This window comes from Sorex fumeus, unplaced genomic scaffold (genome assembly GCF_029834395.1).
Source record: "Sorex fumeus unplaced genomic scaffold, SorFum_2.1 ptg000063l, whole genome shotgun sequence".
Classification (NCBI taxonomy): Eukaryota; Metazoa; Chordata; class Mammalia; order Eulipotyphla; family Soricidae; genus Sorex; species Sorex fumeus.
The window spans coordinates 15,660,038-15,804,216 of record NW_026606120.1 but is presented as its reverse complement, the minus strand read 5'-3'; the positions used below and the strand labels follow the sequence as shown (position 1 = coordinate 15,804,216).

Sequence of the window (144,179 nt, the reverse complement as noted above, 5' to 3'; positions counted from 1 at the left end):
TCTTTATCCATACGTCTGTTCGCAGGCATTCAGGTTGTTTCCAGCTTCTGGCTATTGTGAATAGTGTTGCACTATTGCAACACTATTCACAATAGCCAGAAGCTGCAGATGTTGTTTCTGCTGTGTGTCTTTGGACTCCGAGGGTATATTCCCAGAAGTGGTATTGCTGGGTCAAATGGGAACTCAATTTCTAGTTTTTTGAAAATTGTCCATATTGTTTTCCAAAAAGGTTAGAACAGTTGGCATTCCCACCAGCAATAAATAAGGGTCCCTTTCTCCCCACATTGGCGCCAGCACTGGTTGTTCTTGTTCATTTGTATGTGTGCCAATCTCTGTAGTGTGAGATGATATCTCATTGCTGTTTTGATTTGCAACTCCCCGATTATTAGTGATATTTTTAGAGCATTTTTTCATGTGCCTTTTGGCCATTAGAATTTCTTCTTTGAGAACGTTTCTGTTCATTTCTTCTCCCCATTTTTTAAGTTAACTCTGGCTTCTGATCTCTTTTGAGATTTATTGCTAGCTCTCTGAAGCATCACCGATAAATGAGCTTGTATAACTGAGCCAGAGGTGGTTTCTGTGTGTGTGTGTGTGGGGGGGGACTCTGGTGTTTACAAGAGTATATGGAAGTGTGGGGGTAGCCCATCCAGACCCTGAGAAAGTCTGGAGATTTTAGTCAAAAAACCCACATATCGGAATTTTCCTGGGATACAGGTGGACATGCTAGGGACACCTGACCCACAGGTCTCATTTTCTAAACCATTGTCCCTGGATCCTCTCTCAGCCCTCTCCTCTTTTTTTCTCCCCAACCCCACAGGTTTCTCTACTATGTAGCTCCATTTCTTGGATCAATTCATCACTGTATCACTGTCATCCTGTTGTTCATCAATTTACTTAAGCGGGATCCAGTAACATCCCCATTTGTCCCAGCCCTGAGATTTTAGAAACCTCTCCTTCCTTGTCTTTCCCAATGCTGCCATATTGGAGACTCTTTCAGGGTCAGGGGAATGGTACCCGTTATTGTTACTGTTTTGGGCATATCGAATATGCCACAGGGAGCTTGCCAGGCTGTTTAGCTTGCTAGGCTCTGTTTGGATCAATTCATAGGTTATTAACTTGATCCTTTGTTATTCCCTTACTGTGCTTCTGTTTTATCCCACAAATCAGTCAGATCATTCTGTGTCTGTCTCTCTTTGACTGACCTTTAGGAGAGAAGTAGTGATGTCTACACTCCAAAGCCACCACCCAGTTAAAAAAGGTATTCCAGCCTTATCTTCCCGATAAAAATACTGAACACCCTGAACAAACATGATGACCTCTTAGCACCTGTACTGCAAACCATAATACACAAAAGGAGAGAGAAAAAGAAGAAAAGTGCCTGCCATAGAGGCAGACTGGTATACTGATGGTCAGCAGTGGGCGAGGGGGTTGGTGGGGGGTGGTGAGAAGGAAACAGTGGACACTGATGGAGAGATGTGTGTTGGATTCCTGCATGACTGAAACCTAATAGTGATCAGCTTCGTAATGGTCTTTCTCATGGATTTTGAATTAAAAGTTATGTACAATAATCTTCAGGATGCTTTTCCATGCATATAATTTCTTCTCCCCATTTTTTAAGTTAACTGTGGCTTCTGATCTCTTTTGAGATTTATTGCTAGCTCTCTGAAGCATCGCCGATAAATGAGCTTGTATAACTGAGCCAGAGGTGGTTTCTGTGTGTGTGTGGGGGGGGGGGACTCTGGTGTTTACAAGAGTATATGGAAGTGTGGGGGTAGCCCATCCAGACCCTGAGAAAGAAAGAAAAGGAGTTCAAGATGCCGCTCTGTCTAACGTTCATTGATTTAAAGAAGGCCTTTGATTCTGTTGAGACAGAAGCGGTCATGGAAGCCCTAGCCAATCAGGGCGTACAAACTCAATACATCAGGATCATTTGTGAGCTCTATTGCGGATTCACTACCAAAATCTCACCATTCTACAAAGAAGTAATCATCCATATCAAGAGAGGGGTTCGGCAGGGTGATACCATTTCACCAAAACTCTTCAGTGCCACCCTCAAGAACATCATGCGACGACTGGAATGGGAAAACATGGGAGTGAAGATAGATGGTCGGCAACTACACCACCTCCGCTTTGCTGATGACATCGTTCTAATAACACCAAACATCAGCCAAGCGGCACAAATGCTGAATGACTTTGACCGTGAATGTGGAAAGGTCGGACTACAGCTGAATCTTAAGAAGACAATGTTTATGAGAAACAGCCTTGTTCCTGACGCTCCATTCGCTCTCAACGGAACCACCATCTCCGAATGCAACAGTTATATATATCTAGGTCGAGAAATCAACATGATGAATGACCTGGCACCTGAGTTGCGCAGGAGGAAGAGAGCGGCTTGGAATGCCTTCAAAAGCATTAAAGAAATAACTAAAAGGACAAAGAACCTCCAGCTATGAGCACATCTCTTTGATTCCACTATTCTTCCTGCATTAACATATGCCTCAGAGACCTGGACTCTACGAAAACAGGATGAGAACGCTACTCGGGTCTCTCAAAGAGGAATCGAAAGAACTATGCTTGGAATATCACGATTCACTCAAATGAGAGATAGAATCAGGAGTTCTGATCTTCGTCAATGCTCAAGAGTCAGGGACGCTGTCTCAATTGCCAAGACATCAAAAATCAGATGGGCTGGACAGTAATGAGGTTTACAGACAACCGCTGGACTAGAGCCATTACTGATTGGATTCCACAGGACATCAAAAGATCACGTGGACGCCCACCTATAAGATGGTCAGACTTCTTCGTCAAGACCCTAAATGATCGGTTTGAGGCTCTGCATGTTCCTAGAACGAACAGATACCATTGGGCTACGCTAGCACGCAACCGGGATGAATGGAGACGTTACTGGCACCCGCTCGAATAAATCGATGAATGACGGGGATTAAGTGATTAAGTGAAGTGATAATTCCAGCAACATACCCATGACTAGTGAACCTCCCTCCCTCTCCTAATGTTCCTAGTACCCTCCCTTTTAATTTTGCACCCCACCCAAATAACGCATAAAAGTGGGACTAGTTCTCCCACTGTGTAACCTTTGGACCCTGATGATAATTTGCTGTGTATCTTTACACCCCACACATGAAAGAGATCATTCTGTATTTATCCCTGTTCTGACTGACTTCACTCAACATAATAGCCTCTGTATCACAGAAAACTGCACAATCAAGAATATACTTTAGATTCTAAGACAGAAAAAGGTCAAAAATAAAAGGATAAACACATATAGAATATAAAGTGAATATTGAAGAGAGCTTGCATGCCTATGCTAATATGTCATAGAGAATTAAAATTAAACAGTGACTTGAAATGAAGAACACCTTGTAACACAATTTAAAATAATTTCTTTTCTATCAGAGAACCAAAAATATTGTTTTATCTGATCAGTGCTGTGCACTGTGCCCACCACCAGAATATACCTTGATTCCAAGAGCCCCTCTCACCGCCCCCCCCCCCCCCCCAGCACCCTTGGTATATCACTGCTATGCCACTGATTCAGAGAATCCAGTGACATTAGGTATTATGGTCCAAGTAGGGAAATGGACAGTACACGTCATCTCCAGGGCTACAGTGAGAACCCTATAGGGGATCCATGAGACCACCAAGCCGAAGGTTGCGGAGGTAGCTCTTTTAATTCCTGCTCTCAGAATGATTGAAGGTCAGACCATAAGGCCTAAACTAAGTGCTAAACTATGATGCTGTTGAATCACAATAGTAAACAATCCTTGCCTCCACCAGGCAATATGGTGGTGCCCTCTGGGGGAGTGCTGGACGATTTGGGGCTCCTGAGAGGTATATAGGCTTCATGGGCCGTATTTGTAAGTTGTAGCTTAGACAACAGAAGGGCACACAGAGTGCACAGAGTGCATTTCTTGCTTAAATGGGTGAAACAGTTGAGAGGAGCAGCCACAGCTGCGGCTCTGGGAGATGAAAATGCAAACTCAGTGTCCCTGGAAGATGAGCAGGTGTGCGACTACTGCCACAGGAGCATCTTTCCAGACCTTCCCTATCACACGGCAATGAAGATTGCGGAAATCAAGGTGGAATGCTCCATCTTCTACACACACAAATGTGATAAGAGACAAAAATCGCTTTATAAGTGGTCTAAGACTTATGGTTTGGTGTACTTTCTGCACTAGCCATGAGTTTTAATTATTCAGGGCTGTCATAATGAAGTGGCACATGCTTGAGGGCTTAAAGAAATAGATTTTCTCACAGTTCTATAGTTCTTTGTGCTCAAAGTAAAAGCCACTGTGTTGGCAGGTTTTCTCCATCCCCCCCCCCTTCCCACGTGTCTCCAGAAGGTCTCTTGGCTGTGTGTGCTTTTTTTAAAAATATTGTTTTCATAAAGTTCACAATAATTGATCATATTCAAGATTTCAACACCATTCTCAGCACCATTACACCTTCCCATCACCATTATTTTGAATTTTCCCCCTGCCATTCAAGCCTGCCCCACAGGAAGATGCTAGATAATTTGTTTTGTGTTGCTTGTTATGTGTGTGTGCATTCTGCTGCCTCTCCTTATCCTAGAAGAAAATTATACTTATATATACTACTTAGGACACCTCACAATGACTCAAAACATTTACCTACTAAAGACCCTGACATGTAAAAAGTCATGTCATGGGGACTATCTTCAACATAATGAATTAGGTTTGGAGGGAAGGAGTGAATCCTCTGGTCTCTCAAATTTCATATTTTAACTATAAATATTCACCTTGTCAGTCCCACTCCCAAGATGTAACTCCACATTGAAAATCTCATTTAAATACTCTAAATCAAGCATAGTGAGACTAGAAAAACATTTTATCCTAAAACAAAAAATCCGGTTCAGATAATGTCTGAGTCACTTACTACAGTGGCAGTACAGGCACAGAATTCTCATTCACATTCCTAAAGTGGAAAGAATCAATGAACGCAAAGTAAACTTATTACCTAAAATGGAAAATTTGAGGATTTCCAATAATCTTCTTGAATGCTGTGACACCAGGTTCTGTGGGTTGGGGCTGGGGTGGCAGTGGATCCTGGTGCCCTGAGATTATCTGAGAGACCTACTGGTACCTTCTGCTCTCTGAACATGCTGAGTCACACCTGCCTGCTGACCCCTGGGTCATCTTTGTGAGACATTATTTCTTCTTGACGGGTAGCATGCTCTCGTCCCCTTGCAGGTTCCCAGAAATCTGCCAGTCTGCTGTCAAGTACTGTCCTGCCTTCAGTCCAACCTGGAAGAGTGTGCTGAGATGGTTCATTCATTCCAAACGAGACTTTATTTTTTTTTTCTTAGAGTTGTGATGCAAGGATTGAACTGAGGACCTTTGTGTGACCTCCCCAACACTGAACTAGTCTTTCTGGTCTCTGTGCAGCCATGCCATTGTTCTTCAGAATAGACTTTTTGCTTTCCACAATATGGGCAGGGATGCTAACTAGTCCCTTCAATATCTTCTTCCTCTCATGTTATACTTCAACAAAGAAGGGGAAAACAGGCCTCACCTTTAACAGCCTGCCTATCTTTTCATCTAAATATTTTCACTTATGTCACAAGTTCATTCTTCTGTGTAACACAGGGACTCACAATTTGGCCAGTTTCTTCAAAACCTTTAAAATGAGGATTATGTTTCCTGAATTTTTCAGTAACATCCAATACTAAACTAGAATTACTTTCAATGTCCACTTTCTTACCAATATCCTCTTAAAGGCAATCCAGAACTATTAATGAAAATGCCTTAAAACTTTTCCAGTCTCTACCTTACTTGTAATTCCAAAGCTACCTATTCTATTTTTAGGAGTGTCTTATAATGTTATCTGCCTCTCAGTTCAAGAATTATATCTTCTAATAGAGTTTCCATGGCAAAACAACACATGGATCTATGAATTGTACAGAATAAATGAATTTTTTCATGTTTGTGGAGACTGGCAATCCATGATCACGGTGCCAAGGGCTTGCTTTCTACTACAAATATTTCCTTGGCATGCAGACAGATGTCCTTCTCTGTACATGTGGCAGATAGAGCAAGTGAGCTATGGTGTGTCTTACTTTTGTATGGACACCACCTGATCAAAACAGCCCAATTTTCATTAAGTCTTCCCTACAACTATATTCAATAATGTCAATGTTGAGCTTCTGCTGTAAACGTTTGGGAGAAATCCCATGCATAAAACATTGTGCTTTGAATCCTGCAGAATTTACAGGGTTGCTCTGACCTTCCCTCCATCCCCTTCATGAATATGAAGATGAAAGAATCACTAGGAAACGTCCCACTGACCTGAAAAAAATGGAGAAACAATTGCTTTCTTTCAATGTTTGTGAGAGTTTTCTAAGTTTCAGTCCTTAATTTACTGTTTATTTTACTTTATTTATGATGATATTTTATATTAACAACATGGGATTGAGGAAATTATTAAAATTTGTAATTAGTAAAAATACAAATAAAAATTATGTAAACCACTTCACACCTGAACATGTATCTTTATTTGGCTACCACCAACCTTGTAAGAGGTATGGGCGAGTCACTGGGTACTGAGTTCTCCAATGCTGGTCTGTGTGAGAGGAGAGCACTAGAAAAGCCTTCATCATCATCTCTTCCAAAAGTCTGAAGCTAGTCCCATTCATCCCCACCTCTTAGACACATTAGTTTAAAACCCTTCATCATGAAGCTCCATCCTCAGCTAATGCCAGAAGCCAGAACATAGTTCAAATCCTTCAGCTTCAACCCTTGTCAGCAGTGTTCCACTCATAGATCTGGAACACTCAACTTGGCATGCAGGTCAAGGAATTATCACTTGTTTCTCACTGTCTGATATCCAGAACCCAAATGTCTCAGAGTCTGATTGCTCTTGAGGCCTAAAATGGTCATGTCCCCTTGCCTGCCGTGACCGACCACTATACGATTATTCTCCCTAAGCTCAGAAATATTCCTGTGGTAAAGTATAGAGGCAATAAACATTCATGAATTTCTTATTAAAGTCTACTTTTTTTTTGCTTAAGGGCCACACCAGCAACGCTCAGATTCTATCCTGGCTTTGTGCTCAGGTATCACTTCTGGCAGTGCTCAGAGGACTACATGCACTGCTGGGCATCCACCTGCAAGGCAAATGAGCTACCCACTATACTATCTCCCTGGCCCCCATTCTGTCCACTTTTTTAAAAAAGGAAGCAAGAACACACAGTAGCAGTTTTTTCCCCGTCTTTATTACATTGAAGGTAATGAATTATATGCACTTTTTTACTCTTGTGTTTTAATGTAATAACATTTCCTTAAATCACCACGTACTAATTCATTTTCTTCACCCTCATTGTTTTTATCAGATTCATTTTACTCTGTTGTGTGCACACACCAGTTTATTCAATTAGTTAATTCACGTAGCATCTAGATCTTACTCTTTAAGAATTTTTATGCTCTAATGGGTTCTCCAGCTTCGGGGAATACAGCTCTTTTCAATTTAGGGGAAAATTTGTATAAGGTGATCCTAGAATACCTTACTGGACCTGATAATAGGTGAGTGTAAAAAAACATGATGGAACAGTGGAGATATTTCAAAGGAGTTTTGACACACTGGCCAAATCTGGGGACAATGAGCACTAAACCAAACAGTAAACAAACGACTTTGACGAACTGGGGGCACAGCAAGAAACTTGTAATTCTATAATGAAATTATACAAACGAATGAAATCTCCTTTTGGTCGGATAAAAACAACAACTGTTAGTTTGACATTTTTCTCTTAACATTAACATCTTACATAACTGCATTTATCAAAATTGGCATTAATTTGAGATGACAGTACTGGTAACTTCAGATGCAATTTGTATTCGCAAGTTGTCCTTGACCAGATTTGAGATTTCAGATTGCAGTCAATCATATTGTTTAAATCTCTTTCGATCTGTGATAGATTCTTGGTGTACATCTTTGTGATCTCAGTATTTGAAGAGAAACCATGCTGCTGGACCCCGTGTCAGGCTGTTTCATTTGGGTCGCCCCAGAAGGGGGTGGAGTGAGACCCCTCCCTGCCCCAAGGGACCCAATCCCAGCAGCCAAAATCCTTGAAAACTCAACTGCCACCATGCTCTCAGCCACTCTCCACATGCTCCAATCAAGCCTCACCCACGAGTGAGCCGCCCCCAGAAAACCCAGGTATGCGGGACTCTGTGACTGAGAACTCTGGGTTCAATGGGACCAGGAACAAGGATCCTTCACCCATATCCCCCTGTCTCTGGAAAATCAGCAGTCACACCCATAAGCCACCTCTGGCTGGCACCAGATAATCTCCTCATCATTCACCACACAGTCACATGTGCTTCTCTCCCAGAAGGGAGCATAACATGACACACACCATAACCATGCCGCCAGACCCATGCCAGGCTATTTCATTCGGAGCACCCCAGAGGGGGGCAAGTGAGACTCCTCCCCACCCCGTCAGCTAAAAACCTCCAGAACTCACCCTCTACCATGCTCACTGCCACTTTCCACATGCTCGGGCAGAGCCTCACCCACGAGTGAACCTATTCTTGGACTGTGCGACCACAGATGCATACTTGACACTTCATACCACACAACCTACCCATACTCCAAGAGTGCTGCACCACATTTAATGGGGTTCAAAGTAGGGGACAACAAATCTTAGAAGAAAATTTTTTATAATTTATTTATTTATTGAATCGCTGTGGGAAAAGTTACAAAACTTTCAGGTTTAGGCCTCTGTCATGCAGATATCAATCACATTTCCCTTTACCAATACTTATTTTTCACAACAAAGAACCCCAATAAACCCCCACCCCCAACCCCCTAATGCCTATGGGGCAGGTGAATTCTAGTTAACACTCTATCTACTTTGACTAGCTTCATTGTTTCGATAAAAGTTGCACCATTATTATTTAGACTTTACCCCTAACCCCCCCCCCCCCCAAAAAAAAACAGCCATGCTGAAAAAGCATTGTGGAATGATTTGCTTTCTACAGCTGGGTTCAAGAGTTAAATGATGTTTTGGATTTGTTTTGTTTTTGTTTTGTTTTGTTTTTGTTTTGGATTTGTTTTGGATTTGATGTTTTGGATTTCTGCTATTTTATTTATTAATCCTGGAAGTATTACTACTGAGAGTCAGATAATTACGAGATGGTTTCCGTGCTTCTGGGGCTGTGGCCATACAGGAGAGCCGCTCGTTGGGGGCAACTGGTGACCTAGGTAGGGCGTGAAGGATGGGCCGGAGCGCCCCCCCCCCCCCTCCCATGAGGTTTCAGTCGCGCCCCCACCCAGGCTCATACCTGCTCTCCACCAGGCTCCCGTGCGGCCGCCATCTTTCTTTCCAGAGTGGAGAGGGCAGAAGTGAGCAACACCCTTTCCCCTCCGGGCAGGCAAGACGGCACGGATTAATGCATAGTCCATTCGCTTTTCTGCTCCAAGCTGCTTGATTTCTGTATTAAGTCAAGAGGAAAATTTTTTACACACACACACACACACACACACACACACACATACATACACACACATATGCACACAAGGCTCAACCTTTATTTTTATTTATTCTATCTATTTATTAATTTTGTTTTTTGGGTATCACCCGGTGATGCACAGAGGTCACACCTGGCTCTGCACTTAAAAATTACCCCTGGCGGTGCTCAGAGGACCATATGGGATGCTTGGAATTGAACCCGGGTCAGCCTGTTGCAAGGCAAACGCCCTATCCGTTGTGCTATCGCTCCAACCCTAAGGCTCAACCTTTAACAACATTTTATTGATCTCTTTTAGAAAGACTTAATGGCTCCTCAGTGAAGAACAACAATCTTCACAGTCTTTCCTCTAAGGAAACTTTTTTTATGCATTATCAGCGGTTTTTCATAACAAACAATACAAAATATATTATTTCAGTTCTGCTTTGGGGCAGGGGTTGGGGTTCGGGATGGAAACCTCCAAAACATGGTGGTGGAAAGTTGTAATGGTGGTGGGATTGGTTTGAATATTAAATGTAATCAAATATTGTGAACTACTTTATAAAATAAAAAAATATTTAGAGAGAATATGTCGGGTATTTGATAGAGGGCACCAGATTTGAGATTATGTGATGTCTCTTCATTACTAGATTTTCATTATTGAGTTTGGGAGAAATATCACAGAAGTGACTTTCTAAGACCAAGAGATACAAGACACGAGCACATAATAGGCTTAGCTCCATAACTAATCTCAAAGAGGCACCAAACTGCTGAATAATCCTAGTTCTACAGTTCCTGGAGCACATATGCAAATGTGACACCTCCAAATCTCACAGTGCTAACAGCCCAGTAGGAGCACAGCAAAAATGGGAAGGTTGCTGAGAAGCCCACAAAGGTCAATGAGCAAAGACAATAAAACAGAAGACTCAACTGACATATCCCTGCTTAGTAAATCCTCAGAGTATGACTTAGCAATACCATTGTGGGATATAACAATTTTCACAAAATTTCTGTTATTGGGATATTTTTTGATACTTTGCCATTTTGTTCTAACAAGCAATATAAAGTCAATTATTTTGTGCCTTCTAAGGGGGCAGCCTTGGGATGAGTGGGAAACTGAGAACATAGGTTGTGGGAAGGTCATACTTGTGGTGGGATTGGGGTTGGACCATTAAATTCCTAAAACAACTCTGTATTATGAAAAACTTTATGAATTGCAGTGTTTAAATAAAGCTTAAGATGCTAAAAATACTTCAAATAAATGAGATACCTGAGAGAATTCCATTTCCAATTCAACCTGAAGCCAACTGTTCATAGAGAGCTTCACAGATTTCACATACTTGCTTCACAGACACTTCTTAGGACACTGTTAACCATGAATCTATGAAGAATAGATCAAGCATCTTATAGAATCAAAAAGATATGAGAAAAAACAAGAAATAAAGTAGGGATCAAAGTACATTAAGTGGGGACTGGAGCAATAGCACAGCGGGTAGGGCATTTGCCTTGCACTCGGCCAACCTGGGTTCGATTCCCAGCTTCCCATATGGTCCCCTCTGCACCTCCAGCGGTAATTCCTGAGAGAAGAGCCAGGAGCAACCCCTGTGCATTGCTAGGTGTGACCTAAAAAGCAAAAAAAAAAAAAAAAAAGTACACTAAGCCACTACATCTACTTTACTAACTGTAATATAACTTTAGTCTGATAAATAGAAACAAATAGTTTTAAGCAAAATGAGGAGATATATATATCCCAAAAGAAAGATTGAGATAAAACATCAAAAAGTGAACAGAAATGATCAATATTCATAAAATTTATTCATAAAATATCAATAAAAATTTCAAATGCCCAGATAGTATCTGTCAAAAACAGGACAAAAATGAATATAGGAAGAACATCAATGCAGATACAAAAATAATAAAGTGTCAATCATAGATCAATGCTGATGAAGAATAACTAAACAACAGAGGGTTTAACAGCAGACAAAAAGAATGGATAGGTAAAAGGAATGAATAGGTGATTTCTAAAGAAAGTGTCAAAGGAAACCACCTAAATAAGGCACCAAAGGTAGTTAAAAATATATTGGGTGGTGACATGTGGTAACTTAACACTATTGTAAACATATGACTTTAACTGCTCTAATTTAAATTTATGTTTGCACATATATATGCATCAATATAAATATATGTAGTTTGTATGATATTTGGGAACACATAAGGGCCCCACATTTACACAGTAGGGACCTCCAGGGCAAAGAAAAATAACTATGAAAGTACTTGGTGGAAAAAAGGATGGAAAGGTTTCCCTGAACAGGAGAAGGAAACAGACACTTCACCCTTAAGATACACACACAAAAACTGAGGGTAAATGAGGGAAAAGATGTTTTATTCAAACAAGCAAATCCCACAAATAGCTAACATTAAATTATATGAAACAATTTTAAAACGCTAAAATTAGAACAAGGAAATCATTATACATAAAGGGGATAGAAATTACATAAATAGAAATATTTGGAATTTTTGTCTTTTTGGGTCAACACCCTGCTATGCTCAGGGGTTATACCTGGCTCTGCACTCAGGAATTACTCCTGGTGGTGCTCAGGGGACCATATGGGATGCTGGGAATCGAACATGGATCAGCCATATGCAAGGCCAACGCCCGACCCGCTGTGCTATTGCTACAGCCCCTATTTGGAAATTTTTATTTTTGCAATTGTATATTTTTATATGTTAATCATCAAAGCACTTATAGAGGAAAACTAAACATATTAATAGTTAAGAGCTTCAACAATGATCAGAGAATCATAAAATAGATTTAAAACACTGTAGCACTGTGCTACCGTTGTTCTTTGATTTGATCGTGCAGGCCCAGTAACGTCTCCATCGTGAGACTTGTTACTCTGTTTGGCACACTGAATACATCACAGGTAGCTTGCCAGGCTTTGCCGTGAGGGCGAGATACTCTCAGTAGCTTGCCAGGCTCTCTGAGAGGGGTGGAGGAATCGAACCTGGCTCGGCTGGGCCGGCTGCACGCAGGCAAACACCCTACTGCTGTGCTATTGCTCCAGCCCGATTTAAAACACTAAAGAACAAAAATACACGTGTAAACTGATAGAGTACACATACACGCACACACATATATAATGCTATATATATATATATATGGCATTCTATGCATCACAATCTTCTCAAGTGCATTTGAAATACTTCCCAAGACTGACCACACATCAGACCACAAAAGATTCTTAGAAATTTCAAGAAGATCAAAATTACGTCAAGTATCTCATCTTAACACAGTGGCAAAAAGTATACATAAGCAAGAAAATAAAAATTGGAAGTTCACATACACATGTAAATGAAGCCACTCTTCAGAACAGATAATGGAACAAAAAGGTGAAGTAGAAGTTAGGAAAATATATAGAGACAAATGAAAATGGAAACAGAACACTGAGATGCTGTACAGTGAGAAAGTTTATATGGGGCAGGAAAGATAGTACAGTGGGTAAGGTGCTTGTTTGTTTTACTTGCAAAAACCTGGATTTGAATTCCTGGCACCACATATAGTCCTCTGATCTTTCAAGAGAAATTTCTGCGCACAGAGCTAGTAGTTAGTCCTCAGTACTGCTGGACTAACTAATGTATGAAGTCTCCATCATATATATGTTCATTGTATGATGATGAACTGTCACTGTCACTGTCCTCCCGTAGTTCGATTTGCTCAAGCAGGCCCAGTAACGTCTCCATTTTGAGACTTGTTGCTACAAATATTTACAATTACAAACATTTTTGCCCCCCCCCACCAAAAAAAGTGTGTAAACTCAAAAAAGGGGCACAGCACAGCGGCGGTGGCTCTATATCTCCCTGCTACCCACGTTCGGTAGTCTCACTCAGCTTCCCCCACCCTGGGGAGGTCGATGCCGATGGGCAGGCAAGGGAAGGAAACGAGGGCCAGGCTGGTTGGTCTTAGTCACAGTTTATTCCAATCCTCTCTCCATGCACACCAGTCTCTCTTCTCCGCCTCTGCCCCCAGTCTCTCTTCTCCGCCTCTGCCCCTGCTTCTTCCTTCCCCATGCCACTTCATTCTCCTTCTCCGTCCCCCTTCATCCTCCTTTTCTGGAGTCTGGATTCTGATGCTGATCTCCTTTCTGCTCCTTCTGATCCCCCAGCCCACTCTTACAGTCTAGTTAAATCCCAAAGCATGAGGGGTTGGGGTAACAATTACACATAGGTGCGGTCACAATCAATAGGGGTAGAATTCTTTCCCTCAGGGAAAGCTGCTCCTAGGACAGATCCTCTCTCAGCAGGACGACCCACCCTAGAGTGTATGGATACAGTAAGAAATATCTTAAACTTACAGAATTGCTCTCTTAGGGCCATCTCAATCTCAGACTACAATGCTCAGGCCCATTAGTCTTTCCCATCCCTAGCAGGTTCCTAGGCTCGTCATTACTTTTGGATCATGACAGCATTTGTCTATTATCAAACTCTTAACTTACAGTTAAGAATCGTGGCACTTTGGCCTGGCCCATTTCGATGCCAGGGTAGCTTACCTCTTGCCCTGGGGCCATTGAGTTCCTCGTCGGGACCCTGCTTTTGGGGTGTGAGGAACTAAGGGCAACTGAGGCTTAAGTCGAGAAAGCAGATGCCCAGGAGTGAATAATATTCAAAGCCAACTAAATCCTAAGTTACAAAGCATAATGTTTACAGTCTTCCTGTATCCATACAAAAAGGGCAATATTTCACGCATACATATAAAATCATAGATTTCTGAGGAATCTAACCTTACAAGTTAACAGAGTCTGATTAGGGGGAAAACTGATTAAGTGGTTGGGGAGGAGAGCATAGGGAAAAATTTACAGATAAACACAATGGAATGGAAATGCCTCAGGAGCACTGGGATGGGAGCACTGTGATGGGTGTAACCAGATAAACCTAAGCTCCTTGTGGAGAAAGGGAGAAAGGACAAGGCAATATCATCCTACAAAAAGAAGTTCACATTGGAGTATGTCATACTGAGTGAAGTCAGACAGAAGGAAGGGACAGATACAGAGTGATCTCTCTCATATGTAGGCCTGAAAGATACACAGCAAGGTAGCAACAAAAGGCCGAAGGCAACACAATGGGAGAACTGATCCAGACATTGAGTTGGTGGGATGGAGGGGGAGGGAGGTGATGATGTTAAAATGTTAAAGGTGGTGTTAAAATTATGCGCATGCAAAAACTCTTTAACACTATTGTAAAGAACTTTAATAAATTAAAATCACTTGATCACTTGACAGCCCGTTACTCATCGATTTGCTCAAGCAGGCGCTAATAATGTCTCCATTTGTCCCTGTCACGTATAGGCCAATGGCGTCTGCTTGCTCCAGGAAAATGAAGAGCCTCCAACTGATCATTTAGGGTCTTGATGAAGAAGTCTGACTATCTCATAGGTGGCAGCCATGCGATCATTTGACATTCCATGGAATCCAATTGGTAATGGCTCTAGTCCAGCGGTCATCTCCAAATCACATTATGTGTCCAGCCCATCTGATTTTCGATGCCTTGGCAAACGAGACAGCATCCCTGATTCTTGATCGTTGATGGAGGCTGGAACTCTGGACTCTTTCTCTCATTTGAGTGAAGCGTGATACTCCAAGCATAGCTCTTTTGATTCCTCTTTGGGAGACCTGAATAGTGTTCTCATCCTGTTTTTGTAGGGCCCAGGTCTCTGCGGCATATGTTAATGCAGGAAGAACGGTGGAATCGAAGAGATGTGCCAGAGCTGGAGGTTCTTCATTCTCTTAGCTATTTCTTCAACGCTCTTGAAGGTGTTCCTAGCCACTCTCTTCCTCCTGCGCAACTCAGATGCCTGGTCATTCGTCATGTTGAGTTCTTGACCTAGGTACACATAACTGCTGTATTCGGAGATGTTAGTTCCCTTGAGGGTGAATGGAATGTCAGGAACGAGTCCATTTCTCATAAACATTGTCTTTGTGAGATTCAGCTGCTGTCCAACCTTTCCACACTCATGGTCAAAGTCAGCCAGCATTTGTGCCGCTTAGCTAATGCTTGGTGTTATTAGAACAATGTCATCAGCGAAGCAGAGGTGGTGTAGTTGCCGAATGTCTATCCTTACTCCCATTCCTTCCCATTTCAGTTCCTCGCATGAAGTTCTCAAGGGTGGCACTGAAGAGTTTCGGTGAAATGGTATCACCCTGCAGAACCCCTCTCTTGATGTCGATGATCACTTCCTTGTAGAATGGTGAGATACTGGTAGTAAATCCATAATACAGCTCATGGAGGACCGAACGCCCTGTTTGGCTAGGGATTCGATGATCGTTTCAGTCTCAACCCCCACTACCTCCACTACCCAGCTACCGTCATGCTCCAGGCCACTTTCTGGACCTCACATCATAAGACACTTAATACCCATCTTCCAAGATTACTGCACCATATTTGATGGGGTTCAAACATGGTTTGAACAATGGGAACACCTGCAAGGGTGATTAGAGGCCGCCCTAAAAGCCTCTATCCCACTCACAGACCCCGGCAACCTACCCAGAGTATCCTGCCCGCATGGCAGAGCCTGGCAAGCTATCCATGGCATATTTGATATGCCCAAAACATAAATACAATGGTTCTCATTCCCCTGACCCTGAAAGAGCCCCCAATACGGCAGAGTTAAATCAATTAAAATAACATTTTTAAAAAAGAAAATACAAAAATAAAGGTCCACATTAGCAAGCAACAAAATTTTCAAATAAAAGGGAAAAGACTGACCAACCCAAACATTGGTTCTGGAAAGATAAACAAAATTAACTAGGGGTAAAAGAGACACTGTCTTTCCACTGCCCTCCCGTTGTTTGTCGATTTGCTCGAGCGGGCCCAGTAACATCTCCATTTTGAGACTTGTTCGTACTGTGTTTGGCATATTGAATACGTCACAGGGAGCTTGCCAGGCTTTGCTGTGCAGGCAAGATACTCTCAGGAGGTTGCTGGGCTCTCTGAGAGGGGTGGAGGAATCAAACCCAAATCAGTCTGGCTGGCTGCATGCAAGCCAAACACCCTACCACTGTGCTATTGTTCCATGGGGAAAAGAGAAATGACCTTAAATGACAAACTTTTTTCCCCCTTCTTTTTCATGTAGGAGTACTACTATTTACCCAGCCACTGATCAGCTGACTGAATTGGGCATGAACTCCACCTTACTTTTTCTTTTTTTATTATTTACATTGTTATCCATTGAATCACTGTGAGAGCAGTCACAAAGCTTTTGGGTTTAAGACTCGGTCACAAAATGAAACACCCATACCCTCACCAGTGCCCATTCTCCACCACCAAATACCCCAGTATACCCCCATACCACACCCTCCCCTTACCTGTGGGGCAGATGATTTCCACATTAACTCTCGCTCTACTTTGGTCACATTCAACATTTTGACACCAGACCCACCATTATTATTTGGGATTTTACCCCAACACTCAGATCTGCTGAAATGACAAACTTTAAGTGAAAACAGGAGACATTTAAATCAGTAACGGAAATGCAAAGGAAAATCAGGCTACTGAGAACAACTCTACACCAACAGATATTGAAAAATAGATTATGGGTGAAAAAAGGTTTTTAAAAGATCCATTACTTCTAAGTTTAATCAGTCAGTCATGAAAAATCTCCCAGCAAAGTAAAGCCCAATAAAGGTAGCTTCGATGATGAATTTTACCAAATATTTGGTGAGACCTGAAGCTTTACTCCTGTTGCTCAAACGCCCAGCTCTCAGTTCCACCAGCTTCCACCAAAAAAAAAATCATCTTGGAGTGAAGATCTCAAGATTAGACCAGCATCTACAAACACACTGAAGAAAACATATAGAACTATTTTGGATAGGGACTTCAGAAGTGTTATTAGTGATTCCACTGGACAAAGAAATCAAGAGCAGAAATAAACAAATGGGACCACACCAAACTAAAAAGCTTTTGTATGGCAAAAAAAGAGAAAAAGGCTAAAATTAAAAGATATCTTATTGAGAGGGAAAAAAACATTTGTAACCTATGCTTTTGATGAAGAAATTGATATCCTAAATATATAAGACTAAAAAACCAATAACTCCATAAAAATAAAGATTGGTCTATAGTTACTGATGGCAACATGTATGTCCTTAGGGGTGATGCTACATGGAACACAGGATGAAAACCATATCGCATGAATACTGTATTTACATGGAAACTACATGGAACTACATGGAACTACATGGAACACAGGATGAAAACCATATCGCATGAATACTACGCCTGTACGTCATTTGCAAACACACCCACACTGAACTTTACTTCCCCCAGTACACAGGCACCGTAACCTTCTAAAGAGGCTCAGAAGGAAAATGAAGGATGCTGACCCTTCACCCTCACCCTTTTCTGTGTCCTGAAGGGGAAGCAGTAAAAGCTTCCGTGACTGGCTACTCCCAGGAGAGGATCAAACTGCAGTCTTCTCTGTGCCCATACAGCATCTTCCTCCTCGCTGAGGTTTCTCAAGACTCTTTCCAATTGCTCTTTGCTCGCCCTTTTGATAGCAGACATATCCTCCCCTGACAAAGTCCTGGTGGGGTAAAGGAACCAGAAGTAGCATTGTCCCGGTACCAGAACCGCCCAACACTATGGGTTCTTCTTGTTTGATGGGGTCGATGTGCTCCCCTCTAATCCAGCAGATTGCTTCCCCAAATAAACAACACAAAATCCTTGTCTCTACCCACTAGCCTTTCTAGTGCTCTCTTTGAAACTAAGGTGCTTGAACTGTCAGAGGTCTGGGATTGCAGCATCTCACTCATGTGCTTGTGTGAAGCAAGGACTGAAGCACCATTGCTCTCTGAAAAACAAGTATCTGTGTCAAACAGTATCCTGGAAAAAGAGCAAACACTTTACAAACTAAAAAAATACACCAAAAGTGTATTTCCATTGTCAATTTAATTTGCTCAACTAAATCTGACCTTTTTGGATCACACCCAGTGATGCTCAGGGGTTACTCCTGGCTCTGCATTCAGGAATCACTCCTGGCAGTGCTTGAGGGACTGTGTGGGATGCCAGGGATTGAACCTGAGACAGCAGCACTCGAGGCAACACCCTACCTGCTGTCCAATCACTCCGGTCCCCAGATTTAATATTTTTATGTTTGCTTAACTCTTACATCTCCTGCCAACTTAGGTACCAACTGCACCATAATTGGGCATTCAGGTAATGATGATTTCATTACTCTTCGTCAACAAAACTGTTTCATTTACTGAAAAGTGCTGAAACACAGATCTTGGTTTCTAATTCTTTTAGGAAAAGAAAAGTGAAGCTCTGAGGAGATGTGTTAGCACTAGTACATTTTCCCCATGTACTGCTGTGACCTGAGACACTTCTTGCTCTAGGAATAAGGATTTCAAATTAGGAACAACTTTCGGCTGGCTTTTGCATCACTCCAAACTGGCTCACAAGGCAGCAGAGGTTTGTTTTGGTTTGGTTTTCAGCCACACTGGCTATGCTCAGTAATTCCTTCGCACTCAGGAATTACTCTGGCGGTACTCAGGGTACCATCAGGAATGACTGTGATGGAACCCAGGTTGGCCACGTGCAAGGCAATCACCCTACCCCGCTGCACTATCGCTCTGGCCCCAAGCAGCAGTTAGATTGGTCCCAGGAGTCCTTTACCTCCCTGGCGCTCAGCATCCAGATCCAGAAACGACCTGGCGCAGGTGTGCGGCAGTGCCCACAGCCTGGGGGAGACGCGCCCCCGCAGAGAGCTGGACAGGGCCACACACCACTCTGTTGATCCCGACACAGGCATGGGTGCGAATATCACAAAGGTGTAATGATTCCCTTTTGGGGCATCATTACAAAAGGTGTAATGATTCCCTTTTGGGGAATCATTACACCCATAGCCTGTAGGACGTTGGCGGCTGCAGACCCCGCGAGAGATGCAGGTGCGCGTGCGTGTCCGTTACCTCTAACTGCTTAGAACTGACCCAGGACAGCCCCGACGCGCGCGCACCTACTGGCCACGGTGGGTGGTAACGTCCGCCAGTCACGCGCAAGCGTCTCCATAATTATTGGTGGCTTTTCAGGACACAGCAAGGAAGCAAACATAAAGCCTTGATTGATGCCCGAGGACAAAGTTCAATCTCAAAATCCATCTCATGAGGAATCCTTGGCTGAAAATCAAGTCTAGGTTCTTCGTGACCGAAGTGGAAGTCCCAAGAAATGTCTCGACTTTCCTGTGTTTCCTGTGTCCAACATCGTTTGGGGAAGGATGTTCCTGATGTTGATAGAATTCTTATGACTTGGATATCCCTACTGAACCAATGTAGAGTGCACAGAGCAGCTGCTGGGAAACGTCCAGAGATCGGTGTCTGCAAAGGCAGCCTCGGTGCTGCAGAGAATGGAATGATCTGACGGCTATGGACGGAGCAGGTCATTCCCTCGATAGCGACCAAACAGTGCAAGGAATGTTGGATTTAAATGCATAATCCCAAAACCTTTCAGACTGAGAGTTTGGGAAGATCTTATAAATCGTTCCAAAATTAGACTGAAAACTCTCTTTCTTATAAACACTGGAGAAAAGAGTGTAGAGGAAATCTGAATTCAGGGTTTCCCAACCATGGAAAAAATTATGTAGAAGGTAACTTTGTTGAGGATCTGAATATTGAAGTCAGTTGCACATCCATTCTTCTCCACTTCCTAATTCAGACCTCCCTATTCCATCGGCCACTGAATTGCCAGGCAGTGTAAGGATTCAGTTAGGAACGGCAGAAGTTTATGCTGTGGGGATGGAGTCTCCTAAAGGAGAGAGAAGCCGTTTAAACAATATAAAGAAATCACTGCACATGCCAGCGGGTAGAACATACATGTACTTTTAACCAGAGAGGAAAACAATTATGAGTTCATAAAAATGGGATCCTTTTTGGGTTTCAGCACATAGTGCATGTCTAGAAATATGTTAACAACAGAATACCAGTTTTGTGTGGGAGAGAGCATTGTACTAATCAGAGAAAGTTGAAGGGAACACCCAGCACTGCATTAAACACACATCATTGAGCCTTTGGCAAAACTTAGCTTTGAACAATGAAAGATATTCCTCAATTCAACATTATATTTAGGAGGCAGATCATCCATAAAATGGATAGCAAATGCAAAGAAGTAAGTTTGAGTCTGGTCATTGTCTCAACTTGAGGCTTCATGGCTATTCCAGGAAGGATAAGAGCTTCCAGTAGAAAGAAACTTTGAAAATGTTAGTCAAACATGCTAGACAAATCTACATTACTTTCAGTCCTAGGGACTGGACCCTAATGAATGATCAGCAAAACAAACAATAAAGCAAAACCCACTGCATTTGCTGGGGGAAACTCCTCTCAAATTGTGACCTCCATGGGTTCATAAATCACTAATGACTGAATTTTCAAAGAAAGAGTAGCCTCTGTTGAAGGAGGTCAACAGGGAGAGAGGAAGGAGAGAGATTTGAGGGGCACACAACTAGACTGGTGGATAAAGTATTGAGATCCAGCAAAGACCAAGCCAACCTGTGTGCTGAGAATGGGGAAACTTTGTCTAAGTTGCTAGAAGAGGCCATGTGAGCAGCGCTGCCACTGACCAGTTTGAAGGAAAGATCTGGTTCTGGCCCACCAATCAGAGCCCTTCATGGAATGTTTCCCCAGCCAGGCCCTCCTGGCCCTCCCCTCCCCCACTGCAGAATGTCTTGGCCCAACATTCTGAGGTTTGAATCCAAACCTCTCCCTCACCCACTCGGATCCTGAGCATCTGCGTGAGCAGTTCACTGTCTGATACAGGTCCTGCCTTTCACCATTGTGAACGCTGATAAGCTGTAGTGGCCTCTGGCCTCGTCTACGGGGATGGCGTCAGAAGGAGGTAAGCCTGTGAGGGTGTCTGTGTATGTGAGAAAGTCTCTGCCACCTTGAAAGCCTTTGGGTTCAGAGTTATCCTGACTGGGGACACCAAGTTTTGAAGGGGTAAAAGAGGAGAAAGGACTGGGCTTCATAGATAGCTCACTTGCACAGCAATGGGAGCCCAGGAGGACCTGAGGGGACAGGGAGGGCATCCGTGGAGGTGTGTCAAATGACAGGGGGAAGGTCATGGGTATGGACAGAGGGAGGTAGCAGGCATATTGTTGCTTTGTGTGTGAGTGTCCCTGCTTGTGGATGGGGGAACAAGGCCATTTGTCGTGTGTATGGAGGGTCTGTTTGGTGGTAGCACAGGGAACACCGAGGCATGCTGAGTCCTTGTCCCTTCCTGTGCTCTAGAATAAGTTTAGAAGGATTTGGACTTGGGCTGAGCTCAACCTGATGTGGGCAGCTCAGCAGAGATGGTCCAGCCTGAACCTTGTTGAGTGAGGTTGTCTGTGTGCACTTCTGCCATGATGCGTCCACTCCAGAGCTGGGCTACAAGTGGCTAACTGCCACAGTCAGAGCCTGACCCCCCTGCAGATGGGAACTCTCTCCTGGCTGAGCCCAGTAGCTGTCCTGGGTCAGCAGACTGGGAGACAGGTGACTTCAGCGTAGTTATGACTCAGACTCTTGAGTTGTTCTGGATTGTTCTTTTGGTGAAGTTTGTTCTTCCATGGTCTGGCATTTCATGGGGACCAGTCTGCATTTCAGCTCTGAGGTGAAGAATGATTGGTAATCACATCCCCCCTCATACCCTAGAGGGGGGTAGACATGAATGTGTGTGTGTGAGAGAGACAGAGAGAGAGAGAGAGAGAGAGAGAGAGAGAGAGAGAAAGAGAGAGAGAGAGAGAGGGAGGAAGGGAGGGAGAGAATGTGAGGGGGTGTGTGAGGGGGTGTCTCTATGTCTGTGGGTGTGATTTGTTGGGTTTTCCTGAGTAAAGCCTGTGAAGGTCTGTTCCTTGAGGTGAGGTGGAATGTGCTGAGGCAAAATGATAGCATCCTCAGAGCAGTTGGAGCCTCAGGGCCTCTGTCTTGAGCGTGATGCACACAGGCTCTAGGGCGTCTCTAGGACCAGTCTCTGCCTGAATTCCTCGTGCGCAAGTATGGTTGCAGACAATTTTCTCTCTCCTGGCACCTGGTTTATGCCTGATGTTTAGGATCCTGTCACTGGGATAAAGTCTTAGATTATTTAGAAGATGTCACCAATTTTCAATCTACCATGACCACCAGCTCCAGAACTCTGGAAACCTCCCAGAGTCTGACTGGTGAAATCTCGGACCTTTTCCATCCTTGCCATCGTCCCTGATGGAACTGGCGTAACTCATGGAGCCCAGGACCACTTTCCAGGCCACTCTCGTGGGAAGAGAATGTTGGAGGTAGAAACTGTGACTAAGTGTTCGAGAGACAGGGTGGCAACACCCGCCAGTGTGGAGGGTTGACTGTGGGTTTACTGTGCACAGGCTAGGCAGTGGGTATTGTGCTCCTGTCTGGGTCCTGGGCACTTCTTGGGAAGAACACATTTTCAGAGGTGTTTGCCTTCTTAGTGAAGCAGGAGGCCCTGATGAGCCTACAGCCTGAGTAGACAGTCTGTCCTTTAGACTGTTGTCATGGGACCCTGTAGGTGCTGAGCACCTGTGGTGCGGCTGGTCCAGTCTCTGTGACTGACCCTGCAGGGTCTCTTGCCGACAGACCAGTGTGTCCAGGTACATGTTGGGAAGCTCCAAAGAGGCTGGAGGGCAGGGTGTGAGAGGTCAGTGTGGTCAGCACAGAGGCCATCCCAGGACACAAGGACCCTGGCCTTAGGATCTCCACAAAGCATAACCCAGTTGGAGGGGAAGGATGGCCTGTGTCAGCAACTCAGGGCTGAGACAGGGCATGCTGCCTCATTCCCATCAAAGGGCCTGATCTAGAGATGGTTGAGCCAATGAGGCACCGCTGCTCCCTGTACCATCCTCCTCTCATTCCCCCTCCCTCCTCTCCTCGGTGTCTTCAGGGTCTTGCCCTTTCTCAATCCAGGGCCCCCCCAGCCACCACCCTGGGAGCCGATCCAGATGCCCCCTCTGGTGACCTCGACCAGCGTTCCCGGCAACCCTCTGGTGCTGTCACCTTTTCCCATGATGCCCGTGGTGGCAGGAGCTGCCGGTCCTGGCCCCCACAACCCTGGACCTTGCAAGGTCATCATCCAGGTCAGCCCTGAAGCAGGGCTTGTGGAGTCATCCCAGAACCAGCCTGTCATCCTGACACAGGCTCCACTCAACTGGGGGACCGCAGAAGCTCCTACTGCGGTGGCCGGGCATCCTGCACCACTCTACTTGGTGTCCTCTGGGCCGGAGACAATTATGCCCACCCCAGCTACTACTGTCACCCAGGCTGGGACAGAAGACCATCGTCCACAGGCTCCACTGCCAGTGGCCCAGGTGGCCCCCATCACCCTCCCATCCAGCAGTGGGACACTGACCCAGTGGGTTTGTGGGGACAGTGGTCCGGCGGCCACCCGGAGCCAGTCACCGCCTAAAAGCTCCAGAAACCCCAACAGCGTCTACGAGAACTTCCGGCGCTGGCAGCGCTTTAAGGCCCTGGCCCGGAGGTACCTTCCTCAGACTCCGGACACTGAGGCCCTTTCCTGCTTCTTCATGTGAGTCCCTCGGGGGTCCTAGAGCTAATGGGAGTTTCCCAGGAGGGGACTGGGGTGACACCCAGAGTAGGGTCCATGGGAGAGCTGGAGGAAGGATGAGGACCCTGTCCCCAGGGATAGCACATACAGGAATCACCCTCAGTGCATCATGGCCTGTAGGACCGGTGGCCACACTGCCCAGCACCTCAGCACAGCCCCACTCACTGGCTATACTCAGGAATGCCATCCTGGGGTTCTGGCTCAAAGGCCCGTAGTGACCAGCCATGCCCTAAGCCTCACCTCAGTCCCCTCATCAGGGTTGGTCCCGACCTGTGGTCTGAAGGACAGACATTCCGTTCCCAAGACCAGACACAGCACAGATGTGACAGAATTCAGACAGGCCATGACTGCTCGGCCTTGGCGTCTCATGACGTATCCCCAGAGCTAAGAGTGGATGCCAGCAGGGCCACTGGACTGGGGTATAGGAGGCAGAGTCCACTCTGGGAGGGGAGATCAGGCCGATATCGGGGGTCAAGGCATGGGTGTGGGGCGGCGGGGGCTCCCGGCAGACGCAGAGCCTGACCGAACCTGTTCTTGCAGCCCGGTGCTGCGCACCCTGGCCCGCCTGAAGCCCACCATGACCCTGGAGGAAGGCCTGCACCGGGCCCTGCAGGAATGGCAGGGCAAGAGCAACTATGACCGCATGATCTACTACGACATGGCGGCCAAGTGAGTCAGGCCTGAGCAGAGAGTGGGGGTCAGGGTGGCTGCAGGCCCGAGCTTCAGGGGCTGGTCCCAGATGGCCGAGGGGAAGAGAGGGCTTGGCAGCCCCGGGAGACCCTTCCACTGCGGAAACTTGTTCCTCCCGGAGCCGGGACACTTTTCCCCAGCCCTCTCTGGGGCTCCTGACCACAGTCTGAGGGTCACAGTCCCTGACCTGCTGTGACCCTCCAGGGCCAATGTGGAGGATCGCTGGGGGTGCTGGGGTCCGTGTCCACCCCATTCTCTACCCTCCTGGGGACTGGGCCATGAGCATCCCCTGTCCCTTACTCATCCTGCTCAGTCCCATTCAACCCGACTCATCAGGGTCTGTGTTCCCCACACCAGGTTCATGGAGTTTGAGGCCGAGGAGGAGATGGAGGTGCAGAAACTGCAGTGGACGAACGGGGTGCAGGGCCTGCCACTCCCCGCCCCACCCAGGCCTGGGCCTCAGGGGGCTCCAGGCCCACCGCCAGACCAGCAGACAGGTACGGACCCTGCTCCCAGCTAAGGGCCACAGGACCTGGGAAGGCCCTCGTGGGTCTTGACCTGACAGGGAGCCTTCACTCTCCCGATGACCCCCAGATCTATGGTCAGCGGCTTACTGTCCACTGGTTTCTCCCTCTCCTAGCACACCCCACGCTGCCTGAGGCGTCAGACTCACCTTTGAAGTGGGGTCGGAGACCCTGGGGACACAGTTGGTCCCTCCTCCCGTTGAGGGCCACCTCATCCCTCACACAGTCACTGGATTCTAGGGCCCTGATCCAGCCTACAGGGACCCGTCCCCAACTCTGTGCTCAGTGCTGTGTGTCTGAGGGCATGGACGCGGGATCCCCTCACATCCCTCTCTTCTTCCTTCCTCCTCAGCCTGTGTCCCCAAGAAGGCCAGACCCCAGGCCCGGGCAGCCCGCCCCAAGACACACAAACCTCAGCAGCCCCCCAAGACCAAGGCCCCTGAGGAGATCCCTCCTGAGGCCGTGCAGGAGTACATGGACATCATGGACGAGCAGCTAAAGGCCCCCGACTCAGTCTGCAGGGCGCCCCTCGGCCAACGGGCAGTGGACAGGGAGGAGCAGCAGGAGGAGGCTGGGACCTGCCCTGACCCGGGGCTCCTGAGCTATGTGTACGAGCTGTGCTCCCAGGAGGCCTTTGTCACCAAGGTGGGCCTGGGGTCTGGCCTTCTTGGGGACACAGGCTGAGGAGGAAGGAAGAAGAGAGGGATGTGAGGGGACCCCGCGTCCATGCTGCTGTGGGGTCGGGAGGGTGCAGGGCTGCTTCTGTCCAGGGCTTGGCAGTGATGTGCGGTCTCTGCTTTGAGCTCTGTGTGTAAATGCACACCTGGTTTAGATATTTCTGCTTGTGTTTGTGCGCATGTGTGCACGTGTGTCTCTCTGTGTACAAGCATTGGCTCTTTCTGTGCATTTTTGGGTTTGGTCAATGTGTGAACATCTCTGTGTCTACCTCTGTGTGTACTGTGTGGGCTCTGTGCAGACACGTGCAGATACATGTACATGTACCTAGAGGTGGAAGAGTGTGTGTCTTTGTGTCAGGTGTTTGCATGAATCCATGTGTGTTTACATGTGCTTCTCTGTGAGAGTAGGTGAATAGTCGGTGTGCCTTTGTGGGTGAGGGTGTGTTTGCATCTGCGTGTGTGTGTATGTGTGTGTCTATGTGTGTGAGTTCTCCCGGTGTGGGTCTGTGTTTGACTTTGTGCAGCTGTTCAAGCCCCTGCACTGTGCTGGGGACAGGTGTGTTTGCTTCCTCATTCCCTCCTGTTCCCTACGAGGACCCTCACCCCTGCTTCCCTCTCCCAGGCTGAGGCGATCCTTCATCCCAGCTTCCTGGAGTACCTGGTCTCCCCAGAGTCCCAGCTGGATTTCCTGGCCCTGGCTGAGGAGCTGGAGGAGGAGGAAGGACTCACCCCCGCACAGGTGAGGCAGATGGGTCTCTGAGGTCCATGTGGGGCCCAGGGGAGTAATGCTAGGCATTCCTGTAAGTTAGTGGGCAGCAAATCAGGACAAACAGGAGGCATATTTCACATGATTCCTGGGAAAGAGACCCTGCAGGGGACACAGTGGACAGGGCCCAGGGCACTCAGAGCAGCAGGTGGGTCGTGAGTCAGGAGGGGCGCCCTAGCGCCCTGGGTCTTGGTCACTTGGTGGCCTCCCTGCCCATGTCATGACCAGGCGCCTCCCTCTGAGTCCTCAGGTGAGAGGAGGACGTGAATATGGGGTGAGGACCCTTAGTGGGACAGAGATCTGGTTTTTCTGTTTCGGGAGGAATCAGGGTCACTCTCTGTCCCACCCTGCACCCCCACATGCCCACAATGTTCCTTCTCTCCCCAGCTTGTGGAAAAGCGTCTGCAGACCCCGCAGGACAAGGAGGTCATGAAGGCTCGTCCCCAACACCAGGTGTCCCTAAAGGACTCGAGTCCAGCTGAGAGTGCAGCAGGCTACTGCACCCCAACACCTACCTGGGGCCACAGGCCAGGGGCCAGCGCTGAATCTGAGACTGACTCTGGACACGCCTCATGGCCTGGGCGGGCCGAGGCCACTGGGATGGCACCTGGAGCCTCTGTCCTCTCTCGGGGGAGCCTGGAGTCTCCACCACTGCAGGCAGGACCGGTCCCCTGTCCCAGCCTCACTGCACCCGCTCTGGACAGCAGGGCTCCCCGCATGCTGGGTGAGGCCCTTCCTGGCCAGGGGTCGCCTGGGCCAGCAGAGGGCTCTAGTAAGGAGGAAGAGGACCTGACCAGCCTGTCCTTCCTCCTAACCTCTCACTACAGCCTGCTGCCCTGGGGCTTACCCAGGAGCCCTGGCCCTGACACTGGCCCCGACACTGGCCCCCACCTGCCTGGAGGTCAGGGGACTCCCGAGCTCCCATCCACTCGCACAAGGGCCTTCAAGTCTAAGGCCCCTACCAGGAAGCATCCTCTGTGTGGGGGCCCAAGGCGGCGCACTGCTAAGAAGACCCCCTGTCCCAGGGGGCACCCCACGGTGTCTACTGGCGCAGCCTTGACTGTGGAGCTGGAGGGCCCCTCCCTGCCCCCCAAGAGAAAGTGCCAGCCTGCCATGGCCCAGAGGAGGGGGAAGGGGCACGAGAGACAGTAGGATATCGGGGGGCTCCTCCTGACCACCTCCCAGGTTCTGGCTGCACCCAGAAGCCTTGTGCTCCCCATGATCTTCAGCTAAGCCTGCTCTGGAATGGCAGGGGTTGTACCTAGAATGGGGGTTTGACTGGAGCAGCCTCTTTGTGTCATTGTGTAAATAGTGAATAAAGTTCAGTTCATTGGAAACATCTCAGTGTCTGTCCTCTCACTTGTGCTCCTTGGGAGGCCTGAGAGCACAAAGGGTGAGGGGAATCACAGGGGAAGGGGGAACCCTGAGAGTACTGTGCTCCCTGGACAGTGGAGGAGCCCTTCCCATCTGGAGGAAGATGTGCTCAGTCACCTGCAGGCCCACACCATCCTGAGGGCATAGACAAGGCTCACATCTTGCTGCATTAGCCTGGACCAAATAAAAAATTAAAGCTCATTGGGTATTTGCATATCATATTCTTCACTCACATAAAATGTACCATGCTTTGATTTGACATCATTGAATTTAAATGTTTTTGTAACCAGACATATTTGAACATTTCCCATCACTCTTTAAAAAATAAGTGGGAGGGATAATACAGCAGATATGTCGCCTGCCTTGTCCATAGCCAATCCATGCACTCGATTCCCAGCACCCCATATCGCCCCCACACTGTGATAAATGAGTCTGTTCAGAGATCCAGGAGTAAGATGTGAGTATATCAGGTGTACCCCCAAAACCAAATAATCATATAATAATAATAAAGGGGGCCGATTTAATGTACTGATTTCATTGTTAAGTGTTTTACCATTTAAATATGGTCCTGGTACCTGTAGAGAAGGTGTTTGAGAACCATTCTTCATTTTCGGTGACAAGATATTTGAAACTCAGGACCTTAGAGATTCTCAGGGAATTAGACTACTAGTTTTTAAAAACTAGTTACAACTCTAATTATTGAGAAACAGTAGGAAAACAACTCTTCAGTGTTAAACATTTTAATTCTCTGCACTTATCACTATTAACAGGCTGGAGCAATAGCACAGTGGGTAAGGAGTTTACCTTGTAGGCGGCCAACATGGCTGTCCCCTGTAAGGCTATGTTGGCTGCTGGGCCTGCAGGAGGACAGGACACCCCCCTGAAAGTGGTGCTGGGCTGGGCGTGTGTCTGGCAGCACATGGCCTTTGCGCCCCTCAGTATGCATGTTCAGACATTGGGCTGGTTTCAGGGTCTCTCTTGGGGTTGGTGGGGGGTCTTCCCAAGGAACGCTCAGGAGGTCTGGGGGCACCATGAGGGATTCTTTATATTTCTAAAACATTCGGTACCATGATTTCTAATGCTACTGCCATAGGTTGTCATGGACAGAGTGTCTCTCCACCACGCCAGCATCAGAGTGCCCACCGCCCGCTGCTACAGTGATGGAGGTCCATGAACACAGTGTCCTACATACCAGCACCAGAGCACCCACTGCCCACTACCCACTGCTACAGTAATAGGGGACCATGGACACAGTGTCCTACACACCAGCACAAGAGCGCCTGTCTGTCTGTCTGTCTGTCTGTCTCCCCCCCACCCCCTCTCACTTCCCTTTTAGGCAGTGTGGTTTGCAATACTGTTACTGAAAGGGTATCATGAGTATCTCTTTACCTCCTTTCAGCACTGCCCACTGCTACAGTGGTGGGGGTCCATGGACACAGTGTCCCTTCACCATACCAGCACCAGAGTGCCCACTGCCCTCCCCAGCCATGGCTCCAGTCCCCTCTCCCCCAGACCATCTTCCCCTGCCACCCAGGAAACTCCACTCTCTAAACTCTTCCTTAGTTTTTATTGTCTCTGGCATTTATTATTTCCTTATTACAACTCTTTATATGCCACATCTGAGGGATAGATCTATGCACACCTATGTAAACTTCATCACTGGCATTTCTTGGCCAATTCAATGGCAATTCAGTGCCAGGGTGCCTCCAGGGCTGCACCCAATGATGCATGCTGAACATGCCCCCAAACAGCTCTAAGAGCTTCCAGACCCATGGAGGTCAGTTCTTTCAAAGGGGTGATTAACAGGAAAGAGATCACTGACATATACCCAAACACAACAGGACTGGTGTCCTGATGAGAAGAGACACGGACTCACACAGAGGCACCCACACATGAAGTGGAGAGGCCTCTGGTGCGATCAGCCCTGCTGCCCCTGCATCTCAGACCTCCAGGTTCCAGAGATGTCTCCATCATTTGCGTTATGGGCCTGTCCTATCGTTTCTGAGAGACGGCAGAGATTGATCATGATCTGGGAAGATCTGCTCGCCTTCGACACAGAGGAGAGTCTACCAACGTGGACACAGACAACTCTTTCAGCAGGTGCCCAGTGGCCTCAGTGGCCTGCCCTCCTGCCAGTCAGCCTTCCTGCCAGGCCTCGTTCCTTGACCAGGGGTTCAGATGACAGTCCACAGGAAGGGACATGCACCAATTTCAGAGCAAGGTGAGCCTATATTTGGTTTTGCTTTGCTTTTCCAGGCTTGGGTTTGGGATCACAACAGATGGACAGAACCACAGAGATGGTGGCAAGTGTGAGGCTCCAGTAAGAATGCTGAGGACTGGGCCAAAGAGCAGGGACAGAATGTTCTTCGGTCACTGCAGGTCCTGCCACACGGCCTTAAGCACTAAAAGCAACAGGAGCCAGTGCTGTAGAGGTCTGAGGGTTAATATCGATGAGCTGGAAACTGGCTAGGATTCATATAGAAATGGGACCTCAGGAGGAGCAGACAAGGAAACAGAAAGAGGCACAAGTCTCTGGATCGGATGATCCACTTGATGAAATGGGCAACACTGGTGAAGACACTGAGGGATATGGGACGCTGGCAGTCCAGGCCCCAACTGGCCAACCCCAGAAGAACCCAACTCTTGGAGAAGTCAAAGACCAGAAGGCCTCCAGAATCACCCTAAAAAAAGAGAGGGCCATCAGTGTGGACAATTGAGGTGGGGCTCAGAATTCTAATTATAAGGGCAGGTTATTGGGCACGGCTGTTTGGGTGTATTCAGTGGTCCCTTGGAATGATCCTGATGCCAGTGTCCTGATATAGTTCTAGAGTCAGGGGTTGGAACTACCATCCTGCACTAGGAAGCTCCAAATTGATCCTTGGGACAGTCACAGATGGAAATCTATCAATCATGCAGTTAAACTTGGCCACTGGCCAAGGATCTTGTACTAACTCAGCATCAGAAGTGATGGTTAATGAATAAGGGCCGAGAGACTGAGCCTGTGAGAGGCACTGGGTGTCTGAAGCCACTATAGACCCTAGGCTTTTCAGAAAGCTGATTACAGCAGTATGCACCACCTAGAATCCTTCCTCTCAGTCACTTCAGCCTCTGGGTTTCTCAAAAATGTTCAGACTCTTTGGAAAATGCTCCTACCTACGTGTGGTGGAGAAACTCTGTAATGCTGGGGCCTGAGGGGTGGGGGGCTCGTCACCACAAAGCATCCTGAAATAATCTCAGGGAAACCAGTGTGGGCAGAACCCCTCTTACTGCATCAAAGGGAAAGGTTCATCTAGGCAGGGGAGTTGGGGAGCAGGAACTATAGCTCTGAGGCTCCTCTAACCACACTGCAGACAAATGCTCCCTGAGTACCCTTGTGTGATTCCTAGTACTGGAGCTTTAAGGCACACAGGCACATACAGAGAAGACCAGATACCTCTCTCAGATTGACACGTGCAATCAAATCTCATAAGAGATGGGAGCTGTCTAAAAGGGAGGGGCGTTGCTCATGGCTGCCGGAAGAAGGCTTTGCTGAGCTGGGATTCCAAGCAAGAAACTAAAAATGACCTTGTGATCCTGGAGTCAAGGGAGCAGAGGGTACAAAGAGGAGGGTCCAGTGTGGTAGGAAAAGCAGAAGCATTGTGGGGAGCAAGGAAGGCAGTTAGGGATCATACTGGTCAGCCAACCATGGAGAAGTAGATCTGCAGCCGGGCGGGTCTTGAAGTACTATGAAGAAAAGACAGCACTGACTGTGAATTCAACAGAGGGGCTACAAGAGAATGTCAGACATCATAGATGGAGGAAGAGTTCCAAAGACCTGAGATTTGGGAGAATATTTACAGAAAGGCACTATGAGATCTGTGGGTTCTAACCATTCTCACCAGGGGAAGATAAAGTCAGGTCCTGGGGTCTTGTGATCCAGTTGTTAGCAGGGAGGGAGCAGGAGAAGAGCAGAGAAGGCCAGTGGCCAATCCTATGACCAGGAAACAGGGCCAACAGCCCTCCCTTATATTGGCGAGAAGAGTTGGGGACTCTTGCGGCCTGGGCAAGATCACAGCTGCCAAGGAAACAGACCACAGAGTGATGGGGGCAGAATGGAGACACAACTGGGTGTGGGGATCGAAGAAACAAAGGGTGAGGAAGAGGAGGAGACTCGGAAAAGGTAGAGCGAGGGACGGTGGCAGCAGATCAGAAGCTAATGGTATCTTCAAAGATGTCACGCCACTGGCCAAGCAAGTGAAAACAGAGATAGACAAATGGGACGATCTTAAACTAAGAAGCTTCTTCACCTCAAAAGAAACAGTGACCAAAATACAAAGACAGTCTAACAGAATGGGAAAGAATATTCGCCGAACACACATCTGACAAGGGGTTGATATCAAGGATATACAAAATACTGGTTGAACTCCACAAAAAGAAAACATCCAACCCCATCAAAAAATGGGGCAATGAAAGGAACAAAAACTTTCTCAAAGAAAAAATCTGAATGGCTAAAAGGCACATGAGAAAATGCTCTACACCATTAATCATCAGAGAGATGCAGATCAAAACAACAATGAGATATCATTTCACACTACAGAGACGGGCCCACATCCAAAACAACAAAAGCAACCGGTGCTGGTGCGGATGTGGCGAGAAAGGGACTCTCCTTCACTGCTGGTTGGAATGCCAAATGGTTCAACCCTTTTGGAAAACAGTATGGATGATTCTCAAAAAATTAGAAATTGAGCTCCCATTTGACCCAGCTGTACCATTCCTGGGAATATGTCCCAGAGAGGCAAAAACGTATAGTCGAAGTGACATCTGCACTTGTTTGTTCATTGCAGCACTCTTTACAATAGCCAGAATCTGAAAAAAACCTGAGTGCCCGAGAACAGATGACTGGTTGAAGAACCTTTGGTACATTTACACAATGGAGTACTATGTAGCTGTTGGAAAAGATGAATCATGAAATTTACATACAAGTGGTAATACATGAAAAGTATCATTTTAAGCAAAATGAGTCAGAAAGAGAGGGATAGACACAGAAAGATTGCATTCATCTGGGTAACATAAAGTAACAAAATAGGAGACTAACACCCACGAGTGGCTGAGATTAGTACCAGGAATTTTGCTCCATGACTTGGAGGCCAGCCACACGTGCTAGGGGAAAAGAAAGCTCAGATAGAGAAGGGAGCACCAAATAAAGGGTGTCAAGAGGATCCTCCCAGGATGGGAGAAGCATGCTGAAAGTAGACTATAGACCAAACACAATTGCCACTCAATGCCTCTCTGGCAAACCACAGCACCCAAAAGGAGAGAGAGAACAAAAGGGAATGCTCTGCTACAGAGGCAGGGTGGGATGGGGGGGGGTCGGGGATGGGAGGGATACTGGGACCCGTGGTGGTGGAAAATGGGCACTGGTATAGGGATGGGTTCTTGATCATTGTATAACTGAAACCCAAGCACAAAAATTTGTAAGTCTATAACTGTTCTTCAAGGTGATTCACTAATAAAATAAATAAACAAATAAATAAAGGCAGTTAGGGGCTGGAAGGCATTTGTCTTTCACGCGGCTGACCCACATTCGATAAACAGCATCCCATATGGTCCACCGAGCATCGCCAGGAATAATTCCTGAATGCAGAGCCAGGAGCAACCCCCTGAGCATTGCTGGGTGTGACCCAAAAAGAAAAAGAAAGTAAGAAAGAAAGAAAAAAGACAGACAGACGAAAGAAATAAAGAAAGAAAGAAAGAAAGAAAGAAAGAAAGAAAGAAAGAAAGTAGGGAAAATTCAAAATGATGGTGTTGGGTAGGTGCATTGAGGTGGGATTGGTGTTGGAATATTTAATGTAATAAATTATTGTGAACAACTTTATAAAAATAAAAAAATTTTAAAAGGCAAATAAATATTTCCTTTTCCCTAATCAGTATGCCATCAACATTTCACTAAACTATAAATATACTTCTCTGAACAAGTTCATGTTTATACTCAATATTTATATTTCTAATTTAACTAAAAACCTCCACAAAGTTTTGCCCTGTATTCACCCTATATCTCCATTCACCTAACAAATCCAAAAGGCAGATAGGAGACACAGGTTAGGAGAAGAACAAAACTGAGGTGATCCAGCTGAGATAATTTCAGGCCATGATCGTTCTTCCCCGAGGTTCTTCAAGAGCTTTTTTCTTACTTTTACGTGTTCCTTCTGGAGCGACAGCACAGAGGTAGGGTGTTTGCCTTGCACGCAGCCAACATGGCCGACCCGAGTTCAATTCCTCCACCCTTCTCGGAGAGCCCGGCAAGCTACGGAGAGTATCTCACCCGCACGGCAGAGCCTGGCAAGCTCCCCGTGACGTATTTGATATGCCAAACACAGTAACAACAAAGTCTCCAATGGAGACGTTACTGGGCCCGCACGAGCAAATCGACGAACAACGGGAGGGCCTTTACTTGACTTTACGTGTTCCTTCCATGGCCATGGAAAAATTAAGGTATTTCACAGTAGAAAGAGAAACACTCAGGCAAATTCATTTCACAAAGTCATGTCTGATCTACATCAAATTGAAATATTAGAACCAAGGGGCTAGAAGATAACAGAAGTGTGAAATACGTGCTTCTCACAAAATCATTGCCAGTCATATCTCTGGCATGACATGTTCCCTGAGCATCAAGATAAAGCCTTACAGGCCCTTGAGCACAACCAGATGTGGCCCAGAGGTTTCCCAAGCATCAGTGGGGTGGCCTGCAGGACCTAACAACACTGCATCCTCAAACTGAGCAGGTAGGCCACACATCACTGAGAGGAGGTCTCAGGCCACCTAAACAGCATTTTTGAGAAACCCTAAATCAATTAATTTATCAGTTAAATTTGGACACCCAAACCAGAGAAACTTTGAGATCCAGATTCCTGACTCCAAAAACCAAAGGACCCCAGAATGTCAGTGTCTTCAACTTGAGTAACTTTGAAGCTTTGAGAAGGACACATTTTTCACAAGAGGAACTAGAGACTCCAGCTCTCTGAAAATGAGGCACAGAGGGACAAGGTCCACTGGCCTCCATGCTAATTAGAGATTTTGATGAGCTAGAATCCCATTCCCCATCTCCCACCCACACCCACACCATAGCCACTCACTGTTCTCGGTGAGCTTTCCCCAGCCAGTTATTCAACAAGATGTGCCAAGGGGCAGCTCCATGCCAGTGGTTGGAAGGCAGACAGGAATGATATAGGAGCTGAAGTTCACAGGTTGGTGCAGTTGTAACACCGTTGCAAAATGGTGGAGCTTCTTAAAGTCTGGATGGATGATAATGCAGCTCACAGTCACTCTCCTGGTGTATTGGGTGTCCTGGTAGAGCTGCGTACTTCCCTCAAACACCCAGTAATCTTCAGGGGCATGAGACTTCCTGCAGGAGGGAAAGTGACAGTCATTATCTTCTGTATATGGCAGCTTGTGCCTCGACACCATCATCTGACACCCAGCACTGCCTTGTCTGCACCACCCCACATGACTCTCCCTTTCTGTCAGCCCTTCTCTCTGGAGACCAGCGGCGGTTTTAAACAGAACTCAGCACACACCCATTACTGGAGGAAGGGATCACAGAGGGTTGGAGGCCCCCATGAAGCTAGACAATCCTGACCTTCCTTGGGCACATGCAGAGAGCCCTGACTCCGTCTTGGCTCTTGACCCGCCTTATGACCAAACTGCTCTAGCATCACTCCTTTCTCTCACTTCCTTCTATTTTATTTTTATTTTAATTTTTATTTGATTTTTGGGTCACACCCGGCAATGCATAGGGATTACCCCAGGCTCTGCACTCAGGAATTACTCCGGGCGGTGCTCAGGGGACCATATGGGATATTGGGGATCGAACCCGGATTGGCCACGTGTAAGGCAAACTCCCTACCCACTGTGCTATCGCTCCCGCCCCTCACTTCCTTCTTGGTACTCACCTGATCTAAAACTGCACAAAATCATTGGTCAATGGGAGACCATGTGTGCAGGATGTCCTGTGTTCTGACCATGAGGGAGGAAACATCCCACTTTCCACTCCACCACCTGGAAATTCCTCCCCACACAGTCGGTGACCAAACTCTGGCTTCCACAAGCTGACCTATGTCCACAGGAGCCTACCCATCTGACTTCCACACTCCAGTGGTGTCAGCCCTGCTCATCCACAGGGGGAACTTTGGCTCTGAGTAAATGGAGACACAGTGAGGTGGGTCAAGCCAACCTAATCCATAGTGAGTCTCAAGTGGGACACAGCACAGAGCAGATGCTTGTGGTTCTCTATGTACCGAAGATCCAGCTCCTGGTTACTGCCCCTCCCAAACCTATAGGAATACTCAACCAGACCCAGGACAGAGAGCAGCTCTGTTCTTCTTCAAGGTCACGGACTCCATATCTAGTGTTCATGCAGCTGGCCAATAGACATGTGGTGAGCAGAGACCCCAGGCCAGAGACATGCCGAACACCAGAATCTGCCCCTGCATCCCAGGTTCCAGCCTCTCTCTGCCAACCAGGAGTGCAGGGACATTGAGGGAAGCCCTGGTGTGAGGTGACAAAGAGCCAGCTCTCATTGCACCTGGGAGGTAGGATGAACACTGCCATCTCGGGGGCATACCTGTGTCGGGGGAAGGCACAGGGATGAGGATGGAACATGAGCAAAGTCAGGTGAGGAGTGAGGACAATACAGGAGAGGACAGGTCACAGGCAGAAAGACTTGGACTAGAAGGACACAGATTGTCCCAGCACCCAGCCTTGAGGATGCGGGGGCTCTAATCTTTTAACCCTCTCCCCTGCCAGCCCAGCTGCAAGGACCCAAGAAACAACTCACTTTGTAAAGCAGTGGGCGGTAGAGAACACCCAGTGGGAATCAATGAGCACAGCTCCACAGGGATGAATGCCCCGGTACTGCAGGCTGGCCTGCCATGGCCACTGGCCCTCCACGGCCTCCTGGCCACCAGTGATCATCCCTACGCCCCTGGGCTTCCCGCACACTGTGGAGACCAGCCCGATGCCGTGTGGGAGACAGGGAGTTCCCCGTTTCCTCTCCGGTAGACCCTTGACCACTTCTCGGTGGGAAAGCCAGGAGCAGGGCTCAACCAGCCCCAGAGCCACAGGGCAGCTTGGTGTCTGATGTCCCTGCCCGCTGCCTGGGCAGCAGGAACCTGGACAGCAGAGCGCACGTGAGCAAGCCCGTGGGATGACGCGGAAGGGATGTGGTGGCCACAGCTGGTTCCAGCCGCATCCTGGCGACCCCATGCCCACAGCGCCCCCACCCCACTCCCACCCCGGGCCCAGACACCAGCTTTGTGTGCGGGGCTGTCCTCGTATCTCGCCTCCACCTCCCTGCTGTCTCGGGAGGGGCGGTGGTGGGCCGTGGGGCCTGGACAGAGTGGGCGGGGTGTCCCAACGCGTGGACGCAGTGGCTGGCTGCCTGTACGAAGACTGGGGAACACCGCGAGGAACAAACAGGCTGGGCCCGTCCACTTTAGGCTGTTCCCTGCCCAAGGCCATCTGCTCCCCTGCGCCAGGGCGCCCCAGGCACCTCCTGGGCCCGAGGACTTTGGGGGCGGGACTTCCTGCCAGGGGCTTCCTGGTTTCATGCCAGGGCCAGAGTGGCCCCGCCTCTCTGTCCTCTGACCCCACCCTGACACTGCCCCCTGACCCTAAGACACACCTGACCTCTCTAATCCCATCCTCCTCGTTGGACGCAGCTCTCTCCTGAGCCCTCCTTGACCTCGGACCTGCCCCTGCAATGTCCCTGCTCTGGCCCCGCCCTGACCCCGCTCTAATCCCCTCGGACCCGAGCTCTCACACCCCACCTTGGTCACATTCTGACCAGATCAGGCCCTGGAGAGTTGGAGCAGGGTCCACGGAGCAGCTGAGTGCTTCTGCTCACTCAAGGGAGGGACCTCGGAACTCCAGGTGGCTTTTGGAAGAGATCTGGGCTGGAGAGGTCGAGCTCCGAGTTGAGTAGGGGCCTCAGGCGCAGCTGGAGCTGCGGGATGGATACATCCTGAGATGAGAACGTTGGAGCAGGACAGGAGACCCCAGGAGCGAGCCGAGAGGAGGGACCCAGGGAGGCAGGATTGTACGGGGATGCTTCAACCCAGGAAGGGCAAGCCACACCGCTAGATAAGGGATACGCTTCTCAGCTTGTTACAGAGTTCAACTGAGATAGAATTCGTGTCATAAAATTCACCCATTAGAAGGGACCATTCCATAATTCTCAGTATCATTTAGAATTTTTCAGTAATGACTTTCATTGGAAATAATCTGAAAGATCCTTAGTGAGTGAATCATCAGGGAAAACAATATAATCCGTTATAACAAATACTAAAGTCCAATATAAGAAACATTGATTCTATAACTGGATGTCAAGTCGATTTTGCTCAGTCATTTAGTCAGTAGTCATTTCTATAACATTTCATTTTCATAGCATGTAGAGTCCCGTTTGGAGAATATCATTGTCAATAAGACGAAGTTATAAAGATGGAAAACTGTGGCATGGTGATCACTTACCATGAAAACCATCTTACTCAAAATATGAGATTTAAATATTGATGTTAAGTTTATTCATTTTTAAGCTTATTAATCTGGTGTTTTCTATCATCGCTAAGAATTTTACTTTTGCACCTTTGTCAAAACCAATTTTGTTTTTCTGTATGTGTCTGGGATTGGCAGAAATTTCTTATAAATTGCTAAGTCTGGAAATTAGATTCTTCCTCCTGGTTTTCTTGGCTTACTGTAGTATTTTTTTCCTCCCCTTTTGAAATCTACAATAATATATATGCTGATTTGGACATTTTTCCAATTCGTTGTTGATTTTCTGTCGCAAAGCCTATTCCTTGTCGTGTGTAGTCAGTGATGTTTCTGTTCTTTACTTCATGTCCTCCCTGTATCCATCTGAGCTCTCAGCTCCCTGAGACCCATTATAACACTAGTGAACAAGAGACAAGAAAACAAAATTCACATTTTCCTCTGCTGTGAAATGTCTCTTCTGTCAGATGAACCTACAGGAGGGATCAGAGGCAGCTGATGTCAGAAAGACCCTGTCTTTCATCTTCTCTGCTGAAACCTATGTTAAAACGCAAAGAAGTGGGGCTGGAGCAATAGCACTGCAGGTAGGGCGTTTGCCTTACACGTGGCTGACCCGGGTTCAATTCCCAGCATTCCATATGGTTCTCTGAGTAGCGCCAGAAGTAATTCCTGAGTGCATGAGCCAAGAGTAAACCCTGTGCATCGCTGGGTGTGACCCAAAAAGAAAAAAAGAAAAAAGCAAAGAAGAGCCAGAGATAGGTACAGAGGTAAAGGCTTGCATGTGACTAAATCGTGCTTTGATCCAGGAAACATTTATGGTCCTCTGAGCACTGCCAGAAATGATTTCTGAGCACAGAACCTAGAGTAGGCCCTGAGCACCACTGGGAGTGTTCCAAAAGCCAAATGGGAAGAGAAAAAAATAACAAAAAAAGTAAAGAAAGAATATCTCAAAATTTACAGTCAAAGGCCCTTACTTTGTCATTTATGAGTTCCTAGAAAAAGAAGAATGCCTGAGATCGAATTTCTTTCTGCATCACATCCACCAGACACTTTAGGAATGAGATTCAAATAATTTGGGCTCCTATGTCATTTTAATTTTTGTTCATTTATAATCAAGGTCCTATCATTTCCTTCTGCTAATTTTTTCTTTCCGTCTCCATATTCTTCACATGTGACCTCAAATTGATTATTTGAATCTTTCTTACTTTTTCTTTTCTTTTTTTAAAAGTAGGCCTGTATCGCTTTGATCTTCCCTCATTCCCATCACTTTCTTTGCTGCATATCCTAGTTTATTTTTACTTTGTCTCCTGTTAATGTTCATACATCTTATTTATTTCCTCATTGTTTCAAGAGCTATTCAGAAGAATCTTGTTCTGCTTCTGTTTAGTGTGATTCTTACTGTTTGCTTTTGGGTTGATTTTTTTTCCTTCATAACTTTGTAATGGGAAAAGATGCTTAATTTCACTTAAATGTTTATATTATTATTGATACTTTTGTAGAGATCTATGACTGAGTTGAACTGGACAACGATCCACATGCACTGAGAAAAATGTGAGTGTTTCCTCATAGGTTCGTTCATTCTCTTGAAGCCTTGCTAGATTGTGATTTCTAAATCGCCTCTTTTTCCAATACCAGAAGGTGTCGCTGTGACCTTACTTCTGGGTTTCTTTTGGGTCCTGTTGGAGGAGGGGAAAGGCAAGCCAGAGACAACTTCCCTTAGCCATCCACAGCCCTGGGCACATGGACTATTCACCTACTCTCACAGAGAAGCACGTGTGAACACACATGGATTCATGCACACACCTGACATAAAGACACACACACTTCCACCTCTAGGTACGTGTACATGTATCTGCACATGTCCGCGCAGAGCCCACACAGTACACACAGATGTTGACACCCAGAGATGTTCACACATCGATCAAACTCAGAAATGCACAAACAAGGGCCAATGTTTGTACACAGAGACACAAATGCACACATGCACACATGCACACAAACACAAGTAGAAATATTCAAGAACAGGTGTGCATACACACACAGAGCTCAAAGCAAAGATCACATGTCACTGCCAAGTCCTGACAGAAGCAGCCCTGCACTTTCCCACCCCACAGTAGCGCCCAAACCCCCACCTTGGTGACAAAGGCCTCCTGGGAGCACAGCTCTTCCACGTAGCTCAGGAGCACCGGCTCAGGGCAGTTCCCAGCTTTCTCGTGCTGCTACTTCCTATCCGATGCCCGTCGGCCGAGATGGCCAACCTGGGTTCCATCTCAGTCATCCCAGATGGTACCTTGAGCACGGCCAGAGTAATTCCTGAGTGTGAAGGAATTACTGAGCACAGCCAGTGTGGTTTAAATCCAAAACAAAAGAATCTCAAAATAAAACAGCAATAAAACAGCAGGAGCAAACAAAGCTCTACTACCTTGTGGACATTTTCTTATGATGCAAAAGCAAAAGTGTTTAGTTATTGAAAACTTTAGCCCTTGAACGTGAAGAAAGTCAGGTCAGTTGTAAATGGGGAAAATGGGAAGCTGTAACATATGTGAAAATACATACATAGAAAAGTTTCACCTTTGTTTCCCAAAACGGTTTGGAACCAACAATTAGGTTCCATCACTATTCCCTCATCAATAAATGAAACAGTATTCTTGACTTAAAATAATGAAAATAATCCTAATCTGACATCCAATTGTTGTGCAATTGGTAGCAGGGTTCGCAGGAGATGCAAGAATTAAGCAAATATCAACAAAGACATGTAAGGTTCAGTTGAACTTACAAAATTGACAGTGAAACTATGTTTTTGTATATTTTAATGCCTTAAAATATTTAAAATGTGCACTCATCATCTGTAATATTTTTGGACACAGACACTTCATTTATAGAGAACAGGTAGAGGTGTTCCAGCCATTGTCAGCTCACAAGTACATGGGTGTAATGATGCAATCCCAGATCTGTTTGAGTTTAAACACCATGATTACCAATTCGAAGAAAGCAGTAGGAGGGCCAGATGACAAGACATGGATTTCAGGTTGTTTACTTAAGGAAGCAGCCAGTGAGATTTTGGGTCCAGCAGGGCAAGCTACGCATGGTGACACATGAAATATGAGGAACCTGTGGTGGTGGTGGTGCTGGTATCACGACTAAACTAATTCAGTATCCTTCATTCCACGAAGAATTTGTTAGGATGATAAATATCTGCTGTTGAAAGGGCAGAGCAAAGAGCAATTGGAAAGAAACTTGAGAAATCCCAGGGGGAAGAAAGACGGTATACGGGGCAGACAAGGCACCAGCTCACTGAGTGTGTCTACTCTCTCCTGGGAGTAGCCAGTCATGGAAGCTTTTATGGATTCTTCTCCAGGACACAGAATGAGGGGTGTCCTTCAATTTCCCCACGAGCAGCTTCGGGAGTTTAAGTTGCTTTGTGTAGCTGAGGAGTGAAGGTCCAGTGTTGGTGTGTTTGAAAAATTAGGCACATGTGTAGTGTTCATGGGATGTAGTTTTCAGCATGTTATACGTGCATCGCACAACTAAGGGCATATATGTTGTCATCAGTAACTCTCGACCTGGGTGCCTTTCCCCACCATTGTCCTCAGATCACTTTCAGTCTGCTTCCTTGACTGAGGTTTTCTTAGTGTAATCAAAAATCAAGACTTTCTCTTCATTCAGGATTTTTCAACTACCTTCTTTTGTTTAAATAGCACGCTGAGATCATACAATATTTGTCCTTTCTCTGAATTATTTTGCTTGTCAGGATGCCCTCCATCCATCCATCCATCCATCCATCCATCCATCCATCCATCCATCCAAATTGCAGGAGTCTGCAAGATTTTACCTTTTCTTGTAGCTGAGTAGTGTTCTCTTGTGTGTGTTTATACTACAACTTTATCTGTTTGTGTGTCCATTTGGGGGTTTCCTGAGTATTGTACTTAGCACTGCAGTGAATATAGGAGTGCATATATCCTTTTGATTTTTCTATTAAGGGGTTTTGGAGGTAACATGCAAATGTGAAATCACTAGGTCTTTTGGAACCTATATTCTTGCTCCACTACCCAACTGCTGCCACACTCCAGGTCGCTTTCCACACGCTTGGGCCAAGCCTCACATATGAGCGAACATATTTCTGGACAACACATCATAAGACACTCCCATATGTTTATATATATATATATACATATATGACATATATATGTATATATATATATATATATATATATATATATACACATTTCCACGAAGCCAACATGGCCAACCCAAGTTTAATTCCTCCACCCCTCTCGGAGAGCCCGACAAGCTACCCAGAGTATCTCGCCCTCACGCCAAAGCCTGGGAAGCTCCCCATGGCGTATTCGATATGCCAAACACAGTAACAACAAGTCTCACGATGGAGACGTTACTGGGCCTGCTCGAGCAAATCGATGAACAATGGGAGGACGGTGACATATATATTTATATATATATATATATATATACACACACACATATATATATTATATCTCAGAGAGTCCGGCAATCTACCGACAGTATCCTAGTCTCCTGCCCACACTGCAGAGCCTGGCAAACTACTCATGGTTTATTCGATATGCTAAAATCAGTAAAAATAATGAGTCTCATTCCCCTGACCCTGAAAGAGCCTCCAATCGTTGGGAAAGACGAGTAAGGGAAGGCTGCTAAAATCTCAGGGCTGGGATGAATGGAGACGTTTTTCATATATATATATGTATGTATATATATACTCACACACATATACGTATATATCAGTTATATTTAGTTATACATAGCTAAAAATATATGTCTTTCTGACTCATGTGACTTGAAATTCATTGCTTTTTAATTTTTGCTTTGCATTTCTTAGATAACAAGTGACTAGTAATATCTTTTCAGATGTCTGCTGGCTTTACTTAGCCATTTTGGGAAAATGGATACTCATCTCCAGTTTTTTTTTATATTTATTTATTTTTTAATAGTGAGGCACCATGAGGTACAGTTGTAGATTTACACATTTTTGTGCTTGGGTTTCGATTATACAATGCTCAAACACCCATCTCTCCACCAGTGCTCATTTCCCACCACCACGGATACCAGCATTGGGATTCATTGATTTTTAATTTTTGCTTTGCATTTTCTTAGATAACAAGTGACTAGTAATATCTTTTCAGATGTCTGCTGGCTTTAGTTAGCCATTTTGGGAAAATGGATACTCATCTCCAGTTTTATGTAATTGTTGAGTGTTTCTAGTTGAGCTTTATAACACTTTATGTATATATAATATTTAACCCTTTACCAAAAGCATGGCTTTCAAATGTTTTCTCCCATTTCATAGGAAGTGTTTTAATTTTAAGAAAGTCTGATTTTGATTTTAAGGAAGTCTGATTTTTTTGGCATGCATAAGCTTTCAGATGTAGGCCCATTTGTTTATTTCTGGTTTTATCTTATGTATTTTTTTCCTGAGTCAATCCTGTTTAGATTTGTTGGTGTACCATTGTTCACAGTAGCTGTATTCTTCTTTGTATTTTAATGTTGGTTTAAATGTTCACTTTTCAAGTTTTATCATTTTAGGCTATTTATTTATTTTTCTTCTCAATTTTGTTTATTATTCCAGAACCAACTGGTAGATTGGCTAATTTTCCCTTTCATTTGAGAATTTTCTTATATTTCTTTTTTTAAATTTTATTTTTATAAAGTAGTTCACAATATTTGATTACATTTAATATTTGATCACCAATCCCAACACCATTACACCTTCCCACTACCATATTTCGGATGTTTTCACCCCAAACCCCAACCCCTGCCCCAAAGCAGAACCAAAATAATTTATTTTGTGTTGTTTGTATGAATAAACCGCTGAAAATGCTCCAAAAAAGTTTCCTTAGAGAAAAGTGTGTGACAATTGTTGTATTTCACCCAGGACCCACTAAGTCCTTCTATAAGACATTATGAGATTATGAGCATGTTGTTAAAGGTTGAGCCTTGTGTGTGTGTGTATGTGTATATATATATATATTTATATATATATTTGATTTTTAATTTTAATATATATATATATATGGCTGGAGCGATAGCACAGCAGTAGGGTGTTTGTTTGCATGCGGCCCACCCGACCGTCCCGAGTTAAATTTCTGCATCCCTCTCGGATAGCCCAGCAAGCTACCGAGAGTATCTCGCCTGCACAGCAAAGCCTAGCAAGCTACCCATGACGTATTAAATATGCCAAACACAGTAACAACAAGTCTCAAAATGGAGACATTACTGGGCCTGCTCAAGCAAATTGATGAACAACAGGAGGGCAGTGACAGTGAGATATATATGTATATATATATATATTCATTTATATTTATATATGTGTAAAAATATATTTCCCTCTGGGATTGGTTGCCATCTACTTTAAACCCCATCAAATGTGGTGTTCCGCTCTTGGAAGATGAGTGGTGTCAGGTATGAGATGCAGCCGCATGCTCCAGGAATAGGTTCACTCATGGGTGAGGCTCGGCCTGAGCATGTGAAGAGCGGCCGTGAGCATGGCACCTGTTGAGTTCTGGAGGTTTTTGGCCACCAGGGCTTGACGTGGGCCTTCAATACTGTGAAATTTCTCTTAACTATGCAGCATGTCACGTGTTTTAGAAAGCTGTGTTTACATTTTCATTTGTTTCATTTTTTTCCCCTCTAATTGCCATTTAACTTTCTTTCTTGTGCCATTGGCTGTTCAGAGAGTTGTTTTATTTCCATGCATATATGTAGTTCTATTTTTTCTTTATGATTAATTTCTACTTTCTTGCCATTGTGTTCACATCAGTTACTTGGCATGTTTTAGATCTTCTTAAATTTGCTAAGAAAATTTTTGTGGTCTAAAAAATTATCAGACCTAGCAAATGTTCCATGTGCACTTGAGAGAAGATTGTGTTGCATCGAATGCGATATATATATATATATATATATATATATATATGTGTGTGTGTGTACTAAATATGTATGCATGTATATTTTTCCTTCATTGCTTTAACTTTGATTTCTGATTCTCTGGCTCTGCTGTGTTGGTTGTCCTCTGGATTATTTGCACTCTGACTCTGTAGGTAGAGACCCCAGATAGATTGTTGTGTTCCCTTCCGCCCATACCAGGCTTGAATGAGTCCTAAATACACCAAGAGACCAGCACCCACTGAAATCTAGCTCCCAATTGGGTTGAACACCAAAGGAGTTTATGGATATCTAAGATAGTTAAAATAGTAAGCATAGTGTGTGCATAGTGTGAGTCATGTGAAAGCAAGAGAGAATTTTTGTCATTGGAAACCATCACTACTTCAGTCCGTAACATTTCAAGTCCTCATAAATGAGGATGATGAGTGACAGGTCTAACTTAAATCTTTGCAGATCATGTGTGCCTTCCCTGTTAACATAGAATTAATAACCAACAGTTCTAACCACTGCTTTGTTGGGGGAACAGTGTTTATTATTACAGTTGTTGCAATTCATCCCACCAAAATGCTCAAGACTTTCCACCACTATCCATGTGCTACTTCCAGTTTCACCTCTTGTTTCGTCCCAATCCTCCCCCAAGTGCATGGTAATCTCAGGTTTGCAATTCAAGGTCAAGGGGGTGCCATTATTTGACACTCTCTATTTCCTTGTTTTCTGACTCCCAATATCACAGATGAGTGAGATTTTGTGATTTTTGTCTTAATCCCTCTTACTTATTTCAGATACAGTCACAGATTTCATTATTTTTTAATAGCTTAGTGAAATTCCATTGTGTATGTCTGCCTGTGTGCACGTGTGTCCTAACTTCTTTATTCTTCCAACATTGACGTTTGCGTTGTCTCCATATCCTGGCTATTCTAATTAGTGTTTCAATGAACACAGGTATACATATATTTTTCCAAATTAATATTTTTTGGTTTTAGGGGGCAATGCCAACAAGTGAAATCTCTGAATCATATGGAAATTATATTTTATTGCAATTTTTGACAAAGTGGAATAAAGTGGAATAATTTCCCCACAGACCACATAGAGTGGCAGGGTAAGCGTCATAGTTAGGATGCAAGGACCCGATGGAGCACGCCTATGCTTGAGCCCATTTCCGTGGTGTTTCACGTGTGACTTGTGGACATCATCTATTTCTCAGGTAATATCAGCTGTGTCCTTAGATTCGGCAATATTTATTTCTGTCACAACTTAACATACAGCATTCAACATTTTGGAATTAGCTAGTTTTGTTATAACTAGGGGCTGGAGTGATAGCACAGTGGGTAGGGCGTTTGATTTGCATGCGACCGACTTGGCAACCTGGGTCCAATTCCTCCACCCCTCTTGGAGAGCCCGGCAAGCTATCTCACCTGCACAGAAAAGCCTGGCAAGCTACCCGTGACTTATTTGATATGCCAAACAAGTCACAACAAGTCTCACATTGGAGACGTTACTGGGCCCGCTCGAGCAAATGATGAACAGTGCGAGGACCGTGCTACCCATTTTGGTGAAATCTCTGGAGTGTTTTCCCTAGAAGTTGAACTAGATCGTATCCTCAGTGAGGGATGCTTTTTCACATTGCTGCCAACAGTGGTTCTTTCTACTCTTTCTGACATATGGCATTCTCACTGGTGTGTGATAACATTTCATTGTTTTGATTTGCAATTTCCTGGTAATACTTGATACTGAACATGTTTTCATACACTTATTGATCATTTGTATGTCTTCTTTGTAGATGGGTCTCACCTCACATTTTGTGATGTGAAGATTAATGTTTTGTTGGGCTTTTGCTTGCTCTATACATCTTAACATTAGTCCTTCTTTTGATCTACGTTTGAAAATATTTTCTCCTGCTCAGTAAGGCAGTTTTAAAATTTTAGCCCACGTTTCTTTTGCTCTGTAATCACTTGTACATTTGCTTTCATCCCCTTTGTATTTTTATTTCTTTTACCAGTGAAGTCAAACTATTGCAGACACCCATGAGGTTCCTTTCCCAGACAGGTCTGCGTATGCTTTCGTGAATGTATTGTATGGATTCTGGTCCAATCTCAACATCTATAATCCACTTTGAATTAAGTTTAGGTGGATATGAGATACATATTTCTTTGTTTTTTTTTACATTTTATTTTTCAGTTTTCCCAACATGTTAGTTGAAGAGGACTTGTCTGCCCCACTTTCTGTACCCAGCAACTTTGTCACAGATTTTCAATAAATATGTGAGTTATATCTGTGTGTTGTCAATTCTACCCCATTGGCCCGAGAGTTTGCTTTTCTTTCAGTAGATCACAATTTTGATCACTATGCTTTGCAACATTGTTTCTGATATTTTCTTTAATGTGCCCCCTTCCAATCTTGATTCTTCCTGTATCTCCCTATCTTATTGGTTAACCCTATAGTCTCATGCTATCCCCACAACCACCTCCTCCAGTTAACTAATTTTCACCCCGGCCCCTTTGGGTATTGCTGGGGTCTCACTGAGAACCATACATTCTATAATGAGAAAATTTACTATAATACAGTGTTAAGTCAGGAAATGCAATACTTCCCTCCTTTTTTCTTAGAATTGCTTTTAGTTCTCAGGGAGTTTTATGATTCCGTATTAATTTCACGAAAAAAATTTCTAAATCATTGATGAATGTCATCAGAATCTTGAACAACTGCATTAAATATGTATAATTTGGGTATTATCATTTGGGCAATGTTATTTTTTCAAATCCATAAACATGTAATATTTTCCCATTTCCAGGATTTCTTTCCTTTTCCTTTGTAAAATGACTGATAATACTCGTGTAAGTTTTTTACATTTGTTGTGAATATTAGGTTGATTTCTAGGTTATTGGGTTTTTTTTTTTGCGTCACTCCCAGAGAAGTTCAGGTCTTACTGCTGGCTCAGTGATCCTGAGTGACACCCTTGGGGCTTGGGAAAACATATGGGTGCTGAGGATTTGGGTTGGTTGCATGTTACTGAATCCATTCTGGATCTGTACTTTTGTTTGGGGAGGTTTGTTACTGGTTTTTTTCATTTTAATTTTTTGTTTGGGGTCTACACCAGCAGTGCTCAGGGCTTACTCCTGGCTCTGTACACAGAGGTCACTCCTAGTGGAACTTGGGGGACCCTGTGTGGTGTTGAATATTGGATCCAAGTCAGCCTCATGCAAGAAAGAACCTTACCTGCTATACTATTGCATTTGTCTCTTTTCTGTCCTTCTATAAATTCTATAATTCAGTGATTGTTTCTCTTCTGTTGTCAGTTAAATAGCTTACATTTAATTATTTAAAAATTTTCTTTTCTATATATAACCTCTTTTTTATTTGTTTGTGGGCCACATCCACAGGTGCTCTGGGTTCTGGGCTTACTCTGACTCTGACCAAATCCACTGCTGCTCTGGGCTTATTCTGACTCTGCATGCAGTGAACAATCCTGGCTGACTAAGCAGACCATATGAGGAACAGGGATCAAAAAGATCAGTCATGTGCAAACCTACCTGGTTTGCTATCTTTCTGAACTCCATCTCTTACTTATTGATGAGAACATGTGTATTGTCTTTTAAAAAATTGTTTTTATTGAATCACTGTGAGATACAGTTACAAAGCTTCCCTGTTTGAGTTTCAGTCATACAATGATCAGATACCCATCCCTCCACCAATGCACATCTTCCACCACCAATGTCCCCAGGATCCCCTCTTCCCCACCCCTTCCCCTGCCTCTATGGCAGACAATCTCCCCTATATTCTCTTTTGTATTGCTGGTATGATTTGCTTAAGATGTCATGTGGCCACAAGAGCGGCTGCATTCTCCTGGAATTCTAAAATTCTAGATAACTAGGGTGTGGAGAAATCTCTGTAGCAAGCTGCTCAATTCAGAGATTTTTTTTGTGTGTCTCTGGATCATGGCCATTAAGGAGCTTATGTAGCAGCCGGAGGCAGTTTGTGGGCATGACATCCAGAGTCCCATCAGAATGGGGGAAGAGAGGGATCGTCCCATCCACTATCTCTTGATGCCTGGAGTTTGTCATCTCTGAACCCACATACCTGCACTTCTCACTGGGTTCTGAAAGGTGACAGCCACCGGGGGGGGGGGGTGTTTAGGAGAAAGGTGGAGGGACAATGCCTGCCACCCTCCATCTGAGGCATCCCAGGTAATCTGGCCTGGCTTGAAGTCTGGAGGCATCTCTGCAGTGAGCTGCTCTGTTCGGAGATTCTTTTGTGTCTCTGGATCATCGCCCTTGTTTCCATCTTTTCAAGAGAAATTGGCATTATGCCCTGCAGGGCATGCCCACTCTCCCACAGTGCACCACTGGCCTTAACTATGGCTTTTTATCTCTTTCAAGATTTATGGGCTGGAGCGATAGCACAGCGGGTAGGGCGTTTGCCTTACAAGCGGCCAACATGGCCGACCCGAGTTCGATTCCTCCGCCCCTCTTGGAGAGCCCGGCAAGCTACCGAGAGTATTCGATATGCCAGACACAGTAACAACAAAGTCTCCAATGGAGACGTTACTGGGCCCGCTCGAGCAAATCAACGATCAACGGGAGGGCCTTTACCTTTACCTTACCTTTACCAAGATTTATGGATCTCTGAAATAAGTCCAATAAATGAGCCTGTATAGCTGAGCCAGCGGTAGTTTGTGGGTGTGGCTCCCACAGACCTAACTTTTGGCGGTTTACTTTCTTGGTAAACTTGGCCCCAAGTTGTTGGGGACCGACCAAAGGCACAGCGGCAATTTGGGGGTATCAGGAAGTGTGAAGGCACCATCAGGCTGCTAATGCACTCACCCGAAGCTACAGGTTGACCTGCTGGCAGCACCATACTCCCCCCCACCCAACACGTGTGTCACTAATTCAATTTTGGCTTGTTCCATTCTAATGCTGAGTCCTACTATTGTATTCTTTACCTCTTCTTTTTAATTATTTATTTTTTCTCCCCTCCAGTCTTTTTGCAGGTTCATTGACTCTTGTGATGATTTCGTAGTTCAGTGATTATGAAGAGTATTTTGTTGCTTTAGGTCATGTCACTCAGTGTCGGAATTTATGAGGCACTTGAGAAGTGTTCTGGGCTTCTGGCCCTGTCCAGAGAATGGTCGAATTTCTTAATTTTTTCATTGTTACTAATGCTTTTTGTGAAGATTGGGTTTAACCCTGGGATCAAGGTGGTCTGAGCAGTGATCTACTGTTCCCATTGGTGTATCAGGCTAGTAAGGGTTAAATTGTACTTTTGCTCTGCTTCTGCTGTACCGCTTGAATTAAGAAATGCGTTTTCATGATGTATTCCTATAGTGACAGCAAAGTTAGAAATGTGAGCAGGAGCTAAGCACAGGTAACCAGGAGACAGCCAGAGGCAGGAACTCTGAGTGGCTCATTCTAGGAACCTAGCAAAGATGAATAGGTCATAAGTAATAAGTTATGGTTCAGAATGGAGTAGAAGGACCCAAGCCCACCTGTTACCCAGGTGGAGAAGTAGGCAAGGATCACAGAAACAATTAGTAAATTAATAGATGTCTCTATGGAACCTAAAACAATGTGTCTGTAACAAAGATTTCCAGCAACAAGAGTCCCACTCTAAGTCCCGTGTTGAGCCCATCCTGCCTCAGTGTACCTTAGTGTATTGTCATAACAAAACCAATTGAGAAGCCCTATTTATTTGCTCTTCTTCTCTTTGCCCCTCGTGAGTGGTTTCAGGAATGTTCCTGTGTATAGTGCTCAGTGCCCCTGCTCTGACTGCAGTTCCAGGAGATGGCCTGATTGCAGTCTGTCTTGACATGAATTAATTCACTCTCCTTGTTTAATGTTCTAAAGTTTGTTTTGGTGTGATGGATTAATCGAACTGTCACATTTGGAGACCCTGGTAAGATGTTAAGATAACTTGGAACTCCTGACTTGGTGAGTGAAAGGAGACCTAGGTCCTTATAGAAGGTGCCCGAGGGTACCAGCCTTCCTTAGCAGCCCACAGACTCCAGGAGAAGTTTGGCAGGCGGGCGAAGGAACAATGAGATTCACTGAGAACAGGTACCTTCCCGAACACCTTCTTACCTGGACAGACTTCCAGGAAAGCCCTTAGCTCCTCTCCCAGGGAGAGTTTGGATTCCAAGTCCTTTTCAGAATGTGAGGAGTGAATTTCCCTTCTGGATGGAGTTTGACTCTCAGGTGCCAGGACTGGCCCCAAGTGGCCCACAGAGTGCCTGGTCTGAACAATGCTTTGACAACGGTTTCTCACTCAGTGGCCAGGGAGAGACTGATCACCTACTCAATGTAGGGAAGGGTTAATCAGCCACCCATGTATAGTTTTTGTCTTTTTTTGTTTGGGGAATCCCCAAGGATCTGGTATTCATTTCCCTGCTCACCATCTTTTTCTCTTTCCTGTTACACTACTTCATCTGGTGAGCTGAGACTTTCTTTTCGTATCACTCTGCATGTGGAGGAGTGAGCAACTTTTCTGTCTTAAGAGGCTGGGATGAAATATTTTGGAGTTACTCATCTTTCTTATCTATCTTCAGGAGCTCACCATTATTTTACCAAGATTTCCATTCCCCAGGAAGCCAGGGGTTAATAACTTCCCTGTAAGAAAGCATAAGAGATCCCCGACAGTTTGATTTTTAGTGGCAAGAGAACCAAGAACTCCTTCTCTCTATTGGTGTCATACAAGTTGCTTTGGTTATTTCTCTGAAACTTGTTAGCTGACAGGTTCCTACATGGAACACTGAGAAATCCTTCTTAAATTTTTTTTTTTAATTTTATAAGGTAGTTCACAATAAATGATAGCACAGCGGTAGGTCATTTGCCTTATGCTTAGCCAGTCCGACTGAGCCGGGTTCGATTCCTCCGCCCCTCTTGGAGAGCCTGGCAAGCTACCAAGAGTATTCAATATGCCAAACACAGTAACAAGAAGTCTCACAATGGAGACGTTACTGGGCCCACTCGAGCAAATCAATGAACAACGGGAGGGCAGTTTGTTTGTTTTATTTAATATTCAAACACCAATCCCATCACCATTACACCTTCCCACCACCCAATTTGGGATGTTTTCATCCCAAATCCCAATCCCAGTCCCAAAACAAAACTGAAATAATATATTTTGTATTGTCTGTTATGAAAAAACTCTGAAAATGCTACAAAAAATATCCATAGAGGAAACAGTGTGAAGATTATTCTATTTTGGCAGGGGCCATTAAGAGATTCTTTAAGATATCACTAACAAGTGCTAATACAGAGGATTCCAACACTTGAGCTTTTGAGCTTTTGAGTTTGTTTTGTTTGAAAGACTGATAAGACCCAAGGAATAGGGTAAAAATGAGCTAATCTGAGATGTGAGATAAAATAACTAATTTTTGGCTTCCTCTGTCTGGAGAGAGAGGTGTCATTTTTTTTTCAAATTTTATTGAATCACCATGAGATCGTTACAAGCTTTCATATTTGGGTTACAATAACACAATGATCAAACACCTGTCCCTCCACCAGTGCACATTTCCCAGCACCAATATCCCTGATACAACTCCGTTTCCCACCCTCTCCCTGCTTCCATGGTGTTGGTGGCACCCACCGCCCTCCTTCTTCTTCAGCAGGCTGTAGCCCCTCCACCTTGTCACATAAACTCCAGAAAGTCCGCCACCTTGAGACTCCTTGTTTGCTGAGAAAATGCCTCTATCAGAACTAGAAAAGCTGAGAATGGTTATGTACCACTGTCTTGGTTTTGTAATCACTTGTTCATGATTTATCTTTGCCAATTTGATGCCAAGAGAGCTCTTTCATGACCACTTTCCCTAAGAGACAGACGGGGCGGAATGGCATTTGGGGGGGGGGTGTCTGAAGGGACACTGGATGGTCTCAATAGGCCAACAGGTCTCCATTTGCCCTGGGGACCACTCTATCTTTCTTGGTCTACCCCGAAGTCTTCTGGCCATTTGTGGAAGCGGAGGGATCAGAGAAACAGCAAAATCAATCGATGGACTATGAGTATGTATGTGTGTGCATGTGAGTTTGCACATGTTTGCAGTCAGTGTGTCCAACTGTCTGTGTGTAAAAGGCTAGAAAGTTAGGGCGAGGATGAAAGCAGAAGTAGAAGTCCCTCAAGGAAAGCCGCATGTGAAGTCATGAGTATCAGCAGCTTCTAATTTAGATTGAAGAAAAGAAAGTAGACAAAATGTTAAAAATATTTAGAACTATTCAGGTTTTTGGCAACTTAAACTTTAACGATTGCAGGTTTACTGGATTAAGACTCAACTTTGATGTTTAGTGTTCTCATGGAGAAAAATATATACTCTGAGGACTTCTTATGGGTCACTGTGAGCAGATCTGGAGCCTGTGCTAATTACAGAAGGTCATTCCAAAATATCAGCAGCCTGCAAGTGTGCTTCCTTTGCAGTTTTTATTAACAAATGAAGACTAAACAGTTAAGATAAATCATCCTAATCAACTAAGTTCAATTATGAATTTTGTTGTTAGTTTGATTAGTATGTATGTCAAATGAACTAAATAAGCTTTAGTCTTTCTTGTCTTTCAGAAAACCAAGTTTGTTTTGAAAGTTTTTAATTGTGTTGAAATAAATAAATAGGTATTATTTTGTGGTAACTTTTGGAAAACAGGGCTTCCCAGAACTAAACTCTAAAGAAAAATTTGAATTGGAAGAAAATAAAAGGGGGTGATGGTCTGAGAAGAGTTTCTAAGACAATCCATGAAATTTGCTATTTATAAATTCAGACCTGTTTGGAGTTTCATGGGAGGCATTGTCATTTTAAAAAAGGGGGGGAGAGTTTAGAATTATGTAGCTATAAAATAAAGTTATGTGTTAACTAATTTCAGTCAGTTTCCCTTAGTTGAAAGGCAAACGTATAAACCAGAATTGACCATACTTAGAAATATTTTATTTTTGAGATTTTCTTGTAGTTTAAATTTTAGTGTTATTGAGTAAATTTAAAAGTAGCTCTGTTCCGTACTTTTCTCCACTCCTGACTGGAAGTAGTCTGCAGCTTAGGAATTCATTGTTTTCTACTTAAAAAGGAAAAAAGTACTAACCTTTTTAAGCTCATTATCTACTTAAAACATTACTACTTAAAAAGTAGTAACCTTTTTAAGACCATGATCCAGAGACTCACAAATAAATTTTGGAAGAGAGCCAACATGCTACAGAGATGCTTCCGAACCCCAAACCACCATCCAGTTAAAAATGTAACTTCAGCTCTAGCACCCTATTTAAAAATTTAGAATTCCTGGGCATTTGATACTGTATGCCACTGATATACCAAGAGTAGCACAGCACATTTGATGGATGTAAGGTAGAAGGCAACTGATGTTGATAAAAAAGTATATATATATGTGTATGTGTATATATATGTGTATATATGTGTATATATATATAAATATGTATATATATATGGGCTGGAGCGATAGCACAGTGGTAGGGCATTTGCCTTGCACACAGCCAACATGGCCGACCCGAGTTCGATTCCTCCTCCCCTCTCGGAGAGCCCGGCAAGCTACCGAGAGTATCTCGCCCGCACGACAGAGCCTGGCAAGCTACCCGTGACGTATTTCGATATGCCAAACACAGTAACAAGAAGTCTCACGATGGAGACGTTACTGGGCCCACTCGAGCAAATCGATGAACAACGGGAGGACCGTGATATATATATATAGGCACAAAAGGCTCAACCTGTAACAACATGTTAGTGATCTCCTAGGCAGGATAGCACTGTCCTCCCATTGTTCATCGATTTTCTCAAGCAGGCGCCAGTAACGTCTCCATTGTGAAACTTATTGTAACTGTTTTTGGCGTATCAAATACACCACGGGGAGTTTGCCAGGCTCTGCCATGCAGGCAGGATACTCTCGGTAGCTTGCCAGGCTCTTGATAGAGGGAACCTAGAAAGGTAAGCAGAAATATCAGGAAAAAATGATTTTAGTCACTAGCAAAGAAAGATTAATTCAGTCTTAAGAAGAAAATAAACACATTACTGTGGACTGAGTTCACAAAAAGGCTCCAGTAGTAGAGAACATGCCTTACACGTGGGAGGCCTGGACTCATTCCCAGCACCTCCTGACACCACACACTGCCGGCCCAACAGGTGCCTCCAGCACAGGGCTTGAGTACCACTAGGTACCTGGGCAATGCCAGGGACGGTCCCCATAAAGAAACTGGTTATCACCAGCCCTACCTAGATCTTTCACAAAGGTATTTTCCCTTTTGTAGTTTAATTTTCTTGTGCATTTAAATAAAAGCACTTATTCTACGTAAAGGAACTAGAGAAATAAGAAAACCGGGGCAATGTTCATAACAAAAGGAACCACAAACTACAGATGAATAATAGCAAATCACCAACAGTCACAAAACCTGCATGTAAATAGCGTCTCAATAAAGAAGAAGCCAGAGAGAATAAAAGGCTGCATCTGATAGGGTCTGCCACCCCTTCAGAAAAGGAACTTTAATGAAAAATACAACCAGCCAGTTTGAGAACAGTTATTGGCACTGGAACAAGTGTATCCATGACATAAGATGGCATAAGAAATAGGCAGGATTAGAAAGACTCCAAGGAGTTGGTCTAGTCCAGCCTCATGAACAGTCAAAAGTGACTTACCAAAGATCCCGTCCCAGACAAGGGCTCACATGCTAAAGTAAAAGTGCTAAGGATAAAAACAAAATTGAATGGGATGGGGGGAATAAAGACAAAGAGAAGGCCCACAACAAAATATATGAAGAAAAAGAATGAGAGCATTTCAGAAAGCATCATTTCTAATACTCAATAATACCAACTAAACTAGGAAGCTGACCTGAACCTTGCCCCATTCTCAAAGTTCAATGCAAGTTACCTCCCATCAATATAAGGAACGAACTTCAGGGAGATGGCTAAGGGGACTGCTGTGCATGTTTTACATATGTGAGCCCTCGGTTCTATCCTTAGCAACACATGGTTCCCCAATCACTGCTGGGAGCTACCTGAACACTGAGCCAAGTACCATCAGTTGTGGCTCCAATAAATAAAGAAGTCAGAGGGGCTGGAGCAATAGCACAGCGGGTAGGGCGTTTGCCTTGCATGTGGCCTACCTGAGTTCTATTCCCAGCATCCCATATGGTCCCCCAAGCACCACCAGGAGTGATTCCTGAGTGCAGAACCAGGAGTAACCCCTGAGCATCGGCTGGGTGTGACCCAAAAAGCAAATAAATAAATAAATAAATAAACAAGTCAGAGATTTACATTTGATGGGATGTAAGGTAGAAGGTTAACAGATCTTTTTATGTATTAGCTCACAAAGCTCAACCTGTAACAACATGTTAGTGATCTCCTATACAGGGGCTTAATGGCTGCAAGGTGAGATACAACAAATTTCACACACTTTTTTGGATAATTTTAAGTCTATTATTCATAATAAGCAGTACAAAATAAATTATTTAGCATCTGCCTTTGGGGCAGGCTTGAGTGGTGGTGGGAAACTTCAAAATAATGATGGTGGGAAGGTGTAATGGTGGTGGGATAGGTGTTGAAATATTGAATGTAATAAAGTATTGTGAAAAACTTTATAATATAAAATTTTTTAAAAAATAATTGAGCAAGAAATTTGGGAAATTATTGTAATCAGTGTTATAGATTATATTGCTAATTATTCTGCAAAGTACCTGAAAGCGCCCCCTTTTGGTGAGCCCGGCAAGCTACTGAGAATATTCAATATGCCAAACACAGTAACAACAAGTCTCAAAATGGAGATGTTACTTGGCCTGCTCGAGCAAATCAATGAACAACAGGAGGACAGTGTGACAGTGTGACTTGAAATTGCAATATATGAAGATGATTTTATGTTGTGTCTGCTTTGTTACCATGTCCTAAACTAGTCTTGGTTTTTTATTTTGTTTTGTTTTGTTTTGTTTTTTTTATGTATTTTTGGTTTTGTTTTTCCTGGCTTTTGGGATCACACCTGGCAATACTCAGGGTTACTCCTGACTCTGCATTCAGGAATTATTCCTGGCAGGAGACCATATGGAGTGCCATAGATAAAACCCGGGTCAGTCACATGCAAGGCAAATGTCCTACTGCTGTACTAGAGCTCCAGCCCAAAATTCTTGCTTGTTTTATAATCATCTAAGTAAATGCTTTAAACCCTTCAATATTTGTCTTCCAAAGAAATTAAACTTTGAAGGCTGGAGAGTGCATCCCGGTTAATTTACAGTACAGAGCAAACTTTCTGCCTAGTTTACTCTGTATCATAAGATATTTAATTGTAAGTAAAATCATTGATCATTTGCAAAATTTATTGTGCCTGTGTTTAAGATTTAAGCTTTGTCACATTGTAAACTTGGTTTTGTCTCTTGATTTACCACAATGTTGTCTTGTCTGTGCATGTGTTAGAGTTTGAGAAAAGGTGATTATTAAAACAGGTTTCAAAATATGTTTATTATTCTACTATTAGAACTATGTTGTCAAATATCTGGTAAATGGCATGAGAGACCTTGTGACCAGGTTTTCATGTTATTTCATAGCACCATTGCATGCGCTCCTTGTGGAAGGGGTTGCACTGCATGAGTAGAAGGGGACACAGCATTGTCCTGTAGCAAGCATTATGCTACCCTGTCTTCGACATGAGATGGCCTACTCACCCACAAGAAATAAATTTTTTTCTACAAAATTCTAGTGTAGAATTTCTATATAGTGAAGAGCACAAGAAACCCTTAGCAACAGCATTTTGACAGAGCCAAAATAGATTCTTACAAATATCTGCAAAGATCATTCTTATCGTACTTGTAGTTTTATATTTGATAAAACAGTTTACACGGACAAAAAAATTAAAACAGGGCTTTCATGTTAGAAATACAATAATTTAGCCCTTGCTAAAGGTATTCAGAAAGAAAGTGGAGATATTTTTTAAATTTTTTTTATTTTATAAGTTAGTTCACAATATTTGATTACATTTAATATTCAAACACAAGGCCCGATCCCTGTCCCAAACACAACTGAAATAATATATTTCATATTGTCTTTTATGTAGTAGTGCTGAATATGCTTACCAAAAAAAGTATTCATATAGAAAACTGTGAAGAAATATATATATGCATATATATATATTTCCCTCTATGATTTGTTGCCTACTATCTGAACCCCATCAAATATGGTGTGGTAATTATGGAGACGTTACTGGGCCCACTCGAGCAAATCGAACAACGGGAGGACTGTTATATATATATATATATATATATATATATATAGGCACACAAGGCTCAACCTGTAACAACATGTTAGGGATCTCATAGGCAGTATAGCACTGTCCTCCCATTGTTCATTGATTTTCTCAAGCAGGCGCCAGTAACGTCTCCATTGTGAGACTTATTGTAACTGTTTTTGGCATATCAAATACACCACGGGGATTTTGCTAGGCTCTGCCATGCAGGCAGGATACTCTCGGTAGCTTGCCAGGCTCTTGATAGAGGGAACCTAGAAAGGTAAGCAGAAATATCAGGAAAAAATGATTTTAGTCACTAGGAAAGAAAGATTAATTCAGTATTAAGAAGAAAATAAACACAATATTGTGGACTGAGTTCACAAAAAGGCTCCAGTAGTAGAGAACATGCCTTACACGTGGGAGGCCTGGGCTCATTCCCAGCACCTCCTGACACCACAAACTGCCAGCCCAACAGGTGCCTCCAGCACAGGGCTTGAGTACCACTCGGTACCTGGGCAATGCCAGGGACGGTCCCCATAAAGAAACTGGTTATCACCAGCCCTACCTAGATCTTTCACAAAGGTATTTTCCCTTTTGTAGTTTAATTTTCTTGTGCATTTAAATAAGAGCATTTTTTCTATCTAAAGGAACTAGAGAAATAAGAAAACCGGGGCAATGTTCATAACAAAAGGAACCACAAACTACAGATGAATAATAGCAAATCACCAACAGTCACAAAACCTGCATGTAAATAGAGGTCTCAATAAAGGAGAAGCCAGAGAAAATAAAAGGCTGCATCTGATAGGGTCTGCCACCCCTTCATAAAAGGAACTTTAATGAAAAATACAACCAGCCAGTTTGAGAGCAGTTATTGGCACTAGAGCAAGTGTACCCATGGCATAAGATGACATAAGAAATAGGCAGGATTAGAAAGACTCCAAAGAGTTGGTCTAGTCTAGCCTCATGAACAGTCAAAAGTGACCTACCAAAGATCCCGTCCCAGACAAGGGCTCACATGCTAAAGTAAAAGTGCTAAGGATAAAAACAAAACTGAATGGGATGGGGGGAATAAAGACAAAGAGAAGGCCCACAACAAAATATATGAAGAAAGAGAATGAGAGCATTTCAGAAAGCATCATTTCTAATACTCAATAATACCAACCAAAATAGGAAGCTGACCTGAACCTTGCCCCATTCTCAAAGTTCAATGCAAGTTACCTCCCATCAATATAAGGAATGAACTTCAGGGAGATGGCTAAGAGGACTGTTGTGCAGGTTTTACATATGTGAGCCCTCGGTTCTATCCTTAGCAACACATGGTTCCCCAATCACTGCTGGGAGCTACCTGAATACTGAGCCAAGTACCATCAGTTGTGGCTCCAATAAATAAAGAAGTCAGAGGGGCTGGAGCAATAGCACAGCGGGTAGGGCGTTTGCCTTGCATGTGGCCTACCTGAGTTCTATTCCCAGCATCCCATATGGTCCCCCAAGCACCACCAGGAGTAATTCCTTAGTGCATGAACCAGGAGTAACCCCTGAGCATCGGCTGGGTGTGACCCAAAAAGCAAATAAATAAATAAATCAGCCAGAGATTTACATTTGATGGGGTGTAAGGTATAAGGCAACAGATCTTTTTTTGTATTAGCTCACAAGGCTCAACCTGTAACAACATATTAGTGATCTCCTATGCAGGGGCATAATGGCTGCAAGGTGAGATACAACAAATTTCACACACTTTCCTTTAAGGAAGTCTTTTTGGATAATTTTAAGTCTATTATTCATAATAAGCAATACAAAATAAATTATTTAGCATCTGCCTTTGGGGCAGGCTTGAGTGGTGGTGGGAAACTTCGAAATAATGATGGTGCAATGGTGGTGGGATTGTTGTTGAAATATTGAATGTAATAAAGTATTGTGAACAACTTTATAAAAATAAAATTTTTTAAAAATAATTGAGCAAGAAAATTGGGAAATTATTGTAATCAGTGTTACAGATTATATTGCTAATTATTTTGTAAAGTACCTGAAAGTGCCCCCTCTTGGTGAGCCCGGCAATCTACCGAGAGTATTCAATACGCCAAACACAGTAACAACAAGTCTCAAAATGGATATGTTACTGGGTCCGCTCGAGGAAATCAATGAACAACGGGAGGAGAGTGAGACAGAGTGACCTGAAAGTGCAATATATAAAGATGATTTTTTTTTTGTGTCAGCTGTGTTACCATGTCCTAAACTAGTCTTGGTTTTTTATTTTGTTTTGTTTTGTTTAATGTGTTTTTGGTTTTGCTTTTCCTGGCTTTTTGGATCACACCTGGCAATACTCAGAGTTGCTCCTGACTCTGCATTCACGAGTTACTCCTGGCATTGCTCAGGGACCCTAGGGGGTGCCAAAGATCAAACCCGGGTCAGTCACATGAAAGGCAAATGTCCTACTGCTGTACTAGAGCTCCTGCCCAAAATTCTTGCTTGTTTATAATTATCTAAGTGAATGTTTAAACCCTTCAATATTTGTCTTCCTAGAAATTAAACTTTGAAGGCTGCACAGTGTATCCCGGTTAATTTACAGTACAGAGCAAACTTTCTGCCTAGTTTACTCTGTATCATAAGATATTTAATTGTAAGTAAAATCATTGATCATTTGCAAAATTTATTGTGCCTGTGATTAAGATTTAAGCTTTGTCACATTGTAAACTTGGTTTTGTCTCTTGATTTACCACAATGTTGTCTTGTCTGTGCATTTGTTAGAATTTGAGAAAAGGTGATTCTTAAAGCAGGTTTCTAAATACATTTATTATTCTACTATTAGAACTATGATGTCAAATATCTGGTAAATGGCATGAGAGACCTTGTGACCAGGTTTTCATGTTATTTCATAGCACCATTGCATGTGCTCCTTGTGGAAGGGGTTGCACTGCACGAATAGAAGGAGACACAGCATTGTCCTGTAGCAAGCATTATGCTACCCTGTCTTCGACATGAGATGGCCTACTCACCCACAAGAAATAATTATTTTCTACAAAATTCTAGTGTAGAATTTCTATGTAGTGTAGAGCACAAGAAACCCTTAGCAACAGCAAGTATTTTTACAGAGCTAAAATAGATTCTTACAAATATCTGCAAAAATTATTCTCATGGTACTTGTAGTTTTATACTTCATAAAACAGTTTACATGGATAAAAAAATTAAAACAGAGCTTTTATGTTAGAAATACAATGGTATATAATTTAGCCCTTGCTAAAGGTATTCAGTAAGAAAGTGGAGATTTTTTTAAATTGTTTTATTTTATAAGTTAGTTCACAATATTTGGTTACACTTAATATTTAAACACCCTTCCCACCACCATTACATCGTACCACCACCAAATTCAGGATGTTTCTATCCCAAGCCCGATCCCTGTCCCAAACACAACTGAAATAATATATTTCATATTGTCTGTTATGTAGTACTGCTGAACATGCTTACCAAAAAAAGTATTCATATAGAAAACTGTGAAGAAATATATATGCATATATACATATTTCCCTCTATGATTTGTTGCCTACTATCTGAACCCCATCAAATGTGGTGTGGTAATTATGGAGACTGGGTAGGGGGTGTCTTTTGATGTGTCCAGGAATATGTTCACTCATATGTGAGGCTCCGCCTGAGCACGTACGGAACAGCCTTGAGAGTGGTGGCAGTAGGGTTGTGGAGTTTTTTGGCTGCCGGATGCCCCCCCAAATGTTCGTCCTTGTCCCCCCAAACTTCAACTCCGCCCGCGCCCCTAAGTCTCGCCTTCTCGGTCCCTCCCCGCTTTCCTGTCTCGCTCCCCCTCTTCCCCCTCCCCCCATCACCATGGCCCGGGGCGCGCGGGGCGGCGGGTCGGGCCGGGTCTCACCCCTTCCCCTCCCCCAGGCTCCCCCTCCATGAGGATTTCCAAACCGGCGTGTCCCGGCCCGGCCAAGGGGATCCCCGCTACTTCGGAGTCGGCTACGTGGACGACACGCAGTTCGTGCGCTTCGACAGCGACTCGGCGAGTCCCAGGATGGAGCCCGGGCGCCGTGGGCGGAGCAGGGGGACCCGGGCCCTGGGAGCGGGAGACGCGGAACACAAAGGCCTCCGCACAGACTTTCCAGGGAACCTCGACGCCGCGCTCGGCTGGGACGAGCCGGCACAGGGACCGGCCGGGTCGCCCGAGGCGGGTCCGAGCGTCCCCGAGGCTGAGGACCCGCCCCGACCTTGACCTGGAGGCGCCGCGGGGACCGGGCCCGGTTCCGTTTTCGGTTCGAGTCTAATCTGTGCGGGGCTGGCCAGACTCTCACACCAGGGCATGCCCGGCTGCCACGTGGGGTCCCACGGGCGCCTCCTGCGCGGGTACCGTCAAGCCGCCTACGCCGGCGCCCACTACCTCGCCCTGACCGAGGACCTGCGCTCCTGGACGGCGGCGGCGGGCACGCAGGCTTGGCGAACCCAGCAAAAGTGGGAGCAGGAGGGTGGGGCTGAGCACTGGAGGAACTACCTGGAGGGCAGGTGCGTGCAGTGGCTCCTCAGACACCTGGAGCACGGGAAGGACACGCTGCTGCGCGCAGGTACCGGTCCCTGAGGGTGAGGACCCCTGGCCGCCCCTGGGGGGGGCGACTCCCCACAAGGGCGGACACAAGGGGGTTCAGTGTCAGAACAGCGCCCCTTCCTCAGTCGGGAGAGGGACGGACCCCCTGGTTTACATGTTCTCCACCAGAGAGACTTGCCCTCACACCCACCCTGCGTCCCCGGGACTGTGAAGGACCCGAGTGTCCCTGGGGGAGGGGCGACCTCCTCTGAAATAACGAATGTGGGTTCCCTGGAACCCAGCAGCCATCTGTGAACTCGCTCAAAGATGCTCTTAGCTCTGACTCCTGCTTCTCTCAGCCTCTCACCCTCCTCCCAGGGCAGGACCAGAGTCAGTATGTCCGAAAGATCCTGACCTCCTTCCCAAACCCTGTTCTAGAACTTTCCAAGCAATAGGATTTTATCCAGTTTCTCCAGCCAAGTCTGTGTCTGGATTTTTACCTCCTATTCCAAACCAATGATCCTGTTCAACCCCATTGTGGAAGTGACCCAAAGTGTGAATTTTCTCATTTTCCCTCCTCAGAAGCTCCCAGGACACACATAACCCACCACCCCTGCTCTGACCGTGCGGTCACCCTGAGGTGCTGGGCCCTGGGCTTCTACCCTGCCGAGATCACCCTGACCTGGCAGCGTGATGACCCAGGACACAGAACTGGTGGAGACCAGGCCTTCAGGGGATGGAACCTTCCAGAAGTGGGCAGCTGTGGTGGTGCCTCCTGGAGAAGAGCAGAGATACACGTGCCGTGTGCAGCACCAGGGGCTGCCGGAGCCTGTCACCCTGAGATGGGGTAAGGAGGGGGACGGGGCACAGAGCCTGTTCTCAGGGGAATCAGGGTTGGCCCCTCTGGGGAACTGTTGAGGGTCAGGCTGAGGCTGGAGGTCAGACCCTCTCCTTCTTTCCTTTCCAGAGCACCCTTCTCAGTCCACCATCCTCACTGTGGGCATCATTGTTGACCTGGCTCTCCTTGGGGCTGTGATCACTGGAGCTGTGGTGGGAGCTGTGATCAGTAGGAGGAAGCGCTCAGGTAAGATGGGGGAAGCAGGTGATGGGAATCTGTCCGACCTGGCAGGTCTTGAGTCTTGTCCCCCTTTAGGCTTCCCCCTATATTAGTTCTCCTGCCCATTAGCAGGAGCACCGCCCGCCCCCGTGCAGTTGCTCACACTCCCCCTGTGCGTGCCGCTCTCAGGTTTGCTCTTGAAAGACACTTTCACCTCCATAAGCGGGGGATGAACATGGGTCCCAGTGTCCCAGGTCACAGGGACTGTACTGCTGAGCACACACCACCAGGAGAAGGCTCCTCGGTTGTGGAGCATTTTCTTCCTGCGTGTTTCCTGGTCCTGCCCTCACTGTTTAGAGTTCTGACGCTTCCCTGGGATCCGGACCTAGAGAGCTGCTCTGTGGCCTCAGGACCCAGTGCTCTTCCTGATCTTCCCTGGGATGTTTCCTTCCCCCAGGTGAGAAAGGAGGACAGCACACTCAGGCTGCAAGTAAGTGTGGGCAGGCCTGGGGCCCTAGAATCCTGGGGATAGGGATTGGGAGCTATTGCACCCCTAGGTCCTCCTCTAGTCCCCACCCCTGTGACTCTGACCTTGCCCTGTTTGTTCCTCCCCAGACAGCGACAGTTCCCAAGGCTCTGATGAGTCTCTCTCGAATCCTAGAGGTGAGACTCTGGAGGCTGGAATGGGTGGGATTGGGCAGAGGGGACAGGATTAGGCTTGGCGGTTCTTTGAGAGGGATGCTGGGAGCTTGCTCAGGATGTCACCACTTCTGTGACTCACCTGAGTCTCTTTATTCTTTTCTCTTACAGTGTGAGACAGCTGCCCTGCTGGGTTTCCTCACATCCCGATATTGTGATTCAAGAACTGCTGATTCTCTTTCTGCCCTGGGACCTGAGTGTGTCTCTGTCCTGCCACTTACGGTGATGGGAGAGACTGGCCCACCCCTGCCCACCGGGCCCTCCCCACACTGACCTGCATTCTCTTGCTGATGCTCTGGGCTGTGCCAGCAGAGACAGGAGTCAGCCATCTCCATCTGTGTTAGCTTCTTGTTTTTCTGAATGAATGTTTCTCCCTTACTGAAATAAGCAACTGATTTGCATTTTTCTAATTCCTGTTTTGTGGGATTGAGGGTTAATAAAGGAAATTCCTGAAATTTGAGAAGGAATAAATGGAAATCCTGAGACCTTCCATGTGTTTTCTGTTTTGATTTGAATCTGTCCCAGATGTGACAGGAGAGGCTAGAGGGTTTGGGGGGGGGGGGAGGCGGGAACATACCTGTGCCCAGTCTGTCTCTGTCTCAGCCACTGTGGGTTCTGATGTGGCCACTCCTCTGTCTGGGTCATCTCTCCTGCTCCTTGTCCTGGTCCCTCAGTCGTACCACATCCCACGGGCCCTTGGTCACAGGGACTCAGGTCACACCCAGGCTCATCCTGTCCCAGGACCATGAGCAGCGAGGGCTTCTGTGCTGGTCAGTCTAGGCTCAGGCCTGGGTCTGCTCCTCAGCCCCATCTGGGTGTTTCTTTGTTGCTTCTGTGCAGGAGGCTGCCTGATCTCTTGTCCACACATTCATAGCTCATTCTCTCAGTGTGTGTCCCCATCTCTGACTCTCAGGAGGCATTTGCCTCTCACTGTCCCCTCAAGACCAGCCTGAACCCTGCACACAGTAGCCTCTGTGATATCAAGAGATGAGTTTTCAGACTTGTGATGTTAGTATTCAGCCATCCCACCTACTCTAAAACTTAGGGGTTAGAAAATGGGATCTTGAACCCAAGATCCTCTTCTAAGAGAGAAAGTGCTGTGTGCTGTGGGGTGCCAGTGTGGGAGAGTGAGAAGCACTTGTGAGAAAAGTGGAGGTGACATCGATGTCACTTGGAGTAGACATTGTAACTGCTATAGCACAGCATGTCGGTTGATGTTGCATGAATAGGACAGTGTCTCTACTATAGTCTACACTGATCTACCCACTGTGCAGATATGGCGATGATATTTTGGGTCTATCATAACAACAGAGAATTAAAATCAGGCAAAACTAAACCACAATGCCCAAAAGTAAAGAGAGAGTATGGGGGAAATTGTCTACCATGGCAGCAATGGGAGGGTTGGAAAGGGGAGACATTGGTGGAAAGAATAGTTGCTGGTGGAGGGATGGGTATCTGATCACTTTATGACTGAAATTCAAATATGAAAGCATGGTTTGTTTGCTTTGTTTTTTATAAGGTAGTGCATTACATTTCAATGTTTAAATATTACAATATTTCATTACATTTCAATATTTAAATATTACAATATTTCATTACATTTAATATTCAAACACCAATCCCACCACCATTACACCTTTTCACTACCATATTATAGGTGTTTCTATTCTGAATTCCAATCCCTGCCCCAAAGCAAAACCGAAATAATATATTTTGTATTGTTTGTTATGAAAAACCAATGAAAATACTACAAAAAAAAGTATCCTTAGAGGAAAGAGTGCAGAGATTGAAACATGAAAGCTTTGAAACTGTATCTCATGATAATTCAATAAAAAAGAAAAAAACAAGAAAATCAGACAAAATTTACCAGCCTTTGAGATTTAAAATGAAGGGACATACTTACGGCTGAAAATATAACCAAAGCAAATGTCCTGGTTTGAAATTGATAATCTGTGGGGAATGGGACCCACTTATAAGTGTGTGGGGACTGGAACAGTGACTGTTTTCCTTGCCCTGTCGGTGTGGCTCCACAGGAAGGTGACCTTTGAGGAAATATGGAATGATGTGAGGGTCTGTCTGTGTGGGTATCTGGGGCCATGCAGGAAATGTCAGTGGAAATGCACCAGGGCAGGCGCGAGTCTGTGTCAGGGAAGAGTAGACAGCAGTGTGGCTGGAGCAGTCACTGAGATGAGGTCCTGGTGCCCTCAGGCCCTCAGAGGCTGCTATGACTCTGGAAGATTTGCCTTTTATCTAAGAGGGGCAGCTACAAGCAGGTTTGAATGAAAGTTCAGGCTGGTGCGATTGTCTCTGGGTCATCAGTCTGGCTGCTGTGCAGATGGACAGGTGAGGGGACAGTGAGCTGCAGGGAACTGGGAAACTGGTGCAGATTCCAGGGAAGAGATGTTGGGGGCTTTGGGGTGTGAAGAGGTGAAATAATGGAGGTGACTGGATTCTGCAGGCATTTGAAGCGGACTTTACAGCATTTCCCAATGTATGGAATCTGGGTTTGATCCTGGCACCCTGTGTGGTCCCCCGAGCAATGCCAGGACTGATTCCTGAGTGAGAACCAGGAGTAAATTTTAAGCACCACCCCAAGACAGAAATATAGTAAGAATAATAACTGTCAAAATAGAACTGAAGATTTTGTCTATAGAACAGAACTTACTTGGAGGGGGAGGGGTCTTTGCGACATGGCAGAGAGAAGCGGGCTCTCTGGTGGTGGGTGTGGGGTGGGAGTGATATTATACATGAAAAGAATGAGTAACAATATTGTAAACCCATGTACCTAAATTAAAATGCCAAAAAAGGGGGTAGGCTAAAAATGTTTAAAATATTCTTTAAAAACATAAGGGGGTATGGTGCCGCCAGCTGGTCAATCTGTACCTGTGCGGCGAGTGCATCAGCAGCCTGATGGCACAGTCAGACTTTCAGATACCCCCAAATTGTTGCTGTACCTTTGGCCAGACCCCAAAACTTGGGGCAAAGTTTACCAAGAAAGTAAATGGCCAAAAGTTAGGTATGTGGAACACACCCACAAACCACCTCCGGCTCAGCTATATAATTGGAGGCATGGCCTCTCTGGTTCTCGAGCGAACTGCTTAACGGCCATGATCCCAGAGACTCAGAAACGAATCTTGGAACCCAAAAGTTTTTGGCAGAAATGCATCCTGTTCCTGGAGTAGGTTACTGGCGCTGGGCCACTCCAGGTGGAAATAGGTTTTGTGCCTTGGCCTGTTCCCTTTGGCGGCCCAGTGGCCACCATCCTCCAGAGGCCACTGGACAGTCAGGTTTGGGCCTGCAGTGACAAGACACGCCGGGCCTCACCAGATGGGGGTGGAATCAGCCCTTTCCTCCCCATCCCAGCGAGATGCCGAGTCGCCACCTACAAACAGCCTCTCTGGCTGCTGATCAAGCTAATTAATGGGCATGAACCCAGAGACTCAGAAACAAACCTCAAAACCCAGCGGCTTTTGGCAGAAATGCATCTGGACCACATACAAGGTGGCTGCCACCTCAGAGCTTCTTGGAAAGCCAGGTATGAGCTGGTGGTGACAGGGCAACTGCAGTCTCATGGGAAGGGGGGCAGTACCGGCTCATCCTTCACGCCCTACCAAGGTCACGAGTTGCCCCCCACAAGCAGCTCTTCGGTACAGCCATGGCTCCAGAGGCAAAAGAACTTAATCCAGAGCCCGGCAGCTTGCAGCAGAAAAGTCAATGGACTACGCATTAAACTACGGTGCCATGCCTCCCCGGGAGGGAAAGGGTGTTGCTTCCTTCCACCTCCCCCCGCCCCCCTCCCCGGCAGCAAGGTGGCCGCCACCTCAGAGCTTATGGGAAAGCCAGGTATGAGCCGGTGGTGATGGGGCAACTGCAGTCTCATGGGAAGGGGGACGGTACTGGCTCATCCTTCACGCCCTACCGAGGTCACAAGTTGCCCCCCACGAGCGGCTCTCCGGCACAGCCATAACACCAGACGCACAGAAACCAATGTCGTAATTATCTGGCTCTTTGCAGAAATCCAAAATCACAAGGCCGCGATTCTGCAATTCTGACCATAGTTCGATCAGCAATTCTAATTGTTGGGGGGGAAATTCTAAACAATAATGGTGCATCTTTTGTCGAAACAATGAATGTAATCAATGTAGAGAAGAGTTAAGTGGAAATAATCTGCCTTACAGGCATTGGGAGGGGTGGAAGGGGGGTATATTGGGTTTCTTGGTGGTGAAAAATGAGTACTGGTGAAGGGAGAGGTGTTTGATCAATGTATGACCGAGACTTAGACCTGAAAGCTTAGTAACTTTTCCCACAGTGATTCAATAAATAAATGGAAGAAGAAAAAAATAAAATTATGCAAAAAACCCATAATGTAAGGCCTTCTCCCCCACTCCAAAGAGACCCTGAGTTGCTGCCTACTAATGGCTCCTCCAGCTACTTACTGAACTCCTTAACGGTCATGATTCCAGAGGCACACAAAACAATCTCAAAACCCAGCGGCTTTTGGAAGAAATCCCTCCAGACTTAATCGTTGAAATAGCTGGCCTCCCATTGTTCATCGATTTGCTCAAGCGGGCCCAGTAACGTCTCCATGGTGAGACTTGTTGTTACTGTGTTTGGCATATCAAATCATCACGGGTAGCTTGCCAGGCTTTGCCGTGTGGGCGAGATACTCTTGGTAGCTTGCTGGGCTCTCCGAGAGGGGCAGAGGAATCAAACCCGGCTCGGCCGGGCTGGCTGCGTGCAAGGCAAACACCCTACCATGTGCTATCACACAGCAGTGATAGCAGCCACCCGACATCATTCACTCTCCATAATCAGCAATTGAAAACAAATTATTTAATGATGCCTTTTCAGCAGGTCTTAATTGTTGGGGAAAATTCCAAATAATAATGGTGGATCTCTTGTTGTAATATTGAATGTGATCAAAGTGGAGAGAGAGTAAAGTGGAAATCATCTGCCCAACAGGCAGGGGGAAGGATAGGATGAGGGCATACTGGGATTCTTGGTGGTGGAAAATGTGCACTGGTGAAGGGATGGATGTTTGATCATTGTACGACCGAGACTTAAACCCAAAAGCTTTGTAACTGTTCACACGGTGATTCAATAAAAATAAAGAAATAAAAGAATCTGAGATGAATTATAACCTACTTAAATAACAAATTTTAAATTTGTCTTCAAGTACAAGTATTTATATGCACTAGTTTTGGTTAAATTTGCATATACTTATCTGATCCCTGAAATGTATATGTAGATACTATTTTATGGAACTTATTGCAGACTAATAAAAAACAGTTTTAGGAGTGATAAAAAAAACATAATGTAAGGGCCAGAGAGATAGTTCAGGGGGTAGGGTAATTTTCTTGCACACACCCGACCCAGGTTTGATCCCTGGTATCCCATATGGTTCCCTGAGCACACCAAGGAGTTATGAGTTATGAGTGCAGAGCCAGAGTAACCCCTGAGCACTGCCAGATGTATCCCCAAAACAACAACAAATACCACCTCACAATACATGAAGAACAGCCGTGCAATCGCTGTTCTATATTAAGGGACAGGGACCAGGGAGTCTCCTAATTGTGCTCTGGGGCTCAGGGGCCCCTCCCAGAGATAACAGTTCAGTCTAGCAGATGGCTCAATTCTAGGTCCAACAACTCAGTATTTCTGGGGCCCTGAGGTGTCTCAGACCACCAGAATCAGCTTGGGGGCTCCCAAGGCGACAGCCTGGGGTCAAGGTGCACTTTTTATATGTTAGTCACTCTCTAGCACAAAACCCAGTAATGAGCACAGCTTGTTGGAATTTAAGAAGTTTATAGAAGGGGTTGGAGTGAGAGCACAGCGGGTAGGGCATTTGCCATGCACGCAACTGACCCGGTTCAATTACCAGCATTCCATATGGTCCCATGAGCATCGCCAGGAGTAATTCCTGAAGGCAGAGCCAGGAGTAACCCCTGTGCATCACCGGGTGTGATCCAAAAAGACAAAAAAAAAAAAGAAAGTTTTTAGAAGCTTTTGCTCAAGATCGGGCTGGAGCGATAGCACTGTGGTAGGGCGTTTGCCTTGTATACAGTCAGCCTGGCCAAGCAGGGTTCGATTCCTCTGCCCCTCTCAGAGAGCCTGGCAAGCTACCGAGAGTATCTCGCCCGCACAGCAAAGCCTGGCACGCTACCCGTGATGTATTCAATATGCCAAAAACAAACACTGTAACAAAAAGTCTCAAAAAAAAAATGGAGACATTACTGGGCCCGCTCGAGCAAAATCGATGAACAGGAGAACAGTGTTTATTTGTTTGTGTTTGCTCAAGAAGGATAGAAAAAGATAAGAAGGAAAACCCTTACAACATGTGTAACTTATATTCTATCCCCCTGTACCAGAGGGGAATAGAACTCTCACTTCAGTGGTTCATTTAAGTTCTTTTTGTTTTATTGCCTATTAAATGTTCCTGGTATCATATATGATGAAAAGGGGATATGCTTTGAGGAAATAAGAGATACATGAGTGGCAGAAATATAAATTTCCCAGTAAAAAGAGGAATAAGTGGTAATCTTTGCAAAGTTTTCTTCTTTCTTACTAAAGTAATATAAGGCATATTTCATATTTTAAAAATATTTTCACATCGTTCAATAAAAAATTTGTTCAATGTATTATAAAAAGATAATAATAGCATCTTTACTCTCAAGGATGGCTAATAAAGTAGTAAAGAGAGCTTCAGTTGGGCTAAATATAAAAATTGTATTCTAGTTCTGTGTATATTTTGATAATTACTTTAAAAACAGCAGATTTGTATAGGTAATTAAATACACACTGCAATCTCAAGAAGAGGACTTTCTAATGGTCTGTATCTTGAAGAAATTTATGTATTTCTTGTCTTTTTATAGCTCGAGCGGGCCCAGTAACGTCTCCATTGGAGACTTTGTTGTTACTGTGTCTGGCATATCGAATACTCTCGGTAGCTTGCCGGGCTCTCCGAGAGGGGCGGAGGAATCGAACTCGGGTCTGCCATGTTGGCCGCTTGTAAGGCGAACGCCCTACCCGCTGTGCTTTTTATAGCATGGTTGAGAAAAACAAGTGAGTAATGTGTGCTTTCAAATAATTTTGTTACAAAATACTTTAATAAAGGCTTTAAAAGAATGTTACTGTATGTGTGTACAATACATATGATTTTTGAAATATAGAAGATTAAGGATCTTGTCTTTATCTTTTAAGTGTAGAGACCATTTTTTCCTGACCACACATATATTATCACTACAATGCTTTTGAATCTTTTGAATTGAACTGATGTCTCTTTAAGTAACAGAATGCAAGTTTGACATTGTTATTTTATTATCTTCAAATAAGCAACCTGAAGGTGTGTTATACTCTTTAGTCTCAACACTAATTTGTTCAAGTTGTACACTTGAATGGGCAATTTAAGTTGTACACTTGAATAGGCAATACTTGGGAAACATGAAATTAGCTAGAATAAGGTATATTCCTTAATTTCTGCCTTAATTTTACCTTCAAAGCATTATTAAATATTTCCATTTCATTTGGAAAGATACTTGTGCCTTTTACATGTTTTGCTGCTTGGTTGATCTTAGGTCTTCTGTACAGATAGTTTTGGTTGATATTAAAAAGCATAGGTATGAAACATAAAAGATAACTTGACAAAAATAAAAATAACAAGTGCAGTGCAGGTGGATCTTAAGCACTCTGACGATGGAGGAAGTACAGTCATTTTTAGACTGAAACCATAAGAATTAGCATTATTGTAACAATGTTGCCTTAACTACAGACAAAAAAAGACAACAAAAAAATGTTTGGTCAACTTTATGGGCACACTGAGCAGGATGTTGCCCGAAATAGGTTGAACCTAATGCCAGGGCCTCTCACGGCAGATTCCTGTCCCTTTTTCCTCTTCAGTGTGAACTCTCAGTCCAAAGTGCTGGATCCTCAGTTTCTTCCAGAAGCCAGAGCACTTCAACCACTAGGGAAACCTGCGAGTGCTTTAAGCTCCAGGAGAAAGCGCCCAGGAGAGTCCCTGGAGAGATGGGACATCTAGAGAGAATAAGCTCCCACCTGACATTAGGAAGAGCAACGTTTCCTTCCTGCTCTCAGTAAATGTGATGAAAGTTTCTTCAGCTACTTCTCTTCCCACTTCGGGGAGCTTCTTCACGCTCAGACAGGAACAAGTACCGTTCTACTGTCACTCCTGGCAGTTTGCTTCACTGTTCGGTCCTGAAAAATTAATACAAAATAAAGAAAGTAAAGAGACAGAAAGTCATGGCTGTCAGAAAATATTGGAATTTGAGCTAACAAAGATTTTACAAATCATTCTAATTATACAGATGAAGGAAAGTCAATTGTGAAGGTTATTAAGGCAAGTAGGTGATAAAACACGGATGTAAACCTAGGACTTCTGACCCAACCACGATTTTCAGGAGTATAAACAGAGGCTGGAGATGTGGGAAAGCAGCTGGAGTGTTGTCTCTCCCTGACACTTTCCATCATAGACGCATAGAGATCAAATGGAGATTCGGCCACTGGAGTGACAGTTCTCATACAGGTGGCTCCGTCCTACAGTGCGTGTAAGTTGATTGTCACAAAGTTTAAGCTACAAATTGGCAACAACTCTAATAATCTTTCCTCAAAACCTCTTAGCTAGAAATAAAATTAGAACAGCATATGGAACCGGGAGCTCCAGGACCATAGATGATATTTTTTATCCAAGCCTACTAAGGTATGAAAAAGGTAGGAAAAAATTCATTTACTGAGTTCAAACAACACTAGTAAACTCCTTAGGGTCTGCATTCTGTTCGATGTCCCATGGAACAACTTTCCCCCAGGAAGAATAGCCAGAAGTCATTGACAATGTCAACTAGGAACAGGAATTTGCATGGGGTGATCAGTTCTCTGCCTCTGCCGGGTGTGAGCAGCACAATACTTTGGAGGGTCCCTGTTCAGCAGTGGGAGCTGGTTGGGTGAACCAAATGTCTTAATACAACTCAGAGTTGGAGGGGGCTCCCTCACTCAGCATCACTCAGTCTCCCCTGGTGTGCACATCTCCTTGGGGTCGCAGACAATGGCTGAGCATCTCTCCCCTCCAAATCTCAGTCTCCAAGCTCTATCTCAGGGGCAGAGATCTGAACCCCCTCTCACAACAACTCTGCCTCCATCTGAAATTTTCTAACACTGGAGGAGAGGCTCCTGAATGCTTCACCAATAAGTCTTTGTTCATTTCCTACCTCCTGTCAATATGGTTCTAATAACAAACAAGATATATATGATTGGTCATTTATGTTCATACAGTGTTATAGGTATTTTTAATATTAGCATGAAATAGACGGTATAACATCATTTGGAGGGCAAAGCAGCAGGGAGGGTGTTTGCTCTGCATGGAACTGATCCGAGTTCAATCCCCAGCACCCCACATGGCCCCCCAAGCCCACCAGGAGTGATCCCTGAGTACAGGGCCAGGAAAAAGGCTGAGCACCATTGGGTGCGGCCCCCCAAAACTACAAAACCAAGAAAGAAAGAAGAAAGAACGAAAGAAAGAAAGAAAGAAAGAAAGAAAGAAAGAAAGAAGGGAAAGAAGGAATAAGGAAAGGAAGGAAGGAAGGAAGGAAGGAAGGGAGGGAGGGAGGGAGGGAGGGAGGGAGGAAGGAAGGAAGGAAGGAAGGAAGGAAGGAAGGAAGGAAGGAAGGAAGGAAGAAGAAAATCAATATCATCTGAAATTAGAGAAAATAAGCTGCAAACTGAAACTGAGATCCTAGACTGGGCTTGCTGTTCCCGCAGAGATGATAGAACTCTAGCTAAGAGGAACCAGTTTACCACCTCTGATGATTCTCCTTAAAATTTTTTTTCTATTCATTAAAGAACAATGATTTATAAAGTTACTGTAGTTAATATTTTATCACCAATCTCTTCACCAATGTCAGCTTCAGTTCTCCTTCTTTGGAAACAAGGCATTTCTTTCCTTCGGAACAAAAACCACTGAAGATATATTTACTTATAATCTTAAATTTTACACTGAGATTCAAAAATAGGCCCATAGTCATCTGGCTAAAGGAGAAACATCAGAGATGGTGAATATTAGTACAGCTGATAGGGTGTTTACCTGACATGCAGCTGGCCAAGGTTCAACCCTCAGCACCGCATATGGTCCCCCGAGTCCTACTAGGAGTAAACCCTGAGCATGGCCAGGTGTGGCACCAAAATAAACAAACAAAATAGAATGTTTCACACAAAGCTGCAGAGCAGCCCATAGTGTTCTTTCTAAAGAAGCAGTGAGGGAAAGAGGAAAAGAAAACTTTTGACTCTCTGGGGAGTAGTTTGGGGAATGGCAAGAAAATGCAAAACCCAAAAATAATATAAGGACATGGTGGATGGTATTAGGCACTTTGGGGGTGGTGAGATGCAGTAACTGTACATTAACACTAGATGTATCACCTTAACTACAGCAATAAATGTTTGTATGTATAAAGTAAAACATGTGTCTTCAATGGGAGAACCTGAGGAATGTGTCTAATTAGGTGGTGAGGGTGACAATTGTTAGTAATGACCAAGTGACCCCTTCACTCCCTGATGTGCTGTTGAGAATGACACGCCTAGCCTCGGCCACCACAACCAAACAGAGGGGCTTTCGGCTTTATGGCCACACGGGGGCGCCGCTGCTCTGCTCGCTCCTACTTGCATGGGCGGGGCTGTGGTCTGACTCAGGCTGTGACGCTAGCCTGGAGGAGGACACTCGGGACAAGGTGCCTTCAGAGCAGTCCTGGTGTCAGGCTCGGGAGCCGGGCGGAGAATTGCGGAAGGGAAACCTCTGGGACCTTGTGCTGTGTCTAGGTTCCATCATGGCCCCAGAACCTCGTGATGCCAAACCGAGAAACTACAAGGTAACTCCCTTCCACTCCCTGTTCTTTTTCTTCTTTTTTTTCTTGTCTTGTCTTGTCTTGTCTTTTTTGCTTTTTTGGGTCTCACCCAGCGATGCACAGGGATTACTCCTGGCTTTGCACTCAAGTTTTACTCCTGGCGGTGCTCGGGGCACAATATGGGATGCTGGCAATTGAACCCGGGTCGACCGCGTGCAAGGCAAATGCCCTACCCACTGTGCTATCACTCCAGCCAGCCCCCCTGTTCCTTTTCTTTTTTTTAATTTAATTTTTATTCATTCATTTATTTATTTTTTAAATTTTATTGAATCATCGTGAGATACAGTTACAAGCTTTCATATTTGAGTTACAATCATACAATGTTCAAACACCCATCCCTCCACCAGTGCACATTTCCGACCACCAGTCTCCCCAGTATACTCCCCCTTTCCCACCCTCCCCCTGCCTCCCTGGCAGACAATTTATTCCATACTCTCTCTCTACATTTAGGCATTATGATTTGCAATACAGATACAAGCCCAGTATTTCTTAATATAAATAACATTTTTTATGGAATTGGCTATATTTTTCAAAACTAAAAATGAGAGAGAGAAGTGATTTTGTTTTACAAACACTTTTATTTTTTATTTTATTTTATTTGCTGTTTGGGTCACACCTGGTGGTGCACACGGGTTACTCCTGGCTCTGCACTCAGGAGTTACTCCTGGCGGTGCTCAGGGAACCATATGGGATGCTGGGAATTGAACCCGGGTCGGCCGCGTGCAAGGCAAACGCCCTACCCTCTGTGCTATCTCTCCAGCCCCTACAAATATTTTTAGACTTTAAATTTTTGTGCTTGAGTTTCAGTTATACAATGATTGCGTACCCATCCCTCCACTAGTACCCACTCTCCACCTCCACTAATCCCAGAATCCCTCCCACCCACCCCCATCTCACCCTGCCTCTGTGGCAGGGCACTCTCCTTTTTTCTCTCTCTCCTTTTGGGTGCTGTGGTTTGCAAAAGAGGAACTGAGTGGCAATCATGCCCAATCGGTGGCACTGTGGTATGTGTGTGAGCCTTGTGTCTGACAGACGTGTCCGGAATAGACATGGGCCGCAGCCCTCGGGGACACCCCGGAGGTGGATGAGGGCCAGGGACGCCTGGAAGCCTCTTTTGTGGTAGCCTCGGAGAGGCTACATCGGGTGTGTCAAAGGAATCATCCTCCGCTCTATTACTTCTCTATTCTTCTTTCCTTGCGCTTGCGTCATTCTTTTTTGTAGGTTGGATCACGCTCGTCTTTTTTCTCTACCGAGACACCGTCTTTGGAACCATGGGACAATCTCCGTCGAATCCTCTCTCACTCACTCTCTCCCACTGGTCAGAGGTCCGCTCTCATGTTCAGAATCTTTTCTGATTGTTAAAAAGCCTAAATGGCAGACCTTTTGCTCAGCAGGATGGCCGACCTTCCAGGTTGGTTGGGCCCCCGAGGGATTGTTCCACTTGCCGCTTATCTTCCAGGTCAAGGGAGTCATCTACCAGCCTGCTCCCCGGGGGCACCCGGACCAGGAGCCTTAGGCAGGAGTCCCGGGCGGGAGAAGGGGCCCCCACTGACTCTGCTCCTCCTCTGCCCCTGAACCCCGAACTCTCTAATGCCACTCCCGGGCCAGCATTGCCCTTTCCCTACTTCCGATCTCTTCAGTTGGAAGAACTAAACCTTCCGGAGGTGAAATATCATGTGCACGCCCTTTGGGCATATTCGGGAGTCCCAGGGTGACTGGTGAGTGTGGTGCGCACCCGTGTGAAAGAGTGGACCGGTCCAAGCGAGTGCCGAAGTGTGATCTGTGCGTGTATCCATAGTGTGTGTATTTATTATCTTTCTCCTAATTCTGTTTATTAAGATTGTTTAATACGGGTCAGAATTGATCACTTCTCTGAGATCCACAGGAAAGCTCAGGATCTGGGCTTGATGATCAAGAAAGGTAAATTTGACACTTATTGTTCATCAGAATGGGCTTCCTTCAGGGTGGATTGGCCCCCATGAGGTTCCTTCTCTCCAAACCTTGTGGCTCAGATAAAGGAGGTAATCTGTGGAAGACCTGCTGTGAAGGTATGCTCCCTTGGAAATCTCTAGGGGGACTGGGGGAGGAATGTGATAACCTCTGTGTGAATGCGTGTGTGTATGAGCACCCTGATAGGTCCTCCCATCGGGCTTCAGAATGCTGAACCACTAAGGCTAAGTTCTCCCCTGGCCAGGCAAGCATCTGAATGGTTTCTGCAAAGAGGCACCCCTCCTTTGTCTGTTTTGCATCACCATCCACTATGGGAGGGACGGGAGGAAAGCCCACTAGTGAGAAGATTGGGAAACTAAGGAAGAGCAATTTCCAGGAAGAGAGGTCAATTGAAATGTTAATGAAGGCAGTTCAATTGTAAGGCAGAAAAAAAAAGGGTAAAGGGACAGAAGCAGCAAGCCAGCAAAAAGTGGGAAAAGTAGAAAGCTAAGAAAGGCAGAACTGTTTTTTTAAGGAGCAGAGTTTTTAAGACCACAGCACGAAGTTCGTCGGGCACACAGCTGTGGGTCTGTCCAATGCCAGGCCCGCCCAGGTGGACATGAGCCTCTGAATAAAGGCCAAAGTGATAGACCTGGGGAGAAGTTTTGCCAAGGATTCCTCCTTTTTCATAGATTATTGCTTGCAATTAGGAAAACATCTGAGGAGCTTCCAACTAGGTAGTTTTAGATAAGAAGATCTTGTTGACCTCTGTAAAACACCATGTGGCCTGAGTATAGTGGGGAAAGATAGCCAGTGAATGGCAGTTTGCATTACCAGATCATTTTGCAGTCAGATCTTTGCAGGTAACAAAAGAAATAGGAGAGTATCAAAGCAGAGGAGGCAGGAAAATGCAAGATCTTATGATTAACTGTTTGACATCAGAAACAAAGAAGCCTATCCCCATGTCTGATAAGATACTAGCTCCCTGCCTCAGAATTAGTCTTGGCCAAAATATGGTAACATCTTTGTCATAGTTTATTTTGCCGGCTTATATTAACAAAAGCGCTTTCTTGACCCATTTTTTACAAGCAGGATACTGGCTGGTCAGGCTGGGAAATAGGGAGCAGAGTTCCCAATCAGCCGATAAGGTTTCTTCGCCCTTCCTTTCTCAGTCCATCAGTTTCTCCCTGCCATTTTTTTGAAGAGTCAGATTGAAGGATCAACTACAGATGTGTGCACATGTACGTGTGGTGTTTTAGTCAGTTCATTGTCTTGTTTGTCTGTCTGTCTGTCTGTGTCTGTCTATCTGTCTGTCTATGTGGAACACTCGAGTGTTGGAACCAGGCTGAAATCAGAAGTAGAAATTTTAAAGAAGTTAGTGACATGCTGTTAGGGCGCGGATCGTGATCTCCCTTTAACGACAAAGAGACTCCAGAGACTGCAAACAGCAAGCAAGGTTTATTGTAATGAAGGAATCCATATTGGGGCATCAAATTTTTGTGTACTTTAGCTAACTTGCAACATTGCTTTCTGTAAAACTGCTTGGCTGCTTTGCACCTGGGGGAGAGGGGACTTGCAAAGTGAACAGGGCATAACTTCTTTCTACAAGGTAAAGGTAAGGTAAAGGCCCTCCCGTTGATCGTCGATTTGCTCGAGCGGGCCCAGTAACGTCTCCATTGGAGACTTTGTTGTTACTGTGTCTGGCATATCGAATACTCTCGGTAGCTTGCCGGGCTCTCCAAGAGGGGTGGAGGAATCGAACTCGGGTCGGCCATGTTGGCCGCTTGCAAGGCAAACGCCCTACCCGCTGTGCTATCGCTCCAGCCCTCTTTCAGGTGTATTTACTGTCCCTGAAATGTATTGTCTCAGTAAAGCACCCTGCAGATTTGGGTAAAGGCTAACTCAGGATGCTGGTGGTTGGGGGAAATTGCCCTTTCCTGGAATGTATTGTCTCACTAAAGCACCCTGCAGACTTGGGTAACACAAAAGGAGGATGGTCAAGGGAGATTACCTAAGGCTTAATGATTCCAGCTATAACCTTGCTTGTGCTGACAATGGATGTACGTAAATGCTGATCTTTGAATCTATAGGCTAAGGAGTGAGGTACTTTTAAATGGATTGGTTAAGAAAGTATATGTTGTTACAAATCTATTGGCTATGAAATGCGCGGGCTTTGCTGTAACGGCCAGTGAAGGCCTATATAAGATCCCCTTTGAAGAAGTTCGGGGCTCTCAGCCACTGCCCATTTTTGGGGTATGCTGCAGAGCCCCAGCATGCTGGTCTAAATAAACCCCGTTTTTACTCCTGCAGGAATTGTGTCTATCTGGTCTCTCCGCGCCTCCCAGGGCCAGGGAACTCCCGATCCCAACATTTGGAGGTCCCACCGAGATCACCGAGGACCCTGCCCCAGGGACGCAGGATTGAGCCGCGGGGTAAGTTAAGGCGCCTCTTTCTCTCTCTTTGTTTCTCCGGTACCGTTTTACTGTAGTTACCGATCGGTGACACAAGCACAGTGGTGTGCAAGCACAGTGACAGTGGTGTGCAGCACACTGTTGTGTGTGCGAGCCTTGTGTCTGACAGACGTGTCGGGAATAGACACGGGCCGCAGCCCTGGGGGACGCCCCGGAGGTGGATGAGGGCCAGGGACGCCTGGAGGCCTCTTTTGTGGTAGCCTCGGAGAGGCTACATCTGGTGTGTCAGGAATCATCGGCCGCTCTATTACTTCTCTATTCTTCTTTCCTCTCCAAAAGGCCTTGCGCTTGCGTCATTCTTTTTTTGTAGGTTGGATCACGCTCGTCCTTTTTCTCTACCGAGACACCGTCTTTGGAACCATGGGACAATCTCCGTCCACTCCTCTCACTCACTCTCTCCCACTGGTCAGAGGTCTGCTCTCGTGCTCAGAATCCTTTTCTGATTGTTAAAAAGCCTAAATGGCAGACCTTTTGCTCTGCAGGATGGCCCACGTTCCAGATTGGTTGGCCCCCCGAGGGATCGTTCCACTCGCCGCTTATCTTCCAGGTCAAGGGAGTCATCTACCAGCCTGCTCCCCGGGGGTACCCGGACCAGGAGCCTTAGGCAGGAGTGCCAGGCCGGGGGGAGAAGGGGCCCCCACTTACTCTGCTCCTCCTCTGCCCCTGAACCCCGAACTCTCTATTGCCACTCCCGGGCCAGCACTGGCCTTTCCCTACTTCTGATCTCTTCACTTGGAAGAACTAAACCCTCTGGAGGTGAAAAATCATGTGCATGCCCTTTGGGCATATTAGGGAGTCCCAGGGTGACTGGTGAGTGTGGTGCACACCCGTGTGAAAGAGTGGACCGGTCCGAGCGAGTGCCTAAGTGTCATCTGTGCGTGTATCCATAGTGTGTGTATTTATTATCTTTCTCCTAATTCTGTTTATTAAGATTGTTTAATACGGGTCAGAATTGATCACTTCTCTGAGATCCACAGGAAAGCTCAGGATCTGGGCTTGATGATCAAGAAAGGTAAATTTGACACTTATTGTTCATCAGAATGACCTTCCTTTGGTGTGGATTGGCCCCCACGAGGTTCCTTCTCTCCAAACCTTGTGGCTCAGATAAAGGAGGTAATCTGTGGAAGATCTGCTGTGAAGTTCTCCTCCAGGCAAGCATCTGAATAGTCTCTGCAAAGAGGCACCCCTCCTTTGTCTGTCTTGGGTCACCATCCACTATTGGGGGGATGGGAGGAAAGCCCACTAGTGAGAAGATTCTGGGAAACTAAGGCAGATCAATTTACAGGCAGAAAATCCTTTTCCCCACCCAGTCTCAGCTAGAGGTCAATTCAAATGCTAATGAAGGCAGTCCAGATGTAAGGCAGAAAGAAAAAAAAAGGGGTAAAAGGCAGGTAAGAAGCCTAAGAAAAGCAGCAAGCCAGCAAAAGCAGGGAAGATGTAGCAAGCTGAGAGAAGGCAGAACTGTTTTTTTTAAGGAGCAGAGTTTTTAAGACCACAGCACTAAGTTTGGCTCAGGCACACAGCTGTGGGTCTGCCCAAAGCCAGGCCCACCCAGGTGGAGATGAGCCTCTGAATAAAGGTCAATTTAAGGGAGGTTAGAGTCCCCTTAGGAGAGGCAAAAGTGATAGACCTGGAGAAAAGTTTTGCCAAGGAACCATCCCTTTTCATAGATCCTTGCTTGCAATTAGGAAATCATCTGAGGAGCTTCTAACTAGGTAGTTTTAGATAAGGAGATCTTATTGACCTCTGTAACACCATGTGGCCTGAGTATATTGGGGAAAGATAGCCAGTGAATGGCAGTTTGCATTACCAGATCATTTTGCAGTCAGATCTTTGCAGGTAACAAAAGAAATAGGAGAGTATCAAAGCAGAGGAGGCAGGAAAATTCGAGATCTTATGATTAACTATTTGACATCAGAAACAAAGAAGCCTATCCCCATGTCTGATAGGAAGGTACTAGTTCCCTGCCTCAGAATTAGCCTTGGCGAAAATATGGTAACATCTTTGTCATAGTTTATTTTGCCGGCTTATATCAACAAAAGCGCTTTCTTGACCCATTTTTAACAAGTGGGAGACTGACTAGTTAGGCTGGGAAATGAGGAGCAGAGTTCCCAATCAGCCGCCCTGGGAGCTGTCCCTTCCTTTCTCAGTCCATCAGTTTCTCCCTGCATTTTTTTGAAGGGTCAGATTGATCGATCAACTACAGATATGTGCACATGTACGTGTGGTGTTTTCGTCAGTTCACTGTCTGTCTGTCTGTGTCCGTCTGTCTGTGTCTGACTGTCTGTCTGTCTGTGTGTCTGTGTGGAACACTTGAGTGTTGGAACCAGGCTGAAATCAGAAGTAGAAATTTTAGAGAAGTTAGTGACATGCAACCCAGTGATTTAAGAAATGCAGTTGTTTTAGGAACCTGTTAGACAAGGGTTAATCCTTATCAGAAGGTTGAGCCTACAGAGAAAGCAGAATTCTCAATCTAACTTTCTTGTTAGAAGAACATTGATTATATTATTAACAGTTGAAATCCTTTTTGAACTTAAGAATCTTGTACTGTCTAGAAGAGCTATGGAACTAGAGCCTGAAACTAAAGTGAAATAAGAGTTCAGAGAAAGCAAGAACTTGTCTTACAAGCCTCAGCTAACTTTTATGAAAAATTTGTAAGAGGCAGTTTCCCTTTTTCTCACAGAACCTAGCAGGTCTTAGATACGGAGATCTCAGGTGCTAGCCAGGCCTGATCTTTGGGTTGCAGATTCCCAGCTCTAGGCAGGCTAGTCTTTGGTACGAGAGTGGAGAGAGGATTGGAATAAACTGCAACTAAGATCAAGCATCCTGGCCATAAGGTTTCCTTCCTTTTCCTGCCCATCTCCATCTACCTCCCTGGAGTGGGGGAAACTACAGAACGCTGGCGGTGGGAAAGATAGATTGTTGCCATCCTTTTTGTGCTCACACAACAATTCAAATATTTTCTTATGCTGATATCAAAGTTTGGTTAAAAAAAAATCCAAAGGGCTTTTTCTGTGTCTGAAAGCATGTTTGTATTTCTGTGGAATTGTTAAAAAGTATCTGGTGTAGAAAGCTCATGATTTTAAATAATTAAGGTACAAGAACTATTGAAATTAAGCCAAAGAAGGTTTTATCATGTTTTATAAAAATTGATTGTTTATAGGTCTTATGCTGTTATGTTAATGTACATATTTATATCTGCATTGGATTAGAATATTTGACCTAGAAAGAGTTAAAATAACTATGACACATTAAAACTGGTTTAAAAGTAATGGTTTAGTTTAATCATGAGTTTCTAGAGTTATAAAATTGGTTACAAAGTTTGTCCTACCAGTGCTCTATCTGATCTCTGAGACTCTTGGTAACTAAAATTTCTAGGGCTACTTAGTAATAAGTTGTATTGAATTAGTCTCAGATGTCAGCCTGACAATTTGAAGCCATAGCATTGCTTGTCTAGTGCTTGAAAGTGCATGCTATTATTTTGATAATTTTATTTTATGCCAAGGTTTGTCTCCAGGTATCAACCTAGCCCTGACCTGAGATGCTTTCTGTTTCATGGTAATATATGAGTGTTTTAATCTTTTTGTATTTGTGTTTTCCTCTAAATCAGAATTTTAAGATGTCTCCTGGTTAGTTTCTAATGTAAAGTGATCTTTTGCCCAGTGGATATACCTTGTAAAAGCTTTAATTGTGAGCATTTTTAAGCATTTTGAATATCTATGGAACTGATCTAATGCTTTTGAAATAGTACTGCAGAGTACAGTTTTGTCATGTTAAGTGAGATGGTTGGTAACTTGTGTCTAAATTTGGGAGATCACATTGTACATTGTACTACTATAGATGTATGCCATAAGTCAGAAAGATAATGGATGGAGATATCGTCAGTGGGAAGAAAGGAAAGGAATTCTGTTAAAGTGAAATTGATTTTTAAATGAATGAAAGTTACAGAATGTATGTAAAGGAATGTGTAGAAGGTTTGAGGTTGTTCTAAAGAAAAGGAACTGGTCAAACTGTTATAAGAAACGCTTTAAATCACATGCAGAATTCTTCTAGCACCTTTGTGGTAAGATCTATGGTAAAGATGATTGATGGATTATCTGGACTCCTGTTACAGTGCTCTTAAGATCATTGAATTTTTCAAAAGTTGCAGAAATCAAGGGTTTTGACATGGGATTAAAAACATGTTAAACGGTATGCTTTATCTCTACAGATTTTAGCTTCTCTGACTAGGACCCACAGCAAACAGGTGTATTACATCTCTGTGAGTAAAGTGAAATACTTGCTTTTCTCTTCTTTTGTACCTTCAGTATGTTTTTTGATGTTTCATGGCACTATGTTGGTTTGCATAAATCCAGATAAGTCTTTCCTCTCTGTAATAGGGTCTACCCCTCATGCAGACAGGAAAAACCAGCCATGGGACCCCAAAGCCCTCTTCCAGGGAAACAGTCAGGGGATCTGTCTAAATGACAGGAGCAGGGATTTAACAGGTACTGTTTCAAGAACCCTACAAACCTCAGAGCGACCCTAGAGGCAGGCTGGCTCGAGAAAAGACTGGAAACCATCACTGCTATGGAGAATGAGGAATCTAGGACTCTGCAATGACTAACTCAGTCTGGGCCTACTCTCAGCGTCAAGGAAAAACCTGGAAACCAGGATTTCTCCCAGCCCTGAAGAAGGGATGGGATGGATTCCTTTCTGCCAGGACATCTCTGTGGAAAACGAGGACCAAAGCCACAACCCAAGGGCTCGAGACATCGCGGGACATCTTCTGGCCAGGCCTGGGTAGCTCTGACGTGCCAGATAAGATTAATGAAGATTAATGCCACTATTGTTGTGTCTCCTGTCTTTAGCTGATCCCCAGGACTTCTCAGTAAATAATTGGGTATCCCAAATGGAGAGTTCTCTAATCTTACTGTGTTTATGCAAAAGAACAAGCCAGGTTTGTTAAACTATCTTGCAACGTTTTAAAATGAAGGTGGAGAGAAAACCATGTTTCTGTAACTTGCTTTTTGTAAGAATCAGATTCTAATTCTACAGAGGTGATTGAATAAATGTATTCTAATCTTGATCTAAAAGGTACCCCCTTTGGGGAAATTTAGATAAAACTTAGTTTACTGTCTGTAGGTAAAACAGCCTAATCTGTAAAGGGAACTCAATATTATACATGCTGTCACTAGTCTGATACGAGCATTGAAAGCCAGAGCTTTACTAGGGTGAAGCTCATCTCAAAGTGCAGAATTGCTTTCCCCCGGTCTGAATTGGCCAAAGTGTCGAGAAAGGCATCTAAACTGGTCAAATTAGAGTAGATTAATATCTAGTTCTAAAATACTGTGAATTTTCTTTCTATACTTTATTGCATCTCATTTTCTGTGAACAGTCATTTGGAGAGAACAAGAATATTATCAGCTCTTAATTTCTGTTGCATCATGGGATTAACAACTCCTGAACCAATGCAATGGAATATTATTAAAGGGTTATGTTTTAACACTAGTGAGAACCATCTTCCATGGGGAGGAACTGAACAGCAAGTAAGATAGAAGTAATTCAGAACTGTGCTTTCTGTGCCATTAATGAACCTAGTGGAAATCCTGAGCCTCCTCTCCTAACACCTGTTCAGCATCAAGGAACTTAGAGGTGAATCGGCAGCTTGACCTTATACAAATGATCAAATGTTCATATGTTCAATGTTGGTTCTCATTGATAGCTTCAGTATATGGGCAGAAGCTTTTCCAGTCTGTACTGAGAAAGCCAGAGAATGGCTTGGTGTTTCTGTGGCCATTAGAAAAATCTGAACACAGGAAGTTATATTATCAACCAAACCTGTTTGTAGAGTTAATCCTTTTCATTGTTTTAATGATAGAGATGGGTATGGCATTATGTTGCTTTGGTTTCTGTTGCTTTAACTCTTTTTAAGACCTCATCGAGAAATCTCTCACATCCCTGTTCGAGATAGTCTCCCAAAACCTGAGAGGACTCGACCTCCGACCTGTTGTTCCTCAAGAACAGAGGGCTTTGCTCTGATCTGGTGGAGGGATGCTGTTTCTACGCAGACCACACTGAGGTTGTCAGAGACTCTATAGCCAAGCTATGGGAAGGCCTTGAACGACGTCGGAGAAGCCTGGGAGAATTGGTTTGAGTCTTGAAGATCCTCCTAATTCGGGGCAACAATACCGGACGCTACCCACTGAGGGAAGCTACTCTTAACCACGGGTCCTTGAATTAGGCCCCGACCCCCCCACGATCTCTAGGATTAGAGATGCTCGTGAAAAGAAGTGGGGAATGAAGGAATCCATATTGGGGCATCAAATTTTTGTGTACTTTAGCTAACTTGCAACATTGCTTTCTGTAAAACTGCTTGGCTGCTTTGCACCTGGGGGAGAGGGGACTTGCAAAGTGAACAGGGCATAACTTCTTTCTACAAGATTCAGGTGTATTTACTGTCCCTGAAATGTATTGTCTCAGTAAAGCACCCTGCAGATTTGGGTAAAGGCTAACTCAGGATGCTGGTGGTTGGGGGAAATTGCCCTTTCCTGGAATGTATTGTCTCACTAAAGCACCCTGCAGACTTGGGTAACACAAAAGGAGGATGGTCAAGGGAGATTACCTAAGGCTTAATGATTCCAGCTATAACCTTGCTTGTGCTGACAATGGATGTACGTAAATGCTGATCTTTGAATCTATAGGCTAAGGAGTGAGGTACTTTTAAATGGATTGGTTAAGAAAGTATATGTTGTTACAAATCTATTGGCTATGAAATGCGCGGGCTTTGCTGTAACGGCCAGTGAAGGCCTATATAAGATCCCCTTTGAAGAAGTTCGGGGCTCTCAGCCACTGCCCATTTTTGGGGTATGCTGCAGAGCCCCAGCATGCTGGTCTAAATAAACCCCGTTTTTACTCCTGCAGGAATTGTGTCTATCTGGTCTCTCCGCGCCTCCCAGGGCCAGGGAACTCCCGATCCCAACAGTAAGACTGGCTAGCCAGGGTCAAGCCGCCTACACGGACACGCAGGTCAGTTAGGTGAGGCAAGACCCCGAACCTCTTCAAAGGGGGTCTTATATAGGCCTTCACTGGCCGTTACAGCAAAGCCCGCGCATTTCATAGCCAATAGATTTGTAACAACATATGCTTTCTTAACCAATCCATGTAGAAGTACATCACTCCTTAGCCTATAGATTCAAAGATCAGCATTTACGTACATAGGCATTGTGACTAGTGGGCATCAGGTAACTTGGACATTTGGTTATCACCTTGCTTCCTCTGATTCTCAGCCCTGCATTCCGGAGGTGGATAAGGGAATAGTTCTTAAGGGAGGTAACAGATAAGGAGGGCAGGAAAGGGAGAGTTAAAATTTATAGAGTTTTAACTCTGGAATCTCCCTTAGGGTCCCTAGGGACCTAACAATGCAACCCAGTGATTTAAGAAATTCAGTTGTTTTTGGAACCTGTTAGACAAGGGTTAATCCTTATCAGAAGGTTGAGCCTACAGAGAAAGCAGAATTCTCAATCTAAATTTCTTGTTAGAAGAACATTGATGATTATATTATTAACAGTTGAAATCCTTTTTGAACTTAACAATCTGTGCTATCTAGAAGAGCTATGGAACTAGAGCCTGAAACTAAACTGAAATAAAGTTCAGAGAAAGCAAGAACTTATCTTACAAGCCTCAGCTAACTTTTATGAAAAATTTGTAAGAGGCAGTTCCCTTTCCTCACAGAAACCTAGCTGGTTTTAGATATGCAGATCTCAGGTGCTAGCCAGGCCTGATCTTTGGGATGTAGATTTGCAGCTCTAGCCAGGCTAGTCTTTGGTATACAAAGCTCAGATACTTGTCTTTGGGATGTAGATTCCAAGCTCTAGCAGACTGGTCCCAAGTGCTCTTAGCTTGTGAAAGTACTTGTGAAAGGTTTAAATATTTTCTTATGCTAATATCAAAGTTTGGTTAAAAAAAAAAATCCAAAGGACTTTTTCTGTTTCTGAAAGCATGTTTGTATTCTCATGGAATTGTTAAAAGTATCTGGTGTAGAAAGCTCATGATTTTAAATAATTAAGGTACAAGAACTATTGAAATTGAGCCAAAGTAGGTTTTATCATGTTTTATAAAATTTGATTGTTTACAGGTCTTATGCTGTTATGTTAATGTACATATTTGTATCTGCATTGGATTAGAATATTTGACCTAGAAGGAGTTAAAATAACTATGACACATGAAAACAGGTTCAAAAAGTAATGGTTTAGTTTAAACATGAGTTTCTGGAGTTATAAAATTGGTTGCAAAGTTTGTTCTACCAGTGCTCTATATGATCTCTGAGACTCTTGGTAACTCAAATTTCTAGAACTACTAAGAGTTATAAAATGGGTTCACCTCAGATGTCAGCCTTCTGTAATAGTTTCTGAGAATGGAGAATTGCATGGAAAATGTGGGAAATTTTACTAACTATGTTGTTAATCAGCCTGTCTATTGCTTAAAAGTGCATGCTATTATTTTGATAATTTTATTTTATGCCAAGCTTTGTCTCCAGGTATCAACCTAGTCCTGACCTTCAGAGAGCTTTGTCCTCAAGTGTGAAATCCTTTCTGTTTCATGGTAATCTATGAGTGTTTTGCTCTTTATATCTGTGTTTTCCTAGAAATCAGAATTCTAAGATGTCTCTTGATTAATTTCTAATGTGAAGTGAACTTTTGCCCAGTGAATGTATGTTGTAAGAACTTTTTAGTTGTGAGCATCTCTAAAGCCTTTTACATACCTATAGAACTGATATAATGCTTTTGAAATGGTACTGCAGAGTATTTTTGTCAATGTTAAATGAGATGATTGGTAACTGGTGTTCCAAACTTGGGAGATCATGTTGTGCTAAGTTCAGTATAGATGTATGTCAAAAGTCAGAAAGATAATGGATGGAGATATCGTCAGTGGGAAAAGGGAAAGGAATTCTGTTAAAGTGAAGTTGATTTTTAAATGAATGAAAGTTACAGAATGTATGTAAAGGAATGTGCAGAGGATTTGAGGTTGTGTTTTAAGAAAAGGAACTGATCAAACTGTATTGTTATAAAAAACTTTAAAGTACACCTGCAGAATTGTTCTAGTGCCTTTTTGGTAAGCTCTTATGGAAAAGATATTGGACAGATTGTCCAGACTCCTGGTACAGTGCTCTTAGAAAATGGGAAGTCGGTTTTCAACCCCTGATCCGCGTGGGACGGGCACAGAGGCCCAGCTCTGGGCAACAAAGCTGAACGGCTCCAATTCCAACAGGTACAGCCCGCCCCCAAGGGCCTGGGTTCCTCTCTGGGCACGCGCAGCTAGAAACAGCCCCTAGACAGCCGGTTTTCAACCCCTGATCTGCGTGGGACGGGCACAGAGGCCCAGCTCTGGGCAACAAAGCTGAACGGCTCCAATTCCAACAGGTACAGCCCGCCCCCAAGGGCCTGGGTTCCTCTCTGGGCACGCGCAGCTAGAAACAGCCCCTAGACAGCCGGTTTTCAACCCCTGATCCGCGTGGGGCGGGCACAGAGGCCCAGCTCTGGGCAACAAAGCTGAACGGCTCCAATTCCAACAGGTACAGCCCGCCCCCAAGGGCCTGGGTTCCTCTCTGGGCACGCGCAGCTAGAAACAGCCCCTAGACAGCCGGTTTTCAACCCCTGATCTGCGTGGGACGGGCACAGAGGCCCAGCTCTGGGCAACAAAGCTGAACGGCTCCAATTCCAACAGGTACAGCCCGCCCCCAAGGGCCTGGGTTCCTCTCTGGGCACGCGCAGCTAGAAACAGCCCCTAGACAGCCGGTTTTCAACCCCTGATCCGCGTGGGGCGGGCACAGAGGCCCAGCTCTGGGCAACAAAGCTGAACGGCTCCAATTCCAACAGGTACAGCCCGCCCCCAAGGGCCTGGGTTCCTCTCTGGGCACGCGCAGCTAGAAACAGCCCCTAGACAGCCGGTTTTCAACCCCTGATCTGCGTGGGACGGGCACAGAGGCCCAGCTCTGGGCAACAAAGCTGAACGGCTCCAATTCCAACAGGTACAGCCCGCCCCCAAGGGCCTGGGTTCCTCTCTGGGCACGCGCAGCTAGAAACAGCCCCTAGACAGCCGGTTTTCAACCCCTGATCCGCGTGGGGCGGGCACAGAGGCCCAGCTCTGGGCAACAAAGCTGAACGGCTCCAATTCCAACAGGTACAGCCCGCCCCCAAGGGCCTGGGTTCCTCTCTGGGCACGCGCAGCTAGAAACAGCCCCTAGACAGCCGGTTTTCAACCCCTGATCTGCGTGGGACGGGCACAGAGGCCCAGCTCTGGGCAACAAAGCTGAACAGCTCCAATTCCAAACAGGAGACATTCCCAACTCCTCGCCCAGTGCCAGGGATTCTTTCCGGAGCCGCGGCCGCTAACGCGGCCGCGAAATATTTTCCCACTACATATGCCATAGGAACCATAAGCTAACTTCTTAGATGGAAACTTCTCTATTTTAGCTCAGCCACTAGAAACACAGTTGCCAATAACTCATAAGCCTATCTTAACTCACACTGCATATCAAGCAGAATAGTAACACTGAACGTGAAGGACTAAACCACACCTCTCACAATGGTAAAGCAACGCAAAAGCCCACCAAACATTCATATTGAAGAGTCTAGCCCAGATGACACCAACAGTACTGTAGTGTTAGACAACCTCTCTGACAAGGAATTCAGAAGGGAGCTACTTAGGATGCTTAGGGAATTAAAAGAAACAATGGAAAGCAATGCCAATAGAAGACAAGAGGATCTGAAGGCAGAAATGAGGAAAATGCAATCAGAAATGTCAGACCTGAAAAATCTCATAGGCGAATTGAAAAGCTCAGTGGAAGGCCTCAGCAGCAGAGTAAGAGCGACTGAGAACAGAATCAGTGAGCTCGAAGATCAAGTTCAGAGACTCTCCAGAAAAGAGCAGAAAATGGAAAAGAGACTCACAATTCGGGAACAGATGGCAAGAGAAGATCGTGATGAAGCCAAGAGGGGTAACATAAGAATTATTGGAGTCCCAGAGGGACAGGAAGAAAACCTCGATGAAGAAGAAACTGTCAAAGACATCATTGCTACAACATTTCCAGAGCTGAAGAAAACTTGTGACCACATTCAGGAGGCCCGAAGGGTACCAGCTAGAAGAAATCCGAATAAAAATACTCCAAGACACATTCTGATCAAAATGACCAAAACCTTAGACAGAGACAAAATTCTGAAAGCAGCAAGATCGAAGAAAGAAATCTCTTACAAAGGAGCATCCTTAAAATTCACAGCTGATTTTTCTGATGAAACCCTCATGGCCCGAAAACAGTGGTGGGACATAGTAAAAAAACTCAATGAAATAAATGCCTCCCCCAAAATACTTTTCCCAGCAAGACTCATTCATAATAGAAGGAACAACACACAGTTTCACAGACAAACAACAGCTCAGGAACTTCATAGACTCAAAACCATGGTTACAAGAACAACTAAATGGGCTACTTTAAGGCAAGAAAGGCCCCTCAAATACACCAAATTTTAACAGAACAATGGGACAAAATCCCATAACAATAATCTCTCTCAATGTCAATGGGCTAAACGCACCAATTAAAAGACATAGAGTGGCAGGATGGATTAGAAAATTGAACCCAACATTCTGCTGCCTGCAAGAAACGCATCTCAATAGTCAAAGAAAACACAGACTCAGAGTCAAAGGCTGGAAAACAATCCTACAGGCAAACAGTTCCCATAAAAAAGCTGGGGTAGCCATCCTTATATCAGACCACATCGATTTCAGAGTGAGGAAGGTCATAAGAGACAGTGAAGGCCATTTCTTATTGATCAGAGGATCTGTACAACAGGAAGAACTTACAATAATAAATGTATATGCACCTAATGAGAGACCAGCAAAGTACTTAAAACAACTACTCATAGATTTGGAAAAAGACATCAATAGCAACACAATACTAGTGGGAGACTTCAACACTGCTTTGTCACCTCTTGATAGATCAACCAGGCTCAAGCTTAGCAAGGACATACTTCATTTGAGGGAAACAATGGAAGAAAGGGACTTAGTAGATATATACAGGACACTTCATCCACAAAAAGCTGAATACACATTCTTCTCAAGCGTACATGGAACATTCTCCAAGATAGACCACATGCTGAGCCACAAAACATGCCTCCATAAAATCAAGAAGGTAGAGATTGTATCAACAATCTTCTCAGACCATAATGCGCTGAAATTAGAAGTAAATCACACACAAAAACAGAAAACTAAATCAAACACCTGGAAATTAAACAGTGCACTATTGAACAACGAATGGATTAGACAGGAAATCAAAGAGGAAATCAAAAGATTCCTAGAAACGAATGAAAATGAGAACACGAGTTACCAAAACTGATGGGACACAGCAAAGGCTGTGTTAAGAGGAAAGTTTATAGCTCTACAAGCATTCCTCAGGAAGGAGGAGCGAGCACACATAAGTAACCTAACCTCACAGCTTAAGAGCTTGGAGAAGGACCAAAAAAAGGAGCACAACCCGAACAGGAGAAAGGAAATAATAAACCTCAGAGCAGAGATTAACGAGATGGAAACCCAAAAAACAATCCGAAAGATCAATGAAACCAAGAGCTGGTTCTTCGAGAAAATTAACAAGATCGATAAGCCTCTAGCAAAACTCACAAAGAAAGGGAGAGAGAAAACCCTAATAAACCGAATCAGAAATGAAAAGGGGGTCATTACAACAGAAACCACAGAAATTCAGAGGATCCTCAGGGAGTACTTTGAGAAGCTTTATGCCACGGAACATCAAAACCTCGAGGAAATCGATAAATTCCTAGACTCCTACAGACTCCCAAGGCTGAACCAAGAAGACCTGGAATACCTGAACAGACCTATCACCATCAAGGAAATTGAAATGGTAATAAAAAGTCTCCCCAAGCACAAAAGTCCTGGCCCGGATGGATTCACTAGTGAAATCTTCCAAATCTTTAAAGAGGACTTACTCCCAATGCTCTTTAAGCTTTTCCACGAAATTGAAATATCAAAAACACTTCCAAACAGTTTCTACGAAGCAAATATCACACTGATACCAAAAGCAGACAGAGATACCACAAAGAAAGAGAATTACAGGCCGATATCCCTGATGAACACAGATGCAAAGATCCTCAACAAACTACTAGCAAATAGAATCCAACTACTCATCAAAAAGATCATACACCATGACCAAGTAGGATTCATCCCAGGGATGCAAGGATGGTTTAACATTCGGAAATCAATCAACATAATCCACCGTATCAACAAAAGAAAAGATAAAAAGCATATGATCCTATCAATAGATGCAGAGAAAGCATTTGATAAGATCCAGCACCCCTTTATGATGAAAAGCCTAGCCAAAATGGGTATAGAGGGGACCTTCCTCAACATAATTAAAGCCATCTACCACAAGCCTACAGCAAGCATCATCCTCAATGGGGAAAAACTGAGAGCCTTCCCTCTAAGATCAGGGACGAGACAGGGATGCCCACTCTCTCCACTGCTGTTCAATATAGTACTGGAAGTACTTGCAATAGTGATTAGGCAGGAAAAAGATATTAAGGGCATTCAGGTAGGAAAGGAAGAAATCAAGCTCTCACTATTCGCAGATGATATGCTACTCTACTTAGAGAACCCAATAACTTCCACCAAAAAACTCCTAGAAACAATAGACTCGTATAGTAAAGTTGCAGGTTATAAAATCAATACCCAAAAGTCCATGGCTTTCCTATACGCAAACAGTGAGAGAGAAGAAAGCAACATGAAAAAAACAATCCCATTCACAATTGTGCCCCAGAAAATCAAGTACCTAGGAATCAGCTTAACTAAGGAAGTAAAGGACCTGTACAAAGAAAACTACAAAACGCTACTTCAGGAAATAAAAGAGGACATGAGGAAATGGAAAGATATCCCCTGCTCATGGGTCGGGAGACTTAACATTGTCAAAATGGCAATACTACCGAAAGCATTGTATAAATTCAATGCAATCCCTATAAGGATACCCATGACATTCTTCAAAGAAATGGAGCAAACACTCTTGAAATTTATATGGAACAATAAGCCCCCACGAATAGCTAAAGCAATTCTTGGGAAAAAGAAAATGGGAGGAATCAACCTCCCGAACTTCAAACTGTACTACAAAGCAGTAATAATTAAAACAGCATGGTACTGGAACAAAGGCAGAACTGCAGACCAATGGAACAGGGTTGAATACACTGACATCTCTCCTCAATCATATGCTCATCTAATCTTTGATAAAGGTGCAAGTAATGTGAAGTGGAGTAAGGAAAGCCTCTTTAATAAATTGTGTTGGCATCACTGGACGGCTACATGCAAAAAAATAGGCTCAGAACTCTGCCTAACACCATGTACAAAAGTAAGATCAAAATGGATTAAAGACCTCAACATCAGACCAGAAACCATAAGGTACATTGAAGATAAAGTTGGCAAAACCCTCCATGACATTGAAGCTAATGGTATCTTCAAAGATGCCACGCCACTGGCCGAGCAAGTGAAAACAGAGATAGATAAATGGGACTATCTTAAACTAAGAAGCTTCTGCACCTCCAAAGAAACAGTGACCAAAATACAAAGACAGTCTACAGAATGGGAAAGGATATTCACCGAATACACATCTAACAAGGGGTTGATATCCAGGATATACAGAATACTGGTTAAACTCCACAAGAAGAAAACATCCAACCCCATCCAAAAATGGGGCAATGAAATGAACAGAAACTTTCTCAAAGAAGAAATCCGAATGGCAAAAAAGCACATGAGAAAATGCTCTACATCATTAATCATCAGGGAGATGCAGATCAAAACCACAATGAGATACCATCTCACACCTCAGAGACTGGCCCACATTCAAAAGAACAAAAGCAACCGATGCTGGCGTGGATGTGGCGAGAAAGGGACACTCCTTCACTGTTGGTGGGAATGTCCACTGGTTCAGCCCTTCTGGAAAACAGTATGGACGATTCTCAAAAAATTAGAAATTGAGCTCCCATTTGACCCAGCAATACCACTCCTGGGAATATATCCCAGAGAGGCAAAAATGTATAGTCGAAGTGACATCTGCACTTGTTTGTTCATTGCAGCACTCTTTACAATAGCCAGAAACTGGAAGAAACCTGAGTGCCCAAGAACAGATGACTGGTTAAAGAAACTCTGGTACATCTACACAATGGAGTACTATGTAGCTCTTAGAAAAGATGAAGTCATGAAATTTACATACAAGTGGTACAATATGGAAAGTATCATGCTATGCGAAATGAGTCAGAAAGAGAGGGATAGACATAGAAAGATTGCATTCATCTGGGGGATATAAAGTAACAAAGTATGAGATTAATACCCAAGAATAGCTGAGATCAGCACCAGGAGGATTACTCCATAACTTAGAGGCCAGCCGGGTATCCTAGAGGAAAGGGCTGTTCAGATAGAGAAGGGAGCACCAAATAAAGGATGTTTGGAGGATTCTCCCAGGAGGGGAGATGCATGTCGAAAGTAGACTATGGACTGAACATGTTTGCCACTCAATGCCTCTTTTGCAGACCACAACACCCAAAAGGAGAGAGAGAACACAGGGGATTGCCCTGCCACAGAGACAGGGGGGATGGGGGGATGGGGCTGGGAGGGATATTATCCATGGTGGTGGAAAATGGGCACTGGTGGAGGGATGGGTATCTGATCATTGTATAATTGAAACCAAAGCACAAAAAATTGTAAATCTACAACTTTAAAAAAAATAAAATAAAATAAAGGGGAAAAAAAAAAAAGAAAAAGTAAGAAAGTCTCAAATAATCAATTTGAGCTCACATGTGAAGAAAATGGAGACATAAAGAAAAAATTAGCAGACAGAAATGATAGGAACTTTATTATAAATAAACAAAAATTAAAATGACATAAGAGCCCAAATTATTTGAATCTCATTCCTACAGTGTCTGGTAGGTGTGATGGCACAAAGAAATTCTAACTCAGGCATTCTTCTTTTTCTAGGAACTCATAAATGACAAAGTAAGGGCCTTTGACTGTAGATTTCTGAGATATTCTCTCTTTACTTTTTTGTTATTTTCTCTCTTCCCTTTTGGTTTTTGGAACACACCCAGTGGTGCTCAGGGCCTACTCTAGGTTCTGTGCTCAGAAATCATTCCTGGCAGTGCTCAGAGGACCATAAATGTTTCCTGGATCAAAGCACGATTTAGTCACATGCAAGCCTTTACCTCTGTACCTATGTCTGGCTCTTCTTTGCTTTTTTCTTTTTTTTCTTTTTTTCTTTTTGGGTCACACCCAGCGATGCACAGGGTTTACTCTTGGCTCATGCACTCAGGAATTACTCCTGGCGCGACTCAGAGAATCATATGGAATGCTGGGAATCGAACCCGGGTCAGCCACGTGTAAGGCAAACGCCCTACCTGCTGTGCTATTGCTCCAGCCCCACTTTTTTGCGTTTTAACATAGATTTCGGCAGAGAAGATGAAAGACAGGGTCTTTCTGACATCAGCTGCCTCTGATCTCTCCTGTAGATTCATCTGACAGAAGAGACATTTCACAGCAGAGGAAAATGTGAATTTCATTTTCTTGTCTCTTGTTCACTAGTGTTATAATGGGTCTCAGGGAGCTGAGAGCTCAGATGGACACAGGGAGGACATGAAGTAAAGAACAGAAGCATCAATGACCACACACGACAAGGAATAGGCTTTGCGACAGAAAATCAACAACAAATTGGAAAACTCTCCAAATCAGCATATATATTATTGTAGATTTCACAAGGGGAGGAAAAAAATACTACAGTAAGCCAAGAAAACCAGGAGGAAGAATCAAATTTCCAGACTTAGCAATTTATAAGAAATTTCTGCCAATCCCAGACACATAAACAGAAAAACAAAATCGGTTTTGACAAAGGTGCAAAAGTAAAATTCTTAGCGATGATAGAAAACACCAGATTAATAAGCTTAAAAATGAATAAACTGAACATCAATATTTAAATCTCATATTTTGAGTAAGATGGTTTTCATGGTAAGTGATCACCATGCCACAGTTTTTCATCTTTATAACTTCGTCTTATTGAGATTGATATTCTCCAAACGGGACTATACATGCTATGAAAATGAAATGTTATAGAAATGACTACTGACTAAATGACTGAGCAAAATCCACTTGACATCCTCTGATAGAAACAATGTTTATTATACTGGATGTTAGTATTTGTTACAACGGATTATACTATTTTCCCTGATGATTCACTCACTAAGGATCTTTCAGATTATTTCCAATGAAAGTCATTACTGAAAAATTCTAAATGATACTGAAAATTATGGAATTGTCCCTTCTAATGGGTGAATTTTATGACACGAATTCTATCTCAGTTGAACTCTGTAACAAGCTGAGAAGCGTATCCCTTATCTAGCCGTGTGGCTTTCCCTTCCTGGGTTGAAGCATCCCCGCACAATCCTGCCTCCCTGGGTCCCTCCTCTCGGCTCGCTCCTGGGGTCTCCCGTTCTGCTCCAACGTTCTCATATCAGGATGGATCCATCCCGCAACTCCAGCTGCGCCTGAGGCCCCTACTCAACTCGGAGCTCGACCTCTCCAGCCCAGATCTCTTCCAAAAGCCACCTGGAGTTCCGAGGTCCCTCCCTTGAGTGAGCAGAAGCACTCAGCTGCTCCGTGGACCCTGCTCCAACTCTCCAGGGCCTGACCTGGTCAGAGTGGGACCAAGGTGGGGTGTGAGAGCTCGGGTCCGAGGGGATTAGGGCGGGGTCAGGGCGGGGCCAGCGCGGGGACAGCGCAGGGGCAGGTCCAAGGTCAAGGAGGGCTCAGGAGAGAGCTGTGTCCAAGGAGGAGGATGGGATTAGAGAGGTCATGTATGTCTTAGGGTCAGGGGGCAGTGTCAGGGTGGGGTCAGAGGACAGAGGGGCGGGGCCACTCTGGCCCTGGGCACGGAACCGGGAAGCCCCTGGCAGGAAGTCCCGCCCCCAAAGCCCCCGGGCCCAGGAGGTGCCTGGGGCGCCCTGGGCACAGGTGAGCGGATGGCCTTGGGCAGGGGACAGCCTGGAGTGGACTGGCCCAGCCTGTTTGTTCCTCGCGGTGTTCCCCAGTCTTCGTGCGGGCAGCCAGCCACTGCGTCCACGCGGTTGGGACACCCGGCCCGCCCTGTCCAGGCCCCACGGCCCACCACCGCCCCTCCCGAGACAGCGGGGAGGTGGAGGCGGGATACTAGGACAGCCCCGCACACAATGCTGGTGTCTGGGCCCGGGGTGGGAGTGGGGTGGGGGGCGCCGTGCGCATGGGGTCGCCGGGATGCGGCTGGAACCAGCTGTGGCCACCACATCCCTTCCGCATCGTCCCATGGGGCTTGCTCATGCGCGCTCTGCTGTCCAGGTTCCTGCTGCCCAGGCAGCGGGCAGGGACATCAGACCCCAAGCTGCCCTGTGGCTCTGGGGCTGGTTGAGCCCTGCTCCTGGCTTTCCCACCGAGAAGAGGTCAAGGGTCTACCGGAGAGGAAACGGGGACCTCCCTGTTTCCCGCACGGCGTCGGGCTGGTCTCCACAGTGTGCGGGAAGACCAGGGGCGTAGGGATGATCACTGGTGGCCAGGAGGCCGTGGAGGGCCAGTGGCTATGGCTGGCCAGCCTGCAGTACCGGGGCAGTCATCCCTGTGGAGCTGTGCTCATTGATTCCCACTGGGTGTTCTCTACCACCCACTGCTTTCCAAAGTGAGTTGTTTCTTGGGTCCTTGCAGCTGGGCTGGCAGGGGAGAGGGTTAAAAGATTAGAGCCCCCGCATCCTCAAGGCTGTGTGCTGGGATAATCTGTGTCATTCTAGTCCAAGTCTTTCTGCCTGTGACCTGTCCTCTCCTGTATTGACCTCACTCCTCACCTGACTTTGCTCATCTTCCATCCTCATCCCTGTGCCTTCCCCCGACACAGGTATGCCCCCGAGATGGCAGTGTTCATCCTGCCTCCCAGGTGCAATGAGAGCTGACTCTTTGTCACCTCACACCAGGGCTTCCCTCAATGTCCCTGCAATCCTGGTTGGCGGAGAGAGGCTGGAACCTGGGATGCAGGGGCAGATGCTGGTGTTCTGCATGTCTCTGGCCTGGGGTCTCTGCTCAGCACATGTCTATTGGCCAGCTGCATGGACACTAGATATGGAGTCCGTGACCTTGAAGAAGAACAGAGCTGCTCTCTGTCCTGGGTCTGGTTGGCTGTTCCTATAGGTTTGGGAAGGGCAGTAACCAGGAGCTGGATCTTCGGTACATAGAGAACCACAAGCATCTGCTCTGTGCTGTGTCCCACTTGAGACTCACTATGGATTAGGTTGGCTTGACCCACCTCACTGTGTCTCCATTTAGTCAGAGCCAAAGTTCCCCCTGTGGATGAGCAGGGCTGACACCATTGGAGTGTGGAAGTCAGATGGGTAGGCTCCTGTGGGTATAGGTCAGCTGGTGGAAGCAAGGGTTTGGTCACCGGCTGTGTGTGGGGAGGAATTTCCAGGTGGTGGAGTGGAAGGTGGGATGTTTCCTCCCTCATGGTCAGAACACAGGACATCCTGCACACATGGTCTCCCATTGACCAATGATTTTGTGCAGTTTTAGAACAGGTGAGTACGAAGAAGGAAGTGAGGGGCGGGAGCGATAGCACAGTGGGTAGGGCGTTTGCCTTACACGTGGCCCACCCGGGTTCGATCCCCAACATCCCATATGGTCCCCTGAGCACCGCCTGGAGTAATTCCTGAGTGCAGAGCCAGGGGTAATCCCTGTGCATTGCCGGGTGTGACCCAAAAATCAAATAAAAATTAAAATAAAAAATAAAAAAGAAGGAAGTGAGAGAAAGTGGTGCTAGAGCAGTTTGGTCATAAGGCGGGTCAAGAGACAAGACGGAGTCAGGGCTCTCTGCATGTGCCCAAGGAAGGTCAGGATTGTCTAGCCTCATGGGGGCCTCCAGCCCTCTGTGATCCCTTCCTCCAGTAGTGGGTGTGTGCTGAGTTGTGAGTAAAACCGCCGCTGGTCTCCAGAGAGAAGGGATGACAGAAAGGGAGAGTCGTGTGGGGTGGTGCAGACAAGGCAGTGCTGGGGGTCAGATGATGGTATAGAGGCGCAAGCTGCCATATGCAGAAGATAATGACTGTCACCTTCCCTCTTGTAGGAAGTCTCATGCCCCTGCGGATTACTGGGTGTTTGGGGGAAGTACGCAGCTCTACCAGGACACCCAATACGCCAGGAGGGTGACTGTGAGCTGCATTATCATCCATCCAGACTTTAAGAAGCTCCACCATTTTGCAACGGTGTTACAACTGCACCAACCTGTGAACTTCAGCTCCTATATCATTCCTGTCTGCCTTCCAACCCCTGGCATGGAGCTGCCCCTTGGCACATCTTGTTGGATAACTGGCTGGGGAAAGCTCACCGAGAACAGTGAGTGGCTATGGTGTGGGTGTGGGTGGGAGATGGGGAATGGGATTCTAGCTCATCAAAATCTCTAATTAGCATGGAGGCCAGTGGACCTTGTCCCTCTGTGCGTCATTTCCAGAGAGCTGGACTCTTCTAGTTCCTCTTGTGAAAAATGTGTTCTTCTGAAAGCTTCAAAGTTACTCAAATTCTGGGGTCCTTTGGTTTTTGGAGTCAGGAATCTGGATCTCAAAGTTTCTCTGGTTTGGGTGTCCAAATTTAACTGATAAATTAATTGATTTAGGGTTTCTCAAAAATGCTGTTTAGGTGGCCTGAGAACTCCTCTCAGTGATGTATGGCCTACCCGCTCAGTTCGAGGATGCAGTGTTGTTAGATCCTGCAGGCCACCCCACTGATGCTGGGGAAACCTCTGGGCCACGTCTGGTTGTGCTCAAGGGCCAGTAAGGCTTTATCTTGATGCTCAGGGAACATGTCATGCCAGAGATATAACTGGCAATGATTTTGTGAGAAGCATCTATTTCACACTTCTGTTATCTTCTAGCCCCTTGGTTCTAATATTTCAATTTGATGTAGATCAGACATGACTTTGTGAAATGAATTTGTCTGAGTGTTTCTCTTTCTACTGTGAAATGCCTTGATTTTTCCATGGCCATAGAAGGAACACGTAAAGTAAAGTAAAGGCCCTCCCGTTGTTCGTCGATTTGCTCGAGCGGGCCCAGTAACGTCTCCATTGGAGACTTTGTTGTTACTGTGTTTGGCATATCGAATACGTCACGGGGAGCTTGCCAGGCTCTGCCGTGCGGGTGAGATAATCTCGGTAGCCTGCCGGGCTCTCCGAGAGGGGTGGAGGAATCGAACTCGGGTCGGCCATGTTGGCTGCATGCAAGGCAAACGCTCTACCACTGTGCTATCGCTCCAGAAGGAACACGTAAAAGTAAGAAAAAAGCTCTTGAAGAACCTTGGGGAAGAACGATCATGGCCTGAAATTATCTCAGCTCCATCACCTAAGTTTTGTTCTTCTCCTAACCTGTGTCTCCTATCTGCCTCTTGGATTTGTTAGGTGAATGGAGATATAGGGTGAATACAGGGCAAAACTTTGTGGAGGTTTTTAGTTAAATGAGAAATATAAACATTGAGCATAAACATGAACTTGTTCAGAGAAGTATGTTTATACTTTAGTGAAATGTTGATGGCATACTGATTAGGGAAAAGGAAATATTTATTTGCCTTTTAAATTTTTTTTATTTTTATAAAGTTGTTCACAATAATTTATTACATTAAATATTCCAACACCAGTCCCACCTCCATACACTTTCTCACCACCATTATTTTGAATTTTCCTTCTTTCTTTCTTTCTTTCTTTCTTTCTTTCTTTCTTTCTTTCTTTCATCTGTCTGTCTTTTTTTCTTTCTTTCTTACTTTCCTTTTCTTTTTGGGTCACACCCAGCAATGCTCAGGGGGTTGCTCCTGGCTCTGCATTCAGGAATTATTCCTGGCGATGCTCGGTGGACCATATGGGATGCTGGGAATCGAATGTGGGTCAGCCGCGTGAAAGAAAAATGCCTTCCAGCCCCTAACGGCCTTTATTTATTTATTTATTTATTTTATTAGTGAATCACCTTGAAGTACAGTTATAGACTTACAAATTTTTGTGCTTGGGTTTCAGTTATACAATGATCAAGAACCCATCCCTCCACCAGTGCCCATTTTCCACCACCACGGGTCCCAGTATCCCTCCCATCCCCGACCCCTCCATCCCACCCTGCCTCTGTAGCAGGGCATTCCCTTTTGTTCTCTCTCTCCTTTTGGGTGCTGTGGTTTGCCAGAGAGGCATTGAGTGGCAATTGTGTTTGGTCTATAGTCTACTTTCAGCATGATTCTCACATCCTGGGAGGATCCTCTTAACACCCTTTATTTGGTGCTCCCTTCTCTATCTGAGCTTTCTTTTCCCCTAGCACGTGTGACTGGCCTCCAAGTCATGGAGCAAAATTCCTGGTACTAATCTCGGCCACTCTTGGGTGTTAGTCTCCTATTTTGTTACTTTATGTTCCCCAGATGAATGCAATCTTTCTGTGTCTATCCCTCTCTTTCTGACTCATTTTGCTTAAAATGATACTTTTCATGTATTACCACTTGTATGTAAATTTCATGATTCATCTTTTCCAACAGCTACATAGTACTCCATTGTGTAAATGTACCAAAGGTTCTTCAACCAGTCATCTGTTCTCGGGCACTCAGGTTTTTTTCAGATTCTGGCTATTGTAAAGAGTGCTACAATGAACAAACAAGTGCAGATGTCACTTCGACTATACGTTTTTGCCTCTCTGGGACATATTCCCAGGAATGGTACAGCTGGGTCAAATGGGAGCTCAATTTCTAATTTTTTGAGAATCATCCATACTGTTTTCCAAAAGGGTTGAACCAGTCGGCATTCCAACCAGCAGTAAAGGAGGGTCCCCTTCTCGCCACATCCGCACCAGCACCGGTTGCTTTTGTTCTTTTGGATGTGGGCCCGTCTCTGTGGTGTGAAATGATATCTCATTGTTGTTTTGATCTGCATCTCCCTGATGATTAACGGTGTAGAGCATTTTCTCATGTGCCTTTTAGCCATTCAGATTTTTTCTTTGAGAAAGTTTTTGTTCCTTTCATTGCCCCATTTTTGATGGGGTTGGATGTTTTCTTCTTGTGGAGTTCAACCAGTATTTTGTATATCCTTGATATCAACCCCTTGTCAGATGTGTGTTCGGCGAATATTCTTTCCCATTCTGTAGACTGTCTTTGTATTTTGGTCACTGTTTCTTTTGAGGTGAAGAAGCTTCTTAGTTTAAGATCGTCCCATTTGTCTATCTCTGTTTTCACTTGCTTGGCCAGTGGCGTGACATCTTTGAAGATACCATTAGCTTCTGATCTGCTGCCACCATCCCTCGCTCTACCTTTTCCGAGTCTCCTCCTCCTCCTCGCCCTTTGTTTCTTCGATCCCCACACCCAGTTGTGTCTCCATTCTGCCCCCATCACTCTGTGGTCTGTTTCCTTGGCAGCTGTGATCTTGCCCAGGCTGCAAGAGTCCCCAACTCTTCTCGCCAATATAAGGGAGGGCTGTTGGCCCTGTTTCCTGGTCATAGGATTGGCCACTGGCCTTCTCTGCTCTTCTCCTGCTCCCTCCCTGCTAACAACTGGATCACAAGAACCCAGGACCTGATTTTATCTTCCCCTGGTGAGAATGGTGAGAACCCACAGATCTCATAGTGCCGTTCTGTAAATATTCTCCCAAATATCAGGTATTTGGGACTCTTCCCCCATCTGTGATGTCTGACATTCTCTTGTAGCCCCTCTGTTGAATTCACAGTCAGTGCTGTCTTTTCGTCATAGTACTTCAAGACCCGCCCGCTGCAGATCTACTTCTCCATGGTTGGATGACCAGTATAATCCCTAACTGCCTTCCTTGCTGCCCACAATGCTTCTGCTTTTCCTACCACACTGGGACCCTCCTCTTTGTACCCTCTGCTCCCTTGACTCCAGGATCACAAGGTCATTTTCAGTTTCTTGCTTGGAATCCCAGCTCAGCAAAGCCTTCTGCCGCCAGCCATGAGCAACGCCCCTCCCTTCTAGACAGCTCCCATCTCTTATGAGATTTGATTGCACATGTCAATCTGAGAGAGGTTTCTGGTCTTCTCTGTATGTGCCTGTGTGCCTTAAAGCTCCAGTACTAGGAATCACACAAAGGTACTCAGGGAGCATTTGTCTGCAGTGTGGTTAGAGGAGCCTCAGAGCTATAGTTCCTGCTCCCCAACTCCCCTGCCTAGATGAACCTTTCCCTTTGATGCAATAAGAGGGGTTCTGGCCACACTGGTTTCCCTGAGATTATTTCAGGATGCTTTGTGGTGACGAGGCCCCCACCCCTCAGGCCCCAGCATTATAGAGTTTCTCCACCACACCTAGGTAGGAGCATTTTCCAAAGAGTCTGAACGTTTTTTAAGAAACCCATAGGCTGAAGTGACTGAGAGGAAGGATTCCAGGTGGTGCATATTGCTGTAATCAGCTTTCTGAAAAGCCTAGGGTCTATAGTGGCTTCAGACACCCAGTGCCTCTCACAGGCTCAGTCTCTCGGCCCTTATTCATTAACCATCACTTCTGATGCTGAGTTAGTACAAGGTCCTTGGCCAGTGGCCAAGTTTAACTGCATGATTGATAGATTTCCAACTGTGACTGTCCCAAGGATCAATTTGGAGCTTCCTAGTGCAGGATTGTAGTTCCGACCCCTGACTCTAGAACTATATCAGGACACTGGCATCAGGATCATCCCAAGGGACCACTGAAAACACCCGAACAGCCGTGCCCAATAACCTGCCCTTATAATTAGAATTCTGAGCCCCACCTCAATTGTCCACACTGATGGCCCTCTCTTTTTTTAGGGTGATTCTGGAGGCCTTCGGGTCTTTGACTTCTCCAAGAGTTGGGTTCTTCTGGGGTTGGCCAGTTGGGGCCTGGACTGCCAGCGTCCCATATCCCTCAGTGTCTTCACCAGTGTTGCCCATTTCATCAAGTGGATCGTCCAGATCCAGAGACTTGTGCCTCTTCCTGTTTCCTTGTCTGCTCCTCCTGAGGTCCCATTTCTATATGAATCCTAGCCAGTTTCCAGCTCATCGATATTAACCCTCAGACCTCTACAGCACTGGCTCCTGTTGCTTTTAGTGCTTAAGGCCCTGTGGCAGGACCTGCAGTGACCGAAGAACATTCTGTCCCTGCTCTTTGCCCCAGTCCTCAGCATTCTTACTGGAGCCTCACACGTGCCACCATCTCTGTGGTTCCGTCCATCTGTTATGATCGCAAACCCAAGACTGGAAAAGCAAAGCAAAACCAAATAAAGGCTCACCTTGCTCTGAAATTGGTGCGTGTCCCTTCCTGTGGACTGGTCATCTGAACCCCTGGTCAAGGAAAGAAGTCTGGCAGGAAGGCTTACTGGCAGGAGGGCAGGCCACTGAGGCCACTGGCACCTGCTAAAAGAGTTGTCTGTGTCCACGTTGGTAGACTCTCCTCTGTGTCGAAGGTGAGCATATCTTCCCAGATGATGATCAATCTCTACCATCCCTCAGAAACAATAGGACAGGCCCATAACGCAAATGATGAAAACATCTCTGGAACCTGGAGGTCTGAGATGCAGAGGCAGCAGGGCTGATCGCACCCGAAGCCTCTCCACTTCATGTGTGGGTGCCTCTGTGTGAGTCCATGTCTCTTCTCATCAGGACACCAGTCCTGTTGGGTTTGGGTATTTATCAGTGATCTCTTTCCTGTTAATCACCCCTTTGAAAGAACTGACCTCCATGGGTCTGGGAGCTCTTAGAGCTGTTTGGGGGCATGTTCAGCATGCATCATTGGGTGCAGCCCTGGAGGCACCCTGGCACTGAATTGCCATTGAATTGGCCAAGAAATGCCAGTGATGAAGTTTACATAGGTGTGCATAGATCTATCCCTCAGATGTGGCATATAAAGAGTTGTAATAAGGAAATAATAAATGCCAGAGACAATAAAAACTAAGGAAGAGTTTAGAGAGTGGAGTTTCCTGGGTGGCAGGGGAAGATGGTCTGGGGGAGAGGGGACTGGAGCCATGGCTGGGGAGGGCAGTGGGCACTCTGGTGCTAGTGTGGTGAAGGGACACTGTGTCCATGGACCCCTACCACTGTAGCAGTGGGCAGTGCTGAAAGGAGGTAAAGGGATACTCATGATACCCTTTCAGTAACAGTATTGCAAACCACACTGCCTAAAAGGGAAGTGAGAGGGGGTGGGGGGGAGACAGACAGACAGACAGATAGACAGGCGCTCTTGTGCTGGTGTGTAGGACACTGTGTCCATGGTCCCCTATCACTGTAGCAGTGGGTAGTGGGCAGTGGGTGCTCTGGTGCTGGTGTGTAGGACACTGTGTTCATGGACCTCCATCACTGTAGCAGAGGGCGGTGGGCACTCTGGTGCTGGTGTGGTGGAGAGACACTCTGTCCATGAAACCCTATCGCAGTAGCATTAGAAATCATGGTACCGAATGTTTTAAAAATATAAAGAATCCCTCATGGTGCCCCCAGACCTCCTGAGCGTTCCTTGGGAAGACCCCCCCACCAACCCCAAGAGAGACCCTGAAACCAGCCCAATGGCTGCACATGTGTACTGAGGGGCGCAAAGGCCATGTGCTGCCAGACACACGCCCAGCCCAGCACCACTTTCAGGGGGGTGTCCTGTCCTCCTGCAGGCCCAGCAGCCAACATAGCCTTCCAGGGGAGCACAGCCGAGGTGCCCCGGCCTCTGCCCAGGCGCAGCACCCGCAGAGGGGCAGTCCTGTATGGGCCAGCAGACGGGCACCTTCTGAGGCAATAAGGCCCCAGGAAGCCCCAGACGTCTGCCAGGGTTTAGCAGCAGTGCAGGGTAAGCTCACAAGTTTGGTCCCCGGGACAGCATATGTTCACTGGAGCAGTCAAGAGTGACTCCTCAGCGGGGCTGGAGCAATAGCACAGCGGGTAGGGCGTTTGCCAACCCGGGTTCGATTCCCAGAATTTCATATGGTCACCTGAGCACCGCCAGGGGTGATTCCTGAGTGCAGAGCCAGGAGTAACCCCTGTGCGTGGCCGTGTGAGACCCAAAAAGCTTCCTCTCCTTCAAACAGAAAACAAATAAACAAACAGAAACAAAGAGTGACTCCTCAGTACAGAGCCATGAGGAGCCTGAGCACTTCTGGGTGTGACCCAACTGCCCCCAAATTGTTTTAATAATTCTGTTTGGGGGGTACATGTTATTCACTTTCATCCCCACTAACGTGTCCAAACACCTCTGCCACTGCCTTTTTGTAATTTCTAGTTCGTCCCTTCCCTCTCTGCAATGTAATTTTACGTGAATTCAAATTCACTAAATATTTTAAGAAACACATTTTATGCTTAACTTTTCATTAGTAATAGCACCGTAGCACTGTCCTCCCGTTGTTCATCGATTTGTTTGAGCAGGCACCAGTAATGTCTCACAACAAATGTGAGACTTGTTGTTACTGTGTTTGGCATATCGAATATGCCACGGGGAGCTTGCCAGGCTCTGCCATGTGGGCGAAATACTCTCGGTAGCTTGCCGGGCTCTACTAGGGGCGGAGGAACCGAACTTGGGTCAGCTGTATGCAAGGCAAACACCCTACCCGCTGTGCTATTGCTCCAGCCCTCATTAATAGTAGCACTGTCCTCCCGTTGTTCATCGATTCCCTCAAGCGGGCACCAGTAATGTCTCACAACAAATTGTGAGACTTGTTGTTACTGTTTTCGGCATATTGAATACGTCATGGGGAGCTTACTAGGCTTTGCCCAGTGGGCGAGATTCTCTTGGTAGCTTGCTGGGTTCTCCGAGAGGGGCGGAGGAATCGAACCCAGGTCAGCCATGTTGGCCGCCTACAAGGTAAACGCCTTACCCACTGTGCTATTGCTCCAGCCCGTTAATAGTGATAAGTGCAGAGAATTAAAATGTTTAACACTGAAGAGTTGTTTTCCTACTGTTTCTCAATAATTAGAGTTGTAACTAGTTTTTAAAAACTAGTAGTCTAATTCCCTGAGAATCTCTAAGGTCCTGAGTTTCAAATATCTTGTCACTGAAAATGAAGAATGGTTCTCAAACACCTTCTCTACAGGTACCAGGACCATATTTAAATGGTAAAACACTTAACAATGAAATCAGTACATTAAATCGGCCCCCTTTATTATTATTATATGATTATTTGGTTTTGGGGGTACACCTGGTATACTCACATCTTACTCCTGGATCTCGGAACAGACTCATTTATCACAGTGTGGGGGCTATATGGGGTGCTGGGAATTGAGTGCATGGATTGGCTATGGGCAAGGCAGGCGACATATCTGCTATACTATCCCTCCCTCTTATTTTTTAAAGAGTGATGGCAAATGTTCAAATATGTCTGGTTACAAAAACATTTAAATTCAATGATGTCAAATCAAAGCATGGTACATTTTATGTGAGTGAAGAATATGATATGCAAATACCCAATGAGCTTTAATTTTTTATTTGATCCAGGCTAATGCAGCAAGATGAGAGCCTTGTCTATGCCCTCAGGATGGTGTGGGCCTACAGGTGACTGAGCACATCTTCCTCCAGATGGGAAGGACTCCTCCACTCTCCAGGGAGCACAGTACTCTCAGGGTTCCCCCCTCCCCTGTGATTCCCCTCACCCTTTGTGCTCTCAGGCCTCCCAAGGAGCACAAGTGAGAGGACAGACACTGAGATGTTTCCAATGAACTGAACTTTATTCACTATTTACACAATGACACAAAGAGGCTGCTCCAGTTAAACCCCCATTCTAGGTACAACCCCTGCCATTCCAGAGCAGGCTTAGCTGAAGATCATGGGGAGCACAAGGCTTCTGGGTGCAGCCAGACCCTGGGAGGTGGTCAGGAGGAGCCCCCCGATATCCTACTGTCTCTTGTGCCCCTTCCCCCTCCTCTGGGCCATGGCAGGCTGGCACTTTCTCTTGGGGGGCAGGGAGGGGCCCTCCAGCTCCACAGTCAAGGCTGAGCCAGTAGACACCGTGGGGTGCCCCCTGGGACAGGGGGTCTTCTTAGCAGTGCGCCGCCTTGGGCCCCCACACAGAGGATTCTTCCTGGTAGGGGCCTTAGACTTGAAGGCCCTTGTGCGAGTGGATGGGAGCTCGGGATTCCCCTGACCTCCAGGCAGGTGGGGGCCAGTGTCGGGACCAGTGTCAGGGCCAGGGCTCCTGGGTAAGCCCCAGGGCAGCAGGCTGTAGTGAGAGGTTAGGAGGAAGGACAGGCTGGTCAGGTCCTCTTCCTCCTTACTAGAGCCCTCTGCTCGCCCAGGAGACCCCTGGCCAGGAAGGGCCTCGCCCAGCATGCGGGGAGCCCTGCTGTCCAGAGTGGGTGCAGTGAGGCTGGGACAGGGGGCCGGTCCTGCCTGCAGTGGTGGAGACTCCAGGCTCCCCAGAGAGAGGACAGAGGCTCCAGGTGCCATCCCAGTGGCCTCGGCCCGCCCAGGCCGTGAGGCGTGTCCAGAGTCAGTCTCAGATTCAGCGCTGGCCCCTGGCCTGTGGCCCCAGGTAGGTGTTGGGGTGCAGTAGCCTGCTGCACTCTCAGCTGGACTCGAGTCCTTTAGGGACACCTGGTGTTGGGGACGAGCCTTCATGACCTCCTTGTCCTGCGGGGTCTGCAGACGCTTTTCCACAAGCTGGGGAGAGAAGGAACATTGTGGGCATGTGGGGGTGCAGGGTGGGACAGAGAGTGACCCTGATTCCTCCCGAAACAGAAAAACCAGATCTCTGTCCCACTAAGGGTCCTCACCCCATATTCACGTCCTCCTCTCACCTGAGGACTCAGAGGGAGGCGCCTGGTCATGACATGGGCAGGGAGGCCACCAAGTGACCAAGACCCAGGGCGCTAGGGCGCCCCTCCTGACTCACGACCCACCTGCTGCTCTGAGTGCCCTGGGCCCTGTCCACTGTGTCCCCTGCAGGGTCTCTTTCCCAGGAATCATGTGAAATATGCCTCCTGTTTGTCCTGATTTGCTGCCCACTAACTTACAGGAATCCCTCGCATTACGCCCCTGGGCCCCACATGGACCTCAGAGACCCATCTGTCTCACCTGTGCGGGGGTGAGTCCTTCCTCCTCCTCCAGCTCCTCAGCCAGGGCCAGGAAATCCAGCTGGGACTCTGGGGAGACCAGGTACTCCAGGAAGCTGGGATGAAGGATCGCCTCAGCCTGGGAGAGGGAAGCAGGGGTGAGGGTCCTCGTAGGGAACAGGAGGGAATGAGGAAGCAAACACACCTGTCCACAGCACAGTGCAGGGGCTTGAACAGCTGCACAAAGTCAAACACAGACCCACACCGGGAGAACTCACACACATACACACACACATACACACACACACACAGATGCAAACACACCCTCACCCACAAAGGCACACCGACTATTCACCTACTTTCACAGAGAAGCACATGTAAACACACATGGATTCATGCAAACACCTGACACAAAGACACACACTCTTCCACCTCTAGGTACATGTACATGTATCTGCACGTGTCTGCACAGAGCCCACACAGTACACACAGAGGTAGACACAGAGATGTTCACACATTGACCAAACCCAAAAAGGCACAGAAAGAGCCAATGCTTGTACACAGAGAGACACACGTGCACACATGCGCACAAACACAAGCAGAAATATCTAAACACAGGTGTGCATTTACACACAGAGCTCAAAGCAGAGACCGCACATCACTGCCAAGCCCTGGACAGAAGCAGCCCTGCACCCTCCCGACCCCACAGCAGCATGGACGCGGGGTCCCCTCACATCCCTCTCTTCTTCCTTCCTCCTCAGCCTGTGTCCCCAAGAAGGCCAGACCCCAGGCCCACCTTGGTGACGAAGGCCTCCTGGGAGCACAGCTCGTACACATAGCTCAGGAGCCCCGGGTCAGGGCAGGTCCCAGCCTCCTCCTGCTGCTCCTCCCTGTCCACTGCCCGTTGGCCGAGGGGCGCCCTGCAGACTGAGTCGGGGGCCTTTAGCAGCTCGTCCATGATGTCCATGTACTCCTGCACGGCCTCAGGAGGGATCTCCTCGGGGGCCTTGGACTTGGGGGGCTGCTGAGGTTTGTGTGTCTTGGGGCGGGCTGCCCGGGCCTGGGGTCTGGCCTTCTTGGGGACACAGGCTGAGGAGGAAGGAAGAAGAGAGGGATGTGAGGGGATCCCGCGTCCATGCCCTCAGACACACAGCACTGAGCACAGAGTTGAGGACGGGTCCCTGTAGGCTGGATCAGGGCCCTAGAATCCAGTGACTGTGTGAGGGATGAGGTGACCCTCAACGGGAGGATTGACCAACTGTGTCCCCAGGGTCTCCGACCCCACTTCAAAGGTGAATCTGACGCCTCAGGCAGCGTGGGGTGTGCTAGGAGAGTGAGAAACCAGTGGACAGGAAGCCGCTGACCACAGGTCTGGGGGTCATCGGGAGAGTGAAGGCTCCCTGTCAGGTCAAGACCCACGAGGGCCTTCCCAGGTCCTGTGGCCCTTAGCTGGGAGCAGGGTCCGTACCTGTCTGCTGGTCTGGCGGTGGGCCTGGAGTCCCCTGAGGCCCAGGCCTGGGTGGGGCGGGGAGTGGCAGGCCCTGCACCCCGTTCGTCCACTGCAGTTTCTGCACCTCCATCTCCTCCTCGGCCTCGAACTCCATGAACCTGGTGTGGGGAACACAGGCCCTGATGAGTCGGGTTGAACGGGACTGAGCAGGATGTGTAAGGGACAGGGGATGCTCATGGCCCAGTCCCCAGGAGGGTAGCGAATGGGGTGGACACGAACCCCAGCACCCCCAGCGATCCCCCACATTGGCCCTGGAGGGTCACAGGAGGTCAGGGACTGTGACCCTCAGACTGTGGTCAGGAGCCCCAGAGTGGGCTTGGGAAAAGTGTCCCAGCTCCGGGAGGAACAAGTTTCCGCAGTGGAAGGGTCTCCCGGGGCTGCCAAGCCCTCCCTTCCCCTCGGCCATCTGGGACCAGCCCCTGAAGCTCGGGCCTGCAGCCACCCTGACCCCCACTCTCTGCTCAGGCCTGACTCACTTGGCCGCCATGTCGTAGTAGATCATGCAGTCATAGTTGCTCTTGCCCTGCCATTCCTGCAGGGCCCGGTGCAGGCCTTCCTCCAGGCTCATGGTGGGCTTCAGGCGGGCCAGGGTGCGCAGCACCGGGCTGCAAGAACAGGCTCGGTCAGGCTCTGCGTCTGCCGGGAGTCCCCGCCGCCCCACACCCATGCCTTGACCCCCGATATCGGCCTGATCTCCCCTCCCAGAGTGGACTCTGCCTCCTATACCCCAGTCCAGTGGCCCTGCTGGCATCCACTCTTAGCTCTGGGGATACGTCATGAGACGCCAAGGCCGAGCAGTCATGGCCTGTCTGAATTCTGTCACATCTGTGCTGTGTCTGGTCTTGGGAACGGAATGTCTGTCCTTCAGACCACAGGTCGGGACCAACCCTGATGAGGGGACTGAGGTGAGGCTTAGGGCATGGCTGGTCACTACGGGCCTTTGAGCCAGAACCCCAGGATGGCATTCCTGAGTATAGCCAGTGAGTGGGGCTGTGCTGAGGTGCTGGGCAGTGTGGCCACCGGTCCTACAGGCCATGATGCACTGAGGGTGATTCCTGTATGTGCTATCCCTGGGGACAGGGTCCTCATCCTTCCTCCAGCTCTCCCATGGACCCTACCCTGGGTGTCACCCCAGTCCCCTCCTGGGAAACTCCCATTAGCTCTAGGACCCCCGAGGGACTCACATGAAGAAGCAGGAAAGGGCCTCAGTGTCCGGAGTCTGAGGAAGGTACCTCCGGGCCAGGGCCTTGAAGCGCTGCCAGCGCCGGAAGTTCTCGTAGACGCTGTTGGGGTTTCTGGAGCTTTTAGGCGGTGACTGGCTCCGGGTGGCCGCCGGACCACTGTCCCCACAAACCCACTGGGTCAGTGTCCCACTGCTGGATGGGAGGGTGATGGGGGCCACCTGGGCCACTGGCAGTGGAGCCTGTGGACGATGGTCTTCTGTCCCAGCCTGGGTGACAGTAGTAGCTGGGGTGGGCATAATTGTCTCCGGCCCAGAGGACACCAAGTAGAGTGGCGCAGGATGCCCGGCCACCGCAGTAGGAGCTTCTGTGGTCCCCCAGTTGAGTGGAGCCTGTGTCAGGATGACAGGCTGGTTCTGGGATGACTCCACAAGCCCCACTTCAGGGCTGACCTGGATGATGACCTTGCAATGTCCAGGGTTGTGGGGGCCAGGACCGGCAGCTCCTGCCACCACGGGCATCATGGGAAAAGGTGACAGCACCAGAGGGTTGCCGGGAACGCTGGTCGAGGTCACCAGAGGGGGCATCCGGATCGGCTCCCAGGGTGGTGGCTGGGGGGGCCCTGGATTGAGAAAGGGCAAGACCCGACCCTGAAGACACCGAGGAGAGGAGGGAGGGGGAATGAGAGGGGGATGGTACAGGGAGCAGCAGTGCCTCATTGGCTTAACCATCTCTAGATCAGGCCCTTTGATGGGAATGAGGCAGCATGCCCTGTCTCAGCCCTGAGTTGCTGACACAGGCCATCCTTCCCCTCCAACTGGGTTATGCTTTGTGGAGATCCTAAGGCCAGGGTCCTTGTGTCCTGGGATGGCCTCTGTGCTGACCACACTGACCTCTCACACCCTGCCCTCCAGCCACTTTGGAGCTTCCCAACATGTACCTGGACACACTGGTCTGTCGGCAAGAGACCCTGCAGGGTCAGTCACAGAGACTGGACCAGCCGCACCACAGGTGCTCAGCACCTACAGGGTCCCATGACAACAGAGTCTAAAGGACAGACTGTCTACTCAGGCTGTAGGCTCATCAGGGCCTCCTGCTTCACTAAGAAGGCAAACACCTCTGAAAATGTGTTCTTCCCAAGAAGTGCCCAGGACCCAGACAGGAGCACAATACCCACTGCCTAGCCTGTGCACAGTAAACCCACAGTCAACCCTCCACACTGGCGGGTGTTGCCACCCTGTCTCTCGAACACTTAGTCACAGTTTCTACCTCCAACATTCTCTTCCCACGAGAGTGGCCTGGAAAGTGGTCCTGGGCTCCATGAGTTACGCCAGTTCCATCAGGGACGATGGCAAGGATGGAAAAGGTCCGAGATTTCACCAGTCAGACTCTGGGAGGTTTCCAGAGTTCTGGAGCTGGTGGTCATGGTAGATTGAAAATTGGTGACATCTTCTAAATAATCTAAGACTTTATCCCAGTGACAGGATCCTAAACATCAGGCATAAACCAGGTGCCAGGAGAGAGAAAATTGTCTGCAACCATACTTGCGCACGAGGAATTCAGGCAGAGACTGGTCCTAGAGACGCCCTAGAGCCTGTGTGCATCACGCTCAAGACAGAGGCCCTGAGGCTCCAACTGCTCTGAGGATGCTATCATTTTGCCTCAGCACATTCCACCTCACCTCAAGGAACAGACCTTCACAGGCTTTACTCAGGAAAACCCAACAAATCACACCCACAGACATAGAGACACCCCCTCACACACCCCCTCACATTCTCTCCCTCCCTTCCTCCCTCTCTCTCTCTCTCTCTTTCTCTCTCTCTCTCTCTCTCTCTCTCTCTCTCTCTCTGTCTCTCTCACACACACACATTCATGTCTACCCCCCTCTAGGGTATGAGGGGGGATGTGATTACCAATCATTCTTCACCTCAGAGCTGAAATGCAGACTGGTCCCCATGAAATGCCAGACCATGGAAGAACAAACTTCACCAAAAGAACAATCCAGAACAACTCAAGAGTCTGAGTCATAACTACGCTGAAGTCACCTGTCTCCCAGTCTGCTGACCCAGGACAGCTACTGGGCTCAGCCAGGAGAGAGTTCCCATCTGCAGGGGGGTCAGGCTCTGACTGTGGCAGTTAGCCACTTGTAGCCCAGCTCTGGAGTGGACGCATCATGGCAGAAGTGCACACAGACAACCTCACTCAACAAGGTTCAGGCTGGACCATCTCTGCTGAGCTGCCCACATCAGGTTGAGCTCAGCCCAAGTCCAAATCCTTCTAAACTTATTCTAGAGCACAGGAAGGGACAAGGACTCAGCATGCCTCGGTGTTCCCTGTGCTACCACCAAACAGACCCTCCATACACACGACAAATGGCCTTGTTCCCCCATCCACAAGCAGGGACACTCACACACAAAGCAACAATATGCCTGCTACCTCCCTCTGTCCATACCCATGACCTTCCCCCTGTCATTTGACACACCTCCACGGATGCCCTCCCTGTCCCCTCAGGTCCTCCTGGGCTCCCATTGCTGTGCAAGTGAGCTATCTATGAAGCCCAGTCCTTTCTCCTCTTTTACCCCTTCAAAACTTGGTGTCCCCAGTCAGGATAACTCTGAACCCAAAGGCTTTCAAGGTGGCAGAGACTTTCTCACATACACAGACACCCTCACAGGCTTACCTCCTTCTGACGCCATCCCCGTAGACGAGGCCAGAGGCCACTACAGCTTATCAGCGTTCACAATGGTGAAAGGCAGGACCTGTATCAGACAGTGAACTGCTCACGCAGATGCTCAGGATCCGAGTGGGTGAGGGAGAGGTTTGGATTCAAACCTCAGAATGTTGGGCCAAGACATTCTGCAGTGGGGGAGGGGAGGGCCAGGAGGGCCTGGCTGGGGAAACATTCCATGAAGGGCTCTGATTGGTGGGCCAGAACCAGATCTTTCCTTCAAACTGGTCAGTGGCAGCGCTGCTCACATGGCCTCTTCTAGCAACTTAGACAAAGTTTCCCCATTCTCAGCACACAGGTTGGCTTGGTCTTTGCTGGATCTCAATACTTTATCCACCAGTCTAGTTGTGTGCCCCTCAAATCTCTCTCCTTCCTCTCTCCCTGTTGACCTCCTTCAACAGAGGCTACTCTTTCTTTGAAAATTCAGTCATTAGTGATTTATGAACCCATGGAGGTCACAATTTGAGAGGAGTTTCCCCCAGCAAATGCAGTGGGTTTTGCTTTATTGTTTGTTTTGCTGATCATTCATTAGGGTCCAGTCCCTAGGACTGAAAGTAATGTAGATTTGTCTAGCATGTTTGACTAACATTTTCAAAGTTTCTTTCTACTGGAAGCTCTTATCCTTCCTGGAATAGCCATGAAGCCTCAAGTTGAGACAATGACCAGACTCAAACTTACTTCTTTGCATTTGCTATCCATTTTATGGATGATCTGCCTCCTAAATATAATGTTGAATTGAGGAATATCTTTCATTGTTCAAAGCTAAGTTTTGCCAAAGGCTCAATGATGTGTGTTTAATGCAGTGCTGGGTGTTCCCTTCAACTTTCTCTGATTAGTACAATGCTCTCTCCCACACAAAACTGGTATTCTGTTGTTAACATATTTCTAGACATGCACTATGTGCTGAAACCCAAAAAGGATCCCATTTTTATGAACTCATAATTGTTTTCCTCTCTGGTTAAAAGTACATGTATGTTCTACCCGCTGGCATGTGCAGTGATTTCTTTATATTGTTTAAACGGCTTCTCTCTCCTTTAGGAGACTCCATCCCCACAGCATAAACTTCTGCCGTTCCTAACTGAATCCTTACACTGCCTGGCAATTCAGTGGCCGATGGAATAGGGAGGTCTGAATTAGGAAGTGGAGAAGAATGGATGTGCAACTGACTTCAATATTCAGATCCTCAACAAAGTTACCTTCTACATAATTTTTTCCATGGTTGGGAAACCCTGAATTCAGATTTCCTCTACACTCTTTTCTCCAGTGTTTATAAGAAAGAGAGTTTTCAGTCTAATTTTGGAACGATTTATAAGATCTTCCCAAACTCTCAGTCTGAAAGGTTTTGGGATTATGCATTTAAATCCAACATTCCTTGCACTGTTTGGTCGCTATCGAGGGAATGACCTGCTCCGTCCATAGCCGTCAGATCATTCCATTCTCTGCAGCACCGAGGCTGCCTTTGCAGACACCGATCTCTGGACGTTTCCCAGCAGCTGCTCTGTGCACTCTACATTGGTTCAGTAGGGATATCCAAGTCATAAGAATTCTATCAACATCAGGAACATCCTTCCCCAAACGATGTTGGACACAGGAAACACAGGAAAGTCGAGACATTTCTTGGGACTTCCACTTCGGTCACGAAGAACCTAGACTTGATTTTCAGCCAAGGATTCCTCATGAGATGGATTTTGAGATTGAACTTTGTCCTCGGGCATCAATCAAGGCTTTATGCTTGCTTCCTTGCTGTGTCCTGAAAAGCCACCAATAATTATGGAGACGCTTGCGCGTGACTGGCGGACGTTACCACCCACCGTGGCCAGTAGGTGCGCGCGCGTCGGGGCTGTCCTGGGTCAGTTCTAAGCAGTTAGAGGTAACGGACACGCACGCGCACCTGCATCTCTCGCGGGGTCTGCAGCCGCCAACGTCCTACAGGCTATGGGTGTAATGATTCCCCAAAAGGGAATCATTACACCTTTTGTAATGATGCCCCAAAAGGGAATCATTACACCTTTGTGATATTCGCACCCATGCCTGTGTCGGGATCAACAGAGTGGTGTGTGGCCCTGTCCAGCTCTCTGCGGGGGCGCGTCTCCCCCAGGCTGTGGGCACTGCCGCACACCTGCGCCAGGTCGTTTCTGGATCTGGATGCTGAGCGCCAGGGAGGTAAAGGACTCCTGGGACCAATCTAACTGCTGCTTGGGGCCAGAGCGATAGTGCAGCGGGGTAGGGTGATTGCCTTGCACGTGGCCAACCTGGGTTCCATCACAGTCATTCCTGATGGTACCCTGAGTACCGCCAGAGTAATTCCTGAGTGCGAAGGAATTACTGAGCATAGCCAGTGTGGCTGAAAACCAAACCAAAACAAACCTCTGCTGCCTTGTGAGCCAGTTTGGAGTGATGCAAAAGCCAGCCGAAAGTTGTTCCTAATTTGAAATCCTTATTCCTAGAGCAAGAAGTGTCTCAGGTCACAGCAGTACATGGGGAAAATGTACTAGTGCTAACACATCTCCTCAGAGCTTCACTTTTCTTTTCCTAAAAGAATTAGAAACCAAGATCTGTGTTTCAGCACTTTTCAGTAAATGAAACAGTTTTGTTGACGAAGAGTAATGAAATCATCATTACCTGAATGCCCAATTATGGTGCAGTTGGTACCTAAGTTGGCAGGAGATGTAAGAGTTAAGCAAACATAAAAATATTAAATCTGGGGACCGGAGTGATTGGACAGCAGGTAGGGTGTTGCCTCGAGTGCTGCTGTCTCAGGTTCAATCCCTGGCATCCCACACAGTCCCTCAAGCACTGCCAGGAGTGATTCCTGAATGCAGAGCCAGGAGTAACCCCTGAGCATCACTGGGTGTGATCCAAAAAGGTCAGATTTAGTTGAGCAAATTAAATTGACAATGGAAATACACTTTTGGTGTATTTTTTTAGTTTGTAAAGTGTTTGCTCTTTTTCCAGGATACTGTTTGACACAGATACTTGTTTTTCAGAGAGCAATGGTGCTTCAGTCCTTGCTTCACACAAGCACATGAGTGAGATGCTGCAATCCCAGACCTCTGACAGTTCAAGCACCTTAGTTTCAAAGAGAGCACTAGAAAGGCTAGTGGGTAGAGACAAGGATTTTGTGTTGTTTATTTGGGGAAGCAATCTGCTGGATTAGAGGGGAGCACATCGACCCCATCAAACAAGAAGAACCCATAGTGTTGGGCGGTTCTGGTACCGGGACAATGCTACTTCTGGTTCCTTTACCCCACCAGGACTTTGTCAGGGGAGGATATGTCTGCTATCAAAAGGGCGAGCAAAGAGCAATTGGAAAGAGTCTTGAGAAACCTCAGCGAGGAGGAAGATGCTGTATGGGCACAGAGAAGACTGCAGTTTGATCCTCTCCTGGGAGTAGCCAGTCACGGAAGCTTTTACTGCTTCCCCTTCAGGACACAGAAAAGGGTGAGGGTGAAGCGTCAGCATCCGTCATTTTCCTTCTGAGCCTCTTTAGGAGTTTACGGTGCCTGTGTACTGGGGGAAGTAAAGTTCAGTGTGGGTGTGTTTGCAAATGACGTACAGGCGTAGTATTCATGCGATATGGTTTTCATCCTGTGTTCCATGTAGTTCCATGTAGTTCCATGTAGTTTCCATGTAAATACAGTATTCATGCGATATGGTTTTCATCCTGTGTTCCATGTAGCATCACCCCTAAGGACATACATGTTGCCATCAGTAACTATAGACCAATCTTTATTTTTATGGAGTTATTGGTTTTTTAGTCTTATATATTTTGGATATCAATTTCTTCATCAAAAGCATAGGTTACAAATGTTTTTTTCCCTCTCAATAAGATATCTTTTAATTTTAGCCTTTTTCTCTTTTTTTTGCCATACAAAAGCTTTTTAGTTTGGTGTGGTCCCATTTGTTTATTTCTGCTCTTGATTTCTTTGTCCAGTGGAATCACTAATAACACTTCTGAAGTCCCTATCCAAAATAGTTTTATATGTTTTCTTCAGTGTGTTTTGTAGATGCTGGTCTAATCTTGAGATCTTCACTCCAAGATGATTTTTTTTTGGTGGAAGCTGGTGGAACTGAGAGCTGGGCGTTTGAGCAACAGGAGTAAAGCTTCAGGTCTCACCAAATATTTGGTAAAATTCATCATCGAAGCTACCTTTTATTGGGCTTCACTTTGCTGGGAGATTTTTCATGACTGACTGATTAAACTTAGAAGTAATGGATCTTTTAAAAACCTTTTTTCACCCATAATCTATTTTTCAATATCTGTTGGTGTAGAGTTGTTCTCAGTAGCCTGATTTTCCTTTGCATTTCCGTTACTGATTTAAATGTCTCCTCTTTTCACTTAAAGTTTGTCATTTCAGCAGATCTGAGTGTTGGGGTAAAATCCCAAATAATAATGGTGGGTCTGGTGTTAAAATGTTGAATGTGACCAAAGTAGAGAGAGAGTTAATGTGGAAATCATCTGCCCCACAGGTAAGGGGAGGGTGTGGTATGGGGGTATACTGGGGTATTTGGTGGTGGAGAATGGGCACTGGTGAGGGTATGGGTGTTTCATTTTGTGACCGAGTCTTAAACCCAAAAGCTTTGTGACTGCTCTCACAGTGATTCAATGGATAACAATGTAAATAATAAAAAAAAGAAAAAGTAAGGTGGAGTTCATGCCCAATTCAGTCAGCTGATCAGTGGCTGGGTAAATAGTAGTACTCCTACATGAAAAAGAAGGGGAAAAAAAGTTTGTCATTTAAGGTCATTTCTCTTTTCCCCATGGAACGATAGCACAGTGGTAGGGTGTTTGGCTTGCGTGCAGCCAGCCCGGCTGATTTGGGTTTGATTCCTCCACCCCTCTCAGAGAGCCCAGCAACCTCCTGAGAGTATCTTGCCTGCACAGCAAAGCCTGGCAAGCTCCCTGTGATGTATTCAATATGCCAAACACAGTACGAACAAGTCTCAAAATGGAGATGTTACTGGGCCCGCTCAAGCAAATCGACAAACAACGGGAGGGCAGTGGAAAGACAGTGTCTCTTTTACCCCTAGTTAATTTTGTTTATCTTTCCAGAAACAATGTTTGGGTTGGTCAGTCTTTTCCCTTTTATTTGAAAATTTTGTTGCTTGCTAATGTGGACCTTTATTTTTGTATTTTCTTTTTTTAAAATGTTATTTTAATTGATTTAACTCTGCCGTATTGGGGGCTCTTTCAGGGTCAGGGGAATGAGAACCATTGTATTTATGTTTTTGGCATATCAAATATGCCATGGATAGCTTGCCAGGCTCTGCCATGTGGGCAGGATACTCTGGGTAGCTTGCCGGGGTCTGTGAGAGGGATAGAGGCTTTTAGGGCGGCCTCTAATCACACTTGCAGGTGTTCCCATTGTTCAAACCATGTTTGAACCCCATCAAATATGGTGCAGTAATCTTGGAAGATGGGTATTAAGTGTCTTATGATGTGAGGTCCAGAAAGTGGCCTGGAGCATGACGGTAGCTGGGTAGTGGAGGTAGTGGGGGTTGAGACTGAAACGATCATCGAATCCCTAGCCAAACAGGGCGTTCGATCCTCCATGAGCTGTATTATGGATTTACTACCAGTATCTCACCATTCTACAAGGAAGTGATCATCGATATCAAGAGAGGGGTTCTGCAGGGTGATACCATTTCTTCGAAACTCTTCAGTGCCACCCTTGAGAACTTCATGCGAGGAACTGAAATGGGAAGGAATGGGAGTAAGGATAGACATTCGGCAACTACACCACCTCTGCTTCGCTGATGACATTGTTCTAATAACACCAAGCATTAGCTAAGCGGCACAAATGCTGGCTGACTTTGACCATGAGTGTGGAAAGTTTGGACAGCAGCTGAATCTCACAAAGACAATGTTTGTGAGAAATGGACTCGTTCCTGACATTCCATTCACTCTCAAGGGAACTCACATCTCCGAATACAGCAGTTATGTGTACCTAGGTCAAGAAGTCAACATGACGAATGACCAGGCATCTGAGTTGCGCAGGAGGAAGAGAGTGGCTAGGAACACCTTCAAGAGCATTGAAGAAATAGCTAAGAGAATGAAGAACCTCCAGCTCTGGCACATCTCTTCGATTCCACCATTCTTCCTGCATTAACATATGCCTCAGAGACCGGGGCCCTACAAAAACAGGATGAGAACATTATTCAGGTCTCCCAAAGAGGAATCAAAAGAGCTATGCTTGGAGTATCACGCTTCACTCAAATGAGAGAAAGAATCCAGAGTTCCAGCCTCCATCGACGATCAAGATTCAGGGACGCTGTCTCGTTTGACAAAGCATCGAAAATCAGATGGGCTGGACACATAATGTGATTTGGAGATGACCGCTGGACTAGAGCCATTACCAGTTGGATTCCACGGAATGTTAAAAGATCGCATGGCTGCCACCTATGAGATAGTCAGACTTCTTCATCAAGACCCTAAATGATCAGTTGGAGGCTCTTCATTTTCCTGGAGCAAGCAGACGCCATTGGCCTATACATGACAGGGACAAATGGAGACATTATTAGCGCCTGCTTGAGCAAATCGATGAGTAACAGGCTGTCAAGTGATCAAGTGATTTTAATTTATTAAAGTTCTTTACAATAGTGTTAACGAGTTTTTGGATGAGCATAATTTTAACACCACCTTTAACATTTTAACATCATCACCTCCCTCCCCCTCCATCCCACCAACTCAATGTCTGGATCAGTTCTCCCATTGTGTTGCCTTTGGCCTTTTGTTGCTACCTTGCTGTGTATCTTTCAGGCCTACATATGAGAGAGATCACTCTGTATCTGTCCCTTCCTTCTGTCTGACTTCACTCAGTATGACATACTCCAATGTGAACTTCTTTTTGTAGGATGACATTGCCTTGTCCTTTCTCCCTTTCTCCACAAGGAGCTTAGGTTTATCTGGTTACACCCATCACAGTGCTCCCATCCCAGTGCTCCTGAGGCATTTCCATTCCATTGTGTTTATCTGTAAATTTTTCCCTATGCTCTCCTCCCCAACCAGTTAATCAGTTTTCCCCCTAATCAGACTCTGTTAACTTGTAAGGTTAGATTCCTCAGCAATCTATAATTTTATATGTATGCGTGAAATATTGCCCTTTTTGTATGGATACAGGAAGACTGTAAACATTATGCTTTGTAACTTAGGATTTAGTTGGCTTTGAATATTATTCACTCCCGGGCATCTGCTTTCTCGACTTAAGCCTCAGTTGCCCTTAGTTCCTCACACCCCAAAAGCAGGGTCCCGACGAGGAACTCAATGACCCCAGGGCAAGAGGTAAGCTACCCTGGCATCGAAATGGGCCAGGCCAAAGTGCCACGATTCTTAACTGTAAGTTAAGAGTTTGATAATAGACAAATGCTGTCATGATCCAAAAGTAATGACGAGCCTAGGAACCTGCTAGGAATGGGAAAGACTAATGGGCCTGAGCATTGTAGTCTGAGATTGAGATGGCCCTAAGAGAGCAATTCTGTAAGTTTAAGATATTTCTTACTGTATCCATACACTCTAGGGTGGGTCGTCCTGCTGAGAGAGGATCTGTCCTAGGAGCAGCTTTCCCTGAGGGAAAGAGTTCTACCCCTATTGATTGTGACCGCACCTATGTGTAATTGTTACCCCAACCCCTCATGCTTTGGGATTTAACTAGACTGTAAGAGTGGGCTGGGGGATCAGAAGGAGCAGAAAGGAGATCAGCATCAGAATCCAGACTCCAGAAAAGGAGGATGAAGGGGGACGGAGAAGGAGAATGAAGTGGCATGGGGAAGGAAGAAGCAGAGGCAGAGGCGGAGAAGAGAGACTGGGGGCAGAGGCGGAGGAGAGAGACTGGTGTGCATGGAGAGAGGATTGGAATAAACTGTGACTAAGACCAACCAGCCTGGCCCTCGTTTCCTTCCCTTGCCTGCCCATCGGCATCGACCTCCCCAGGGTGGGGGAAGCTGTGTGAGACTACCGAACGTGGGTGGCGGGGAGATATAGAGCCACCGCCGCTGTGCTGTGCCCCTTTTTTGAGTTTACACACTTTTTTTGGCGGGGGGGGCAAAAATGTTTGTAATTGTAAATATTTGTAGCAACAAGTCTCAAAATGGAGACGTTACTGGGCCTGCTTGAGCAAATCGAACTACGGGAGGACAGTGACAGTGACAGTTCATCATCATACAATGAACATATATATGATGGAGACTTCATACATTAGTTAGTCCAGCAGTACTGAGGACTAACTACTAGCTCTGTGCGCAGGGATTTCTCTTGAAAGATCGGAGGACTATATGTGGTGCCAGGAATTCAAATCCAGGTTTTTGCAAGTAAAACAAACAAGCACCTTACCCACTGTACTATCTTTCCTGCCCCATATAAACTTTCTCACTGTACAGCATCTCAGTGTTCTGTTTCCATTTTCATTTGTCTCTATATATTTTCCTAACTTCTACTTCACCTTTTTGTTCCATTATCTGTTCTGAAGAGTGGTTTCATTTACATGTGTATGTGAACTTCCAATTTTTATTTTCTTGCTTATGTATACTTTTTGCCACTGTGTTAAGATGAGATACTTGACGTAATTTTGATCTTCTTGAAATTTCTAAGAATCCTTTGTGGTCTGATATGTGGTCAGTCTTGGGAAGTATTTCAAATGCACTTGAGAAGATTGTGATGCATAGAATGCCATATATATATATATCATTATATATGTGTGTGCATGTATGTGTACTATATCAGTTTACACGTGTATTTTTGTCCTTTAGTGTTTTAAATCGGGCTGGAGCAATAGCACAGCGGTAGGGTATTTGCCTGCGTGCAGCTGGCCCAGCCGAGCCAGTTTCGATTCCTCTACCCCTCTCAGAGAGCCTGGAAGCTACTGAGAGTATCTCGCCCTCACGGCAAAGCCTGGAAAGCTACCTGTGATGTATTCAATGTGCCAAACAGAGTAACAAGTCTCACGATGGAGACGTTACTGGGCCTGCACGATCAAACCAAAGAACAACGGGAGCACAGTGCTACAATGTTTTAAATCTATTTTATGATTCTCTGATCATTGTTGGAGCTCTTAACTATTAATATGTTTAGTTTTCCTCTATAAGTGCTTTGATGATTAACATATAAAAATATACAATTGCAAAAATAAAAATTTCCAAATAGGGGCTGTAGCAATAGCACAGCGGGTCGGGCGTTGGCCTTGCATATGGCTGATCCATGTTCGATTCCCAGCATCCCATATGGTCCCCTGAGCACCACCAGGAGTAATTCCTGAGTGCAGAGCCAGGAATAACCCCTGAGCATAGCAGGGTGTGACCCAAAAAGACAAAAATTCCAAATATTTCTATTTATGTAATTACTATCCCCTTTATGTATAATGATTTCCTTGTTCTAATTTTAGCGTTTTAAAATTGTTTCATATAATTTAATGTTAGCTATTTGTGGGATTTGCTTGTTTGAATAAAACATCTTTTCCCTCATTTACCCTCATTTTGTGTGTGTGTGTCTTAAGGGTAAAGTGTCTGTTTCCTTCTCCTGTTCAGGGAAACCTTTCCATCCTTTTTTCCACCAAGTACTTTCATAGTTATTTTTCTTTGCCCCGGAGGTCCCTACTGTGTAAATGTGGGGCCCTTATGTGTTCCCAAATATCATACAAACTACATATATTTATATTGATGCATATATATGTGGAAACATAAATTTAAATTAGAGCAGTTAAAGTCATATGTTTACAATAGTGTTAAGTTACCACATATCACCACCCAATATATTTTTAACTACCTTTGGTGCCTTATTTCGGTGGTTTCCTTTGACACTTTCTTTAGAAATCACCTATTCATTCCTTTTACCTATCCATTCTTTTTGTCTGCTGTTAAACCCTCTGTTGTTTAGTTATTCTTCATCAGCATTGATCTATGATTGACACTTTATTATTTTTGTACCTGCATTGATGTTCTTCCTATATTCATTTTTGTCCTTTTTTGACAGATACTATCTGGGCATTTGAAATTTTTATTGATATTTTATGAATAAATTTTATGAATATTGATCATTTCTGTTCACTTTTTGATGTTTTATCTCAATCTTTCTTTTGGGATATATATATCTCCTCATTTTGCTTAAAACTATTTGTTTCTATTTATCAGACTAAACTTATATTACAGTTAGTAAAGTAGATGTAGTGACTTAGTGTACTTTTTTTTTTTTTGCTTTTTAGGTCACACCTAGCAATGCACAGGGGTTGCTCCTGGCTCTGCTCTCAGGAATTACCCCTGGAGGTGCAGAGGGGACCATATGGGAAGCTGGGAATCGAACCCAGGTTGGCCGAGTGCAAGGCAAATGCCCTACCCGCTGTGCTATTGCTCCAGTCCCCACTTAGTGTACTTTAATCCCTACTTTATTTCTTGTTTTTTCTCATATCTTTTTGATTCTATAAGATGCTTGATCTATTCTTCATAGATTCATGGTTAACAGTGTCCTAAGAAGTGTCTGTGAAGCAAGTATGTGAAATCTGTGAAGCTCTCTATGAACAGTTGGCTTCAGGTTGAATTGGAAATGGAATTCTCTCAGGTATCTCATTTATTTGAAGTATTTTTAGCATCTTAAGCTTTATTTAAACACTGCAATTCATAAAGTTTTTTATAATACAGTTGTTTCAGGAATTTAATGGTCTAACCCCAATCCCACCACAAGTATGACCTTCCCACAACCTATGTTCTCAGTTTCCCACTCATCCCAAGGCTGCCCCCTTAGAAGGCACAAAATAATTGACTTTATATTGCTTGTTAGAACAAAATGGCAAAGTATCAAAAAATATCCCAATAACAGAAATTTTGTGAAAATTGTTATATCCCACAATGGTATTGCTAAGTCATACTCTGAGGATTTACTAAGCAGGAATATGTCAGTTGAGTCTTCTGTTTTATTGTCTTTGCTCATTGACCTTTGTGGGCTTCTCAGCAACCTTCCCATTTTTGCTGTGCTCCTACTGGGCTGTTAGCACTGTGAGATTTGGAGGTGTCACATTTGCATATGTGCTCCAGGAACTGTAGAACTAGGATTATTCAACAGTTTGGTGCCTCTTTGAGATTAGTTATGGAGCTAAGCCTATTATATGCTCGTGTCTTGTATCTCTTGGTCTTAGAAAGTCACTTCTGTGATATTTCTCCCAAACTCAATAATGAAAATCTAGTAATGAAAAGACATCACATAATCTCAAATCTGGTGCCCTCTATCAAATACCCGACATATTCTCTCTAAATATTTTTTTATTTTATAAAGTAGTTCACAATATTTGATTACATTTAATATTCAAACCAATCCCACCACCATTACAACTTTCCACCACCATGTTTTGGAGGTTTCCATCCCGAACCCCAACCCCTGCCCCAAAGCAGAACTGAAATAATATATTTTGTATTGTTTGTTATGAAAAACCGCTGATAATGCACAAAAAAAGTTTCCTTAGAGGAAAGACTGTGAAGATTGTTGTTCTTCACTGAGGAGCCATTAAGTCCTTCTAAAAGAGATCAATAACATGTTGTTAAAGGTTGAGCCTTAGGGTTGGAGCGATAGCACAACGGATAGGGCGTTTGCCTTGCAAGAGGCTGACCCGGGTTCAATTCCAAGCATCCCATATGGTCCCCTGAGCACCGCCAGGGGTAATTCTTTTTTTTTTTCAAGGCAAAAATGTTGGTTTATTGATCACAGCATATGATTGGAATCCAGAAATGTCAGAAATGAATGCTGATTTCACAATAAGTATTCACAGACACAGTTTAGCCATGAACTTCAAACACTAAATATCTTGACGTTGTGACCTCTAGGATATTGTCAAGCCAAGATTAGACTTAGGTCTGGGGTTCCACACCCGTGATGTCTCCTGTGCCAGTTCTCACAGAAAGACCTAAATGATCACATCTCCCAATGTTTCTGTCATCTCACAGTGTATTAATTCTGAGGTTCTGTTAACTTGATAGCACAACTTTAATTTCACAACTCTCTTATCACATTGTCAAATGCTCATTGGAAGTCAGATTCTAGTGATAGCTATCTATGGAAAATCATATGTATTTTAAAGTTTTAAGAAGATCTTTTTTAAAACCCCTGAGCTGAAATAAGATTAAAAGGTAGAGGCCCTTTTGCAAGGCTGTGATATTCTGGTTTCTACCATACAGATCTTCCACAGACCCCCAATGCCATATTTACTTCATGTTTACAACTCACTAAATTTCTCTTTACCTGATCACTGACAGAGTACATCACATGTGGAACAATTATATGGAACTAAACATTCTCATAAATTAAAAGTACATTTTTAGATGTGCACACCTTTTAAATAGTATGGTTGTGAAAAAGGGAATTATAGTTTAGAGATTATTGACCTAAAATGGATGATGCTTTTTTACTTGTGTTGAAAGTTTGTACATGTTTATGGAAAAGGAGATAATTCATTTTTCTTCAGCTGACAGTTCATCCCCAACCTTTTAATTGAATTTTATTATTTTTTAATGTAGATAAATTTATTTAGGCTCTTCCCTCATTTCCAAGGTGGTCATGCAGCAATTTAAATGACTATAATATTTGATATATCCGTACACAAAATTTCCACTCAATTTATAGTATCCAAGTCATTTTTGCCAGTTTTTTTGTGCCTCAAACTCTTTTTTTTTTAATTTATTTTTTTTTATTAGTGAAGCACCATGAGGTACAGTTGTAGATTTACAAATCTTTGTGCCTGAGTTTCGGTCATACAATGATCAAATACCCATCCCTCCACCAGTGCCCATTTCCCCCCACCCCCCCTCCCACCTTGCCTCTGTGGCAGGGCATTCCCCTTTGTTCTCTCTCTCCTTTTGGGTGTTGTGGTCTGCAAAAGAGGCATTGAGTGGCAATCATGTTCAGTCCATAGTCTACTTTCAACATGCATTTCCCCTCCTGGGAGGATCCTCCAAACACCTTTCATTTGGTGTTCCCTTCTCTATCTGAACTGCCCTTTCCCCTAGAATATCCGGCTGGCCTCTAAGTTATGGAGTAATCCTCCTGGTGTTGATCTCAGCTATTCTTAGGTATTGATCTCATATTTTGTTGCTTTATATCCCCCAGATGAATGCAAATTTTCTATGTCTATCCCTCTCTTTCTGACTCATTTCGCTTAGCATGATACTTTCCATATTGTACCACTTGTATGTAAATTTCATGACTTCATCTTTTCTAAGAGCTACGTAGTACTCCATTGTGTAGATGTACCAGAGTTTCTTTAACCAGTCATCTGTTCTTGGGCACTCAGGTTTCTTCCAGTTTCTGGCTATTGTAAAGAGTGCTGCAATGAACAAACAAGTGCAGATGTCACTTCGACTACACATTTTTGCCTCTCTGGGGTATATTCCCAGGAGTGGTATCGCTGGGTCAAATGGGAGCTCAATTTCTAATTTTTTGAGAAATGTCCATACTGTTTTCCAAAAGGGCTGAACTAGTCGACATTCCCACCAACAGTGAAGGAGTGTCCCTTTCTCGCCACATCCACACCAGCATTGGTTGCTTTTGTTCTTTTGAATGTGGGCCAGTCTCTGAGGTGTGAGATGGTATCTCATTGTGGTTTTGATCTGCATCTCCCTGATGATTAATGATGTAGAGCATTTTCTCATGTGCTTTTTTGCCATTCGGATTTCTTCTTTGAGAAAGTTTCTGTTCATTTCATTGCCCCATTTTTTGATGGGGTTGGATGTTTTCTTCTTGTGGAGTTTAACCAGTATTTTTTATATCCTTGTTATCAACGCCTTGTCAGATGTGTATTCGGTGAATATCCTTTCCCATTCTGTAGACTGTCTTTGTATTTTGGTCACTGTTTCTTTGGAGGTGCAGAAGCTTCTTAGTTTAAGATAGTCCCATTTATCTATCTCTGTTTTTACTTGCTCAGCCAGAGGCGTGGCATCTTTGAAAGTACCATTAGCCTCAATGTCATGGAGGGTTTTGCCAACTTTGTCTTCAATGTACCTTATGGTGTCTGGTCTGATGTTGAGGTCTTTAATCCATTTTGATCTTATTTTTGTACATGGTGTTAGGCAGAGTTCTGAGCCCATTTTTTCGCATGTAGCTGTCCAGTGATGCCAGCACAATTTGTTAAAGAGGCTTTCCTTACTCCACTTCACATTTCTTGCACCTTTATCAAAGATTAGATGATCATATGATTGAGGGGAGATGTCAGTGTATTCAACCCTGTTCCATTGGTCTGCAGTTCTGCTTTTGTTCCAGTACCACGCTGTTTTAATTATTACTGCTTTGTAGTAGAGTTTGAAGTTAGGGAGTTTGATTCCTCCCATTTTCTTTTTCCCAAGAATTGCTTTAGCTATTCGTGGGGGCTAATTGTTCCATATAAATTTCAGGAGTGTTTGCTCCATTTCTTTGAAGAATGACATGGGTATCCTTATACGGATTGCATTGAATTTATACAATGCTTTCGGTAGTATTGCCATTTTGACAATGTTAAGTCTCCCGACCCATGAGCAGGACATTTCCTCATGTCCTCTTTTATTTCCTGAAGTAGCGTTTTGTAGTTTTCTTTGTACAGGTCCTTTACTTCCTTAGTTAAGCTGATTCCTAGGTACTTGATTTTCTGGGGCACAATTGTGAACGGGATTTTTTTTTCATGTTGCTTTCTTCTCTCTCACTGTTTGCGTATAGGAAAGCCATGGACTTTTGGGTATTGATTTTATAGCCTGCAACTTTACTATACGAGTCTATTGTTTCTAGGAGTTTTTTGGTGGAGGTTATTGGGTTCTCTAAGTATAGTAGCATATCATCTGCGAATAGTGAGAGCTTGATTTCTTCCTTTCCTACCTGAATGCCCTTAATATCTTTTTCTTGCCTAATCGCTATTGCAAGTACTTCCAGTACTATATTGAACAGCAGTGGAGAGAGTGGGCATCCTTGTCTCGTCCCTGATCTTAGACGGAAGGCTCTCAGTTTTTCCCCATTGAGGATGATGCTTGCTGTGGGCTTGTGGTAGATGGCTTTAACTATGTTGAGGAAAGTCCTCTCTATACCCATTTTGGCTAGGGTTTTCATCATAAAGGGGTGCTGGACCTTGTCAAATGCTTTCTCTGCATCTATTGATATGATCATATGCTTTTTATCTTTTCTTTTGTTGATATGGTGGATTATGTTGATTGATTTCCGAATGTTGAACCATCCTTGCATCCCTGGGATGAATCCTACTTGGTCATGGTGTATGATCTTTTTGAATTTCCCACCAGGGGTAATTCTTAAGTGCAGAGCCAGGTGTGACCTCTGTGCACCACCGGGTGATACCCAAAAAACAAAATTAATAAATAGATAGAATAAATAAAAATAAAGGTTGAGCCTTGTGTGCATATGTGTGTGTGTGTGTGTGTGTATGTGTGTGTGTGTGTGTGTGTGTGTGTAAAAAATTTTCCTCTTGACTTAATACAGAAATCCAGCAGCTTGGAGCAGAAAAGCAAATGGACTATGCATTAATCCGTGCCGTCTTGCCTGCCCGGAGGGGGAAAGGGTGTTGCTCACTTCTGCCCTCTCCACTCTGGAAAGAAAGATGGCGGCCGCACGGGAGCCTGGTGGAGAGCAGGTATGAGCCTGGGTGGGGGCGCGACTGAAACCTCATGGGGGGGGGCGCTCCGGCCCATCCTTCACGCCCTACCTAGGTCACCAGTTGCCCCCCACGAGCGACTCTCCTGTATGGCCACAGCCCCAGAAGCACGGAAACCATCTCGTAATTATCTGACTCTCAGTAGTAATACTTCCAGGGTTAATAAATAAAATAGCAGAAATCCAAAACATCAAATCCAAAACAAATCCAAAACAAAAACAAAACAAAACAAAAACAAATGCAAAACATCATTTAACTCTTGAACCCAGCTGTAGAAAGCAAATCATTCCACAATGCTTTTTCAGCATGGCTGTTTTTTTTTTGGGGGGGGGGTTAGGGGTAAAGTCTAAATAATAATGGTGCAACTTTTATCGAAACAATGAAGCTAGTCAAAGTAGACAGAGTGTTAACTAGAATTCACCTGCCCCACAGGCATTAGGGGGTTGGGGGTGGGGGTTTATTGGGGTTCTTTGTTGTGAAAAATAAGTATTGGTAAAGGGAAATGTGATTGATATCTGCATGACAGAGGCCTAAACCTGAAAGTTTTGTAACTTTTCCCACAGCGATTCAATAAATAAATAAATTATAAAAAATTTTCTTCTAAGATTTGTTGTCCCCTACTTTGAACCCCATTAAATGTGGTGCAGTACTCTTGGAGTATGGGTAGGTTGTGTGGTATGAAGTGTCAAGTATGCATCTGTGGTCGCACAGTCCAAGAATAGGTTCACTCGTGGGTGAGGCTCTGCCCGAGCATGTGGAAAGTGGCAGTGAGCATGGTAGAGTGTGAGTTCTGGAAGTTTTTAGCTGACGGGGTGGGGAGGAGTCTCACTTGCCCCCCTCTGGGGTGCTCCGAATGAAATAGCCTGGCATGGGTCTGGCGGCATGGTTATGGTGTGTGTCATGTTATGCTCCCTTCTGGGAGAGAAGCACATGTGACTGTGTGGTGACTGATGAGGAGATTATCTGGTGCCAGCCAGAGGTGGCTTATGGGTGTGACTGCTGATTTTCCAGAGACAGGGGGATATGGGTGAAGGATCCTTGTTCCTGGTCCCATTGAACGCAGAGTTCTCAGTCACAGAGTCCCGCATACCTGGGTTTTCTGGGGGCGGCTCACTCGTGGGTGAGGCTTGATTGGAGCATGTGGAGAGTGGCTGAGAGCCTGGTGGCAGTTGAGTTTTCAAGGATTTTGGCTGCTGGGATTGGGTCCCTTGGGGCAGGGAGGGGTCTCACTCCACCCCCTTCTGGGGCGAGCCAAATGAAACAGCCTGACACGGGGTCCAGCAGCATGGTTTCTCTTCAAATACTGAGATCACAAAGATGTACACCAAGAATCTATCACAGATCGAAAGAGATTTAAACAATATGATTGACTGCAATCTGAAATCTCAAATCTGGTGAAGGACAACTTGTGAATACAAATTGCATCTGAAGTTACCCGTACTGTCATCTCAAATTAATGCCAATTTTGATAAATGCATTTATGTAAGATGTTAATGTTAAGAGAAAAATGTCAAACTAACAGTTGTTGTTTTTATCCAACCAAAAGGAGATTTCATTCGTTTGTATAATTTCATTATAGAATTACAAGTTTCTTTCTGTGCCCCCAGTTGTTCAAAGTCGTTTGCTTACTGTTTGGTTTAGTACTTATTGTTCCCAGATTTGGCCAGTGTGTCAAAACTCCTTTGAAATATCTCCACTGTTCCATCATGTTTTTTTACACTTCCTTATTATCAGGTCCAGTAAGGTATTCTAGGATCACCTTATACACATTTCCCCCTAAATTGAAAAGAGCTGTAGTCCCAGAAGCTGGAGAACCCATTAGAGCATAAAAATTCTTAAAGAGTAAGATCTAGATGCTACGTGAGTAAACTAATTGAATACACTGGTGTGTGCACACAACAGAGTAAAATGAATCTGATAAAAACAATGAGGGTGAAGAAAATGAATTAGTATGTGGTGATTTAAGGAGATGTTATTACATTAAAACACAAGAGTAAAAAAGTGCATATAATTCATTACCTTCAATGTAATAAAGACGGGGAAAAAACTGCTACTGTGTGTTCTTGCTTCCTTTTTTAAAAAAGTGGACAGAATGGGGGCCAGGGAGATAGTATAGTGGGTAGCTCATTTGCCTTGCAGGTGGATGCCCAGCAGTGCATGTGGTCCTCTGAGCACTGCCAGAAGTGATACCTGAGCACAAAGCCAGGATAGAATCTGAGTGTTGCTGGTGTGGCCCTTAAGCAAAAAAAAGTAGACTTTAATAAGAAATTCATGAATTTTTATTGCCTCTATACTTTACCACAGGAATATTTCTGAGCTTAGGGAGAATAATCGTATAGTGGTTGGTCACGGCAGGCAAGGGGACATGACCATTTTAGGCCTCAAGAGCAATCAGACTCTGAGACATTTGGGTTCTGGATATCAGACAGTGAGAAACAACTGATAATTCCTTGACCTGCATGCCAAGTTGGGTGTTCCAGATCTATGAGTGGAACACTGCTGACAAGGGTTGAAGCTGAAGGACTTGAACTATGTTCTGGCTTCTGGCATTAGCTGAGGATGGAGCTTCATGATGAAGGGTTTTAAACTAATGTGTCTAAGATGTGGGGATGAATGGGACTAGCTTCAGACTTTTGGAAGAGATGATGATGAAGGCTTTTCTAGTGCTCTCCTCTCACACAGACCAGCATTGGAGAACTCAGTACCCAGTGACTCGCCCATACCTCTTACAAGGTTGGTGGTAGCCAAATAAAGATACATGTTCAGGTGTGAAGTTGTTTACATAATTTTTATTTGTATTTTTACTAATTACAAATTTTAATAATTTCCTCAATCCCATGTTGTTAATATAAAATATCATCATAAATAAAGTAAAATAAACAGTAAATTAAGGACTGAAACTTAGAAAACTCTCACAAACATTGAAAGAAAGCAATTGTTTCTCCATTTTTTTCAGGTCAGTGGGACGTTTCCTAGTGTTTCTTTCATCTTCATATTCATGAAGGGGATGGAGGGAAGGTCAAAGCAACCCTGTAAATTCTGCAGGATTCAAAGCACAATGTTTTATGCATGGGATTTCTCCCAAACGTTTACAGCAGAAGCTCAACATTGACATTATTGAATATAGTTGTAGGGAAGACTTAATGAAAATTGGGCTGTTTTGATCAGGTGGTGTCCATACAAAAGTAAGACACACCATAGCTCACTTGCTCTATCTGCCACATGCACAGAGAAGGACATCTGTCTGCATGCCAAGGAAATATTTGTAGTAGAAAGCAAGCCCTTGGCACCGTGATCATGGATTGCCAGTCTCCACAAACATGAAAAAATTCATTAATTCTGTTCAATTCATAGATCCATGTGTTGTTTTGCCATGGAAACTCTATTAGAAGATATAATTCTTGAACTGAGAGGCAGATAACATTATAAGACACTCCTAAAAATAGAATAGGTAGCTTTGGAATTACAAGTAAGGTAGAGACTGGAAAAGTTTTAAGGCATTTTCATTAATAGTTCTGGATTGCCTTTAAGAGTATGTTGGTAAGAAAGTAAACATTGAAAGTAATTCTAGTTTAGTATTGGATGTTACTGAAAAATTCAGGAAACATAATCCTCATTTTAAAGGTTTTGAAAAAACTGGCCAAATTGTGAGTCCCTGTGTTACACAGAAGAATGAACTTGTGACATAAGTGAAAATATTTAGATGAAAAGATAGGCAGGCTGTTAAAGGTGAGGCCTGTTTTCCCCTTCTTTGTTGAAGTATAACATGAGAGGAAGATGATATTGAAGGGACTAGTTAGCATCCCTGCCCATATTGTGGAAAGCAAAAAGTCTATTCTGAAGAACAATGGCATGGCTGAACAGAGACCAGAAAGACTAGTTCAGTGTTGGGGAGGTCACACAAAGGTCCTCAGTTCAATCCTTGCATCACAACTCTAAGAAAAAAAAATAAAGTCTCGTTTGGAATGAATGAACCATCTCAGCACACTCTTCCAGGTTGGACTGAAGGCAGGACAGTACTTGACGGCAGACTGGCAGATTTCTGGGAACCTGCAAGGGGAGGAGAGCATGCTACCCGTCAAGAAGAAATAATGTCTCACAAAGATGACCCAGAGGTCAGCAGGCAGGTGAGACTCAGCATGTTCAGAGAGCAGAAGGTACCAGTAGGTCTCTCAGATAATCTCAGGGCACCAGGATCCACTGCCACCCCAGCCCCAACCCACAGAACCAGGTGTCACAGCATTCAGGAAGATTATTGGAAATCCTCAAATTTTCCATTTTAGGTCATAAGTTTACTTTGCGTTCATTGATTCTTTCCACTTTAGGAATGTGAATGAGAATTCTGTGCCTGTACTGCCACTGTAGTAAGTGACTCAGACATTATCTGAACCGGATTTTTTGTTTTAGGATAAAATGTTTTTCTAGTCTCACTATGCTTGATTTAGAGTATTTAAATGAGATTTTCAATGTGGAGTTACATCTTGGGAGTGGGACTGACAAGGTGAATATTTATAGTTAAAATATGAATTTTGAGAGACCAGAGGATTCACTCCTTCCCTCCAAACCCAATTCATTGTGTTGAAGATAGTCCCCATGACATGACTTTTTACATGTCAGGGTCTTTAGTAGGTAAATGTTTTGAGTCATTGTGAGGTGTCCTAAGTAGTATATATAAGTATAATTTTCTTCTAGGATAAGGAGAGGCAGCAGAATGCACACACATATAACAAGCAACACAAAACAAATTATCTAGCATCTTCCTGTGGGGCAGGCTTGAATGGCGGTGGGAAAATTCAAAATAATGGTGATGGGAAGGTGTAATGGTGCTGAGAATGGTGTTGAAATCTTGAATATGATCAATTATTGTGAACTTTATGAAAACAATATTTTTTAAAAAAGCACACACAGCCAAGAGACCTTCTGGAGACACGTGGGAAGGGGGGAGGGATGGAGAAAACCTGCCAACACAGTGGCTTTTACTTTGAGCACAAAGAACTATAGAACTGTGAGAAAATCTATTTCTTTAAGCCCTCATGCATGTGCCACTTCATTATGACAGCCCTGAATAATTAAAACTCATGGCTAGTGCAGAAAGTACACCAAACCATAAGTCTTAGACCACTTATAAAGCGATTTTTGTCTCTTATCACATTTGTGTGTGTAGAAGATGGAGCATTCCATCTTGATTTCCGCAATCTTCATAGCCGTGTGATAGGGAAGGTCTGGAAAGATGCTCCTGTGGCAGTAGTCGCACACCTGCTCATCTTCCAGGGACACTGAGTTTGCATTTTCATCTCCCAGAGCCGCAGCTGTGGCTGCTCCTCTCAACTGTTTCACCCATTTAAGCAAGAAATGCACTCTGTGCACTCTGTGTGCCCTTCTGTTGTCTAAGCTACAACTTACGAATATGGCCCATGAAGCCTATATACCTCTCAGGAGCCCCAAATCGTCCAGCACTCCCCCAGAGGGCACCACCATATTGCCTGGTGGAGGCAAGGATTGTTTACTATCGTGATTCAACAGCATCATAGTTTAGCACTTAGTTTAGGCCTTATGGTCTGACCTTCAATCATTCTGAGAGCAGGAATTAAAAGAGATACCTCCGCAACCTTCGGCTTGGTGGTCTCATGGATCCCCTATAGGGTTCTCACTGTAGCCCTGGAGATGACGTGTACTGTCTATTTCCCTACTTGGACCATAATACCTAATGTCACTGGATTCTCTGAATCAGTGGCATAGCAGTGATATACCAAGGGTGCTGGGGGGGGGGGGGGTGAGAGGGGCTCTTGGAATCAAGGTATATTCTGGTGGTGGGCACAGTGCACAGCACTGATCAGATAAAACAATATTTTTGGTTCTCTGATAGAAAAGAAATTATTTTAAATTGTGTTACAAGGTGTTCTTCATTTCAAGTCACTGTTTAATTTTAATTCTCTATGACATATTAGCATAGGCATGCAAGCTCTCTTCAATATTCACTTTATATTCTATATGTGTTTATCCTTTTATTTTTTACCTTTTTCTGTCTTAGAATCTAAAGTATATTCTTGATTGTGCAGTTTTCTGTGATCCAGAGGCTATTATGTTGAGTGAAGTCAGTCAGAATAGGGATAAATACAGAATGATCTCTTTCATGTGTGGGGTGTAAAGATACACAGCAAATTATCATCAGGGTCCAAAGGTTACACAGTGGGAGAACTAGTCCCACTTTTATGCGTTATTTGGGTGGGGTGCAAAATTAAAAGGGAGGGTACTAGGAACATTAGGAGAGGGAGGGAGGTTCACTAGTCATGGGTATGTTGCTGGAATTATCACTTCACTTAATCACTTAATCCCCGTCATTCATCGATTTATTCGAGCGGGTGCCAGTAACGTCTCCATTCATCCCGGTTGCATGCTAGCGTAGCCCAATGGTATCTGTTCGTTCTAGGAACATGCAGAGCCTCAAACCGATCATTTAGGGTCTTGACGAAGAAGTCTGACCATCTTATAGGTGGGCGTCCACGTGATCGTTTGATGTCCTGTGGAATCCAATCAGTAATGGCTCTAGTCCAGCGGTTGTCTGTAAACCTCATTACTGTCCAGCCCATCTGATTTTTGATGTCTTGGCAATTGAGACAGCGTCCCTGACTCTTGAGCATTGACGAAGATCAGAACTCCTGATTCTATCTCTCATTTGAGTGAATCGTGATATTCCAAGCATAGTTCTTTCGATTCCTCTTTGAGAGACCCGAGTAGCGTTCTCATCCTGTTTTCGTAGGGTCCAGGTCTCTGAGGCATATGTTAATGCAGGAAGAATAGTGGAATCAAAGAGATGTGCTCGTAGCTGGAGGTTCTTTGTCCTTTCAGTTATTTCTTTAATGCTTTTGAAGGCATTCCAAGCCGCTCTCTTCCTCCTGCGCAACTCAGGTGCCAGGTCATTCATCATGTTGATTTCTCGACCTAGGTATATATAACTGTTGCATTCGGAGATGGTGGTTCCGTTGAGAGCGAATGGAGCGTCAGGAACAAGGCTGTTTCTCATAAACATTGTCTTCTTAAGATTCAGCTGTAGTCCGACCTTTCCACATTCACGGTCAAAGTCGTTCAGCATTTGTGCCGCTTGGCTGATGTTTGGTGTTATTAGAACGATGTCATCAGCAAAGCGGAGGTGGGGTAGTTGCCGACCATCTATCTTCACTCCCATGTTTTCCCATTCCAGTCATCGCATGATGTTCTCGAGGGTGGCACTGAAGAGTTTTGGTGAAATGATATCACCCTGCCGAACCCCTCTCTTGATATGGATGATTACTTCTTTGTAGAATGGTGAGATTTTGGTAGTGAATCCGCAATAGAGCTCACGAAGGATCCTGATGTATTGAGTTTGTACGCCCTGATTGGCTAGGGCTTCCATGACCGCTTCTGTCTCAACAGAATCAAAGGCCTTCTTTAAATCAATGAACGTTAGACAGAGCGGCATCTTGAACTCCCTTTCTTTCTTTCTCAGGGTCTGGATGGGCTACCCCCACACTTCCATATACTCTTGTAAACACCAGAGTCCCCCCCCACACACACACACAGAAACCACCTCTGGCTCAGTTGTACAAGCTCATTTATCGGCGATGCTTCAGAGAGCTAGCAATAAATCTCAAAAGAGATCAGAAGCCACAGTTAACTTAAAAAATGGGGAGAAGAAATTATATGCATGGAAAAGCATCCTGAAGATTATTGTACATAACTTTTAATTCAAAATCCATTAGAAAGACCATTACGAAGCTGTTCACTATTAGGTTTCAGTCATACAGGAATCCAACACACATCTCTCCATCAGTGTCCACTGTTTCCTTCTCACCACCCCCCACCGACCCCCTCGCCCACTGCTGACCACCAGTATACCAGTCTGCCTCTATGGCAGGCACTTTTCTTCTTTTTCTCTCTCCTTTTGTGTATTATGGTTTGCAGTACAGGTGCTAAGAGGTCATCATGTTTGTTCAGGGTGTTCAGTATTTTTATCGGGAAGATAAGGCTGGAATACCTTTTTTAACTGGGTGGTGGCTTTGGAGTGTAGACATCACTACTTCTCTCCTAAAGGTCAGTCAAAGAGAGACAGACACAGAATGATCTGACTGATTTGTGGGATAAAACAGAAGCACAGTAAGGGAATAACAAAGGATCAAGTTAATAACCTATGAATTGATCCAAACAGAGCCTAGCAAGCTAAACAGCCTGGCAAGCTCCCTGTGGCATATTCGATATGCCCAAAACAGTAACAATAACGGGTACCATTCCCCTGACCCTGAAAGAGTCTCCAATATGGCAGCATTGGGAAAGACAAGTAAGGAGAGGTTTCTAAAATCTCAGGGCTGGGACAAATGGGGATGTTACTGGATCCCGCTTAAGTAAATTGATGAACAACAGGATGACAGTGATACAGTGATGAATTGATCCAAGAAATGGAGCTACATAGTAGAGAAACCTGTGGGGTTGGGGAGAAAAAAAGAGGAGAGGGCTGAGAGAGGATCCAGGGACAATGGTTTAGAAAATGAGACCTGTGGGTCAGGTGTCCCTAGCATGTCCACCTGTATTCCAGGAAAATTCCGATATGTGGGTTTTTTGACTAAAATCTCCAGACTTTCTCAGGGTCTGGATGGGCTACCCCCACACTTCCATATACTCTTGTAAACACCAGAGTCCCCCCCCACACACACACAGAAACCACCTCTGGCTCAGTTATACAAGCTCATTTATCGGCGATGCTTCAGAGAGCTAGCAATAAATCTCAAAAGAGATCAGAAGCCAGAGTTAACTTAAAAAATGGGGAGAAGAAATGAACAGAAACGTTCTCAAAGAAGAAATTCTAATGGCCAAAAGGCACATGAAAAAATGCTCTAAAAATATCACTAATAATCGGGGAGTTGCAAATCAAAACAGCAATGAGATATCATCTCACACTACAGAGATTGGCACACATACAAATGAACAAGAACAACCAGTGCTGGCGCCAATGTGGGGAGAAAGGGACCCTTATTTATTGCTGGTGGGAATGCCAACTGTTCTAACCTTTTTGGAAAACAATATGGACAATTTTCAAAAAACTAGAAATTGAGTTCCCATTTGACCCAGCAATACCACTTCTGGGAATATACCCTCGGAGTCCAAAGACACACAGCAGAAACAACATCTGCACTTCTGTGTTCATTGCAACACTATTCACAATAGCCAGAAGCTGGAAACAACCTGAATGCCTGAGAACAGACGTATGGATAAAGAAACGATTGTACATCTGCACAATGGAATACTATACAGCTGTTAGGAAAAGTGAGGTCATGAAATCTGCCTATAGATGGAGAGACCTGGAGAGTATCATACTGAGTGAAATTAGTCAGAAGGAAGGGACAGATATAGAATTACTGCATTTATTTGTGAGATATATATGTATACATATATAAAATATATAAAAATAGAAATATATATAAATATGTAGACAGTAGTATGACACTAATGCCCAGTGCCAGGGAAAACAGGCCAGGAGGATTGATCAATGGTTGGTTAATGGTATGGGATGGTAGTTAAAATAAAGGAGAATCCATTATGACAACACTAGTTAAAAATTATCACTCTGAACAAGAACTAAATCTTGTTAGCAGGTAAAGGGATATATGTAATAACCTTTCAGCATCTGTGCCTAAAATGAGAAAACAAAAGGGATTGAGAGAAGAGAGGTGCCTGCTATAGAGGCAGGCTGGGGTAGGGTATGGCTTGAAAGGGTGGGAAGACAACTGGGGACGCTGGTGCAGGGAAATTACAGTGGTGGAGTGATGGGTGTTGGAACAGTGTATGAATGAAACTCAATCATGAACAATTTTGTATTTCTCTTATCTAATGGTAACTCAATTAAAACAACTTTTTAAAAAGCCACAGTTAATCTCTTGGACCTGTATGTAGCTGAACAATAAATATAGTAAATCAGAGGGATATATGTAATATATTACATCAGGGTCAGCCTGATGCCCACCCCAGTAGAACCCCTGCCAACTGCTTGCTGCCACAATCCAAAATCACCACCGTGCTCTGGGCTAGACATCACCATCTCAGGATGGATCTCACTGAGATATGATCTGCTGAAAATCCAGGTATGTGGATTTTTGTGACTGAAATCTCCAAGCTTTCTCGGGGTCTGAATGGACTACCTTTCTCACCTCCTTTTCGAAGGCCTCGGTATTCATGTCCATGCCCAAAAATTGCCACCCAGTTAAAAAAGATACTCCACCCCCAAGAATAGCTAAAGTAATCCTTGGGAAAAAAGAAAACGGGAAGAATCAATCTCTTTAACTTCAAACTCTGCTACAAAGCAGTAATAATTAAAACAGCGTGGTACTGGAACAAAGACAGAGCTGCAGACCAATGGAATAGGGTTGAATATACTGACATCTCCCCCAAACATATGATCATCTAATCTTTGACAAGGGAGCAAGAAATGTGAAGTGGAGCAAAGAAAACATCTTTAACAAATTGTGCTGGCAAAAAAATGGGCTCAGATCTCTGCCTAATACCATGTACAAAAGTAAGATCAAAATGGATTGAAGACCTCAACATCAGACCAGAATCCATAAGGTACATTGAAGACAAAGTTGGGAAAACACTCCACGACATCGAAGCTAATGGTATCTTCAAAGATGTCATGCCATTGGCCAAGCAAGTGAAAACAGAGGTAGACAAATCAGACTATCTTAAACTAAGAAGTTTCTGCAACTCAAAGAAAAAAACAAAATACAAAGACAGTCTACAGAATGGAAAAGGATATTCTCCCAATACCCATCTGACTAGGGGTTGATATCAAGGATATACAAAGTACTGGTTGAACTCTACAAGAAGAAAACATCCAACCCCATCAAAAAATGGGGCAACAAAATGATCAGTAACTTGCTCAAAGAAGAAATCCGAATGGCAAAATGGCACATGAGAAAATGCTCTACATCATTAATCATCAGGGAGATGCAGATCAAAACAACAATGAGATATCATCTCACACCATAGAGACTGGCCCACATCCAAAAGAATAAAAGCAACCGGTGTTGGTGCGGATGTGGAGAGAAAGGGACCCTCCTCCACTGCTGGTGGGAATGCCGACTGGTTCAGCCGTTTTGGAAAACAGTATGGACGATTCTCAAAAAATTACAAATAGAGCTACAATTTGATCCAGCTATACCATTCCTGGGAATATATCCCAGAGAGGCAAAAAAGTATAGTTGAAGTGTCATCTACACTTGTTTGTTCATTGCAGCACTGTTTACAATAGCCAGAATCTGGAAAAAACCTAGGTGCCCGAGAACAAATGACTGGTTAAAGAAACTTTGGTACATCTACACAATGGAGTATTATGTAGCTGTTAGGAAAGATGAAGTCATAAAATTTACATACATACATGGAAAGTATCATGCTAAGCGAAATGAGTCGGAAAGAGAGGGACAGACATAGAAAGATTGCACTCATCTGGGGAACATAAAGTAACAAAATAGGAGACTAACACCCAAGAATATCCGAGATAAGTACCAGGAGTTTCACTCCATGGTTTGGGAGCCAGCCGTACATGCTAGGGGAAAAGGCAGCTCAGATAGAGAAGGGAGTACCAATAAAAGTGTTAAACGGAGATAGACAAATGGGACTATCTTAAACTAAGATAGGATCCTCCCAGGATGGGAGATGCATGCTGAAAGTAGACTATAGACCGAACATGATTTCCACTCGATGACTCTTTTGCAAACCACAGCACCTAAAAGGAGAGAGAGAACAAAAGGGAATGCCCTGCCACAGAGGCAGGGTGGGATGGGGGGGGGGGGAATGGGGGGTGGGAGGGATACTGGGAGCATTGGAGGTAGAAAATGGGCACTGGTGAAGGGATGGGTACTCTAACATTGTATAATTAAAACCCAAGCACAAAAAATTGTAAGTCTACAACTGTACCTCATCGTGTTTCACTAATAAAAATTTAAAAAATTAAAATAAAAAAGCTACTCCATCCTTACCTTCCCAATAAAAATACTGAATGCCCTGAACAAACACAATGACCTCAGTATCTGTATTGCAAATCATAATGCACAAAAGGAGAGAGAGAGAGAGAGAGAGAGAGAGAGAGAGAGAGAGAGAGAGAGAAGAGGAAAAGTGCCTACCATAGAGGGAGGCTGGTGGGGGTATACATTGGCAGATGGAGAAAAACAGGGCACATTGGTGGTGGGAAAAGTACAATGGTAGAGTGATGGGTGTTAGATCATCGTATGACTGAAATCCAATCATGAACAGTTTTGTAATGATCTGTCTCATGAATATTCAATAAAAAGCTAAAAAATAGAAAATGAGACATTATCAGGTGGGGGAACTGTTGATATGTGTTGGAATGTTCTATGTATGAAACCTTACTGTTGAAAAATATAGTAAAATTGTCAAACAGTGAAGATCACGATCATCCTGTTGTTCGTCAATTGCCTCGAGCAGGCACCAGTAACGTCTTCTTCTTCCCAGCCCTGAGATTTTAAAAGAGCCATAGTCAAGGCTCTTTCAGGGTTAGGAGAATGAGACCCATCATTGTTACTGGTATTTGGCATATTGAGTACGACACGGGAAGTTTGCCAGACTCTGCTGTGCAGGATCAAACAGTGGCTAAAATAAAATTTAACGATAAATATTTAACATTTTTTATATTCAAATTGCTGTCTCCATTAATTGGTCATTTTCCAACATGCCGACTTAACTATATCTAGTATTATTCCTTGTACTGAAATCCACTGTGTCTATTTCAGTTTTTTTAAGTGGGTGGTGTTGGGTTCACTCCCAACTTGCTTAGCTGGTACTCCTGGCTCTGTGCTCAGGAGC

At 45.1% G+C, this 144,179-nt stretch overlaps 3 protein-coding genes and 1 pseudogene across 3 annotated transcripts; 3 read left to right on the top strand and 1 right to left on the bottom strand.

Annotated features, from left to right (window-relative positions):
• The first annotated feature begins 23,442 nt into the window (after window positions 1-23,442).
• Window positions 23,443-30,420, top strand: LOC130036151 (NUT family member 2G-like). The gene is made up of 7 exons (XM_056128135.1): window positions 23,443-24,026; window positions 24,606-24,734; window positions 25,113-25,252; window positions 25,632-25,924; window positions 26,579-26,695; window positions 27,110-27,215; window positions 30,353-30,420. The coding sequence occupies exons 1-7, from the start codon at window positions 23,443-23,445 to the stop codon at window positions 30,418-30,420; spliced, it is 1,437 nt and encodes a 478-aa protein (XP_055984110.1).
• Window positions 30,421-53,090: 22,670 nt separating this feature from the next.
• LOC130036149 (patr class I histocompatibility antigen, A-126 alpha chain-like) lies at window positions 53,091-65,366 on the top strand (annotated as a pseudogene).
• Window positions 65,367-75,568: 10,202 nt separating this feature from the next.
• On the top strand, window positions 75,569-105,338 carry LOC130036148 (putative serine protease 47). The gene is made up of 4 exons (XM_056128133.1): window positions 75,569-75,865; window positions 98,784-99,016; window positions 100,448-100,709; window positions 105,123-105,338. The coding sequence occupies exons 1-4, from the start codon at window positions 75,569-75,571 to the stop codon at window positions 105,336-105,338; spliced, it is 1,008 nt and encodes a 335-aa protein (XP_055984108.1).
• Window positions 105,339-105,666: 328 nt separating this feature from the next.
• On the bottom strand, window positions 105,667-113,590 carry LOC130036147 (NUT family member 2G-like). Its single transcript, XM_056128132.1, has 7 exons — window positions 113,007-113,590; window positions 112,299-112,427; window positions 111,781-111,920; window positions 111,109-111,401; window positions 110,335-110,451; window positions 109,819-109,920; window positions 105,667-105,789 (listed from the first exon to the last, which is right to left on the bottom strand). The coding sequence occupies exons 1-7, from the start codon at window positions 113,588-113,590 to the stop codon at window positions 105,667-105,669; spliced, it is 1,488 nt and encodes a 495-aa protein (XP_055984107.1).
• Between the last annotated feature and the right edge of the window lie 30,589 nt (window positions 113,591-144,179).

What these genes read in the sequence shown, in the direction of transcription:
- LOC130036151 (XM_056128135.1), top strand. Translation starts at nt 23,443, where the DNA reads ATGCCCCCTCTGGTGACCTCGACCAGCGTTCCCGGCAACCCTCTGGTG. An exon ending in TACTACGACATGGCGGCCAA is followed by an intron (nt 24,735 to 25,112) that starts GTGAGTCAGGCC and finishes TCCCCACACCAG; the next exon opens with GTTCATGGAGTTTGAGGCCG. An exon ending in TCCAGCTGAGAGTGCAGCAG is followed by an intron (nt 27,216 to 30,352) that starts GCTACTGCACCC and finishes TTGCTTTTCCAG; the next exon opens with GCTTGGGTTTGGGATCACAA.
- LOC130036147 (XM_056128132.1), bottom strand. Translation starts at nt 113,590, where the DNA reads ATGCCCCCTCTGGTGACCTCGACCAGCGTTCCCGGCAACCCTCTGGTG. An exon ending in TACTACGACATGGCGGCCAA is followed by an intron (nt 111,921 to 112,298) that starts GTGAGTCAGGCC and finishes TCCCCACACCAG; the next exon opens with GTTCATGGAGTTCGAGGCCG. An exon ending in AGGAGGCCTTCGTCACCAAG is followed by an intron (nt 110,452 to 111,108) that starts GTGGGCCTGGGG and finishes TCCCTCTCCCAG; the next exon opens with GCTGAGGCGATCCTTCATCC.
- LOC130036148 (XM_056128133.1), top strand. Translation starts at nt 75,569, where the DNA reads ATGACACGCCTAGCCTCGGCCACCACAACCAAACAGAGGGGCTTTCGG. An exon ending in CCAAACCGAGAAACTACAAG is followed by an intron (nt 75,866 to 98,783) that starts GTAACTCCCTTC and finishes CACCGAGAAGAG; the next exon opens with GTCAAGGGTCTACCGGAGAG. An exon ending in ACCACCCACTGCTTTCCAAA is followed by an intron (nt 99,017 to 100,447) that starts GTGAGTTGTTTC and finishes TCCCTCTTGTAG; the next exon opens with GAAGTCTCATGCCCCTGCGG.